Genomic DNA, 144,179 nt, shown 5'->3' on the forward strand with positions numbered 1-144,179 from the left:
GTGCCTTGATTGCCTGAAATTCCCCGATCGATGGGCGAGGTGTAATCTCTGTGAGTTTGATGTTAGGCCAGTCGGGAGGACTTGAGGCCGGATCATTGCCTATGGCTTGATCACCGGGGTGCTGATTATGTGAGCAAGTGTTTTGAACTTATATGTTCGGTATTGTCCCTATTAGTGGGAATGATGGATGGATAGCTATGTGATGAGTATGTTACAAATGCGAGATGTGTCTATATGACTTGGAAGTGACGATGGAGACCTGTTGGATGATATGGACTATTAAGTGTTTGATTTTTCATTGTGATGCTTTGTCAAGTTGTGGATATGTTGTTAGGTTGGTTTTGGTGATTCTCTGGCAGGTGGATAGGCCCAATTACAAAGGAAATTCTGCCGAAATTTTTGAAAAATTTGGGACTTAGTAAAAAAAAAATTGTTGCCTAATAGTGGGCTTAACTGTTGTGTGAGTGAATGAAGGAGTGAGTTTAATCTCATCATGGTATTACAGCAGCAATAGTGTATATGTGTTGTGATTTATGACTTCGAGCCAAGTTGGGGAGTTTGCTATTGATTAGATAATTGTGCGGTCATGTGCTATGTTGGTTCCAGTTCGAGGCATGCTGGCGAATCAGCTCTGGTTACGGAAATTGGTCCGAAAATGGCACGAGTGAGGGAAAACTTGGACAAAGGCTACATGGTGCTTTATAGATGTGTGAGAATCACAGTATGTCTTAAGCTGTCGTTGGTAAAGAATGCTCGGTGCATGGAGCATGAAGATGTTTGGTTGTACTGGAATGAGGTCATACCCTGCGGTGTCAGAGTGCTAATGAGGCACGTGTGGTTATGTTCCTTGGATCAGGTGAATTGCATTTTGAATAAGAGTAAATGACTTGAAAGAATGGTTCTAATGTGTTCGAAAGTCGTGTAATAGTGGCTTTGAGCTAAGTGGGAGAGTCCTACCGCTTACGATTGGGTTGCATGGTTAATTACCTGCGTGAATTCTGGTTATTAGCGTATTGATGGGTTATTGCGGCTACGGAAAAGGACCGTGAGTGGTAATTTGAGTAAATGAATTGTTGAATGCATGTTATGGTTAGCCTTATTGGCTCATGTTCAGACTTGAAGGAAGATTCATGATTTTTGCCTCGTATAGGTGCAGGCTTCGAGGGAAGTGATCCCGCTGGGTGCTTCATAGAGAGGGTATTCATATGTTATAAAATTCAGTGGAGTGGTTGCATTCGGGGCCAAGTTAGAGCGGGTGGCTCTCAGTAACGGTCCTCAAGAATTCAAAGGGCAAAGTGTGGTGCCTAATAATGTCGACATTATAGATACAGATAAGAATCAAGCTTTGTAGCAGCTTATGAGAAGGTGCCCAAAATGTTCTATAATATTTTGACTTGCGGTGTAGCATTTGGGAGATATGAAATGGTTCGTGAGATTTGAGACAGCATGGTCTTGTGATTCAAGGTCACTCCGGAGGAGTGCAGATAGAGTATGTTATGTGTTGAATGGAGAAGTATTATTTCCAAGACAATTAAGGGTAAATTAGAAGGAGGTAGGTTGATTAGCCATAGTTGAATTGGCATATTGGTGTCAGTGATCAGTTCCTTCAGCGTGAGCAAGTTATGCAAGTGATTTGTGGCGGTACGTGTGAGGCTTGTCGGCCACCGTAATTGATTTTGTTCAGAAGCATTCTTTTGTTATGGCTTGTTATGTGGAGACAAATCCCGGAAGGGTTATGGTGGCTTGGACCACTACTTAGATATTGGCATATTCGACGGTTATGAGAATTCACCTGTATGTTGCTATAGTTCTCCCGAAGTAAGTTAAATGGAAAGCCTTATGTGATGAAATATTAGCCTATCGGCGGTTCCAGAGTTGTGATGGAAATCATGTCTATCGTATATCGGCACGTGAGGTGCAGTGAGTGGTATGGAATTTGAAGTAAGGACCAAGGTCGCAGTTTGGTCAATGACTGTGATGTCACAAGCTCGGATGAGCAGGAAAGGAGTTCCAGTGTTTTGAGTAAGATGGGTATTGATGTCAGTATCATCTGAGACCGATGTTCTGTGAGAAAGGCTTTGTATCCTGGTTAGGGATTCTTGATCACTTTTCGGCGTTAGTGCAGCCGGTGGTTTGAATGTGCGAACCCGTTAATTATTTCGGAAGATGGTGGGAGCTTGTCCCACAGGAAGATTGTATAAGTGTGACATGTAGTCACTTGATTCATTAGAAATTTAAACCAAGTATGAGGATTTTGGTAATATCATCCATTTGAGAATTTATGCCTGGAGGGCACTCTGCTTATTGGGTTATAGACCTGTGAAATATTATTGGCCTAGCTTGGCACGATCAGGATCGACTTGAGGTCGGGGGATAGATTTAAATGTGGAAGTGAGCCTTACGTCAGGCCAGTTGTGTTTATTTCAGCAATGCGCTCTTTATGGAATGATAGTTGCGGTCTTATTTCGTGGTCAGATAATTCATGTAAAGATATATTGCGATGTATGAGTTGTGAGACGGCTTGGTAAATTCCTTATGTGTTGAGGTTCCGCTCAGCGGTGATGTTATATGAGCAGGATGGCTCTTGAGACTTAGATCATGTATCACACCTCAGTTGTGCTTGAGTTGTAGCCTATAACGCTATATGTTTCCTTGGGAATGGTATTATGCACCTTAGTGTGTTTATGACCGATATTCGGTATTTGGATGTGATGAGCTATTCAGCTCGACGTGTATCTCCTTATGTGAGTTCTATATGTGGATCGAGTGGCACGCCGCCATGGGTATGTTGTTTGGATCGGGTTGCGCGCCGCAACAGTGTGATGTTCAGTTCAGTGCCCATATTTGCTTTTATGTGTTCTGTTTCCCTATTTTCTGAGGAAGTCCATGTTAGTGTGCGAGTTGAGTAGTTCCTCCCAGAGTTCGCCTTCCTTTTGTATCGCGTTCGAATTGGTAGCCCACTGGCACATTGTGGCGTCTTGTGGGATTTTTGATTATGTCTGAGGTGACTTATTGCCTGAGCAGTTCGTACTGGGTGAGACGAGGTTACTAGATTTGGGGTCAGTGCAAACTGATTATATGAAGTATATTATAGAGCAAAGATCATTCTTTGGTTTGAGACAAGGTAATGGAACTTGTCAGGAGTATAGATCCAATGAATTGTTGATTCAACAGTTGATTATGAATTTCGGCACATCTCTTCAGTCGTATCGGTGTTGTAAAAACTAGAGCAAGACCTATGTAGGTCATGAGATGCAATGGGAGCATCAGATTTGTGGAATTTTGACTATTATGTTTAAAGAATGTTATTGTGGTCCTATGAGTAAAGTGATGCAAAGTGTGAATTCAGCAAAGTTATGCAGCCATGTTTGGGTACAGCGTGTGGAGATTGATATGGTGGTCGTATGATGGAAACAGGCTTGGTAGGAAATTCAGGATGTTGGAATTGGACCTAATGGCTTATTTGCTTGAATAAAGGAGTATATCTACAGAGTTATCGAGCTAATGTGCTCAACTGAGTGGTGGTAGCAAGGGAAGGTGCATGAGGTGTTAAACAAGTGATTTCAGACTACTTCAGTGTAGTTCTCAGCACGTTCGAGGACGAACGTATGTTTAAGTGGGGGAGATTGTAACGACCCGATCGGTCGTTTTGAGCTCCAGCGCGTCATTCAGCAGTTTGAGGCCATGAGAAGCTTCATCTCGGGTATATTGACTTGTGTGTATGGCCAGAATTAAAATTCAGGAAGTTTGGAGTCAAATCTAAATGGAAATTCTCATTTTGAAAGCTTAAAATTGAAGAAATGAACTAGGATTGGAATTTTGAGTAAACGACCTCGAAATTGGGATCCGAAGGTTCCAGCAGGTTTGTATGATGATTTCAGACTTGGGCGTATGCCCGGATCGGGTTTTGGATAACCCGGGAGCGTTTTGACGCCTATTGTGGAAGATAGCATTTTAGAAGAAATTGCATCAGTTTGGCTTAAAATGCATTTCAGTGTTATTGATGTCCATTTGGAATTCCGAGACTGGGAGTAGCTCCATATGGTAATTCTGGATTTGGGAGCGCAATCGGAAGTGAATTCGGAGGTCCGTAGGTCATTTTGGAGCCGTTTGGCTAAATATAGAAATTTGAAGGTTTTTGAGAAAATTCGACCGGAAGTGGAAATTTTGATATCAGAGTCAGAATGCGATTCCGAAAGTTGGGGCAAGTCCGTAATGTCGAATGTGACTTGTGTGCAAAATTTGAAGTCATTCCAGAATGATTTTGGTAAGGTTTGAGACACTTAGTCTCTTTTAAGGAAGCTTAAGTTGGAAAAGTCAACCGGATATTGACTTATGTGTTAGAGAGCTCGAAATGCGAATTTTATGGTTCGGATAGCGTCGTTAGGTTATTTGGGACTCAGGAGTGTGTCCGGAATATTTTTGTGATGACCGGTATAGAATTAAGCTTAAATTGGCAAAGTTAGTATTTTGGCGAATTCCGGTTGATAGGTGAGATTTTGATTCGAGGGTCGGAATGGAATTCCGAGAGTTGTTGTAGCTTACTTATGTCATTTTGGACTTGTCTGCAAAATTTGAGGTCATTCGGACTAGTTTTGACGTGTTTCGGCAACGGATGCAAAAGTTAGAAGTTTCAAAGTTCATAGGTTTGAATCCGATGCGAATTTGGTGTTGTGATATTGTATTGAGCGTTACGAAGGTTGGAACAAGTTTGAACGATATTATGGGATATGTTAGCATGATTGGTTGAGGTCCCACTGGCCTCGGGTGAGTTTTGGGTGGTTAAACGGACTATTTCATCTTTGAAATTTTTTTTTTAGGCTTCTGCTGTGCCCAGAAAATTTCAGGCGCGAGGTGTCCAGTTTGGAAGCTCATATCTTGTAATCTATAAGAAATCAGAAAAATTTCAAAACACAAAAGTTGTAGCCTTTACATTCTAGTTTTCAGAAAGTTAAACCATTCATGATTTGGATATTATCTCAGAACGTTATGATGGATCGAAAATGGCTGGTAGAGCGATTTCGACAGAATTTACGGATGCACTTTAGAAGCTTATGTCTCGGGATATAAAAAGAGTTATATGGTGTACAACCTATCAAATTAAAGATCTTCGAGTCTAGTTTCTAAATATTCAAACCATTTGTCATTTGGATATTTATACAAGACGTATGGGTGTTTAAGAAGAAGGTGTCCGACAAGGGAAAATTTTAATAGGATGTACAACTTGTATAGCACAAGTGCAAGGTACAACTCGACGAAGCACGGGCAGATTCTTTAAACACAGATTTGGCTTATTTCTTTAATTTCTTTCATTTGGCTTGGATTATTTTTGAGAGGATTTCAAGGGGGATTTCATCAAGCATCAAAGGTGAGTTGTTTCTACTTATTTCCAAGTTAAATACATGGATTAGAGCTGAAAACTCAAGTAATTTATGGACAAAAATGGTGGTTTAGGGCTTGAAACTTAAGAGAATTAAATGGAGATTTTGGTAAATTTGATATGTACGGACTCGTGGCGAGACGAGGAATCCGGTGATGTGAATTTTGTAATTTTTCGAGAAGTGGGCCCAGGGCTCGGGTTTTGCAAATTTCGCGATTTTCAATATTTTTCGAGTCTTTTCTATTGGGTTATATTCCCTTAGCCTATTGTAATGTATTCGTTGTGGTTTTGACCAGATTTGACGGGCGAAGAGGTAAATTCGAGAGGCAAGGGCATAGCGGAGTAGACGTTGGACCGTCTTGAGGTAAGTAATGATTTTAAATGATGCACTGAGGGTTTGAAACCCCGGATTGCACAACATACTGCTATGTTGAGATAAGACACGCGTTGTATGATGAGCGCGAGGTCATTTACTACTGGGGATTGTGACTTGGTCCATCCTAGTTGATATTTTTACCGCGTAATTGATAAAGATTTATCGTTTTTTTCACTATGATTGGGCTTATTGCCATATTTGGGCTTCGTGCCAATTATCTGAAATCTTTTGTGAATTTATATCACTATTTTCCTCACGAATTGAAATATTATTTGAACTCAGTCCAATTGAATTATATTATTTTGTGAACTCAGCTACATTTATACTCAACTCGAGATTTAATGATATTTATAATGCTGTTGAGCTGAGCACTATTGTTTTATGGATGCCCAAGAGGCTTATGATTATTTTTTTGGACTGATTAAGGCCGAGGGCCATACGTGAGGATATGTTGAGTGATGTGAGGAGGCTTTCAGGCCTCGAGTGTTATATGAGGAGGCTTTCAGGCCTCGTGTGTGATGTGTGAAGGCTTTCAGGCCTATTGATATTGCACTTGGGCTGTAGGAGCCCCTCCAGAGTCTGTACACACCCCCAGTGAGCGCAGGGTACCCAGGTGAGTTGGGAGTGGGCCCGAGAGGCCGTTGCTTGTGTGTGGTGAGTTGGGAGTGAGCCCGAGGGGCTGATGTTGTGTGCTGGTGAGTTGGGAGTGAGCCCGAGGGGCTGATACTATACTGAGATTTACATATTAAGCCCGAGGGGCAAGCTTTTGATTTATCCTTACAGTGGAAATTATTTGTCTTTACTGTTTTAAAAGAAGAATTATCTGATACTCACTATTTTACTGTATAACTGATTTTACTGCTTGGGTTAGCGCTATATTGTGCCGTTATGAGATTTCATATTTTCAGTCGTTATTTATTTTTATTACTCACTGGGTCGGAGTACTCACATTACTCCCTGCACCATGTGTGCAGATACAGGCAGAGCTGAGTTCCCTCCTGAGCGCTGATTCTTTCCAGGCCAGGCGGTGACTAGGAGTAACGAGGTAGCTGTTGACGTCCGCAGCCTAGTTTTATCCCTTATCTTTGTTATTTATGATAATTCCAGACTTTGTAAAATATTAGTAAACTCTGTAGTAGCTCATGACTTGTGACACCCCGATTTCGGGCTGAGTTGAGAGGGTTTTCCTTGTTCTATCATGTTTATTTCCCATTTAAGATTATATTGCCCATGATTTAGACTTATTCCTGCTAAACAATTATAAAGAGATATACTGTTTTGTTGATTGGCTAGCCTTGTCCTCACGAGAGGCGCCATCACGACCGGGTTGAGATTTTGGGTTGTGACAGTTGGGAGTGGGCCCGAGAGGCCGTTGCTTGTGTGTGGTGAGTTGGGAGTGAGCCCGAGGGGTTGATGTTGTGTACTGGTGAGTTGGGAGTGAACTCGAGGGGCTGATACTATACTGAGATTTACATATTGAGCCCGAGGGGCAAGCTTTTGATTTATCCTTACTGTGGAAATTATTTGTCTTTACTGTTTTAAAAGAAGAATTATCTCATACTCACTATTTTACTGTATAACTGATTTTACTGCTTGGTATAGCGCTATATTGTGCCGTTATGAGATTTCATGTTTTCAGTCGTTATTTATTTTTATTACTCACTGGGTCGGAGTACTCACATTACTCCCTGCACCATGTGTGCATATACAGGCAGAGCTGAGTTCGCTCTTGAGCGTTGATTCTTTCCAGACCAGGTGGTGACTAGGAGTAACGAGGTAGCTGTTGACGTCCGCAACCCCGTTTTCTCCCTTATCTTTGTTATTTATGATAATTCCAGACTTTGTAAAATATTAGTAAACTCTGTAGTAGCTCATGACTCGTGACACCCCGATTTCGGGCTGAGTTGGGAGGATTTTCCTTGTTCTATCACGTTTATTTCGCATTTAAGATTATATTGCCCATGATTTACACTTATTCCTACTAAGTAATTATAAAGAGATGTACTATTTTGTGTATTGGCTGGCCTTGTCCTCACGAGAGGCGCCATCACAACCGGGTTGGGATTTTGGGTCGTGACAAGTTGGTATCAGAGCCTAGGTTACTTAGGTCTCACGAGTCATGAGCAGGTTTAGTAGAGTCTCGCGGATCGGTACGGAGACGTCTGTATTTATCCTCGAGAGGCTGCAGAACCTTTAGGAAAAATTTCATATTCTTGAATTCTTATCGTGTGTCCTTGATTCAGCTTGAAAAGTAACTATTGAAATTCCTTCCACGTGTTCGTATGCACGTATGAACGCTCAATATCAGATGTGCATCAACAGCTTATGATTCCCCGATCGAGGGGCGAGATGTGATCTCTATGAGTTGATATTGGGCCGGTCTGGAGGACTTGAGGTCGGATCTTTGCCTATGGCTTGAGCACCGAGGTGTTGATTGTGTGAGCAAGTGTTTTGAACTTATGTGTTCGGTATTGCCCCTATTGGTTTGAATGACGGCTGGATAGCTACGTGATGAGTATGTTAGTACTGCGAGATGTATCTATATGACTCGGAAGTCGCGAGGAAGGTCTGCTAGATGATAGATGAACCATTAAGTGTTTGATTTCCATTGTAATTGGATGTGTAGCCCCGAGTTACGGGCACGTGAATAATCTTTTCATGTCTCCTATTTGGAGTGAAGTAAATTTCATGTTACGGTATGAGTTTAGACTCAGTGACTGTGTAATGTGTATGACAGTGGAAGGTATACAAAATGTTAATTGGAGGCAAAACGGGTGGGTTATCTCCTACGGAGTATTCTAAGGTGGTGTGATCCTTATGTTGTCTGTTAGAAGATCTCATTTACAAGTGAAGAATATGCGTTGAAATCTAAATTGTGCTGCCTAGAGAGTGGGATTAACTGTTATGTGAGTGAATGCAAGAATTGCAGAAGAGTTAAAATTCCAGATGATTTGTGTTTCCACAAGCTTATGAAGGAGTGAGTTCAATCTCACTATGGTATTACAGCAACAATAGAGTATGTGTGCCATGATTTATTGAGTGCGTTTTGTTATATGGCTTTGATCCAAGTTGGGAGTTAGCTATTAATTAAGTTGATTGCACGGTTAAGAGCTATATTGTTTCAGTCTTCCACAGAGATGCCTCTGTATTATTTGATCCCGTTTCCACCTTTTCTTATGTGTCATCATACTTTTCTCGTTATTTAGGTACGTCCCGTGAGTTTCTTGCTTTACCTATTCATATATCTACCCCAGTGGGCGACACTGTTGTTGTAGACCGTGTGTACCGGTCATGTGTGGTGACTATTGGGGGTCTGGAGACCCGAGTGGATCTATTGCTATTGAGCATGGTAGATTTTGATGTCATTTTGGGCATGGATTGGCTATCTCCGTGTCGTGCTATTCTAGACTGTCATGCTAAGACAATCACTTTGGCTATGTCGGGTGTACCGCAGATCAAGTGGCATGGTATGACTGATTATATCCCTAGTAGAGTGATCTCTTTCTTGAAGGCCCAGCGTATGGTTGGGAAGGGTTTCCTTTCATATCTAGCATTCGTGAGGGATGTTGGAGCTAAGACTCCTAGTATTGATTCTATCCCAGTTGTGAGGAATTTTCCTGATGTATTTCCTACAGACCTGTCAGGCATGCCGCCGGACAGGGATATTGATTTTGGCATTGACTTAGTGCCGAGCACTCAGCCCATTTCTATTCCGCAATATCGTATGGCACCAGCAGAGCTGAAAGAATTGAAGGAGCAGATTCAGGAACTCCTAGATAAGGGGTTCATTCGGCCTACCGTGTCCCTGTGGGGTGCACCTGTTTTATTTGTGAAGAAGAAAGATGGCACAATGAGAATGTGCATTGATTATAGGCAGTTGAATAAGGTAAATGTGAAGAACAAGTATCTTTTGCATCGCATTGATGACTTATTTGATCAGCTTCAAGGAGCGAGGGTATTTTCTAAGATTGATCTCCGTTCGGGCTATCACCAGTTGAAAATCATGGAGTCGGATATTCCCAAGACTGCCTTCAGGACTAGATATGGTCACTATGAATTTTTGGTTATGTCTTTCGGGCTGACCAATGCCCCAGCAGCGTTCATGCATTTGATGAACAGTGTATTTCAGCCTTATCTGGATGCATTTGTTATTGTATTCATTGATGATATCCTGGTGTACTCGCGTAGCCAGGAGGAGCATGCCCAACATTTGCGTGTAGTGTTGCAGAGATTGAGAGAGGAGAAGCTTTATGCAAAATTCTCCAAATGTGAATTTTGGCTAAGTTCTGTGGCATTTTTGGGACACATAGTGTCCAGTGAGGGTATACAGGTTGATCCAAGGAAGATAGAAGCAGTGTAGAGTTGGTCTAGACCGTCCTCAGTCATAGAGATTCGGAGTTTTCTTGGGCTAGCAGGCTATTATCGCCGATTTGTTCAGGGGTTTTCTTCTATTGCATCGCCTTTGACCAAGTTGACTCAGAAAGGTTCCCCATTTGTATGGTCCGGCGAGTGTGAGGAGAGCTTTCAGAAGCTCAAGGCACTTCTGACCACAACTCCAGTGTTGGTGTTACCATCAACTACAGGTTCATACACGGTATATTGTGATGCTTCCAGAGTTGGGATTGGTTGTGTGCTAATGCAGGAGGGTAGAGTTATTGCTTATGCTTCTCGTCAGTTGAAGCCCCATGAGAAGAACTACCATGTTCATGATTTGGAGTTGGCTGCTATAGTTCATGCCTTAAAAATTTGGAGGCACTATTTATATGGCGTATCTTGTGAGGTATTCACTGATCATCGCAGTCTTCAGCATTTATTTATAAAAAAAGATCTTAATTTGAGGCAGCGGAGATGGCTTGAGTTACTTAAAGACTATGATATTACCATTCTATATCATCCGGGAAATGCCAATGTAGTGGCCGATGCGTTGAGCCGAAAGGCAGTCAGTATGGGGAGTTTGGCTTACATCCTAGTTGAGGAGAGGCCTCTTGCAGTTGTGTAACGACCCGAACCGTCGTTTCCTATATTTTCGTCCCGTATTCCCCGTTAAATGCTTATTCATGTTTCAATATGTGTACTTGGTGAATTTGAGTCAATTCGGATCGAGTTTGGTATGAAACGGGACAATTAGTCTCTTTAAGGAAGAATTAGTTTGGAAAAGTCAACCGGACGTTGACTTGTGAGTTAGAGGGCTCGGAATTTATTTTCGATGATTCGGTTAGTTTTGGGGGATGGTTTAAGGCTTAGGAGAGCATCCGGAAGTAATTTTGGAGGTTCGGTGTAGAAGTTAGCCTATTTTGGCGAAGTTAGGATTTTGGCGAAATTTGGTTGGTAGGTGAGATTTTGATCCGGTGGTCGAAATGGGATTTTGAGAGTTGTTGTAGCTTCGTTAGGTGATTTTGGACTTGTGCGCAAAATTTCAGTTGATTCAGAGGTGATTTGGTTGGGTTTTTTATCAAATGCGTATTTTGGAAGTTTTGGAAGAACTTAGGCGTGAATTCGATGTAACTTGATGGTTTTGATGTTGTTGAGGTGTTTTGATGATTGGAATAAGTTTCAATAATGTTTTAAGATATGTTCGTGCTTTTGGTTGAGGTCCCGGGGACCTCGGGATGATTTCGGATGGCTAACGGGAACTTTTGAAGTTGGAAATTTCATAATAGACGAAAGTTGTAAATGAGTGCGCACAAGGCCTCACTTTGAACGATAATATCTCTCGTTATATAAGGATCACCGGATCAAAATCTCGCCTACCAGTTATGGAATTTAGTACTAATATTGGCCCTATTGAATGACGTATTGTAGATTGAAGTTTACCTAAGAGTAGTGGATCATTATAGTATCATTAAGGGGCAAGTCCCATATATGTATGGTTACAACCCCGTCTTTTAGAAATCGAACTTCATCGATGTTTGTGTGATTTTTTTTAGGCAGATTCGTCGTACGAGGAGGCCAACCGGAGAGGCAAGGGCATAGCGAGCTAGAGGTGAGTAATGATTTTAAATGATGCACTGAGGGTTTGAAACCCCGGATTGCACAACATACTGCTATGTTGAGATGAGACACGCGTTTTATGACGAGCCGGGGTCATTTACTATTGGGGATTGTGACTTGGTCCATCCCAGTTGATATTTTTACCGCGTAATTGATAAAGATTTATTGTTTTTTTCACTATGATTGGGGCTTATTGCCATGTTTGGGCTTCGTGCCAATTATCTAAAATCTTTTGTGAATTTACATCACTATTTTCCTCACGAATTGAAATATTATTTGAACTCAGTCCAATTGAATTATATTATTTTGTGAACTCAGCTACATTTATACTCAACTCGAGATTTAATGATATTTATAATGTTGTTGAGCTGAGCACTATTGTTTGAGAAATGACTCAATTCCTCTCATTTTCGGTTTTTAGAGTACTCAAAAACCCTCCAGTCGCGCGAGTTCGCGCGCTGTTCGCGCGACTTCGCGCGATAGTTCACGCGCTCTGATACCTGACCAGTGAAATGGTCATAACTTCCTGAATACATTTTCAAATGACAAACGGTTTGTTGCATTGGAAACTAGACTCAAAAGGATTTAATTTGATAGGTTCTAGCTCACACAACTCCTTATATAACGAGAGATATTATCGTTCAAAATGAGGCCTTGTGCGCACTCATTTACAACTTTCGTCTATTATGAAATTTCCAACTTCAAAAGTTCCCGTTAGCCATCCGAAATCATCCCGAGGTCCCCGAGACCTCAACAAAAAGCATGAACATATCCTAAAACATTATTGAAACTTATTACAATCATCGAAACACCTCAACAACATCAAAACCATCAAGTTACATCGAATTCACGCCTAAGTTCTTCCAAAACTTCAAAAATACGCATTTGATCAAAACCCCAACCAAATCACCTCCGAATCAATTGAAATTTTGCACACAAGTCCAAAATCACTAACAAAGCTACAACAACTCTCGGAATCCCATTCTGACCACCGGATCAAAATCTCACCTACCAACCAGATTTCGCCAAAATCCTAACTTCGCAAAAATAGGCTAACTTCTACACCGAACCTCCAAAATTACTTCCGGTTGCTCTCCTAATCCTTAAATCATCCCCGAAAACTAACCGAATCATCGAAAATAAATCCGAGCCCTCTAACTCACAAGTCAATGTCCGGTTGACTTTTTCAAACTAATTCTTCCTTAAAGAGACTAATTGTCCCGTTTCATACCAAACTCGATCCGAATTGACTCAAATTCACCAAGTACACATATTGAAACATGAATAAGCATTTAACGGGGAATACGGGATGAAAATACAGGAAACGATGGTTCGGGTCGTTACAAGTTGATGTTCAGACCTTGGCCAATCAGTTGGTGCAGTTAGATATTTCTGAGCCTAGCCGGGTATTGGCTAGTGTGGTTTCTGGATCTTCCTTATATGATCGCATCAGAGAGCACCAGTATGATGATCCGCATTTGCTTGTCCTTAAGGACAGAGTTCAGCATGATAATGCCAAAGATGTGACTATAGGTGATGATGGCGTATTGAGGATGCATGGCCGTATTTGTGTGCCCGATGTTGATGGGCTTAGAGATTTGATTCTTGAGGAGGCCCATAGTTCACGGTATTCCATCCATCCGGGTGCTGCGAAGATGTATCAGAACTTGAGACAGCATTACTGGTGGAGGAGAATGAGGAAAGACATTGTGGGATATGTGGCTCGGTGTCTCAACTGTTAGCAGGTGAAATATGAGCATCAGAGACCGGGCGGTTTGCTACAGCAGATGATTATTTCTGAGTGGAAATAGAAGAGAGTTACTATGGATTTCGTGAGTGGCCTTCCTTGGACTTTGAAGAATTTTGATTCGATTTGGGTCGTTGTGGATAGGCTGACCAAGTCAGCGCATTTCATTCCGGTGTGTATCACATATTCTGCGGAGCGGCTGGCTAGGATCTTTATTTAGGAGATTGTGCGGTTGCATGGTGTTCTAGTTACTATTATTTCGGATAGCGGTACTCAGTTCACTTCTCAGTTTTGGAGGACTTTTTAGCACGAGTTGGGCACTCAGGTGGAGTTGAGTTCAGCATTTCATCCTCAGACGGACGGACAGTCCGAGCGTACTATTCAGATATTGGAGGATATGTTGTGTGCCTGCGTGATTGATTTTGGAGGTTCTTGGGTTGAATTTATACCACTTGCAGAGTTTGCCTACAATAACAGCTATCAGTCCAGTATTCAGATGGCACCGTATGAGGCCTTATATGGGAGGCGGTGTAGAACTCCAGTGGGTTGGTTTGAGCCCGGTGAGGCTAGGTTGTTGGGGACAGATTTGGTCCAGGATGCCTTAGAAAAGGTGAAGGTGATTCAGGAAAGACTTCGCACAGCTCAATCGCGTCAGAAGAGTTATGCGGACCGGAAGGTCCGAGATGTGTCATTTATGGAGGGCGAGAAGGTTTTGCTGAAGGTTTCGCCGATGCAGGGTGTTATGAGGTTCGGAAAGAAAGGGAAGTTGAGTCCGTGGTTTATTGGACCATTTGAGGTGCTTAGGTGGATTGGAGAGGTGGCTTACGAGCTTGCTTTGCCGCCTAGATTGTCGGGTGTTCATCCAGTATTCCATGTGTCCATGCTCCGGAAGTACATTGGGGACCCGTCTCATATTTTAGATTTCAATACAGTACAGTTAGATGAAAATTTGACTTATAATGTGGAGCCAGTGGCTATTTTGAGTCGACAGGTTCAAAAATTGAGATCAAAAGATATAGCATCAGTGAAAGTACAGTGGAGAGGTCGGCCCGTGGAGGAGGCTACTTGGGAGACCGAGTAGGAGATGAGGAGCAGGTGCCCGCACCTATTTGAAACTCCAGGTATGTTTCTTAACTCGCTCGAGGACGAGCGTTTGTTTTAGTTGGGGAGAATGTAACGACCCGAACCGTCATTTCCTGTATTTTCGTCCCGTATTCCCCGTTAAATGCTTATTCATGTTTCAATTTGTGTACTTGGTGAATTTGAGTCAATTCGGATCGAGTTTGGTATGAAATGGGACAATTAGTCTCTTTAAGGAAGAATTAGTTTGGAAAAGTTAACCGGACATTGACTTGTGACATAGAGGGCTCGAAATTGAATTCCAATGATTCGGTTAGTTTCGGGGAATGATTTAAGGCCTAGGAGCGCAATCGAAATTAATTTTGGAGGTCCGGTGAAGAAATTAGCTCATTTTGGCGAAGTTAGTATTTTGGCGATTTCCGGTTGATAGGTGAAATTTTGATCCGACGGTCGGAATGGAATTCCGAGAATTTATGTAGCTTCGTTATGTCATTTTGGACTTGTGTGCAAAATTTGAAGTCAATCGAACGTGATTTGATAGGTTTCGGCATCGGAAATAGAAGTTGGAAATTTTAATGTTCATAAAACTTGGATTGGAGGTTGATTCATGATTTTAGTGTTGTTTGATATGATTTGAGGCCTCGAGCTCCGTAATGTATTTTGTGACTGGTTTGCATTATTGGTTGGGTTCCCGGGGGCCTCGGGTGTGTTTCGGATGCCCAACGGGTCATTTTTGGAAGATTTTTGTTGTTTTGAGTATAAATGTAATGATCTAAAGGTTTATTTTTAGTTCTAGAGATCCAAATTTGATTTCGAGACTTCCAGAATTTAAATCATGAATTATAGGACTGATCTAGAAATTTTGGTTTAATTTCATCAAGTCGCGATTGGGTTTTTGACGTGAAATGTGAGTTAATTGTTTAACGAGCGAAATGGGTATTGAACTGGGCAAACGAGCTCCGAATTGCATTTCAATTGAAGGATTGTGTTCGTATTATTATTTGTGACTCGTAGGAACAAGAATCGTCTAATTCCGAGTTCGTATGATGGAGTTAGAGCCTTTTTAGTGAAAATAAAAGCTGCTGCAATTTCTGTTGCTAAGTTGTTGTATTTTCTGCAGCAGTGAACAGTACCCATGCGTGAACAGTAACCGCGCGGGTGAACAGTGAACAGTGACCTCATGCGCATGAACAGTGCCCCCGCGTGAACAGTACCGAAAATTTCTGGACAGATTTAATGTTCAGCAGTCCGAGTTTGGTCATTTTTTTGACTTCCAAGCTCGGATTTTGGGCGATTTTTAGCAAGAAATCTTGGGAAATTTTGAGGTAAGTCACTTGTGATTATTTATACTCCATAATATTGAATTATCATCGAATAATCTGACTAGATTACATGTTTTTGAGGAGTAAATTGAAGATTTAGGCCTAGGGATTTGAAAATAAGATTTGAAGATTTGAGGGGTCATTTGAAGTCTGATTTTGGTAAATTTAATATGTACGGACTCGTGGCGAGACGGGGAATCCGGTGATTTGACTTTCGTAATTTTTCGAGAAGTGGGACCGGGGCTCGGGTTTTGCGAATTTCGTGAATTTCGATATTTTTCGAGTCTTTTCGATTGGGTTATATTCCCTCAGCCTATTGTGATGTATTCGTTGTGGTTTTAACCAGATTCGACGCGCGAAGAGGTAAATTCGAGAGGCAAGGGCATAGCGGAGTAGACATTGGACCGTCTTGAGGTGAGTAGTGATTTTAAATGATGCACTGAGGGTTTGAAACCCCGGATTGCACAACATAATGCTATGTTGAGATGAGACACGCATTGTATGACGAGCGCGGGGTCATTTACTATTGGGGAATGTGACTTGGTCCATCCCAGTTGATATTTTTACCGCGTAATTGATAAAGATTTATTGCTTTTCACTATGATTGGGCTTATTGCCATATTTGGGCTTCGTGCCAATTATCTGAAATCTTTTGTGAATTTACATCACTATTTTTCTCACGAATTAAAATATTATTTGAACTCAGTCCAATTGAATTATATTATTTTATGAACTCAGCTACATTTATACTCAACTCGAGATTTAATGAAATTTATAATGCTGTTGAGCTGAGCACTATTGTTTTACTGATGCCCAAGAGGCTTAAGATTATTTTCTGGACTGATTGAGGTCGAGGGCCATACGTGAGGATATGTTGAGTGATGTGAGGAGGCTTTCAGGCCTCGAGTGTTATATGAGGGGGCTTTCAGGCCTCGTGTGTGATGTGTGAAGGCTTTCAGGCCTAATGATATTGCGCTTGGGCTGTAGGAGCCCCTCCGAAGTCTGTACACACCCCCAGTGAGCGCAGGGTACCCAGGTGAGTTGGGAGTGGGCCCGAGAGGCCGTTGCTTGTGTGTGGTAAGTTGGGAGTGAGCCCGAGGGGCTGATGTTGTGTGCTGGTGAGTTGGGAGTGAGCCCGAGGGGCTGTTACTATACTGAGATTTACATATTGATCCCGAGGGGAAAGCTTTTGATTTATCCTTACAGTGGAAATTGTTTGTCTTTACTATTTTAAAAGAAGAATTATCTGATACTCGTTGTTTTACTGTATAACTGATTTTACTGCTTGGGATAGCGCTATATTGTGCCGTTATAAGATTTCATGTTTTTAGTCGTTATTTATTTTTATTACTCACTGGGTCGGTGTACTCACATTACTCCCTGCACCATGTGTGCAGATACAGGCAGAGCTGAGTTCGCTCCTGAGCGCTGATTCTTTCCAGGCCAGGCGGTGACTAGGAGTAACGAGGTAGCTGTTGACGCCCGCAGCCCCGTTTTATCCCTTATTTTATTTATTTATGATAATTCCAGACTTTGTAAAATATTAGTAAACTCTGTAGTAGCTCATGACTTGTGACACTCCGATTTCGGACTGAGTTGGGATGGGTTTCCTTGTTCTATCACGTTTATTTCGCATTTAAGATTATATTGCCCATGATTTAGACTTATTCCTGCTAAGTAATTATAAAGAGATGTACTGTTTTGTTGATTGGCTAGCCTTGTCCTCACGAGAGGCGCCATCACGACCGGGTTTGGATTTTGGGTCGTGACATTCCTTCACTCTGGACCAGAAAACATCTTTATACCATCTAAAAGATGTGAGGGTTTTACACCTCAAATTCTGGAGCATTGTTCTAATGGTCTCACTATTATCAGACCATCTTCCATAAAAGTGCTCAATGATATTCATGACTAAAGAATAGACTGAGTTTTGAACAATCTTATCATCTTCAGTCTTTGTGGCATGCATTATTTGAAATCGCTGGTCTTGGGTGAGATAATTATCCCACCAGCCTTTTAGTTGACCAGTAAATTCGGCAATAATCATTTCTGCAATTGCCCTATCTGTATTCTTATTAACTTTACAGATAGTACTGTACATAAGCATTCTATGTACTGTCGTATAGATTTGTCTTTCAGCAAGACCATCTATATTCCATTCATAAATATCAGACCCACTATAACCCTGGTGGTAATGATCATTGTCATGTTCTTCTATCAAGACATCTTGAGGGGTAGGTCTTGGGTAGTAAAACATTCTTTGGTATGGTTTTCGAGCATATTTCTCAGAGATTTTTTTAATCTCGTCATCTACTTTTGTACTGCTAGTAGATGCATGCTCTAAACTTAGAGGACTAGCTCTAAATTCTCCAAATTTCTTATTAAGAAGTTCCTCAATATCATCAAGACTTTTTAATTTAAAGTCTCTTACCTCAGGAGGTGGTTGGATACTAGTAGTAGCGATTTGCTCTTTACCTTTAGTATCCTTCTGTTGGATTTTTTGGACTTCAGCTATAAGCTTGTCCAATTTCTCATGAACCTTAATAACCTGTTCACCCAGAATACTCACATACATATTAGTATAATTATTTTGGGTAATCATGGTATTCAAATTCTTAGCAGTTATAGTAGCAACATCATTTTCAAATATTTTTGAAAAAGCAGTGCAGTAAATGATTTTATCTTTTCCCCTATATGAAAAGATTGTTGGGGTAGGAAAATAGAATTAACAATATTACCATTTGTGAGCGTATAATCTCTTTCCAACACAGAAATATAGTTATAAACATGCTTAGACATAAACCAAGGAACAAAAGCAATAATCTTATTATTCTTGCTAATGTCTGTATAAAAGTCATGTCTAAAAAATTGAACTAATTCAGGGTACATATTTTCATGAAACCATTTTCTGAAAACTGCCCATCTAGGTTTTAGAAATTCTTCTAAAATCATTTTTCTTGCCGGTGAACCCGGACTAAAATCTATTTGGTTTTCAGTCATTTTTAATACGATTTGAAAAATCCATTTCGGATGCAGTAGGTTCAAGGTCTGAATTATTATTGACCTTAACAATATTATCACTATCAATGCTGACTTCATTGATTCTATTATTTTCTCTAATTTGTGATGTGGATGCTCTCGAAGGAAATTCTACCACATAATCAATTGGAGAAATATAAGAAGAATTAGATCTAGTTAATATAGATGATAAACTGATATTATCAGTTTGATCGGGTTCATTGAACCTGATTTTGATAGTGCCATCTGAGGTTTGTTCTATTTCTGTAACCTCAGTATTACCAGTGTTTCGAGGGGCAACAACCTCTTCTATGACCCATTCTTTTGGGAAATCAATTTCATCCCATTTAATAGGTCTTCTAGTAGTTACTTTGGATTTACCAAAGTTGGTTTCTATAAAAATAGTTTCATTCTACATATCCATTATCTTACAGATAGGATTCAAAGTGTATAATGGTTTGAAATGAATCCTATAACAGATGCATATGACTTTTGTACCAGGCAAATAGTCATAACCATGTAATTTGATGCTAAGTATTAAAGCATTCAAAGAATTTTCATCATTAAGGGAAATTTGTAAATTAGGATAGGCATTAAAATAAACAGGGCCATAGGCCAAACTGGTTTGCACAATCCCTATAAGAGACTTTTTCCAGTTTTGGTTTCTGCCATCTTTGAGTTCTGCTATAAAGCTTTCAGGTAAGCCTCTTAGAGTGAGTGGCTTGAAGGCAACTTGTATTAAGCCTATATGCAAAAATCTATGTGAATCCGTATAAGGGGCTAGGTCATTTTCAGATAATAATCTGAATGTAGCATGGTCACTATCTACCATGAGTGTTTCTTCAGTAGTTTTAACTACTTGTTTTAAACCTATTCGTTCAAAAGTACCTAATTGGTATATAACCATAATCTTAACCATTGGAATAGTCCACTTATTAAGTAGGTCTAATTGTTAGGGAAGCTCATATTCTTCCTTTCTACTATTTTTAACAGTATTCTTTTTCCTAATGATATTCATTAAGAAATTAAGTGTTAGACTTAGACTCTAGGTTTTCTACAAAATATGGTTCTGATACCAAGGGGAGAACCAGATAGCTTCCAAATAGGGCTCAGGAATTGAATTACAAGGAACAAGGGGAGAACTGGATCGCTTCCAAATAGGGCTCAAGAATTGAATTACAAGGACACCAGTCCTGGCCTAGCCACTAATCTCTAGGGAAACCTTAAACCACAATGCTCTTCACAACCCTTCAATGGCCACCTGCCTAAACGGGTTAACGAGCACCACCGGTTAGCTTGGAACTAACCAAGGTTTACTGTTGAGACTAGTAACTGCCTAGTCTATATAGTCCTTAACCCAAAACCCCATTGGGTTTTTATACAGTAGATTCTTAACTACCATAAACATGAATAGCAGATAACCATTGAGGACCAAGTCTAACACTTACCTGTTTAGCCTGTCATTTAGGCTAACAATATCGTATAAATGGAAGAGGGAGGGAGCAGAACAATACCAGCACAGAGACCCTGAGTTGTGGCCATGTGACCTTTTAAATTTTTTATTTCAGAACGAAAATATTACAAAGGGGGGATTTTTACAGAGAGAAACTAAAGAGAAGGTAGAGCTAATGTTGGCTAAAAGCCTGCCTCTAACTAAAGAAGAGTGATCCTTATATAATGGATCTGTCTACAAACAAACAAAATGAAAAAGTAAAAATGGCCGACAAAATAATTAAAACGTGGCCAAAAGAAAAACTACATTATTACAATCGGACAAACCACTTTTATAAAAGTAGATTCCTTCCGATAATGGAGGGACCCCTTACTTTATTAAAGCTGTCTGGGGGACCTATTACTTTATAAAAGTCTTCATCTTTTTACCCCAATAATCAATTGGTGGGGCCTTCTATTTCTTTATTTCTTTATGCTTTATCCTTTCCTTTGTCATTTTTCTTTACAGAAGATGCTTCTGCACTTGCTTTCAATTTATTGATGAAGTCTTCAATTTCTGTATCACTAACTTCATCTGTATCTGATTGATTTTGGGCTTCTCCGGCTAAACACACATCTTCATTCGAAGTACTGTCAATAGAAACCATAGAGATATCATCTCCAAAATTAGTACCAAGATTTTTTGCTAAATCCTTTTTTATTTCTTCAAAATATGAAGCAAGGATTTCTTTCTGTGAAACAACTCCCTTCTTCATTTGGAGCCTCTTGCTAATAATTTCCAAAGGACTTAGATCTTCTTCTTCATCCTTTGTATGATCGATTTGTGAATAATCCTCTATTTTGTCCTGTATCTGTTGTATTAATTCTTCCCCATATAACTTTCCTGGCTGGTTTGATTGTAGCAATTTGGACCAGAACTTATGATAGAAAATTCTGTTAAGGCAAGGAATGCCTTCACTAGTATAACCGGTCTGTACATCCCATTTCATAATCCAGGGAATAGAAAATTCAATAAAGAAATACATGGTAGCAATATCATCATAAAAGATATGATCTTTTTGGAGAGAAATAATTTTGGGAGATATATCTGCCCATTTAGAATATAATCCTTTGAAGAGAGGGTTTAACATCTCTAATGATGGTCCATATAACTTCCACCATTTGAAAAACCATTTTGGAATTTTGTTGTCCGAATAAATTAGGACAAAGTTTTATAAACCAAGAATGTTTTCTCGTAGGATTTTCATATAGAAAAGTTTTATTAAAACTTTCTACATAATCCCAATAATTGAATTTGACCGAAATCTTTTGGTCTGGATGTGTATATTCACGATCCTTGAGTGTGCTGATTCCCCATTCATCAGAATGTATAACCTTCTTAATTATAATTTCGAAAAACTATAAGTTTTTCTAGTATTAGCAGGATAGAAATGCTGAATATATGCAGATCCTGTTGTTGAGAGTATAATCTCATAATGCATTCTGTATTTGTATGCCGGAGTAGCGTATGATGCTGTATCAAAGTATCTTGCCATAATTTGCCAAGGATTATCCTTCCATTTAAGGTCGGATTGTTCCAAAAGAATTATTAACTCTTTGGATTCTTTTTGACTATAAGTCTCAAAATTGTCATTAGCATCCTCTGATATAACTGAGGAGTATGTAGGTACATTAGATGATGACGTACCTTCATCTTTTTTGGATTTTTTAAAATCCATAAATTCCTTGTATAAGGGATGTTCGGTATTACCTTCTGTAATATTAGCGGCTATATGCCATTGATTTCCCATTTGGGAAAGAATATTATTCTCTCTGCTATTAGTAGATGCCCTTCCTCTTCCTCGTTGCCGAGGAGGCTTGTATGTAGGTCTCATAGTCTGTAGACAAAGTAGTAGAACTATTAGTTCAGGTATTCTCTAGTAAGAAAATCAGGAAGGGTATTATCTGACCTTTTTTTGTATATAATTTCAAAATCAAAAGGGGCTAATAAAGCTTGCCACCTTGCAAACATTTGTTTGGAAACATCATGCTTGAAATCTTTATTAAAGATAAATTTAGCAGCCTAACAATCAATTTTAATAATAAATTTTTGATTATATAAGTCAGTTTGAAATTTCATCACACATTTAACAATAGCAATGATTTCCTTAGCTACAGTCGCATAATTTTTTTGGGAGTTATTCCATTTACCAGAATAAAATTGAACAAGGTATTCCTGTTTATCTATAGGGGAACATTGTTTCAGTATTCCGCCATAACCAACATCAGAGGCATCAGTTTCCACAACTTTTGCCCAAGTAGTATTAGCGAGAGTCAAACAGGGGAGGTTATTAACCTTCTGTTTAATTCTCTTGACTACTTCAGTATGACTGTCAGTCCAAGCTTTAGTATTCCTCTTTAATCTTTCATAAAGAAGAGCAGTGTCTTGAGCAGGTCCTTTATAAAAAGGGAAATATAATTTAAGCTTCCTAAAATTCAATACTTCTATTAATAATATCGGGGAATTTGGATGAAAATTCAATACTTCTATTAATAAGGATAATCCTACCCTTCTCAATGTTATGACCCAAAAATCTAACAGAAGTTTGGAAAATCATCATTTTCGGTTTTGATATAACTAAACCATTTTGTATAATAATCTTTTTAAATAAATCAAGATATTTGAAATGAGATTCTATATTTTTTGAAAATACTAGAATATCATCAATATAAACAATTATGAAATTCGTATAAGGAAGGAAAATATCATTCATAATTTTTTGAAATTCTGAAGGTGCATTTTTCAAACCAAAGGGCATAACATTCCATTCATACTGACCCATTGGTACATTAAAAGCAGTTTTGTATCTATCTGATTCAGATACCTGGATTTGCCAATAACCTGATTTTAAATCAAATTTTAAAAATATAATGGCATCATGAAGTCTATCCAGTAAATCCTTTTTATTGGGGATAGGGTATCTGATCCATTTTAACACCTTATTAAGGGGTTTATAATTTATGACTAATCTAGGAACTCCTCGTTCCTGTTCCGCATGCTTATTAATATAAAAAGAAGTACAAGACCATTTGGACTTTGAGGGTCTAATTAAACCCTTCTGCTTTAAGGAATCAATTTCCTTCTTGCATAACTCCAAATAGTCGGAGTTCATTTGACAAGGTCGGGCCTTGGTAGGGATATTATCCTCAGAAAGTTTTCTTCATAAGGAAGACTTATAATATGCTTCTTTCTACTCCAAAACCGATTCGGATGATCACCACATATAGAAGTAGCAAATTGATTTTTGAGAAAATTAATCTTTTCTACTAGTTTGGGATTTTTTAAATCCTGTTCTATAGTAATGGAACAAATCTCATTTTTCAAAAATTCAATCTGATTAATTTTTGAAGAAATATTATTAGAAATTACTTCGTTCAAAAATCTTTGTACTGGCTCGGTTATAAACTCAAAAGTGATACTCTTACCATTATAAGTACCAGTAAAACTCTTTGTGTCCCAATATAAAAAAGGCAACAATTTTATAAAAAATGGGACTCCAAGTATCACTTCCTGGTGGATGTCTTTTACTAAAACAAAACTTTCAGGAATGCATGTATCCTGCTGCTAAATATAAGCTTTAGGTAATTTATACGAAATACCATTGTTCCACCGCTAGCATTCTTTACACGGTGAGTGGTTTTATGAAAATATCTGGAGGGTATAACTCCTTCTTTTACACAATTCAGATCTGCTCCACTATCAAATAGAGCGACAAACTCTTTTTTGAAATTGTAATCAATTAAAAGAGTTATTTTTATTAAAAAAATTTGAGTGATAAAATATTGTAATTTTTCTAATAATTCATCTTCAAGAAAATCCATTACTGCCAATAATGTATTAGCAGTCTTTTCTTCTGAAGGACTAGGAATATTATCTATCCCAGTAATCTTAACACCGAGATCTGTATTAATCCCCTCAGAATTTTCTAATTTGAAAATTCTTTCATCTAAAGCTATATTTGAAGCTTTTAATTCTGAGATTTCTTTCTTGAGATAACTTATCTCACTACCTAAATCTTGGACAGTAGCAAGCCTTTCAGGCTGAGACTTATTTTTCACCATCTTTCTGATTTCAGACATGGTGTAAGGTCCTTTCTGAGATGGAATTTCTTTCACCTCTGTTCCTACCTATGGATATGTAGGAATTTTATCTATTAGCTGGGACCTTAATTCAGGATCTTTAATAACCTTAGCAAATCAATCAAATTGTCATTAGACAAAACATTAATCTTTAAATCCCTAAATTGAGAGTATATATTAAAAAGTTCACCGTCGATATTACAACAATGATTTGAGCATTGTCCCTTATTACAGGACTCTTGCTCTTCTTCAGAAGATGAAGTATAACTTTCTTCATGAAGGACCCTTAGGTATTCACTTGTTGATGAAGTTCCTTCATCAGTATGAGATATTTCTGGAGAAGAATTCAGAAGAATCTTACATAAAGAACCTTTGATATGATCATCTAAATCCAGTTCTTTGATCTTATCTTTGATCTTGTAATCTTTTGCATAGTGGCCTACTCTACCGCATTTGTAACAGACCTGAGGGTTCTTTGATTTAACAAAACCCTTTCTGGCTTTATGAAAAGCCTTTTTTTGGGTCTTTTCGCGCCGTTTATCCGGCGAACCCCTTTTCCTTTTGAAATCCTTTTTATGGGATTTCTTTCTTCTGGATGGTATATCGATGGAGAATTGTTCACAGAATTCACCTAATTGTTGTCTCTCAGTGAGACGATGTTTCTTGATTTGTTGGTTTATCTTGATCTCATTACATAAAGCTAAACCTTCTTGAGTGCATACACTAAAAAGTTTACCGTATGAGTAATTATTATAATCAATACTCATTCTTGTGCCTCTAAGGACCTTTCGAATCCTTTCAGCAAATAAAGGAGGGAGTCCATCTATGAATTTAGACTTCCAATGAGTACTATTACTCTATGGTAATTTCATCACTCTGGACAAGAAAAATAGTAGTATTACTTTATAAAAGTCTTCGTCTTTTTACCCCAATAATCAATTGGTGAGGCCTTCTATTTCTTTATTTCTTTATGCTTTATCCTTTCCTTTGTCATTTTTCTTTACAGAAGATGCTTCTGCACTTGCTTTCAATTTGTTGATGAAGTCTTCAATTTCTATATCACTAACTTCATCTGTATCTGATTGATTTTGGGATTCTCCGGCTAAACACACATCTTCATTCGAAGTATTGTCAATAGAAACCATAGAGATATCATCTCCAAAATTAGTACCAAGATTTTTTGCTAAATCCTTTTTTATTTCTTCAAAATATGAAGCAAGGATTTCTTTCTGTGAAACAGCTCCCTTCTTCATTTGGAGCCTCTTGCTGATAATTTCCAAAGGACTTAGATCTTCTTCTTCATCCTTTGTATGATCGATTTGTGAATAAGCCTCTATTTTGGCCTATATCTGTTGTATTAATTCTTCCCCATATAACTTTCCTTGCTGGTTTGACTGTAGCAATTTGGACCAGAACTTATGATAGAAAATTCTGTTAAGGCAAGGAATGCCTTCACTAGTATAACCGGTCTGTACATCCCATTTCATAATCCAGGGAATAGAAAATTCAATAAAGAAATACATGGTAGCAATACCATCATAAACGATATGATCTTTTTGGAGAGAAATAATTTTGGGAGATATATCTACCCATTTAGAATATAATCCTTTGAAGAGAGGGTTTAACATCTCTAATGATGGTCCGTATAACTTCCACCATTTAAAAAACCAGTTTGGAATTTGTTGTCCGAATAAATTAGGACAAAGTTTTATAAACCAAGAATGTTTTCTCGTAGGATTTTCATATAGAAAAGTTTTATTAAAACTTTCTACATAATCCCAATAATTGAATTTGACCGAAATCTTTTGGTCTGGATGTGTATATTCACGATCCTTGAGTGTGCTGATTCCCCATTCATCAGAAGGTATAACCTTCTTAATTATAATCTTCGAAAAACTATAAGTTTTTCTAGTATTAGCAAGATAGAAATACTGAATATCTGCAGATCCTGTTGTTGAGAGTATAATCTCATAATGCATTCTGTATTTGTATGCCGGAGTAGCGTATGACGCTGTATCAAAGTATCTTGCCATAATTTGCCAAGGATTATCCTTCCATTTAAGGCCGGATTGTTCCAAAAGAATTATTAACTCTTTGGATTCTTTTTGACTATAAGTCTCAAAATTGTCATTAGCATCCTCTGATATAACTGAGGAGTATGTAGGTACATTAGATGATGACATACCTTCATCTTTTTTAGATTTTATAAAGTCCATAAATTCCTTGTATAAGGGATGTTCGGTATTACCTTCTGTAATATTAGCGGCTATAAGCCTTTGATTTTCCATTTGGGCAAGAATATTATTCTCTCTGCTATTAGTAGCTTCCCTTCCTCTTCCTCGTTGCCGAGGAGGCTTGTATGTAGGTCTCATAGTCTATAGACAAAGTAGTAGAACTATTAGTTCAGGTATTCTCTTGTAAGAAAATCAGGAAGGGTATTATCTGACCCTTTTTTGTATATAATTTCAAAATCAAAAGGGGATAATAAAGCTTGCCACCTTGCAAACATTTGTTTGGAAACATCATGCTTGAAATCTTTATTAAAGATAAATTTAGCAGCCTGACAATCAGTTTTAATAATAAATTTGTGATTATATATGTCAGTCTAAAATTGTGACGACCCAAAGGGTCATCACCGTAATTCTTCCTTGTTCCGTGCTTCCGAGGCCTTGAAAACCTCGCTGTTAGTTGCCTCGATTTGCGTGCACAGTCCGGGCGCGTAGCCGGAAAGCTTTTATGCTGAAATATGCGAATTATGTGAAAAATTTGATAAATTTTGGTATTAATATGCATAATATTGACTTCGGTCAACATTTTGGGTAAATGGACCCGGACCTGTGATTCGACGGTCCCGACGGGTCCGTAGAAAAATATGGGACTTGGGAGTGTGGCCGAAATCAAATTCCTAGGTCCTAAGCCCGAGAAATGAATTTTTGTGTTAAATTGTTTTCTGAAATTAATTAAGGAAAAGAAAGAAGAAAATTGATCAGAAAACTGTGGTATCGGGCTCGTATTTTGGTTCCGACGCCCGGTACGAGTCTTAAATATGTTTTAAGCACTATCTGTAAAGTTTGGCCTAAAATGGACGTCATATGACGTGTTTCGGACTTAAAATGGGGAATTTGAGTTTTATGAAAGTTGAAAGAAAATCATGTGTTTCGAGGCTTGATCCTATGTATATGATGTCGTTTTAGCGATTTGATCGCATGAGTAAGTCCGTAAGGTATTTTCGAGATCATATGAATGTTTGGTCTGGAGCCCCGAGGGCTCGGGTGAGTTTTGAGTGGGGCCCGGGAGGTCTTAGGCTTAAAAATGCAGGTTCAGATGTTGCAGGCCCCAGTGCGGCCGCGGTCATTTCCGCGCGGTCCGCGCTGGCAGCCACGCAGCAGCGGTGCTTTTTTGTGTGGTCCACGTGGTGGAGTTCAGAGGGTCGACCAACGCGGCCGCGCACCAAATCAGTGCGGTCTACGCTGGGTGGGTTCAAAGAAAGCCCACTTCTTCCCTCCCTCGGCGCGACCGTGGTGCATTTCTACGCGGTCCGCGCCAGCCCCCAGCAAAAGTATATATATTCGAGACTTCAGTCATTTTTTCCACTTTTCAAAAACCCAAAACCTAAGAGGCGATTTTCCAAACAACTTTTCTTCTCCAAAACTATTGGTAAGTGATTTCTAACTTAATTTCTTCACTTCTTAACATCTTTTAACATGATTTCAACTTCAAATCAAAGATTTTCATGGGGAAATTGGGTGTTTTGGGTAGTACCTAGGTTTTCTACAAATTGAGAAGTTGGACCTCAATTTGGGGTCCGATTTCAAAACAAAACATATATTTGGATTCGTGGGAGAATGAGTAACCGGGTTTTGGTCTGAACCTCGAGTTTCGACCACGTGGGTCCGGGAGTATTTTTGACCTTTTTGGGAAAAACCTTGTAAAAACTATTTTTATGCATTGGGGTTAGTTCCAATAGTAATTATTAATGCATTCAAGCAATTTGTGACTAGATTCGAGCGGTTAAGTGGTGAATTCGAGGGTTAAAGCTATTCTAGAAGCGTGAGTTGAGTTTGGAGCATTCGAGGTAAGTGGCTTGTCGAACCTTATGTGGGGGACCTTTCCCCTTAGGATGTGCTATATTTGATAATTGAAATGCCCTGTACGTTAGGTGACGAGCGCGAACTTGAGCTAATTGTTGAAAATCCGGTTTTTCCTTAAGTATTTCAATTGAGTTCTTTTCTTGTTTTATTCTACTTGTGAATTTAGCATGTTTCTAGTCTAGAAAGGCATGTTTAGTTGACTTAATTGCATATTTGCCTGAATTGCATTACGTGAAGCATGTTAGGCTAGAAGTAAATGTTTACTTGGTACGAAATTAGCGTTTAATTTAATATTCTTGTGTTGTTGCTCTGTGTTTTAAATTGGGACTACAGGTTAGATTCCCGGGAGATTCCCCCTGCACATTTACTTTGGGACTACGGGTTAGATTCCTGGTAGATTCCCCCTGCACATTTACTTTGGGACTACGGGTTAGATTCCCGGGAGATTCCCCTTACACATTTACTTTGGGACTACGGGTTAGATTCCCGGGAGATTCCCCCTGCACATTTACTTTGGGACTACGGGTTAGATTACCGGGAGATCCCCGGCACATATATTGAGGATACCGAGAGATCCTCGGGATACCAAAAGATCCCTAGTACATATTGAGGATACCAAGAGATTCTCGGGATACCAAGAGATCCCTAGTACATATTGAGGATACCAAGAGATCCTCGGGATACCAAGAGATCCCTAGTACATATTGAGGATACCAAGAGATCCCTGGCTTATATTGAGGATACCGAGAGATCCTCTGGATACCAAGAGATCCCTAGTACATGTCTAGGATACTAAGAGATCCTCGGGATACTTAGAGATCCCCGGTTACTTTCCTTATGGTTTGCTTTCATCATTGTTTCCGTTATTGTACTCTTATTATCCTGCATAGATTCTTACTGTAGGTTCTCAATTGCACTGCTTATCTTATCCTGACATCTTTATATTTTATATAACCTCAGTAGGGCCCTGACCTTCCTCGTCACTACCCAAATGAGGTTAGGCTTGGCACTTACTGAGTACCGCTGTGGTGTACTCAGGCCTCTTCTGCGCATGTTTTCATGCGCAGATCCAAGTACCTCTACTCAGGCGCACTATCAGCGAGGCAGGAGGACTACGAAGACTTCGAGGTAGATCTGCTGTGTCCGCAGACTGACGAGTCTCCCTCTTTATTCTATCTTTAGTACTTAGTTCTCTTTTCTTCCGTTTGTTAGATATTCTGGAGTTTGGAGCCTCACTATACATTTCTGTAGCCTGTGTTTTCCCGTGAGTTTCCGAGTTTTGGGATTGTTTTAGTCTTGAGATATTGAGTCGTATATGCCGAGCGGCATTCAGTACAATTTCCTTTTAAGATAATTAAATATGGTATTCTATTTTTCCGCAATTATTATGTTTCCGCAAGTGTTAGGCTTACCTGGTCACGGAGACTAGGTACTGTCATAACATGTTCACGGTTGGTGAACTAGGGTCGTGATAAGTTGGTATCAGAGCTCTAGGTTCATAGGAGCCACGGAACACAGGCCGGTTTATTAGAGTCTCGCTGATTGGTACGGAGACGTCTTTACTTATCTACGAGAGGCTATGTAATTGTTTAGCAAAAATTCTTCACTTCATTGATCTCCTTATCGTGCGATATTTTTGTTATCAATTCTAAACTTCTATCTTCTATTCTCTCACAGATGGTGAGGACACGTGCTACTCGGGATGAGCAGGCACCCACACCCCCTCCTGCAGCCGTCAGAGGCAGGGGTCGGGGCAGAGGCTGTGGACGTGCACGGGGTGCAGTCAGAGCACCTACGCGAGCTACCGCTGAGGTACCGCCAGCAGATTCAGCCTGAGTTCAGGCACCCGACACGCTTATAACCACTACTACTCCAGCCCTTCAGGAGACATTAGCACAGTTTATGAGTATGTACACCATGCTGGCTCAGGCAGGGTTGCTTCCCCTTGCTGCAGCCACATCCCAGGCCGGAGGAGGGGCACATACTCCCGCCGACCGCACTCCTGAGTAGCGAGTTCAGGTTGAGAAGGTCCCATAGATCATTCCTGTAGAGATTGCAGTTCCAGTTCAGCCCGAGGATGGGGCAACTGCTTCTGAAGATGAGCAGCGGAGACTCGAGAGGTTCAAGAAGTATGATCCTCCGGTTTTCAGTGGACTAGCGACAGATGATGCCTTGGGATTTCTGGAGGATTGCCACCGTATTCTTCATACTATGGGTATTACCAGATTGAGCGGGGTTTCTTTCACAGCTTTCCAACTTTGGGGAGCCGCCTATGAGTGGTGGCACACCTATGAGTTAGACAGTCCAGACGAGGCTGCTTCACTGACTTGGACCCAGTTCATAGACATGTTTTTGAGAGAGTTTGTCCCTCAGAGCCTCAAGGACGCATGGCGTGCAGAGTTTGAGCATTTGCGCCAGGGTGCTATGACTGTTTCAGAGTATGCTATCCGTTACACCAGATTGGCTAGACATGCACCAGCCTTGGTTACTACTGTCCGCGAGAGGGTTCGCCGGTTTATTGAGGGGCTTATTCCTCCCATCAGATCTAGCATGGATCGTGAGTTGGAGATGGATATTTCTTATCAGCAGGTAGTGAGCATTGCTAGGAGGGTTGAGGGTATGCATGCTAGGGAGAGAGAGGAGAGTGAGGCCAAGAGGTCTCGTGAGTCGGGCCATTTTTCTGGTGCCCGTGCCCCAACTGCAGGTCATCATGGTAGGGGCTATATGAGTCGTCCCATTCATTCAGCTCTTCCAGCAGCCAGCAATGCTCCAGCTCCTCTCGGATCTCAGGAGCCATATTATGCACCTCCAGTTTCTAGCGCACCTCCTGCGCGAGGTGCTTTCAGAGGTCAGCCTAGCAGACCTGGCCCTAGCCAGTCACAGCCACCACATCCTCCCAGAGCTTGTTTCTAGTGTGGTGACACATACCACGTGGTGAGGGATTTCCCTAGACTTGGGAGGGGTGCACCTCCACACACTTCTCAGCCACAGCATGCCCCGCAGAGTTCTCAGGCTATGGTTACAGCTCCAGTTGCTACCCTAGCTACTCATCCAGCTAGAGGTGGAGGTCAGGGAGGTAGAGGTCGCCCTATAGGGGGAGGCCAGGCCAGATACTATGCCCTTCCTGCCCGTACCGAGGTTGTTGCCTCCGATTCCGTCATCACAGGTATTATACTGGTTTGTCACAGAGATGCATCGATTCTATTCGATCCAGGCTCCACTTATTCTTATGTGTCTTCTTATTTTGCTCCGCATTAGGGTGTAGCCCGAGATTCGTTGAGTTCTCCTATTTATGTATCTACTCCTGTGGGAGAATCTATTGTTGTGGACCGCATTTATCGGTCGTGTTTGGTTACTATTCGTGGTTTTGAGACCAGAGAAGACCTATTGTTGCTCAACATGGTTGATTTTGATATTATTCTGGGCATGGACTGGTTGTCGCCCCATTATGCTACTCTTGATTGTCACGCCAAGACCGTGACGCTGGCTATGCCAGGTATTCCGCGTGTTGAGTGGAGTGGTACTTTAGATCACACTCCCTGTAGAGTTATCTCTTTTCTTAAAGCTCAGCGTATGGTTAAAAAGGGGTGTGCCACGTACTTAGCTTATGTGAGAGACGTCGGTATTGATACTCCTTCAGTTGATTCAGTTCTAGTAGTACGAGATTTTCCCGATGTGTTTCCAGCTGATCTTCCAGGCATGTTGCCTGATAGAGATATTGATTTTGGCATTGATTTGTTGCCGGGCACTCAGCCCATTTCTATTCCCCCATAGTATGGCTCCTTCTGAGTTGAAGGATCAGTTGCAAGAATTACTTGATAAGGGTTTTATTCGGCCCAGTGTATCGCCTTGGGGTGCTCCTGTCTTGTTTGTAAAGAAAAAGGATGGTTCTATGCGTATGTGTATTGATTATTACCAGTTGAACAAAGTTACAGTTAAGAACCGTTATCCTTTGCCTCGTATCGATGATCTTTTTGACCAGCTTCAGGGCGCACGGATGTTTTCTAAGATTGATTTGCGCTCAGGTTACCATCAGTTGAAGATTCGAGAACCAAATATCTCGAAGACTGCTTTTAGGACTCGGTATGGCCATTACGAGTTCCTTGTTATGTCATTTGGGCTGACCAATACCCCAGCAGCCTTTATGCATTTGATGCACAGTGTGTTCCGGCCATATCTTGACTCGTTTGTCATTGTCTTTATTGATGATATTCTGGTGTATTCCCGGAGTCGGGAAGATCATGAGCAGCACTTGGGAACTGTGCTTCAGACTCTGAGAGAGAAGAAGTTATATGCTAAGTTCTCGAAATGTGAGTTTTGGTTGGATTCAGTGGCATTCTTAGGCCACGTGATTTCAAGTGAAGGTATTCAGGTGGATCCGAAGAAGGTAGAGGCCGTGCAGAGTTGGCCCAGACCATCCTCAGCTACCGAGATCCGCAGTTTCCTTGGTTTGGCTGGCTACTACCGTCGTTTTGTGGAGGGGTTTTCATCAATTGCAGCCCCTATGACCAGGTTGACCCAGAAAGGTGCTCCATTTCAGTGGACGGAGGAGTGTGAGGCGAGCTTTCAGAATCTCAAGAAAGCCTTGACCATAGCCCCAATTTTGATACTGCCTACAGGTTCGGGGCCTTATACAGTCTATTGTGATGCCTCAAGGGTTGGCCTCGAAGCGGTGTTGATGCAGGATGGTAGGGTGATTGCCTACGTGTCCAGATAGTTGAAGATACATGAGAAGAACTACCCTGTTCACGACCTTGAGTTAGCCGTCATTGTTCACACCCTAAAGATTTGGCGCCATTACTTATATGGTGTGACGTGTGAGGTGTTCACAGATCATAAGAGTCTTCAGTATTTGTTCAAGAAAAAGGAGTTCAATTTGAGGCAGAGGGGGTGGTTGGAATTGTTGAAAGATTATGACATCACTATCTTATATCACCCGAGAAAGGCCAATGTGGTGGCCGATGCCTTGAGTAGGAAGTCAGCCAGTATGGGCAGTCTTGCTTATATCCCGGTCGGTAAGAGACTACTTGCTTTGGATGTTCAGGCTTTGGCAAATCAGTTTGTGAGGTTGGACATTTCTGAGCCTAGTCGAGTATTAGCTTGCACGGTCGCTCGTTCTTCGTATTGGAGCATATCCGTGATCGGCAATTCGATGATCCCCATTTGTGTGACTTGAGAGACACGGTACAACGTGGAGGTGCCAAGAAAGTGACCTTGGGAGATGATGGTGTATTGAGATTGCAGGGTCGAGTTTGTGTGCCTAACGTGGATGGAATTCGAGAATTGATTTTAGAAGAGGCCCATAGCTCCCGGTACTCTATTCATCCAGGTGCCGCGAAGATGTATCAGGATTTGTGGCAGTATTATTGGTGGCGTAGAATGAAGAAAGATATTGTGGCATATGTGGCACGGTGTTTGAATTGTCAGCAGGTTAAGTATGTGCATCAGAGACCTGGTGGGTGGTTTCAGAGGATTGAGCTTCCCGAGTGGAAGTGGGAGTGAATCACTATGGACTTCGTTACTAGACTTCCGTTGACTCGGAAGAAGTTTGACGCGGTTTGGGTTATTGTTGATAGGCTGACCAAGTCAGCGCATTTTATTCCCATTGCAGCCACCTACTCATCCGAGAGATTAGCTGAGATTTACATCAGGGAGATCGTCCGCCTTCATGGGGTGCCCCTATCTATCATTTCGGACTGGGGTCCGCAGTTTACCTCGCATTTCTGGAGAGCAGTTCAGCGAGAGTTAGGCACCCAGGTGCAGTTGAGCACAACATTTCATCCCTAGATGGACGGTCAGTCCGAGAGGACTATTCAGATTCTTAAAGATATGCTTCGATCCCGTGTTATTGATTTTGGAGGCTCGTGGGACCAGTTTTTGCCTTTATCAGAGTTTGCCTACAACAACAGCTACCAGTCCAACATCCAGATGGCTCCGTATGAGGCGTTATATGGTAGATGATGTCGGTCTCTAGTTGGATGGTTTGAGCCGGGAGAGGCTCGATTATTGGGTACTGATTTGGTTCAGGAGGCCTTGGATAAAGTCCGTATAATTCAGGATAGACTTCGTACAGCTCAGTCCAGACAGAAGAGTTATGCAGACCGCAAGGTCAGAGATGTTGCTTTCATGGTTGGTGAGCGGGTATTGCTCCGTGTATCGCCTATGAAGGGCGTGATGAGATTTGGGAAGAAGGGAAAGCTCAGCCCTAGGTTCATCGGTCCATTTGAGATTCTTGATTGTGTGGGAGAGGTGGCTTATAGACTTGCCTTGCCACCTAGCTTGTCAGCTGTGCATCCCGTGTTTCATGTATCTATGCTCCGTAAGTATCACGGCGATTCATCGCACGTGTTGGATTTCAGCACTGTCCAATTGGACAAGGATATGTCATATGAGGAGGAGCCTGTGGCTATTCTAGACCGGCAGGTTCGACAGTTGAGGTCGAAGAGTTTTCCTTTAGTGCGTGTTCAGTGGAGAGGTCAGCCTCCTGAGGCATCGACCTGGGAGTCCGAGTCTGATATGTTTAGCCGTTATCCTCATTTATTTCCCGACTCAGATACTTCTTTCTTTTGCCCGTTCGAGGACGAACGGTTGTTTTAGAGATGGAGAATGTGACGACCCAAAGGGTCATCACCGTAATTCTTCCTTGTTCTGTGCTTCCGAGGCCTTGAAAACCTCGCTGTTAGTTTCTTCGATTTGCGTGCATAGTCCGGGCGCATAGCCAGAAAACTTTTATGTTGAAATATGCGAATTATGTGAAAAATTTGATGAATTTTGATATTAATATGCATAATATTGACTTCGGTCAACATTTTGGGTAAACGGACCCGGACCTGTGATTCGACGGTCCGGAGGGTTCGTAGAAAAATATGGGACTTGGGAGTGTGTTCGGAATCAAATTCTGAGGTCCCAAGCCCGATAAATGAATTTTTGTGTGAAATTGTTTTCTGAAATTAATTAAGGAAAAGGAAGAAGAAAATTGATCAGAAAACTGTGGTATCGGGCTCGTATTTTGGTTCCGACGCCCGGTACAACTCTTAAATATGTTTTAAGCACTATCTGTAAAGTTTGGCTAAGAACGGACGTCATATGACGTGTTTCGGACTTAAAATGGGGAATTTGAGTTTTATGAAAGTTGAAAGAAAATCATGTGTTTCGAGGCCTGATCCTATGTATATGATGTCGTTTTGGCGATTTGATCGCACGAGTAAGACTGTAAGGTGTTTTCGAGATCATATGAATGTTTGGTTTGGACCCTCGAGGGCTCGGGTGAGTTTTGAGTGGGGCCCGGGAGGTCTTAGGCTTAAAAATGCAGGTTTAGATGTTGCAGGCCCCAGTGCAGCCGTGGTCATTTCCGCGCGGTTCATGCTGGCAGCCACGTGGCTGCGGTGCTTTTCTGTGCGGTCCGCGTGGTGGAGTTCAGAGGGTCGACCAGCACGGCCGCGCACCAAATCAGTGCGGTCAGCGCTGGGTGGGTTCAGAGAAAGCCCACTTCTTCCCTCCCTCGGCGCGACCGTGGTGCATTTCTGCGCGGTCCGCGCTAGCCCCCAGTAAAAGTATATATATTCGGGACTTCAGTCATTTTTTCCACTTTCCAAAAACCCAAAGCCTAAGAGGCGATTTTCCAAATAACTTTTCTTCTCCAAAACCTTTGGTAAGTGATTTCTAACTTAATTTCTTCACTTCTTAACATCTTTTAACATGATTTCAACTTCAAATCAAAGATTTTCATGGGGAAATTGGGTGTTTTGGGTAGAACCTAGGTTTTCTACAAATTGAGAAGTTGGACCTCAATTTGGGGTCCGATTTCAAAACAAAACATATATTTGGATTTGTGGGAGAATGGGTAACCGGGTTTTGGTCCGAACCTCGAGTTTCGACCACGTGGGTCCGGGGGTATTTTTTACCTTTTTGGGAATAACCTTGTAAAAACTATTTTTATGCATTGGGGTTAGTTCCACTAGTAATTATTAATGCATTCAAGCAATTTGTGACTAGATTCGAGCGGTTGGGTGGTGAATTCGAGGGGTAAAGCTATTCTAGAAGCGTGAGTTGAGTTTGCAGCATTTGAGGTAAGTAACTTGTCTAACCTTGTGTGGGGGACCTTTCCCCTTAGGATGTGCTATATTTGATAATTGAAATGTCCTGTACGTGAGGTGACGAGCGCGTACTTGAGCAAATTGTTGAAAATCCGGCATTTCCTTAAGTATTTCAATTGAGTTCTTTTCTTGTTTTATTCTACTTGTGAATTTAGCATGTTGCTAGTCTAGAAAGGCATGTTTAGTTGACTTAATTGCTTATTTGCCTGAATTGCATTACGTGAAGCATGTTAGGCTAGAAGTAAATGTTTACTTGGTACGAAATTAGCGTTTAATTTAATATTCTTGTGTTGCTGCTCTGTGTTCTAAATTGGGACTACGGGTTAGATTCCTGGGAGATTCCCCCTTCACATTTACTTTGGGACTACGGGTTAGATTCCCGGGAGATTCCCCCTGCACATTTACTTTGGGACTACGGGTTAGATTCCCGGGAGATTCCCACTGCACATTTACTTTGGGACTACGGGTTAGATTCCCGGGAGATTCCCCCTGCATATTTACTTTGGGACTACGGGTTAGATTACCGGGAGATCCCCGACACATATATTGAGGATACCAAGTGATCCTTGGGATACCAAGAGATCCCTAGTACATATTGAGGATACCGAGAGATCCTCGGGATACCAAGAGATCCCTAGTACATATTGAGGATACCAAGAGATCCTCGAGATACCAAGAGATCCCTGGCTTATATTGAGGATACCGAGAGATCCTCGGGATACCAAGAGATCCCTAGTACATGTCGAGGATACTAGGAGATCCTCGGGATACTTAGAGATCCCCGGTAACTTTCCTTATGGTTTGCTTTCATCATTGTTTCCGTTATTGTACTCTTATTATCCTGCATAGATTCTTACTGTAGGTTCTCAATTGCACTGCTTATCTTATCCTGACATCTTTATATTTTATATAACCTCAGTAGGGCCCTGACCTTCCTCGTCACTACCCAATCGAGGTTAGGCTTGGCACTTACTTAGTACCGCTGTGGTGTACTCACGCCTCTTCTACGCATGTTTTCATGTGCAGATCCAGGTACCTCTACTCAGGCGCACTATCAGTGAGGCAGGAGGACTACAGAGACTTCGAGGTAGATCTGCTGCGTCCGCAGACCGATGAGTCTCCCTTTTTATTCTATCTTTAGTACTTAGTTCTATTTCCTTCCGTTTGTTAGATATTCTGGAGTTTGGAGCCTCACTATACATTTTTGTAGCCTGTGTTTTCCCGTGAGTTTCCGGGTTTTGGGATTGTTTTAGTCTTGAGATATTGAGTCGTATATGCCGAGCGGCATTCAGTACAATTTCCTTTTTAGATAATTAAATATGGTATTCTATTTTTCCGTAATTATTATGTTTCCGCAAGTGTTAGGCTTACCTGGTCACGGAGACTAGGTTCCATCATGACATGTTCACGGTTGGTGAACTAGGGTCGTGACATTCATCCTTTGTATGATCGATTTGTGAATAAGCCTCTATTTTGGCCTGTATCTGTTGTATTAATTCTTCCCCATATAACTTTCCTCGCTGGTTTGACTGTAGCAATTTGGACCAGAACTTATGATAAAAAATTCTTTTAAGGAAAGGAATGCCTTCACTAGTATAACCGGTCTGTACATCCCATTTCATAATCCAGGGAATAGAAAATTAAATAAAGAAATACAAGGTAGTAATACCATCATAAAAGATATGATCTTTTTGGAGAGAAATAATTCTGGGAGATCTACATTTAGAATATAATCCTTTGAAGAGAGGGTTTAACATCTCTAATGATGGTCCATATAACTTCCACCATTTGAAAAACCAGTTTGGAATTTGTTGTCCGAATAAATTAGGACAAAGTTTTATAAACCAAGAATGTTTTCTCGTAGGATTTTCATATAGAAAAGTTTTATTAAAACTTTCTACATAATCCCAATAATTGAATTTGACCGAAATCTTTTGGTCTGGATGTGTATATTCACGATCCTTGAGTGTGCTGATTCCCCATTCATCAGAAGGTATAACCTTCTTAATTATAATCTTTTAAAAAACTATAAGTTTTTCTAGTATTAGCAGGATAGAAATGCTGAATATCTGCAGATCCTGTTGTTGAGAGTATAATCTCAAAATGCATTCTGTATTTGTATGCCGGAGTAGCGTATGACGCTGTATCAAAGTATCTTTCCATAATTTGCCAAGGATTATCCTTCCATTTAAGGTTGGATTGTTCCAAAAGAATTATTAACTCTTTGGATTCTTTTTGACTATAAGTCTCAAAATTGTCATTAGCATCCTCTGATATAACTGAGGAGTATGTAGGTACATTAGATGATGACGTACCTTCATCTTTTTTGGATTTTATAAAATCCATAAATTCCTTGTATAAGGGATGTTCGGTATTACCTTCTGTAATATTAGCGGCTATAAGCCTTTGATTTCCCATTTGGGCAAGAATATTATTCTCTCTGCTATTAGTAGTTGCCCTTCCTCTTCCTCGTTGCCGATGAAGCTTGTATGTAGGTCTCATAGTCTGTAGACAAAGTAGTAGAACTATTAGTTCAGGTATTCTCTAGTAAGAAAATCAGGAAGGGTATTATCTGACCCTTTTTTGTATATAATTTTAAAATCAAAAGGGGCTAATAAAGCGTGCCACCTTGCAAACATTTGTTTGGAAACATCATGCTTGAAATCTTTATTAAAGATAAATTTAGCAGCCTGACAATCAGTTTTAATAATAAATTTTTGATTATATAAGTCAGTCTGAAATTTCATCACACATTTAACAATAGCAAGGATTTCCTTAGCTACAGTCGCATAATTTTTCTGGGAGTTATTCCATTTACCAGAATAAAATTGAACAATGTATTCCCGTTTATCAACAGAGGAACATTGTTTCAGTATTCCGCCATAACCAACATCAGAGGCATCAGTTTCCACAATTTTTGCCCAAGTAGGATTGGCGAGAGTCAAACAGGGGAGGTTATTAACCTTCTGTTTAATTCTCTTGACTACTTCAGTATGACTGTCAGTCCAAGCTTTAGGATTCTTCTTTAATCTTTCATAAAGAAGAGCAGTGTCTTGAGCAAGGTCCTTTATAAAAGGGGAAATATAATTTAAGCTTCCTAAAAATCTTTGGAGCTGAGTTTTATCAGTAATAATATCGGGGAATTTGGATGCAAATTCAATACTTCTATTAATAGGGATAATCCTACCCTTCTCAATGTTATGACCCAAAAATCTAACAGAAGTTTGGAAAATCATCATTTTCGGTTTTGATATAACTAAACCATTTTGTATAATAATCTTTTTAAATAAATCAAGATGTTTGAAATGAGATTCTATATTTTTTGAAAATACTAGAATATCATCAATATAAACAATTATGAAATCCGTATAATACTGACCCATTGGTACATTAAAAGCAGTTTTGTATCTATCTGATTCAGATACTTGGATTTGCCAATAACCTGATTTTAAATCAAATTTTGAAAATATAATGGCATCATGAAGTCTATCCAGTAAATCCTTTTTATTGGGGATAGGGTATCTGATCCATTTTAACACCTTATTAAGGGGTTTATAATTTATGACTAATTTAGGAACTCCTCGTTCCTGTTCCGCATGCTTATTAACATAAAAAGTAGTACAAGACCATTTGGACTTTGAGGGTCTAATTAAACCCTTCTGCTTTAAGGAATCAATTTTCTTCTTGCATAACTCCAAATAGTCGGAGTTCATTTGACAAGGTCGGGCCTTGGTAGGGATATTATCCTCAGAAAAGTCTTCTTCATAAGGAAGACTTATAATATGCTTCTTTCTACTCCAAAACTGATTCGGATGATCACCACATATAGAAGTAGCAAATTGATTTTTGAGAAAACTAATCTTTTCTACTAGTTTGGGATTTTTTAAACCCTGTTCTATAGTAATGGAACAAATCTTATTTTTCAAAAATTCAATCTGATTGATTTTTGAAGAAATATTATTAGAAATTACTTCGTTCTAAAATCTTTGGTCTGGCTTGGATATAAACTCAAAAGTGATACTCTTACCATTATAAATACCAGTAAAACTCTTTGTGTCCCAATATAAAAAAGGCATCAATTTTATAAAAAATGAGACTCCAAGTATCACTTCCTGGTGGATGTCTTTTACTAAAACAAAATTTTCAGGAATGCATGTATCCTGCTGACAAATATAAGCTTTAGGTAATATATACGAAATACCCATAGTTCCACCGCTAGCATTCTTTAAACGGTGAGTGGTTTTATGAAAATATCTGGAGGGTATAACTCCTTCTTTTACACAATTCAGATCTGCTCCACTATCAAATAGAGCGACAAACTCTTTTTTGAAATTGTAATCAATTAAAAGAGTTATTTTTATTAAAAATTTTGAGTGATAAAATATTGTAATTTTTCTAAAAATTCATCTTCAGGAAAATCCGATACTGCCAATAAATTACTAGCAGTCTTTTCTTGTGAAGGACTAGGAATATTATCTATCTCAGTAATCTTAATACCGAGATCTGTATTAATCCCCTCAGAATTTTCTAATTTGAAAATTCTTTCATCTAAAGCTATATTTGAAGCTTTTAATTCCGAGATTTTTAAATTGAGATAACTTATCTCAGTAACTAAATCTTGGACAGTAGCAAGTCTTTCAGGCTGGGACTTATTTTTCACCATCTTTCTGATTTCATACATGGTGTAAGGTCCTTTCTGAGATGGAATTTCTTCCACCTTTGTTCCTACCTCTGGATTTGTAGGAATTTTATCTATTAGCTGGGACCTTAATTCAGGGTCTTTAATAACCCTTAGCAAATCAATCAAATTGTCATTAGACAAAACATTAATCTTTAAATCCCTAAATTGAGAGTATATATTTAAAAGTTCATCGTCAATATTACAACAATGATTTGAGCATTGTCCTTTATTATATGACTCTTGCTCATCTTCAGAAGATGAAGTATAACTTTTTTCATAAAGGACCCTTAGGTCTTCACTTGTTGATGAAGTTCCTTCATCAGTATCAGATATTTCTGGAGAAGAATTCAGAAGAATCTTACATAAAGAACCTTTGATATGATCAACTAAATCCAGTTCTTTGATCTTATCTTTGATCTTGCAATCTTTTGCATAGTGGCCTACTCTACCGCATTTGTAACAGGCCTGAGGGTTCTTTGATTTAACAAAATCCTTTCTGGCTTTATGAAAAGCCTTTCTTTTTTGGGTCTTTTCGCGCCGTTTATCCGGCGAACCCCTTTTCCTTTTGAAATCCTTTTTATGGGATTTCTTTCTTCTGGATGGTATATCGATGGCAAATTGTTCACAGAATTCACCTATTTGTTGTCTCTCAGTGAGACGATGTTTCTTGATTTGTTGGTCTAGCTTGATCTCATTACATAAAGCTAAACCTTCCTGAGTGCATACACTAAAATGTTTACCGTATGAGTAATTATTATAATCAATACTCATTCCTATGCCTCTAAGGACCTTTCGAATCCTTTCAGCAAATAAATGAGGGAGTCCATCTATGAATCTAGACTTCTAATGAGTGCTATTAATCTCTGGTAATTCCATCACTCTGGACAAGAAAATATTTTTATACCATCTAAAAGATGTGAGGGCTTTACACCTCAAATTCTGGAGCATTGTTCTAATGGTCTCACTATTATCAGACCATCTTCCAGAAAAGTGCTCAATGATATTCATGACTAAAGAATAGATTGAGTTTTGAACAATCTTATCATCTTCAGTCTTTGTGGCATGCATTATTTGAAATCGCTAGTCTTGGGTGAGATAATTATCCCACCAGCCTTTCAGTTGACTAGTAAATCCGGTAATAATCATTTCTGCAATTGCCCTATCTGTATTCTTATTAACTTTACAGATAGTATTGTACATAAGCATTCTATGTACTGTCGTATAGATTTGTCTTTCAGCAAGACTATCTATATTCCATTCATAAATATCAGATCCACTATAACCCTGGTGGTAATGATCATTGTCATGTTCTTCTATCAAGACATCTTGAGGGGTAGGTCTTGGGTAGTAAACTATTCTTTGGTATGGTTTTCGAGCATATTTCTCAGAGATTTTATTAATCTCGTCATCTACTTTTGTACTGCTAGTAGATGCTTGCTCTAAACTTAGAGGACTAGCTCTAAATTCTCCAAATTTCTTATTAAGAAGTTCCTCAATATCATCAAGACTTTTTAATTTAAAGTCTCTTACCTCAGGAGGTGGTTGGATACTAGTAGTAGCGATTTGCTCTTTACCTTTAGTATCCTTCTGTTGGATTTTTTGGACTTCAGCTATAAGCTTGTCCAATTTCTCATGAACCTTAATAACCTGTTCACCCAGAATACTCACATACATATTAGTATAATTTTTTTGGGTAAGCATGGTATTCAAATTCTTAGCAGTTATGGTAGCAACATCATTTTCAAATATTTTTGAAAAAGCAGTGCAGTAAATGATTTTATCTTTTTCCCCTATATGAAAAGATTGTTGGGGTGGGAAAATAGAATTAACAATATTACCATTTGTGAGCGTATAATCTCTTTCTAACACAGAAACATAGTTATAAACATGCTTAGACATTAACCAAGGAACAAAAGCAATAATCTTATTATTCTTGCTAATGTCTGTATAAAAGTCATGTCTAAAAAATTGTACTAATTCAGGGGACATATTTTCATGAAACCATTTTCTGAAAACTGCCCATCTAGATTTTAGAAATTCTTCTAAAATCATTTTTCTTGCCGATGAACCTGGACTAAAATCTATTTGGTTTTCAGACATTTTTAAAACCATTTGAAAAATCCATTTCGGATGCAGTAGGTTCAAGGTCTAAATTATTATTGACCTTAACAATATTATCACTACCAATGCTGACTTTATTGATTCTATTATTTTCTCTAATTTGTGATGTGGATGCTCTCGAAGGAAATTCTACAACATAATCAATTGGAGAAATATAAGAAGAATTAGATCTAGTTAATTTAGATGATAAACTGATATTATCAGTTTGATCGGGTTCATTGAACCTGATTTTGATAGTGCCATCTGAGGTTTGTTCTATTTCTGTAACCTCAGTATTACCAGTGTTTCGAGGGGCAACAGCCTCTTCTATGACCCATTCTTTTGGGAAATCAATTTCCTCCCATTTAATAGGTCTTCTAGTAGTTACTTTGGATTTACAAAAGTTGGTTTCTATAAGAATAGTTTCATTCTTCATATACATTATCTTACACATAGGATTCAAAGTGTATAATGGTTTGAAATGAATCCTATAACAGATGCATATAACTTCTGTACCAGGAAAATAGTCATAACCATGTAATTTGATGCTAAGTATTAAAGCATTCAAAGAATTTTCATCATTAAGGGAAATTTGTAAATTAGGATAGGCATTAAAATAAACAGGGCCATAGGCCAAACTGGTTTGCACAGTCCCTATAAGAGACTTTTTCCAGTTTTGGTTTCTGCCATCTCTGAGTGCTGCTATAAAGCTTTCAGGTAAGCCTCTTAGAGTGAGTGGCTTGAAGGCAACTTGTATTAAGCCTATATGCAAAAATCTATGTGAATCCCTATAAGGGGCTAGGTCATTTTCAGATAATAATTTGAATGTAGCATGGTCACTATCTACCGTGAGTGTTTCTTCAGTAGTTTTAACTACTTGTTTTAAACCTATTCGTTCAAAAGTACCTAATTGGTATATAACCTTAGGCTTAACCATTGGAATAGTCCACTTATTAAGTAGGTCTAATTGTTGGGGAAGCTCATATTCTTCCTTTCTACTATTTTTAACAGTATTCTTTTTCCTAATGATATTCATTAAGAAATTAAGTGTTAGACTTAGAATCTAGGTTTTCTACAAAACATGGCTCTGATACCAAGGGGAGAACCGGATCGCTTCCAAATAGGGCTCAGGAATTGAATTACAAGGACACCAGTCCTGACCTAGCCACTAATCTCTAGGGAAACCTTAAACCACGATGCTCTTCATAACCCTTCAACGGCCACCTGCCTAAACGGGTTAATGAGCACCGCCGGTTAGCTTGGGACTAACCAAGGTTTACTATTGAGAGTAGTAACTGCCTAGTCTATATAGTCCTTAACCCAAAACCCCATTGGGTTTGATACAGTAGACTCTTAACTACCATAAACATGAATAGCAGATAACCATTGAGAACCAAGTCTAACACTTACCTGTTTAGCCTGTCATTTAGGCTAACAATATCGTATAAATGGAAGAGGGAGGGAGCAGAACAATACCAGCACAAAGACCCTGAGTTGTGGCCAAGTGACCTTTTAAATTTTTTATTTCATAACGAAAATATTACAAAGGGGGATTTTTACATAGAGAAACTAGAGAGAAGGTAGAGCTAATGTTCGCTAAAAGCCTGCCTCTAACTAAAGAAGAGTGATCCTTATATAATGGATCTGTCTACAAACAAACAAAATGGAAAAATAAAAATGGCCGACAAAATAATTAAAACGTGGCCAAAAGAAAAACTACATTATTACAATCGGACAAACCACTTTTATAAAAGTTGATTCCTTCCGATAATTGAGGGACCCCTTACTTTATTAAAGCTGTCTGGGGGACCTATTACTTTATAAAAGTCTTCGTCTTTTTACCCCAATAATCAATTGGTGGGGCTTTCTATTCCTTTATTTCTTTATGCTTTATCCAGAACCGGATCGCTTCCAAATAGGTCTCAGGAAATTAATTAAAAGGACACCAGTCCTGGCCTAGCCACTAATCTCTAGGGAAACCTTAAACCACGATGCTCTTCACAACCCTTCAACGGCCACCTGCCTAAAAGGATTAACGAGCACCACCGGTTAGCTTGGGACTAACCAAGGTTTACTGTTGAGACTAGTAACTGCCTAGTCTATATAGTCCTTAACCCAAAACCCAATTGGGTTTGATACAGTAGACTCTTAACTACCATAAACATGAATAGCAAATAACCATTGAGAACCAAGTCTAACACTATAACGACCCGACCAGTCGTTTTGAGCTCCGGCACGTCATTCAGAAGTTTGAGGTCATGAGCGGCTTCATCTCAGGTATATTGACTTGTGTGTATGGTTATAATTAAAATTCAGGAAGTTTGGAGTCATTCCGGAATGATTTTGGTAAGGTTTGAGACACTTAGTCTCTTTTAAGGAAGCTTAAGTTGGAAAAGTCAACCGAATATTGACTTATGTGTTAGAGAGCTCGAAATGCGAATTTTATGATTCGGATAGCTTCGTTAGGTGATTTGGGACTTAGGAGTGTGTCCGGAATATTTTTGTGATGACCGGTGTAGAATTAAGCTTGAATTGACAAAGTTAGTATTTTGGCGAATTCCGGTTGATAGGTGAGATTTTGATCCGAGGGTCGGAATGGAATTATGAGAGTTTCTGTAGCTTCGTTATGTCATTTTGGACTTGTCTGCAAAATTTGAGGTCATTCGGACGTGGTTTGGTTGGGTTTTTGATCAAAAATGGAATTTGGAAGTTCTTGAGATTCATAGGCTTGAATCCAATGATGATTTGATGTTTTGATGTTATTTTGGGTGTTTCGAAGGTTGGGACAAGTTCGAATGATATTGTGGGACATGTTTATATAATTGGTTAAGGTCGCGAGGGCCTCGGGTGGATTTCGGAAGGTTAACGGAATGAAATTCGGACCAAAAAGAAAAGAAAAAGCTGCAGAAATTTCTGCTGCAATTTTCTGCAGAAGGTCTTTGGACTGCAATCGTGGAGCATACTTTGGAGGCCTATATCTTTTGATCTACAAGCAATTTTGAGATGATTCAAATATGAAAGTTGTAGCCCTTCGTATCTAGTTTCCACAAAGCTAAAGAAATCGTAATTTAGACATTTGTAGAGAAAGTTATGATTGATTAAAGATGACTGGTGGAGCAGTTTCTCCAGAAATTTTCTGATTTCATGGAGCCTATTTAGAAGCTCATATCTCGGGATATATAAAGTGTTATATGGTGTACAACCTATCAAATTAAATATCTTTGAATCTAGTTTCTAAATCTTCAAACCGTTTGTCATTTGGATATTTATACAAGACGTTATTTGTGATTAAACAGCAAGTGTCCGACAAGGAACAATTTTAATAGGATGTACAACTTGTATAGCACAAGTGCAAGGTACAACTCGACGAAGCACGGGCAGATTCTTTTAAACACGGATTTGGCTTATTTCTTTCATTTCTTTCATTTGGCTTGGATTATTTTGGAGAGAATTTCAAGGGGGATTTCATCAAGCATCAAAGGTGAGTTGTTTCTACTTATTTCCAAGTTAAATACATGGATTAGAGCTGAAAACTCAAGTAATTTATGGACAAAAATGGTGGTTTAGGGCTTGAAACTTAAGAGAATTAAATGGTGATTTGAGGGGTCAAATGAACTCCGATTTTTGTGAATTTGGTATGTATAGGCTCGTGGAGAGATAAGGGTCGTATTGATATAAAAATTTCTGAATTTCGAGACATGGTCCCGGGACTCGGGTTTTGCTAATTTCGGGATTTTTGACATTTTTCGAGTCTTTTCAATTGGGTTATATTCCCTTAGCCTATTGTAACGTATTCATTGTGGTTTTAACTAGATTCGACGCACGAAGAGGTCGATTCAAGAGGAAAGGGCATTGCGGACTAGTCTACGGCCGGTTAGAGGTGAGTAATAGATGTAAATGTTATTCTGAGGGTTTGAAACCCCGGACTTTCACATCGTAACGCTATATTGAGGCGTGACACGCATTCCATGGTGAGTGCGGGGTCGGATACTATTGGGGATTGTGACTTGGTCCATCCCGTGTGATGTTTATACTATACTGGTGATTGATACACACACTTTATTGATATTACTGGGCTTGATGCCATGTTTGGGGCCTTGTGCCGATTTGTAAAATCCTTCGAGGATTGATATTACTGCTTAGCATGATTTGCATATCATTTAATTTCAGTCCAAGGTTTTAAATGTTGTTTTGCAAACTCAGCCATAATTCTAAGTGTTGAAAACTTAAATGATATTTTTAAATGTATTCCGGGCTGGGAACTTCTGTTTTGTAAATGCCCAAGGGGCTTATTATATTATTTTCTGGACTGATTATAAAGTGACTTGAAATAGTGGTAACAATGACACTGTGTGATATACTTGAAATAGTGGTAACAATGACCCTTAAGGAGCCGCATCTTCCACCTAAGACTCCGCCAAAAATCCTTGAAACAGTGGTAACAATGACACTGTGTGATATACTTGAAATAGTGGTAACAATGACACTAGATGATATACTTGAACAGTGGTAACAATGGCACTGTATGATATAAATTGGTTAGGTAACAATGGCTGACCGGTCAGGTCACAACGACTGACCAAGATATTGCGCTTGGGCTGTAGGAGCCCCTCGGGAGTCTGTACACACCCCCAGTGAGCGCCGTCAACGATAAATAAATATGGATGGCTCGGGCTGCACGCCGCAGTGGGTATTGGAATGTACCATCATATGCATTGCATTGCATTCATGTATTTGTATTTATACTGGTGTTTAGCTGCTCAGTTCCATATGTTGCTGTATATTTGGATTTTAGCTTACTTTGTGTATTTACTGGATTTTCTTATCTTCGGACTGTAGTTACTTTTATTACTCACTGGGTCGGAGTACTCACTTTACTCCCTGCACCTTGTGTGCAGATTCAGGGCAGTCTCAGGCTCAGTAGATCCAGTTGATCAGCAGATCCAGCCTCTGAGAGTATCGAGGTAGCTGCACGGCGTTCGCAACTATTGATCTTCTCCCTCCTATCCTATCTCTTTATTTCTGCATTATCAGACTTTGGATATACCATGTATTAGGATGAAATTCTGTATTCTAGAGGTTCAGATTCGTGACACCGGCTCCTAGTGAGATTATATTGTGTATTTTGTTAAAATCTTCAGTATTTTAATCTTGCTTAATTGATATTTTTTTCCTCTATTTTGATAAATTGGGTTAAGTGTTGAATAATGGTCGGGCTTGCCTAGTAGTGTGTTGGACGCCATCACGACCGGGATTTGGGTCGTGACAAAGTTGGTATCAGAGCCTAGGTTACTTGGTCTCACGAGTCATGAGCCGGTTTAGTAGAGTCTCGCGGATCGGTACGGAGACGTCTGTACTTATCCTTGGGAGGCTGCAGAACCTTTAGGAAAACTTCACATTCTTGAATTCTTATCGTGCGTCCTCGATTCAGCTTGAAAAGAAACTTTTGAAATTACTTCCGCGTGATCGTATGCACCAACGGACGCTCAGTATCAGATGTGTCTCGATGGCTTTTGATTCCCCGATCGAGGGGCGAGGTGTAATCTCCGTGAGTTTGAAGTTAGACCAGTCAGGAGGACTTGAGGCCAAATCTTTGCCAATGGCTTGAGCACCGAGGTGCTAATTTTGTGAGCAAGTGTTTTGAACTCATATGTTCATTATTGTCCTTGTTAGCCGGAATGACGGTTGGATATCCACGTGATGAGTATGTTAGTGTTGCGAGGTGTATTTGTACGACTTAGTAGTGGCGAAGAAGCCTACTGGATAGTAGATGAACTATTACGTGATTTGTTTCTTATTGTGATTTGTTGAGTAGCTCGAGTTATGGGAGCATGAAGAATATTTTTCGTGCCTAGTTAGATAAGTATGGGAGTTGAGATCGCTTCCGTAAATGTATTATGACGAAATCGTTGAGTCAAGGAGACCACCTCAAAGGTCGAAAATATTAAAGGAAGAATATGTTCCTACTTGATTGAATAGCCCAATAATGGAGGGTTGAAGGGTATTTTCTGTGTTATGATTCAAATAGGTGCAACGCATGTCCATGTATCAATTTAGATTTATGTAATTGATATGCATTGTGATGCTTTGTCAAGTTGTGGATGTGTTGTTAGGATGGTTTTGGTGATTCTCTAGCAGGTGGATAGGACCAATTACAAAGGAGGCTCTGTCGAAATTTTTGAAAAATTTAGGACTTAGTAAGTGGGCTTAGCTGTTGTGTGAGTAAATGCAAGAATTGCAGAAGAGTTAAAATTCCTGATGATTCGTGTTTCCACGAGCTTATGATGGAGTGAGTTTAATCTCACCATGATATTACGGCAGCAATAGAGTATATGTGTTGTGATCTATGGCTTCGAGCCAAGTTGGGGAGCTTGTTGTTGATTAGCTGATTGCACAGTTTAATACCTGCATAAATTCTGGTTATTGGCGTATTGGTGGGTTATTGCAGCTACGGAAAAGGACCATGAGTGGTAATTTGAGTAAATGAATTATTGGATGCATGCTATGGTTAGCCTTATTGGCTCATGTTCAGACTTGAGGGAAGATTCATGATTTATGCCTCGTATAGGTGCAGGCTTCGAGGGAAGTGATCCCTCTGGGTGCTTTATCGAGAGGGTATTCATATGTTATAAAATTCAGTAGAGTTGGTTGCATTCGGGGCCAAGTCAGAGCTGGGTGGCTCTCAATAGCGGTCCTAGTTAATTCAAGAGGTAATGTGTGGTGCCTAATGATTTTGAGTCTATAAGTACGGTTAAGAGTCAAGCTTTTGAAGCAGCTTATGAAGAAAGGCACAGAATGTTCTATGATGTTTTGACTTGCGGTGTAGCATTTGAGAGACATGAAATGGTCATGGTATTTGAGACAGCATGGTCTCGTGATTTAAGGTCACTCGGGGTGAGTTTGGTTGAAATAAGTTAGGTGTTAAAGGGAGATATTATTATTTCTAAGGCAATCAAGGATAAATTGGAAGGAAGTAGATTGATTAGCCATAGTTGAGTTGGTATACTGGTGTCAGTGATCGGTTCGTCCAGCGTGATCGAGTTATGCATGTGAGGCTTGTTGGCCGCAGTGATTGATGTTATTCTAAAGCATGCTTTTGTTAGGGCCTATTATGAGTAGGCGGATCCTAGAAAGTGTTATGGTCGCTTGGACAACTACTTAGAGATTGGCATATTTGACGATTATGAGGATTCACCTGTATGCTGCTATAGTTCTCCTGAAGTGAGTTAAATGGAAAGTCTTATGTGATGAAGTATTAGCCTATCGGCGGTTCCAGAGTTGTGATGGAAATCGCGTCTATCGTATATTGGCACGTGAGGTGCAGTGAGTGGTATGGAATTTGAAGTAAGGACCAAGGTTGCAGTTTGGTCAATGACTGTGATGTCACGATCTCGGATGAGCAGTATATGAGTTTCAGTGTTTTGAGTAAGATGGGTATTGACATCAGTATCACCTGAGGTCGGTGTTCTGTGAGAAAGGCTTTGCATCCTGGTTAGGGATTCTTGATCGCTTTTCAGCCTTAGTTCAGCTGGTGGTTTGGATAAGCAGACCCGTTAATTATTTCGGAAGATGGTGGGAGCTTGTGCCACATGAATATTGTATAAGTATGACATGTAGTCATTTGATTAATTAGAAATTTAAACCAAGTATGAGGATTTTGGTAATATCATCCATTTGAGAATTTATGCCTGGAGGGCACTCTGTTTATTGGGTTATGGACCTGTGAAAGATTATTGGCCTAGCTTGGCACGATCAGGATCGACTTGAGGTCGGTGGATAGATTTAAATGTGGAAGTGAGCCTTACGTCAGGCCAGTTGTGTTTATTTTAGCAATGCACTCTTTATGAAAGGATAGTCGCAGTCTTATTTCGTGGTCAGTTAATTCATGTAAAGATATATTGCACCGTATGAGTTGTGAGACGGCTTGGTAAATTCCTTATGTGTTGAGGTTCCGCTCAGCGGTGATGTTATATGAGCAGGATGAGACTTAGATCATGTATCGCACCTCAGTTGTGCTTGAGTTTGTAGCCTATAGCGCTATATGTTTCCTTGGGAATGATATTATGCACCTTAGTGTGTTTATGACCGATGTTCGGTATTTTGATGTGATGAGCTATTCAGCTCGACGTATATCTCCTTATGTGAGTTCTATATGTGGATCGGGTGGCACATCGCCATGGGTATGTTGTTTGGATCGGGTTGCACGCCGCAACAGTGTGATGTTCAGTTCAGTGCCCATATTTGCTTTTGTGTGTTCTGTTTCCCTGTTTTCTGAGGAAGTTTATGTTAGTGTGCGAGTTGAGTAGTTCCTTCTAGAGTTCGTCTTCCTTTTGTATCACGTTCGAATTGATAGCATACTGGTACATTGTGGCGCCTTGTTGGATTTTTGATTATGTCTGAGGTGGCTTATTGCCTGAGCAGTTCGTACTGGGTGAGACGAAGTTACTAGATTTGGGGTCAGTGCAAACTGATTATATGAAGTATATTATAGAGCAAAGATCATTCTTTGGTTTGGGACAAGGTAATGGAACTTGTCAGGAGTGTAGATCCAATGAATTGTTGATTCAGCAGTTGGTTGTGAATTTCGGCACATCTCTTCAGTCGTATCGGTGTTGAAAAAAAAAATATTAAAAAAAAAACTAGAGCAAGACTTGTGTAGATCATGAGATACAATGGGAGCATCAGATTCGTGGAATTTCGACCATTATGTTTAAAGAATGTTATTGTGGTTCTATGAGTAAGTGATGCAAAGTGTGAATTCAGCAAAGTTATGCAGTCATGTTTGGGTACAACGTGTGGAGATTGATATGGTGGTCGTATGATGGAAACAGGCTTGGCAGGAAAATTCAGGATGTTGGAATTGGGCCTAATGGCTTATTTGCTTGAATAAATAAGTATATCTACAGAATTATCGAGCTAATGTGCTCAACGGAGTAGTGGTAGCATGGGAAAGTGCATGATGTGTTAAACAAGTGATTTTGGACTACTTCAGTGTAGTTCTCAGCACGTTCAAGGACGAACATATGTTTAAGTGGGGGAGATTGTAACCACCCGACCGGTCGTTTTGAGCTCCGGCGCGTCATTCAGCAGTTTGAGGCCATGAGCGGCTTCATCTCAGGTATATTGACTTGTGTGTATGGTCAGAATTAAAATTCAGGAAGTTTGGAGTCCAATTTAAATGGAAATTCTCATTTTGAAAGCTTAAAATTGAAGAAATGAACTAGGATTAGAATTTTAAGTAAACGACCTCGGAATTGGGATTTGAAAGTTCCAGCATGTTCGTATGATGATTTCGGACTTGGGCGTATGTCCGGATTTGGTTTTGGGTTACCCGTGAGCATTTCAGCGTATATTGTGAAAGTTAGTACTTTAGAAGAATTTCATAAATTTGGGTTGGAAGGCATTTCAGTGTTATAGAAGTCTGTTTGGGATTCCGAGTCTGGGAATAGCTCCGTATGGTGATTTTGGAGTTGGGAGCGCGATCGGAAGTGAATTCGGATGTCCGGAGGTCATTTTGAAGTCATTTGGCTAAATATAGAAATTTGAAGGTTTTTGAGAAAATTCGACCGGAAGTGGAAATTTTGATATCGGGGTCGGAATGCGGTTCCGAAAGATGGGGCAAGTCCGTAATGTCGAATGTGACTTGTGTGCAAAATTTGAAGTCATTCGGAATGATTTTGGTAAGGTTTGAGACACTTAGTCTCTTTTAAGGAAGCTTAAGTTGGAAAAGTCAACCGAATATTGACTTATGTGTTAGAGAGCTCGAAATGCGAATTTTATGGTTCGGATAGCTTCGTTAGGTGATTTGGGACTTAGGAGTGTGTCCGGAATATTTTTGTGATGACCGGTGTAGAATTAAGCTTGAATTGGCAAAGTTAGTATTTTGGCGAATTCCGGTTGATAGGTGAGATTTTGATCCGAGGGTCGGAATGGAATTCCGAGAGTTGCTGTAGCTTCGTTATGTGATTTTGGACTTGTCTGCAAAATTTGAGGTCATTCGGATGTGGTTTGGTTGGGTTTTTGATCAAAAATGGAATTTGGAAGTTCGTGAGATTCATAGGCTTTAATCCGATGATGATTTGATGTTTTGATGTTATTTTGGGTGTTTCGAAGGTTGGGACAAGTTTGAATGATATTGTAGGACATGTTGATATAATTGGTTAAGGTCCCGAGGGCCTCGGGTGGATTTCGGAAGGTTAACGGAATGAAATTCGGACCAAAAAGAAAAGAAAAAGCTGCAGAAATTTCTGCTGCAATTTTCTGCAGAAGGTCTTTGGACTGGAATCGTTGAGCGTACTTCGGAGGCCTATATCTTTTGATCTACAAGGAATTTTGAGATGATTCAAAAACGAAAGTTGTAGCCCTTTGTATCTAATTTCCAGAAAGCTAAAGAAATCGTAATTTGGACATTGTAGAGAAAGTTATGATTGATTAAAGATAACTGGTGGAGCAGTTTCTCAAGAAATTTTCTAATTTTATGGAGCCGATTTAGAAGCTCATATCTCGGGATATATAAAGAGTTATATGGTGTACAACCTATCAAATTAAAGATCTTTGAGTCTAGTTTCTAAATCTTCAAACCGTTTGTCATTTGGATATTTATACAAGATGTTATGGGTGTTTAAACAGAAGGTGTCCAACAAGGAACAATTTTAATAGGATGTACAACTTGTATAGCACAAGTGCAAGGTACAACTCGACGAAGCACGGGCAGATTCTTTTAAACACGGATTTGGCTTATTTCTTTCATTTCTTTCATTTGGCTTGGATTGTTTTGGAGAGAATTTCAAGGGGAATTTCATCAAGCATCAAAGGTGAGTTGTTTCTACTTATTTCCAAGTTAAATACATGGATTAGAGCTGAAAACTCAAGTAATTTATGGACAAAAATGGTGGTTTAGGGCTTGAAACTTAAAAGAATTAAATGGTGATTTGAGGGGTCAAATGAACTCCGATTTTTGTGAATTTGGTATGTATAGACTCGTGGCGAGATAAGGGTCGTATTGATGTAAAAATTTCTGAATTTCGAGACGTGAGACCGGGGCTCGGGTTTTGCTAATTTCGGGATTTTCAACATTTTTCGAGTCTTTTCGATTGGGTTATATTTCTTTAGCCTATTGTAACGTATTCGTTGTGGTTTTGACTAGATTTGACGTGCGAAGAGGTCGATTCAAGAGGAAAGGGCATTGCGGACTAGTCTACGGCCGGCTAGAGGTGAGTAATAGATGTAAATGTTGTTCTGAGGGTTTGAAACCCCGGACTTTCACATCGTAACGCTATATTGAGGCGTGACACGCACTCCATGGTGAGTGCGTGGTCGGATACTATTGGGTATTGTGACTTGGTCCATCCCGTGTGATGTTTATACTATACTGGTGATTGATACACACACTTTATTGATATTACTGGGCTTGATGCCATGATTGGGGCCTTGTGCCGATTTGTAAAATCCTTCGAGGATTGATATTTCTGCTTAGCATGATTTGCATATCATTTAATTTCAGTCCAAGGTTTTAAATGTTGTTTTGCAAACTCAGCCATAATTCTAAGTGTTGAAAACTTAAATGATATTTTTAAATGTATTCCGGGCTGGGAACTTCTGTTTTGTAAATGCCCAAGGGGCTTATTATTTTATTTTCTGGACTGATTATAAAGTGACTTGAAACAGTGATAACAATGACACTGTGTGATATACTTGAAACAGTGGTAACAATGACACTGTGTGATATACTTGAAATAGTGGTAACAATGACACTAGATGATATACTTGAACAGTGGTAACAATAGCACTGTATAATATAAATTGGTCAGGTAACAATGGCTGACCAGTCAGGTAACAATGACTGACCAAGATATTGCGCTTGGGCTGTAGGAGCCCCTCCAGAGTCTGTACACACCCCCAGTGAGCGCCGTCGACGATAAATAAATATGGATGGCTCAGGCTGCACGCCGCAGTGGGTACTGGAATGTACCATCATTTGCATTGCATTGCATTCATGTATTTGTATTTATACTAGTGTTTAGCTGCTCAGTTCCATATGTTGCTGTATATTTGGATTTTAGCTTACTTTGTGTATTTACTAGATTTTCTTATCTTCGGACTGTAGTTACTTTTATTACTCACTGGGTTGGAGTACTCACTTTACTCCCTGCACCTTGTGTGCAGATCCAGGGCAGTCTCAGGCTTAGTAGATCCAGTTGATCAGCAGATCCAGCCTCTAGGAGTATCGAGGTAGCTGCACGGCGTTCGCAGCCATTGATCTTCTCCCTCCTATCCTATCTCTTTATTTCCGCATTATCAGACTTTGGATATACCATGTATTGGGATGATATTCTGTATTCTAGAGGCTCAGATTCGTGACACCGGGTCCTAGTGAGATTATATTGTGTATTTTGTTAAAATCTTCAGAACTTTAATCTTGCTTAATTGATATTTTTTCCGCTATTTTTGATAAATTGGGTTAAGTGTTGAATAATGGTCGGGCTTGCCTAGTAGTGTGTTGGGCACCATCACGGCCGGGATTTGGGTGGTGACAAACACTTACCTGTTTATCCTGTCATTTAGGCTAGCAATATCGTATAAATGGAAGAGGGAGGGAGCAGAACAATACCAGCACAGAGACCCTGAGTTGTGGCCAAGTGACCTTTTAAATATTTTATTTCAGAATGAAAATATTACAAAGGGGGATTTTTACAGAGAGAAACTAGAGAGAAGGTAGAGCTAATGTTGGCTAAAAGCCTGCCTCTAACTAAAGAAAAGTGATCCTTATATAATGGATCTGTCTACAAACAAACAAAATGAAAAAGTAAAAATGGCCGACAAAATAATTAAAACGTGGCCAAAAGAAAAACTACATTATTACAATCGGACAAACCACTTTTATAAAAGTAGATTCCTTCCGATAATAGAGGGACCCCTTACTTTATTAAAGCTATCTGGGGGACCTATTACTTTATAAAATTCTTCGTCTTTTTACCCCAATAATCAATTGGTGGGGCCTTCTATTTCTTTATTTCTTTATGCTTTATCCTTTCCTTTGTCATTTTTCTTTACAGAAGATGCTTCTGCACTTGCTTTCAATTTGTTGATGAAGTCTTCAATTTCGGTATCACTAACTTCATCTGTATCTGATTGATTTTGGGTTTCTCCGACTAAACACACATCTTCATTCGAAGTACTGTCAATAGAAACCATAGAGATATCATCTCCAAAATTAGTATCAAGATTTTTTGCTAAATCCTTTTTTATTTCTTCAAAATATGAAGCAAGGATTTCTTTCTGTGAAACAACTCCCTTCTTCATTTGGAGCCTCTTGCTGATAATTTCCAAAGTACTTAGATCTTCTTCTTCATCCTTTGTATGATCGATTTGTGAATAAGCCTCTATTTTGGCCTATATCTGTTGTATTAATTCTTCCCCATATAACTTTCCTTGTTAGTTTGACTGTAGCAATTTGGACCAGAACTTATGATAGAAAATTCTGTTAAGGCAAGGAATGCCTTCACTAGTATAACCGGTCTGTACATCCCATTTCATAATCCAAGGAATAGAAAATTCAATAAAGAAATACATGGTAGCAATACCATCATAAAAGATATGATCTTTTTGGAGAGAAATAATTTTGGGAGATATATCTACCCATTTCGAATATAATCCTTTGAAGAGAGGGTTTAACATATCTAATGATGGTCCGTATAACTTCCACCATTTGAAAAACCAGTTTGGAATTTGTTGTCCGAATAAATTAGGACAAAGTTTTATAAACCAAGAATGTTTTCTCGTAGGATTTTCATATAGAAAAGTTTTATTAAAACTTTCTACATAATCCCAATAATTGAATTTGACCGAAATCTTTTGGTCTGGATGTGTATATTCATGATCCTTGAGTGTGCTGATTCCCCATTCATCAGAAGGTATAACCTTCTTAATTATAATCTTCGAAAAACTATAAGTTTTTCTAGTATTAGCAGGATAGAAATGTTGAATATCTGCAGATCCTGTTGTTGAGAGTATAATCTCAAAATGCATTCTGTATTTGTATGCCGGAGTAGCGTATGACGCTGTATCAAAGTATCTTGCCATAATTTGCCAAGGATTATCCTTCCATTTAAGGTCGGATTGTTCCAAAAGAATTATTAACTCTTTGGATTCTTTTTGACTATAAGTCTCAAAATTGTCATTAGCATCCTCTGATATAACTGAGGAGTATGTAGGTACATTAGATGATGACGTACCTTCATCTTTTTTAGATTTTATAAAATCCATAAATTCCTTGTATAAGGGATGTTCGGTATTACCTTCTGTAATATTAGTGGCTATAAGCCTTTGATTTCCCATTTGGGCAAGAGTATTATTCTCTCTGCTATTAGTAGCTGCCCTTCCTCTTCCTCGTTGTCGAGGAGGCTTGTATGTAGGCCTCATAGTCTGTAGACAAAGTAGTAGAACTATTAGTTCAGGTATTCTCTAGTAAGAAAATCAGGAAGGGTATTATCTGACACTTTTTTGTATATAATTTCAAAATCAAAAGGGGCTAATAAAGCTTGCCACCTTGCAAACATTTGTTTGGAAACATCATGCTTGAAATCTTTATTAAAGATAAATTTAGCAGCCTGACAATCAGTTTTAATAATAAATTTTTGATTATATAAGTCAGTCTGAAATTTCATCACGCCTTTAACAATAGCAAGGATTTCCTTAGCTACAGTCGCATAATTTTTCTGGGAGTTATTCCATTTACCAGAATAAAATTGAACAAGGTATTCCTGTTTATCTACAGGGGAACATTGTTTCAGTATTCCGCCATAACCAACATCAGAGGCATCAGTTTCCACAACTTTTGCCCAAGTAGGATTGGCGAGAGTCAAACAGGGGAGGTTATTAACCTTCTGTTTAATTCTCTTGACTACTTCAGTATGACTGTCAGTCCAAGCTTTAGGATTCTTCTTTAGTCTTTCATAAAGAAGAGCAGTGTCTTGAGCAAGGTCCTTTATAAAAGGGGAAATATAATTTAAGCTTTCTAAAAATCTTTGGAGCTGAGTTTTATCAGTAATAATATCGGGGAATTTGGATGCAAATTCAATACTTCTATTAATAGGGATAATCTTACCCTTCTCAATATTATGACTCAAAAATCTAACAGAAGTTTGGAAAATCATCATTTTCGGTTTTGATATAGCTAAACCATTTTGTATAATAATCTTTTTAAATAAATCAAGATGTTTGAAATGAGATTCTATATTTTTTGAAAATACTAGAATATCATCAATATATACAATTGTGAAATCCATATAAGGAAGGAAAATATCATTCATAATTTTTTGAAATTCTGAAGGTGCATTTTTCAAACCAAAGGGCACAACATTCCATTCATACTGACCCATTGGTACATTACAAGCAGTTTTGTATATATCTGATTCAGATACCTGGATTTGCCAATAACCTGATTTTAAATCAAATTTTTAAAATATAATGGCATCATGAAGTCTATCCAGTAAATCCTTTTTATTGGGGATAGGGTATCTGATCCATTTTAACACCTTATTAAAGGGTTTATAATTTATGACTAATCTAGGAACTCCTCGTTCCTGTTCCGCATGCTTATTAACATAAAAAGCAGTACAAGACCATTTGGACTTTGAGGGTTTAATTAAACCCTTCTGCTTTAAGGAATCAATTTCCTTCTTGCATAACTTCAAATAGTCGGAGTTCATTTGACAAGGTCGGGCCTTGGTAGGGATATTATCCTCAGAAAAGTCTTCTTCATGAGGAAGACTTATAATATGCTTCTTTCTACTCCAAAACTGATTCGGATGATCACCACATATAGAAGTAGCAAATTGATTTTTGAGAAAATTAATCTTTTCTACTAGTTTGGGATTTTTTAAATCCTGTTCTATAGTAATGGAACAAATCTCATTTTTCAAAAATTCAATCTGATTGATTTTTGAAAAAATATTATTAGAAATTACTTCGTTCAAAAATCTTTGGACTGGCTCAGTTATAAACTCAAAAGTGATACTCTTACCATTATAAGTACCAGTAAAACTCTTTGTGTCCCAATATAAAAAAGGCATCAATTTTATAAAAAATAGGACTCCAAGTATCACTTCCTGGCGGATGTCTTTTACTAAAACAAAACTTTCAGGAATGCATGTATTCTGCTGACAAATATAAGCTTTAGGTAATTTATACGAAATACCCATTGTTCCACCGCTAACATTCTTTAAGCGGTGAGTGGTTTTATGAAAATATCTGGAGGGTATATAACTCCTTCTTTTACACAATTCATATATCCTCCAATGAGTACTATTACTCTCCAGTTTCTATAAGAATAGTTTCATTCTTCATATCCATTATCTTACACATATGATTCAAAGTGTATAATGGTTTGAAATGAATACTGTTAAAACAGTAGAAAGGAAGAATATGAGCTTCCCCAACAATTAGACCTACTTAATAAGTGGACTATTCCAATGGTTAAGCCTAAGGTTATATACTAATTAGGTACTTTTGAATGAACAGGTTTAAAACAAGTAGTTAAAACTACTAAAGAAATACTCACGGTAGATAGTGACCATGCTACATTCAGATTATTATCTGAAAATGACCTAGCCCCTTATAGGGATTCACATAGATTTTTGCATATAGGCTTAATACAAGTTGCCTTCAAGCCACTCACTCTAAGAGGCTTACCTGAAAGCTTTATAGCAGCACTCAGAGATGGCAGAAACCAAAACTGGAAAAAGTCTCTTATAGGGACTGTGCAAACCAGTTTGGCCTATGGCCCTGTTTATTTTAATGCCTATCCTAATTTACAAATTTCCCTTAATGATGAAAATTCTTTGAATGCTTTAATACTTAGCATCAAATTACATGGTTATGATTATTTGCCTGGTAAAGAAGTTATATGCATATGTTATAGGATTCATTTCAAACCATTATACACTTTGAATCCTATGTGTAAGATAATGGATATGAAGAATGAAACTATTCTTATAGAAACCAACTTTGGTAAATCCAAAGTAACTACTAGAAGACCTATTAAATGGGATGAAATTGATTTGCCAAAAGAATGGGTCATAGAAGAGGTTGTTACCCCTCGAAACACTAGTAATACTGAGGTTACAGAAATAGAACAAACCTCAGATGACATTATCAAAATCAGGTTCAATGAACCCGATCAAACTGATAATATCAGTTTATCATCTAGATTAACTAGATCTAATTCTTCTTATATTTCTCCAATTGATTATGTGGTAGAATTTCCTTCGAGAGCATCCACATCACAAATTAGAGAAAATAATAGAATCAATGAAGTCAGCATTGGTAGTGATAATATTGTTAAGGTCAATAATAATTCAGACCTTGAACCTACTGCATCCGAAATGGATTTTTCAAATTGTTTTAAAAATGACTGAAAACCAAATAGATTTTAGTCCGGGTTCACCGGCAAGAAAAATGATTTTAGAAGAATTTCTAAAACCTAGATGGGCAGTTTTCAGAAAATGGTTTCATGAAAATATGTCCCCTGAATTAGTACAATTTTTTAGACATGACTTTTATACAGACATTAGCAAGAATAATAAGATTATTGCTTTTGTTCCTTGGTTTATGTCTAAGCATGTTTATAACTATGTTTCTGTGTTGGAAAAAGATTATACGCTCACAAATGGTAATATTGTTAATTCTATTTTCCCACCCCAACAATCTTTTCATATAGGGGAAAAAGATAAAATCATTTACTGCACTGCTTTTTCAAAAATATTTGAAAATGATGTTGCTACCATAACTGCTATGAATTTGAATACCATGCTTACCCAAAATAATTATACTAATATGTATGTGAGTATTCTGGGTGAACAGGTTATTAAGGTTCATGAGAAATTGGACAAGCTTATAGCTAAAGTCCAAAAAATCCAACAAAAGGATACTAAATGTAAAAAGCAAATCGCTACTACTAGTATCCAAATACTGAAGACTCTTATGATCCATGAACACCTCACACGCCACACCATACAGATAGCGTCTCAAAATCTTTAATGCGTGAACAATGGATGCCAACTCCAAATCATGCACTGGATAGTTCTTCTCATGAACCTTCAACTGCCTCGAAGCATAGGCAATGACCTTGACATCCTGCATTAACACTGCACCAAGTCCAATACGAGATGCATCACAATAAACTTTTATAGGGCCCTGAACCTGTAGGCAAAACCAACACGGGTGCCGTGGTCAGAGCTGCCTTGAGCCTCTGAAAGCTCGCCTCACATTCGTCTGACCATCTTAACTGGGCACCTTTCTGGGTCAATCTAGTCATCGGGGCTGCGATAGATGAGAACCCCTCCACGAACCGACGGTAGTAACCTGTTAACCCCAGGAAACTCCGAATCTCCGTAGCTGAAGCTGGTCGAGGCCAGTTCTTGACTGCCTCTATCTTCTTTGGGTCTACCTGAATACCTGCTGCTGATACGACATGACCCAGGAATGCGACCGAAATCAGCCAAAACTCGCACTTCGAGAACTTAACATACAACTGACTACCCTTCAGGGTCTGAAGAACCGCTCTGAGGTGCTGCTCATGCTCCTCCTGACTGCGGGAGTATATAAGAATATCGTCAATGAAGACTATCATGAACAAGTCCAAATAAGGTCTGAACACTCGGTTCATCAACTCTATGAACGTTGTTGGGGCATTAGTCAATCCAAATGACATGACCAAAAACTCATAGTGCCCATACCGAGTGCGAAATGCTGTCTTAGGGACATCAGACGCCCTAATCCTCAGCTGGTGGTAGCCAGATCTCAAATCTATCTTTGAAAACACCCTCGCACCCTGAAGCTGGTCGAATAAATCGTCGTTCCTCGGTAGTGGGTACTTGTTCTTAATCATCACCTTGTTCAATTACCGGTAATCAATGCACATCCTCATCGAACCATCCTTTTTATTCACAAATAGCAAAGGTGCACCCCAAGGCGAAACACTAGGTCTAATGAAACCCTTCTCAAGCAAATCCTGAAGCTGACCCTTTAACTCTTTCAATTCTGGTGGCGCCATACGATACGGCGAAATGGAAATGGGCTGAGTGCCCGGAGCCAGATCAATACAAAAATCAATATCCCTGTCGGGTGGCATGCCCGACAGGTCTAAAGGAAAGACCTCAGGAAACTCCCGAACAATAGGAACAGAATCAATAGACGGGACCTCAACGCTGGAGTCACGAACATAAGCCAGATAAGCTAGAAACCCCTTCTCGACCATGCGTCGAGCCTTCACATAAGAAATAACGCTGCGAGAAGAATGACCAGGAGTCTGTCACGACCCAAAATCCCAACCCGGTCGTGATGGCGCCTCTCGTGAGGACAAGGCCAGCTAATCAACAAAACAATACATCTCTTTATAATTACTTAGCTGGAATAAGTCTAAATCATGGGCAATATAATCTTAAATGCGAAATAAACGTGATAGAACAAGGAAAACCCTCCCAACTCAGCCCAAAATCGGGGTGTCACAAGTCATGAGCTACTACAGAGTTTACTAATATTTTACAAAGTCTGGAATTATCATAAATAACAAAGATAAGGGAGAAAACGGTGTTGCGGACGTCAACATCTACCTCGTTACTCCTAGTCACCGCCTGGTCTAGAAAGAATCAGCGCTCAGGAGCGAACTCAGCTCTACCTGTATCTGCACACATGGTGCAGGGAGTAATGTGAGTACTCCGACCCAGTAAGTAATAAAAATAAATAACGACTGAGAACATGAAATCTCATAACGGCACAATATAGCACTATCCCAAGCAGTAAAATCAGTTATAAAGTAAAATAGTGAGTATCAGATAATTCTTCTTTTAAAACAGTAAAGACAAATAATTTCCACAAAGGATAAATCAAAAGCTTGCCCCTCGGGCTCAATATGTAAATCTCAGTATAGTATCAGCCCCTCGGGCTCACTCCCAACTCGTCACACACAAGCAACGGCCTCTCTAGCCCACTCCCAACTCACCTGGGTACCCTGCGCTCACTGGGGGTGTGTACAGACTCCGGAGGGGATCCTACAGCCCAAGCGCAATATCAATAGGCCTGAAAGCCTTCACACATCACACACGAGGCCTGAAAGCCTCCTCACTTCACTCAACATATCCTCACGTATGGCCCTCGGCCTCAATCAGTCCAGAAAATAATTATAAGCCTCTTGGGCATCAGTAAAATAATAGTGCTCAGCTCAACAGCATTATAAATATCATTAAATCTCGAGTTGAGTATAAATGTAGCTGGGTTCACAAAATAATATAATTCAATTGGACTGAGTTCAAATAATATTTCAATTCGTGAGGAAAATAGTGATGTAAATTCACAAAAGATTTCAGATAATTGGCACGAAGCCCAAATATGGCAATAAGCCCAATCATAGTGAAAAACAATAAATCTTTACCAATTACGCGGTAAAAATATCAACTGGGATGGTCCAAGTCACAATCCCCAATAGTAAATGACCCCGCGCTTGTCATACAACGCGTGTCTCATCTCAACATAGCAGTATGTTGTGCAATCCGGGGTTTCAAACCCTCAGTGCATCATTTAAAATCATTACTCACCTCAAGACGGTCCAATTTCTACTCCGCTATTCCCTTGCCTCTCGAATTTACCTCTTCGCGCGTCGAATCTGGTTAAAACCACAACGAATACATTACAATAGGCTGAGGGAATATAACCCTATCGAAAAGACTTGAAAAATATCGAAATTCACGAAATTCGCAAAACCCGAGCCCTGGGCCCACTTCTCGAAAAATTACGAAAGTCACATCACTGGATTGCTCGTCTCGCCACGAGTTCGTCCATATAAAATTTATCAAAATTGGAGTTCAAATGACCCCTCAAATCTTCAAATCTTATTTTCAAATCCCTAGGCCTAAATCTTCAATTTACTCCTCAAAAACATGTAATCTAGTCGGATTATTCGATGATAATTCAATATTATGGAGTAGAAATAATCACAAGTGACTTACCTCAAGATTTCCCAAGATTTCTTGCTAAAAATCGCTTAATATCCGAGCTTGGAAGTCAAAAAAATGACCAAACTCGAACTGCTGGACATTAAATCTGCCCAGAAATTTTCGGTACTGTTCACGTGAGGGTACTGTTCATGCGCGTTAGGTCACTGTTCACTGTTCACCCGCACGGTTACTTTTCACGCGCGCGTACTGTTCACTGCTGCAGAAAATACAACAGCTTTTTAGAAATTTACAGCACAGCCATTTTTTACTAAAATAGCTCTAACTCCATCATACGAACTCAGAATTAGACAATTCTTGTTACTATGAGTCACAAATAATAATACGAACACAACCCTTCAATCGAAACTCAATTCGGAGCTCGTTTTCCCAGTTCAATACCCATTTCGCTCGTTAAACAATTAACTCACATTTCACGTCAAAAACCCAATCGCGACTTGATGAAATTAAACCAAAATTTCCAGATCAGTCCTATAATTCATGATTTAAATTCTGGAAGTCTCGAAATCAAATTTGGATCTCTAGAACCAAAAATGAACCTTTAGATCATTACATTTATGCTCAAAACAGCAAAAATCTTCCAAAAATGACCCGTTGGGCATCCGAAACACACCCGAGGCCCCCGGGACCCTGATCAATAATACCAACCAGTCCCAAAATACATTACGGACATGCTCGAGGACTCCAATCACATCAAACAATGATAAAATCATGAATCAACCTCCAATCCAAGTTTTATGAACTTTAGAATTTCCAACTTCTATTTCCGATGCCAAAACCTATCAAATCACGTCCGATTGACTTCAAATTTTGCACACAAGTCCAAAATGACATAACGAAGCTACAAAAATTCTCGGAATTCAATTCCGACCGTCGGATAAAAATTTTACCTATCAACCGGAAATCGCCAAAATACTAACTTCGCCAAAATGAGCTAATTTCTTCACCAGACCTCCAAAATTAATTCCGATTGCGCTCCTAGGCCTTAAATCATCCCCCAAAGTTAACCGAATCATCGGAATTCAATTCCGAGCCCTCTAACTCACAAGTCAACGTCCGGTTAACTTTTTAAAACTAATTCTTCCTTAAAGTAACTAATTATCCCATTTCATACCAAAATCGATCCGAATTGACTCAAATTCACCAAGTACACATATTGGAACATGAATAAGCATTTAACGGGGAATACGGGACGAAAATACAGTAAACGACGGTTCGGGTCGTTACATTCTCCCCAACTAAAACAAACGCTCGTCCTCGAGCGAGTTAAGAAACATACCTGGAGTTTCAAATAGGTGCGGGTACCTTCTCCACATCTCCTGCTCGGTCTCCCAAGTAGCCTCCTCCACGCGCCGACCTCTCTACTGTACTTTCACTGATGCTATATCTTTTGATCTCAATTTTTGAACCTGTCGACTCAAAATAGCCACTGGCTCCACATTATAAGTCAAATTTTCATCTAACAGTACTGTACTGAAATCTAAAATATGAGACGGGTCCCCAATGTACTTCCGGAGAAGGGACACATGGAATACCGGATGAACACCCGACAATCTAGGCGGCAAAGCAAGCTCGTAAGCCACCTCTCCAATCCTCCTAAGCACCTCAAATGGTCCAATAAACCGCGGACTCAACTTCCCTTTCTTTCCGAACCTCAAAACACCCTTCATCGGCGAAACCTTCAGCAAAACGTTCTCGCCCTCCATAAATGACACATCTCGGATCTTCCGGTCCGCATAACTCTTCTGACGCGACTGAGCTGTGCGAAGTCTTTCCTGAATCACCTTCACCTTTTCTAAGGCATCCTGGACCAAATCTGTCCCCAACAACCTAGCCTCACCATGCTCAAACCAACCCACTGGAGTTCTACACCGCCTCCCATATAAGGCCCCATACGGTGCCATCTGAATACTGGACTGATAGCTGTTGTTGTAGGCAAACTCTACAAGTGGTAAAAATTCAACCCAAGAACCTCCAAAATCAATCACGCAGGCACGCAACATATCCTCCAATATCTGAATAGTACGTTCGGACTGTCCGTCCGTCTGAGGATGAAATGCTGAACTCAACTCCACCTGAGTGCCCAACTCGTGCTGGAAAGTCCTCCAAAACTGAGAAGTGAACTGAGTACCTCTATTCGAAATAATAGTAACTGGAACACCATGCAACCGCACAATCTCCTGAATAAAGATCCTAGCCAGCCGCTTTGTAGAATATGTGGTACACACCGGAATGAAATGCGCTGACTTGGTCAGCCTATCCACAACGACCCAAATCGAATCAAAATTCTTCAAAGTCCGAGGAAGGCCACTCACGAAATCCATAGTAACTCTCTCCCATTTCCACTCAGGAATAATCATTTGCTGAAGCAAACCGCCCGGTCTCTGATGCTCATATTTCACCTGCTGACAGTTGAGACATCGAGCCATATATCCCACAATGTCTTTCCTCATTCTCCTCCACCAGTAATGCTGTCTCAAGTCCTGATACATCTTCGCAGCACTCGGATGGATGGAATACCGCGAACTGTGGGCCTCCTCAAGAATCAAATCTCTAAGCCCATCAACATCGGGCACACAAATACGGCCCAACATCCTCAATACGCCATCATCACCTATAGTCACATCTTTGGCATTATCATGCTGAACTCTGTCCTTAAGGACAAGCAAATGCGGATCATCATAGTGATGCTCTCTGATGCGATCATATAAGGAAGATCGAGAAACCACACTAGCCAATACCCGGCTAGGCTCAGAAATATCTAACCGCACCAACTGATTGGCCAAGGTCTGAACATCAACTGCAAGAGGCCTCTCCCCAACTGGGATGTAAGCCAAACTCCCCATACTGACTGCCTTTCGGCTCAACGCATCGGCCACTACATTGGCCTTTCCCGGATGATATAGAATGGTAATATCATAGTCTTTAAGTAACTCAAGCCATCTCCGCTACCTCAAATTAAGATCTTTTTGTTTAAATAAATGCTGAAGACTGTGATGATCAGTGAATACCTCACAAGATACGCCATATAAATAGTGCCTCAAAATTTTTAAGGCATGAACTATAGCAGCCAACTCCAAATCATGAACAGGGTAGTTCTTCTCATGGGGATTCAACTGACGAGAAGCATAAGCAATAACTCTACCCTCCTGCATTAGCACACAACCAATCCCAACTCTGGAAGCATCACAATATACCGTGTATGAACCTGTAGCTGATGGTAACACCAACACTGGAGTTGTGGTCAGAAGTGCCTTGAGCTTCTGAAAGCTCTCCTCACACTCGCCGGACCATACAAATGGGGCACCTTTCTGAGTCAACTTGGTCAAAGGCGATGCAATAGAAGAAAACCCCTAAACAAATCGACGATAATAGCCTGCTAGCCCAAGAAAACTCCGAATCTCTGTGACTGAGGACGGTCTAGACCAACTCTGCACTACTTCATCTTCCTTGGATCAACCTGTATACCCTCGCTGGACACTATGTGTCCCAAAAATGCCACAGAACTTAGCCAAAATTCACATTTGGAGAATTTTGCATAAATCTTCTCCTCTCTCAATCTCTGCAACACTACACGCAAATGCTGGGCATGCTCCTCCTGGCTACGCGAGTACACCAGGATATCATCAATGAATACAATAACAAATGCATCCAGATAAGGTTGAAATACACTGTTCATCAAATGCATGAACGCTGCTGGGGCATTGGTCAGCCCGAAAGACATAACCAAAAATTCATAGTGACCATATCTAGTCCTGAAGGCAGTCTTGGGAATATCCGACTCCTTGATTTTCAACTGGTGATAGCCCGAACAGAGATCAATCTTAGAAAATACCCTCGCTCCCTGAAGCTGATCAAATAAGTCATCAATGCAAGGCAAATGATACTTGTTCTTCACTGTTACCTTATTCAACTGCCTATAATCAATGCACATTCTCATTGTGCCATCTTTCTTCTTCACAAATAAAACAAGTGCACCCCACAGGGACACGGTAGGCCGAATGAACCCCTTATCTAGGAGTTCCTGAAGCTGCTCCTTCAATTCTTTCAGCTCTGCTGGTGCCATACGATATGGCGGAATAGAAATGGGCTGAGTGCTCGGCACTAAGTCAATGCCAAAATCAATATCCCTGTCCGGCAGCATGCCCGGCAGGTCTGCAGGAAATACATCAGGAAAATCCCTCACAACTGGGACAGAATCAATACTAGGAGTCTCAGCTCCAACATCCCTCACAAATGCTAGATATGAAAGGCAACCCTTCCCAACCATACGTTGGGCCTTCAAGAATGAGATCACTCTACTAGGGATATAATCAGTCACACCACACCACTCGATCCGGGGTACACCCGGCATAGCCAAAGTGACTGTCTTAGTATGACAGTCTAGAATAGCACGACATGGAAATATCCAATCCATGCCCAAAATAACATCAAAGTCCACCATGCTCAATAGCAATAAATCAACTCGGGTCTCCAGACCCCCAATAATCACAACACATAACTGGTACACACGGTCCACAACAACAGTATCTCCTACCGGGGTAGATACATGAATAGGTAAAGAAAGAAACTCTTGGGGCGTACCCCAAATAATGAGCAAAATATGAGGACACACAAGAATAGGTGGAACCGGGATCGAATAATACCAAGGCATCTATGTGGCAGACTGGAACAATATACCTCTTAACCGTGCAATCAACTTAATTAATAGCAAACTCCCCAACTTGGATCAAAGCCATATAACAAAACGCACTCAATAAATCATAATGCACATACTCTATTGTTGCTTTAATACCATAGTGAGATTGAACTCACTCCTTCATAAGCTTGTGGAAACACAAATCATCTGGAACTTTTAACTCTTCTGCAATTCTTGTATTCACTCACACAACAGTTAAGCCCACTCTCTAGGAAGCACAATTTAGATTTCAATGCATATTCTTCACTTGTAAATGAGATCTTTTAATAGCCAACATAAGGAGCACACCACCTTAGAACACTCCGCAGGAGATAACCCACCTGTTTTGCCTCCAATTAACATTTTGTATACCTTCCACTGCCATACACATTACACAGTCACTTAATCTTCCTGAGTCTAAACTCATACCGTAACATGAAATTTACTTCACTCCAGATAGGAGACATGAAAAGATTATTCACGCGGCCATAACTCGGGGCTACACATCCAATTACAATGGAAATCAAACACTTAATAGTTCATCTATCATCCAACAGACCTTCCTCGCCACTTCCGAGTCATATAGATACATCTCGCAGTACTGACATACTCATCACGTAGCTATCCAGCCATCATTCAAACCAATAGGGGCAATACCGAACATATAAGTTCAAAGCACTTGCTCACACAATCTACACCTTGGTGCTCAAGCCATAGGCAAAGATCCGACCTCAAGTCCTCCAGACCGGCCCAACATCAACTCATAGAGATCACATCTCGCCCCTCGATCGGGGAATCATAAGCCGTTGATGCACATCTGATACTGAGCGCTCATACGCGCATACGAACACGTGGAAGGAATTTCAAGAGTTACTTTTCAAGCTGAATCAAGAACGTACGATAAGAGTTTCAAGAATATGAATTTTTTTCTAAAGGTTCTGCAACCTCTCGAGGATAAATACAGACGTCTCCGTACCGATCCGCGAGACTCTACTAAACTTGCTTATGACTCGTGAGACCTAAGTAACCTAGGCGCTGATACCAACTTGTCACGACCCAAAATCCCAACCCGGTCGTGATGACGCCTCTCGTGAGTACAAGTCCAATCAATCAACAAAACAGTACATTTTTTTATAATTACTTAGCAGGAATAAGTCTAAATCATGGGCAATATAATCTTAAATGCGAAATAAACGTGATAGAACAAGGAAAACCCTCCCAACTCAGCCCGAAATCGGGGTGTCACAAGTCATGAGCTACTATAGAGTTTACTAATATTTTACAAAGTCTGGAATTATCATAAATAACAAAGATAAGGGAGAAAACGAGGCTGCGGACGTCAACAGCTACCTCGTTACTCCTAGTCACCGCCTGGTCTGGAAAGAATCAGCGCTCAGGAGCGAACTCATCTCTGCCTGTATCTGCACACATGGTGCAGGGAGTAATGTGAGTACTCCGAACCAATGAGTAATAAAAATAAATAACGACTGAGAACATGAAATCTCATAACGACACAATATAACGCTATCCCAAGCAGTAAAATCAGTTATACAGTAAAATAGTGAGTATCAGATAATTCTTCTTTTAAAACAGTAAAGACAAATAATTTCCACAGTAAGGATAAATCAAAAGCTTGCCCCTCGGGCTAAATATGTAAATCTCAGTATAGTATCAGCCCCTTGGGCTCACTCCCAACTCGTCACACACAAGCAACGGCCTCTCGGGCCCACTCCCAACTCACCTGGATACCTTGCGCTCACTGGAGGTGTGTACAGACTCCGGAGGGGCTTCTACAGCCCAAGCACAATATCAATAGGCCTGAAAGCCTTCACACATCACACACGAGGCCTGAAAGCCTCCTCATATAACACTCGAGGCATGAAAGCCTCCTCACATCACTCAACATATCCTCACGTATGGCCCTCGGCCTCAATCAGTCCAGAAAATAATCATAAGCCTCTTGGGCATCAGTAAAACAATAGTGCTCAGCTCAACAACATTATAAATATCATTAAATCTCGAGTTGAGTATAAACGTAGCTGAGTTCACAAAATAACATAATTCAATTGGACTGAGTTCAAATAATATTTCAATTTGTGAGGAAAATAGTGATGTAAATTCACAAAAGATTTCAGATAATTGGCACGAAGCCCAAATATGGCAATAAGTCCAATCATAGTGAAAAACAATAAATCTTTATCAATTACGCGGTAAAAATATCAACTGGGATGGACCAAGTCACAATCCCCAATAGTAAATGACCCCGCGCTCGTCATACAACGCGTGTCTCATCTCAACATAGCAGTATGTTGTGCAATCTGGGGTTTCAAACTCTCAGTGCATCATTTAAAATCATTACTCGCCTCAAGACGGTCCAATGTCTACTCCGCTATGTCCTTGCCTCTTGAATTTACCTCTTCGCGCGTCGAATCTGGTCAAAACCACAACGAATACATTACAATAGGCTGAGGGAATATAACCCAATCGAAAAGACTCGAAAAATATCGAAATTCACGAAATTCGCAAAACCCGAACCCCGGGCCCACTTCTCGAAAAATTACGAAAGTCACATCACTGGATTCCTCGTCTCGCCACGAGTCCGTACATATAAAATTTACCAAAATCGGAGTTAAAATGACCCCTCAAATCATCAAATCTTATTTTTCAAATCCCTAGGCCTAAATCTTCAATTTACTCCTCAAAAACATGTAATCTAGTCGGATTATTCGATGATAATTCAATATTATAGAGTAGAAATAATCACAAGTGACTTACCTCAAGATTTCCCAAGATTTCTTGCTAAAAATCGCTCAAAATCCGAGCTTGGAAGTAAAAAAAAAATGACCAAACTCGGACTGCTGGACATTAAATCTGTCCAGAAATTTTTGGTACTGTTCACGCGAGGGCACTGTTCATGCGCGTGAGGTCACTGTTCACTGTTCACCTGCGCGGTTACTGTGCACGCGCAGGTACTATTTACTGCTGCAGAAAATACAGCAGCTTTTAAGAAATTTGCAGCACAACTATTTTTCACTAAAATAGCTCTAACTCCATCATACGAACTCGGAATTAGACGATTCTTGTTCCTATGAGTCACAAATAATAATACGAACACAACCCTTCAATAGAAACTCAATTCGGAGCTCGTTTGCCCAGTTCAATACCCATTTCGCTCGTTAAACAATTAACTCACCTTTCACGTCAAAAACCCAATCGCGACTTGATGAAATTAAACAAAAATTTCCAGATCAGTCCTATAATTCATGATTTAAATTTTGGAAGTCTCGACATCAAATTTGGATCTCTAGAACTAAAAATGAACCTTTAGATCATTACATTTATGCTCAAAACGGCAAAAATCTTCCAAAAATGACCCGTTGGGCATCCGAAACACACCTGAGGCCCCCGGGACCCCGACCAATAATATCAACCAGTCCCAAAATACATTACGGACTTGCTCGAGGCCTCAAATCACATCAAACAACACTAAAATCATGAATCAACCTCCAATCCAAGTTTTATGAACATTAGAATTTCCAACTTCTATTTCCGATGCCGAAACCTATCAAATCACGTTCGATTGACTTCAAATTTTGCACACAAGTCCAAAATGACATAACGAAGCTACAGAAATTATCGAAATTCCATTCCGACCGTCGGATCAAAATTTCACCAATCAACCGGAAATCGCCAAAATACTAACTTCGCCAAAATGAGCTAATTTCTTCACCGGACCTCCAAAATTAATTCCGATTGCGCTCCTAGGCCTTAAATCATCCCCCAAAACTAACTGAATCATCGGAATTCAATTCCGAGCCCTCTAACTCACAAGTCAACGTTCGGTTGACTTTTCCAAACTAATTCTTCCTTAAAGAGACTAATTGTCCCATTTCATACCAAACTCGATTCGAATTGACTCAAATTCACCAAGTACATATATTGAAACATGAATAAGAATTTAACAAGGAATACGAGACGAAAATACAGGAAACGACGGTTCGGGTCGTTACAGAGTCCCTCTCCATTCTAAACGGGGCAAATCCGGTAAGGCTAAGGTCACGGTCTTGGCATGACAATCCAAGATCGCATGATACAGGGACAACCAATCCATCTCTAATATGACGTCGAAATCCACCATATCTAAGAGCAACAAGTCAACACGGGTCTCAAGACCGCTGAATACCACAACACATGAACGATGAACCCGGTCCACCACTATAGAATCCCCCACTAGTGTAGACACACATACAGGAATACGCAAGGTCTCACTAGGCATAACCAAATAGGGTGCAAAATAGGATGACACATATGAATACGTAGATCCGGGATCAAATAGCACAGAAGCATCCCTATCACAAACCAGAATAGTACCTGTAATCACAGCATCTGATGACTCAGCCTCTGGCCTGGCTGGCAAGGCATAACCACGGGGCTGGGCCCCACCTCCCTGAATTATATCCCTGGGACGATCTGCTGCTGGCTAACCCCTACATCTAGCGGTCTGAGCTCCAACTCTAAGGCCTCTACCTCTACCTCTATGTCCTCTACCCCCGCCTCTAGCTGGCTGGGCAGGCTGTGGGGTAACTGGTGCCTGGATCATCGGGCGAGGACCCTGCTGCTGCGAGCTGCTGGAAGCTCGAGGGCAATATCTGGCAATGTGACTCACATCGCCGCAAGTATAACAAGCCCTCGGCTGTTGAGAATAACGAAGTGGTGGTGCACTAATAGGTGCTGATAGTGAACTGAAGAACTGCTGGTCAGAATACTGCAGCTGAGAACCACGACCACCTGGTGTACCATGAGAAGCCTGGAGAGCTGACTGAAAGGGCCTCGAAGGATGGCCTCTACCATAAGAATCCCTACCTCCAGACGAGGTACCACTGAATCTACCCGAATGACGGGGCCTCTTATCAGACCCATGACCACCTCCTTGACAAAGTACCAGCTCTATCCGACGGGCACCATCTGCCGCCTCCTGAAATGTAATCTCACTCCCGGCACTCATGGCCATCTGAACACGGATCGGCTGAACCAACCCATCGACAAATCTCCGCACCCTCTCTCTCGGTGGGGAGTATCACAATGGCATGACGAGCGAGATTAATGAACCGGGTCTCATACTGGGCAACCATCTGTTGGAGACGCTCAAACTACCTGCGAAGAGCATCTCGCTGAGTAACTGGAAGAAACTTCCCCAGAAATAACTCTGAAAACTGAGCCCAGGTCAATGATGGAGACCCTTCTGGCCTGGCTAAACATAAATCCCTCCACCAAGTCTTGGCGGATCCTGCCAGGCGAAAAGTGGCGAAGTTGACCCCATTGGTCTCTACAATGCCCTTAGTCCGTAGAACCTCATGATAGCTAAAGATGAAATCCTGAGCATCCTCTGAGGTAGTGCCACTATATATAGTAGTGAAGAGCTTTGTGAAACAATCAAGCCTCCACAAAGAATCCGCGGATATAGCCGCACCATCACTGGATTGAGCCGCAATACCTGGCTGGGCTGCCACAGCTGGTTGAACTGCCACGGCTGGCTGAACTGCTGGAACCTGAGCCTGAGGAGCTACCGGCTTTGGAGTACGAGTATCAGGAGTCTGAACTCCTCCCCCAGCCTGAGATATGGCTGGAGCTACAGAAAGCAAACCCACTCTAGAAATGCCCTCCATAAAGCCTACCAGTCGGACCAAAGCGTCCTGAAGCACTGGAGTGGCTATGAAACCCTCTGGGACCTGAGCTGGGCCCACCGGAGCTGCTGGAGCTGGAACCCCTTCGTCGTAGTCAACATGAGGCTCCACCTCTGGGACTGCCGCTCGGGGCTGAGCTCTGCCCCGGCCTCTGGCACGGCCTCGGCCTCGCCCTCTGCCCCTAATAGGAGCTGCTGCTGGGGGCTCAGGCTGCTGCGCGGTGGAAGAGGAAGCACGTGTTTTCGCCATCTGCGAAAGAACAGAGTGGGAAGACAATCAGTACTTGATAAACAAAATCGCACGACAATAATGAACAAGGTAAAGTTTTCCTAACTCAGTAGCCTCTGCGGGATAAATACAGACGTCTCCGTACCGATCCCTCAGAATCTACTGAGCTTGTCCGTGAGTTGTGAGACCTAAGTAACCTTGTGCTATGATACCAACATGTCACGACCCGGATTTCCCACCATCAGGTGTCATGATGGCACCTACTATCGGAGCTAGGCAAGCCAAATATTTAAAACACCTTTCCTGCTTTCTTTCAAAAAATATAATAAACGAGACAAAATTTAAGCGGAAGATTTTAAATCTAAAGCAACTGAAAACCAAAAGTGCGGAAGTTTAATACACATCACTACCCAAGGTCTGGTGTCACTAGCTCACGGACTACTACAGGATACTACAAATAATGTCTGAAAGGAAATACATCATGTTTGTCGAATACAAGATGAACAAACAAAAAACATGGAAAGGGGCTTCGGCCTGCGAACGCCAGCTAGGCTACCTCGAGAGTCCCTAGACTGAAAATAGCTCCCAGAAGTCCTACTGTTGTGGTCCGTAAGCTGCTCCCTGATCTATGCACAAAAATGCACAGAGTGTAGCATCAGCACAACCGACCACATGTGCTGGTAAGTGCCTGGCCTAACCCCGGCGAAATAGTGACGAGGCTAGACATGACCTACCACAATTAACCTGTACAGATATATATACAAGTGCAAAAAAACAATAACAAGATAATACAAAGTAAAGCTAGAAGGGGACATGCTATCGGGGAGTAACAGATAAAACTGAAATATCGGAAATAAACAAAAGAAACTACAGTTCCCATGATATATATATATATAGTGGACGGCGTGCCACACGATCCATAATATCATATATAAGTGGACGGCGTGCCACACGATCCCATAATATCATATATAAGGGGACGGCGTGCCACACGATCCCATAATATCTTATATAAGTGGACGGCGTGCCATACGATCCCATAATATCATATATAAGTGGACGGCGTGCCACATGATCCCATAATATCATATATAAGTGGACGGCGTGCCACACGATCCCATAATATAATTCGAAACATCTGATTTTGCAAGGAGAGTCCCATTAGGGGAAATCAACAACATATCACTCCAACCTGGCAAGGGTACAACTAACAGCCCAAAATATCCCGACAAGGGAGGGTATGTATATCGGTCTACACATCCCGACAAGGGAGAGTATGTATATCGGTCTACACATCCCGATAAGGGAGTAATCACAACACATTCTTTTTTTTTCTTTTTATCCCTTCTTCCTCAACTAACACATTCATGTTCGAGCTAACGCTCCAAAAGTACACCAATCACAATTTTACCCCAACCATTCACATTATATGAAGCTCATCAAATAAACAAGGAGATTGTGTCACGTTATTCGAATTAAAAGCAATTAAGACTCACGGTCATGCTAGACTCCGGTACATAGATAACCATCACCATGCCTATACACCGTACTCCACATTAGCAAGTAGCAGATAGCATCCTAATCCTATTCCCTCAAGCCAAAGTTAGAACAAACACTTATCTCGAACTTCCACAGCCAACTCAATCCTCAAACACCGCTTTTGCCACGAGTATTAGACTCCAAATGGCCCAAATCTAGTCAATTCAATTTCATAATGTAAATAACACTTCGAGTAACTGATTCTACAATTAAATTCTAAGCTAATATGCAAAATTATGTAAAATGACCAAAATTACTCAAATTCGACCACAACTCGGCCTTCAAATTCTCAATTCAAGTCTATGGAATTTTCTACCATTTCTTTTAACCCAAAACACTAATTTGTTGATAAAAACAATAATAGATTCATTTAATTTAACCAAATTCGAGTTAAAATCATTTACTCCAATCTATATGGTGATTCTCAATTCAATTCCTCACTATTCATCTTCTTCTTTCCCCAAAAATAGCATTTTCAAGACCCTCCCTTAGGGTTCATACAATATCCCATTACTACTTCAAATAAAACTCATAAACATGCTATCCATACTCCAATATTACATATATATGAAGCTCAAGTGAAGGAATTATCTTTTGGTGGAGGAATCTCATTTTTTCTCTTTTTGGTGTTCTTGAAGATTTAACCCATTTCCTATGGATTTGATCCATAATAATATTAGTATTCTCACCTAGTAATGTTATATAATCATCTTTATGCCAAAATAACTTACCTTGAAGTGTATCCATGCTGGAAGAGCTCCTCCTTCTCTCTAAAATTCATCCCAAGTTGAAGAACTAACTCATTCTCTCTCTAAACCCACGTTTTCAGCTCTTTAAAATTCAACTCTAGTTCTGCGTAGCCTCCTTGCGTCGCCTACGCATGAAACCTACGCAGGAGGCTTTCAATTTGGCCAAATTCTGATTTTTGCTACGCATGTTGCATAGCCTGCTGCGTAGCCATACGCAGGTTGCGTAGCCTGCTCTTCTAACATTTTGTAAAACGGTTATAACTTTCTGTATACACCTCCAAATGACAATCGGTTTGATGTTCTGGAAACTAGACTCATAGAGCTTTAATTTGATAGTTTATTCCTCACACAAATCCTTATATATATGTAGATATGCTCGTCCAAAGTGAGGTCTTGTGCGTACTCATTTGCAACTTTAGTCTATTATGAAATTTTCCAACTTGGCTTAGACTTAGGACTTTCCTTAGACCCCATATCTCTTCTAATATGCCTCGTATACCTATTATCATATCTAATTGGTATCCATCATATTAATAGTCCTCGAATGAGAAGTAGAGTCGACCCCCAAACACTTAGCATAACTTATCGCTTTTCTCACTCATCTCTAACTCACAAATTTTGACTAACTCCCAAGTTTTCCAAACTTTTTGCTAGAGTTTCCTTTGTAACTAGGCCTATTCACCTGTCAGAGAATCCCAATAACCAATCCTAACAACACATACACAATCCAATCAACGTAACACCACACGAAAAATAATTCTGATAGTTACCTCATAAGCAATATGTTGCTAGAAAAGAAACGCCATATACATCAACTATTTAAGTGATACTCAACTCATAGCAGGTAAGTTCTTGACATTTTCATGAAACATAGAAATAAATATTTAAATTAAAGATGACATTATTGGGTCATAACAACAGACTGGTTATACTAGTGAAGGCATTCCTTGCCTTAACAGAATTTTCTATCATAAGTTCTGGTCCAAATTGCTACAGTCAAACCAGCAAGGAAATTTATATGAGGAAGAATTAATACAACAGATACAGGCCAAAATAGAGGCTTATTCACAAATCGATCATACAAAAGATGAAGAAGAAGATCTAAGTCCTTTGGAAATTATCAGCAAGAGGCTCCAAATGAAGAAGGGAGCTGTTTCACATAAAGAAATCCTTGCTTCATATTTTGAAGAAATAAAAAAGGATTTAGCAAAAAATCTTGGTACTAATTTTGGAGATGATATCTCTATGGTTTCTATTGACAGTACTTCGAATGAAGATGAGTGTGTAGCCGGAGACGCCCAAAATCAATCAGATACAGATGAAGTTAGTGATACAAAAATTGAAGACTTCATCAACAAATTGAAAGCAAGTGCAGAAGCATCTTCTGTAAAGAAAAATGACAAAGGAAAGGATAAAGCATAAAGAAATAAAGAAATAGAAGGCCCCACCAATTGATTATTGGGGTAAAAAGACGAAGACTTTTATAAAGTAATAGGTCCCCCAGACAGCTTTAATAAAGTAAGGGGTCCCTCCATTATCGGAAGGAATCTACTTTTATAAAAGTGGTTTGTCTGATTGTATTAATGTAGTTTTTCTTTTGGCCACGTTTTAATTATTTTGTCGGCCATTTTTACTTTTTTATTTTGTTTGCTTGTAGACAGATCCATTATATATGGATCACTCTTCTTTAGTTAGAGGCATGCTTTTAGCCAACATTAGCTCTACCTTCTCTCTAGTTTCTCTCTGTAAAAATCCCCCTTTGTAATATTTTCGTTCTGAAATAAAAAATTTAAAAGGTCACTTGGCCACAACTCAAGGTCTCTGTGCTGGTATTGTTTTGCTCCCTCCCTCTTCCATTTATAAGATATTGTTAGCCTAAATGACAGGCTAAACAGTAAGTGTTAGACTTGGTTCTTAATGGTTATCTGCTATTCATGTTTATGGTAGTTAAAAGTCTACTGTATCAAACCAAATGGGGTTTTGGGTTAAGGACTATATAGACTAGGCAGTTACTAGTCTCAACAGTAAACCTTGGTTAGTCCCAAGCTAACCGGTGGTGCTCGTTAACCCGTTTAGGCAGGTGGCCGTTGAAGGGTTGTGAAGAGCATCGTGGTTTAAGGTTTCCCTAGTGATTAATGGCTAGGCCAGGACTGTTGTCCTTGTAATTCAATTCCTGAGCCCTATTTGGAAGCGATCCGGTTCTCAAAGGCTTATAGCCGCTAATATTACAGAAGGTAATACCGAACATCCCTTATACAAGAAATTTATGGATTTTATAAAATCCAAAAAAGATGAAGGTACGTCATCATATAATGTACCTACATACTCCTCAGTTATATCAGAGGATGCTAATGACAATTTTGATACTTATAGTCAAAAATAATCCAAAGAGTTAATAATTCTTTTGGAACAATACGGCCTTAAATGAAAGGATAATCCTTGGCAAATTATGGCAAGATACTTTGATACAGCGTCATACGCTACTCCGGTATACAAATATAGAATGCATTATGAGATTATACTCTCAACAACAGGATCTGCAGATATTCAGCATTTCTATCCTGCTAATACTAGTAAAACTTATAGTTTTTCGAAGATTATAATTAAGAAGGTTATACCTTCTGATGAATGGGGAATCAGCACCCTCAAGGATCGTGAATATACATATCCAAACCAAAAGATTTCGGTCAAATTCAATTATTGGGATTATGTAGAAAGTTTTAATAAAACTTTTCTATATGAAAATTCTACGAGAAAACATTCTTGGTTAATAAAACTTTGTCCTAATTTATTCAAATTTGCCTGGTACAGAAGTTATATCCATTTGTTATAGGATTCATTTCAAACCATTATACACTTTCAATCCTATGTGTAAGATAATGGATATGAAGAATGAAACTATTCTTATAGAAACAAACTTTGGTAAATCCAAAGTAACTACTAGAAGACCTATTAAATGGGATGAAATTGATTTCCCAAAAGAATGGGTCATAGAAGAGGTTGTTGCCCCTCGAAACAATGGTAATACTGAGGTTACAGAAATAGAACAAACCTCAGATGGCACTATCAAAATTAGGTTCAATGAACCCGATCAAACTGATAATATCAGTTTATCATCTAGATTAACTAGATCTAATTCTTTTTATATTTCTCCAATTGATTATGTGGTAGAATTTCCTTCGAGAGCATCCACATCACAAATTAAAGAAAATAATAAAATCAATGAAGTCAGCATTGGTAGTGATAATATTGTTAAGTTCAATAATAATTCAAACCTTGAACCTATTGCATCCGAAATAGGTTTTTCAAATGGTTTTAAAAATGACTGAAAACCAAATAGATTTTAGTCCGGGTTCACCGGCAAGAAAAATGATTTTAGAAGAATTTCTAAAACCTAGATAGGCAGTTTTCAGAAAATGGTTTCATGAAAATATGTCCCTTGAATTAGTACAATTTTTTAGACATGACTTTTATACAGACATTAGCAAGAATAATAAGATTATTGCTTTTGTTCCTTGGTTTATGTCTAAGCATGTTTATAACTATGTTTCTGTGTTGGAAAGAGATTATACGCTCACAAATGGTAATATTGTTAATTCTATTTTCCCACCCCAACAATCTTTTCATATAGGGGAAAAAGATAAAATCATTTACTGCACTGCTTTTTCAAAAATATTTGAAAATGATGTTGCTACCATAACTGCTAAGAATTTGAATACCATGCTTACCCAAAATAATTATACTAATATGTATGTGAGTATTCTGGGTGAACATGTTATAAAGGTTCATGAGAAATTGGACAAGCTTATAGCTGATGTCCAAAAAATCCAACAGAAGGATACTAAAGGTAAAGAGCAAATCGCTACTACTAGTATCCAACCACCTCCTGAGGTAAGAGACTTTAAATTAAAAAGTCTTGATGATATTGAGGAACTTCTTAATAAGAAATTTGGAGAATTTAGAGCTAGTCCTCTAAGTTTAGAGCATGCATCTACTAGCAGTACAAAAGTAGATGACGAGATTAATAAAATCTCTGAGAAATATGCTCGAAAACCATACCAAAGAATGTTTTACTACCCAAGACCTACCCCTCAAGATGTCTTGATAGAAGAACATGACAATGATCATTACCACCAGGGTTATAGTGGGTCTGATATTTATGAATGGAATATAGATGGTCTTGCTGAAAGACAAATCTATACGACAGTACATAGAATGCTTATGTACAGTACTATCTGTAAAGTTAATAAGAATACAGATAGGGCAATTGCAGAAATGAATATTGCCGGATTTACTGGTCAACTGAAAGGCTGGTGGGATAATTATCTCACCCAAGACCAGCGATTTCAAATAATGCATGCCACAAAGACTGAAGATGATAAGATTGTTCAAAACTCAGTCTATTCTTTAGTCATGAATATCATTGAGCACTTTTATGGAAGATGGTCTGATAATAGTGAGACCATTAGAACAATGCTCCAGAATTTGAGATGTAAAACCTTCACATCTTTTAGATGGTATAAAGATGTTTTCTTGTCCAGAGTGATGGAATTACCAGAGAGTAATAGCACTCATTTGAAGTCTAAATTCATAGATGGACTCCCTCCTTTATTTGCTGAAAGGATTCGAAAGGTACTTAGAGGCACATGAATGAGTATTGATTATAATAATTACTCATACGGTAAACATTTTAGTGTATGCACTCAGGAAGGTTTAGCTTTATGTAATGAGATCAAGCTAGACCAACAAATCAAGAAACATCGTCTCACTGAGAGACAACAATTAGGTGAATTCTCTGAACAATTCGCCATCGATATACCATCCAGAAGAAAGAAATCCCATAAAAAGGATTTCAAAAGGAAAAGGGGTTCGCCGGATAAACGGCGCGAAAAGACCCAAAAAAGAAAGGCTTTTCATAAAGCCAGAAAGGGTTTTGTTAAATCAAAGAACCCTCAGGCCTGTTACAAATGCGGTAGAGTAGGCCACTATTCAAAAGATTGCAAGATCAAAGATAAGATCAAAGAAGTGGATTTAGATGATCATATCAAAGGTTCTTTATGTAACATTCTTCTGAATTCTTCTCCAGAAATATCTGATACTGATGAAGGAACTTCATCAACAAGTGAAGACCTAAGGGTCCTTCATGAAGAAAGTTATACATCATCATCTGAAGAAGAGCAAGTGTCATGTAATACGGGACAATGCTCAAATCATTGTTGTAATATCGACGATGAACTTTTTTATATATACTCTCAATTTAGGGATTTAAAGATTAATGTTTTGTCTAATGACAATTTGATTGATTTGCTAAGGGTTATTAAAGACCCTGAATTAAGGTCCCAACTAATAGATAAAATTCTTACAAATCCATAGGTAGGAACAGAGGTGGAAGAAATTCCATCTCAGAAAGGACCTTACACCATGTCTGAAATCAGAAAGATGGTGGAAAATAAGTCCCAGCCTGAAAGGCTTGCTACTGTCCAAGATTTAGGTACTGAGATAAGTTATCTCAAGAAAGAAATATCGGAATTAAAAGCTTCAAATATAGCTTTAGATGAAAGAATTTTCAAATTAGAAAATTCTGAGGGGATTAATACAGATCTCGGTGTTAAGATTACTGAGATAGATAATATTCCTAGTCCTTCAGAAGAAAAGACTGCTAGTACTTTATTGGCAGTAATGGATTTTCCTGAAGATGAATTTTTAGAAAAATTACAATATTTTATCACTCAAATTTTTTTAATAAAAATAACTCTTTTAATTGATTACAATTTCAAAAAAGAGTTTGTCGCTCTATTTGATAGTGGAACAGATCTGAATTGTGTAAAAGAAGGAGTTATACCCTCCAGATATTTTCATAAAACCACTCACCGTTTAAAGAATGCTAGCGGTGGAACAATGGGTATTTCGTATAAATTACCTAAAGCTTATATTTGTCAGCAGGATACATGCATTCCTGAAAGTTTTGTTTTAGTAAAAGACATCCACCAGGAAGTGATACTTGGAGTCCCATTTTTTATAAAATTGATGCCTTTTTTATATTGGGACACAAAGAGTTTTACTGGTATTTATAATGGTAAGAGTATCACTTTTGAGTTTATAACCGAGCCAGTCCAAAGATTTTTGAACGAAGTAATTTCTAATAATATTTCTTCAAAAATCAATCAAATTGAATTTTTGAAAAATGAGATTTGTTCCATTACTATAGAACATGATTTAAAAAATCCCAAACTAGTAGAAAAGATTAATTTTCTCAAAAATTAATTTGCTACTTCTATATGTGGTGATCATCCGAATCAGTTTTGGAGTAGAAAGAAGCATATTATAAGTCTTCCTTATGAAGAAGACTTTTCTGAGGATAATATCCCTACCAAGGCCCGATCTTGTCAAATGAACTCCGACTATTTGGAGTTATGCAAGAAGGAAATTGATTATTTAAAGCAGAAGGGTTTAATTAGACCCTCAAAGTCCAAATAGTCTTGTACTGCTTTTTATGTTAATAAGCATGCGGAACAGAAACGAGGAGTTCCTAAATTTTTCATAAATTATAAACCCCTTAATAAGGTGTTAAAATGGATCAGATACCCTGTCACGACCCAAACTGGAGGGCCATGACTAGCACCCAACCACACTTGTCGAGCACCAACGTACATTTCATCTAACCTTCATTATTATCTTTTAGGGCTGACGAGATCAATATAAATGGTAGACCTGGATCATGGACAACCAGCAATAAAATATGACGGCATGAACATACAAAGCAGGGGATGACTAGACAATCAAGAAACTACATATAAGGTATGAGCTACCCCGCTACTATGAAAGACTATACAACAAAAACTAGCCGACAAGGCATACCAAACTATACATGAGTCGACACCTGTCTATGAGCCTCTAAAGGAATGTAAGTGCTGCAACATAGCCGGAACAGGGCCCCGACAGACCCATAATGTCTATAACAAAAATGCATACCAAGACCAAGGCAAGTCCGGAGAAGGGATCTCGCCAATCACCGCTGAACTGGACAGCCTACTGTGGTGGGGGAGCTGCACCTGCCTGTCTATCAGGACCTGCATCACGACATGCAGCGTCCACAAATAAAAGGACGTCAGTACGAATAAAGTACTGAGTATGTAAGGCAGGGAACCATAAATACGATCAGTAATGTAAGCAAGGATAGAGAATATACAACCTGTAACATCTTAGTACCTCTGAGGGCTACTTACATGAAATGCATGATACATATGTATAAATACATAAACCCTTAAAACATTTGCCTCTGTGGGCATCATCATCATCATATCGTACCCGGCCATAATAGGCTCGGTAAAAAAACGTACACGGCCATCATAAGGCTCGGTAGAATCGTACCCGGCCACGTGGAGCTCGGTAAAACCCAACTGATCAGTGGTTGCACAATAGGTGTCGTACCCGGCCAACTATAGTGTGGCTCGGTAGAGTAAAATAGATACATATATATAATGCATGCTCGACTCATGGAATCACATTCTAAACCTTTCGGAGTGACGTAAGGTCGGTATCCTCTGTACACGTTATTAGGACTAACTCTTCACTATGAACCTTATAAGAATCAGGAAGTACCAGCAACATTGATAACATAAGAATAAGAGAAGCAACATTAACATCAATCGTTCCATAAGAGGGAAAACAATGTAAGTACTGCTAGCTTCTAAGAGTAGAGTATCTTGGAAGCTCGTTCATTACATTATGTACAATCGAAGTCGTGCAAAAGAAGGAAAGGGATAGCCTCACATACCTTGTATATACTGCCCCAATCTCAAGCTATGCAATTGTCAAAACTCCTTAGTCTACAATAAGAGAAACAATACTATCGTTATCATTTAAGCGTCATAACTATTATATATCGACCACAACCTATTTTACGATGAAACGGACAACACCTCCCCTATATATATGACCTCACACCATTCAAAACAGTCACAAAACAGCCCAAACAACATCAATAATAAACATATTGAGCCTCCCAAAATAGTCCACACACAGCCTAATCCCTCCATACATACGATGACCACCGTAGTCGTGTCAAACAACCTGGAAATGTTACGAATAACTATCAGCCCATAACCCTACATATATATGGTGTTTATCCACACCATTACTCCTCCAAAACTCCACAAGATAGTAGTAAAATACGCAGCCCAACAACAACGCAAAACAGTCCACAAAACAATAACATTACTACCAAGCCTTTCGATATATATATTTCACAAGTTCTAGCTTCAATGGCTTAGCCGCAAATTGGATAATCTTAAATACATATAGAGTAAGAGGTTACTTACCTTTATACAGAAAGAACAACTCAAATTTGACCTTAAATTTCCATGAAATATCCCTCCAATGCTGCCACAACAACAAAAAAGCAAAACTAGCGATCAATTAGTGTTTTTTGGCACTAGAATCACTTTAGAAGGCTTGAAATCACCTAGGATTGATATTAAGAACATGAGGGAGTATTTAAAGAACATAAACCCTTTAAAACAACCTCCCACACGAGCTGGAACGACACAAAAATGAGCAACAACAAGAAGAACAAGAGACTTACTAGCGCCACGGAATTCCCGACACTTGATTTGTGTTGTTTGCCCTTTTTGGGTCTTGAATCTTGAGAGAACCTTGAGAGGATGTTCCTAGGGTTCTAAGGTCTGAAAATAGTGAAAAGAAATGACATAAAACGGGTTGGAGGCATCCTATATAGGTCCAAATATCTTAAACCGCCTTAGTGGGCCCCATAGAGAGGTGCTTGGCGCAGTCTCGCGAAAACGTGAATATCTCTCTACTCCGAGATCGTATCGATGAACGGTTTAATGAGTTGGAAACTAGATTCATAGATATTTAATTTGGTTGGTAGATAACCCCGTAATTCCTTGTAAATTAGGAGAAAAGATTAGAAACATTTGACCTAATGTTTAAGTAAAATTATGAACCTAAGTTGCGACAACTTTTGTCGACTTTTATTTCATAACTCGTTTGACTTCAAGACTTATGATACGGATATTATATGATTAAAATACCTTAATAAATGAACTCTTGAGTGTATTAAGCACCGCTAGATTACCTGAAAATATGAGTTACAACATCCTTGATTCGTTTAACTTCTAATACTGGTTAATCACCCTTATACACTCTTGTATCACTTAAGACCAATAGGATTGACTTCTTATCATCTCAAAGATAATTCCTTCTTGGATTTATGTTAACTAATATATGGCATGAACTAACACATGTGGATATGGGTTGTAACACCCTCCCCCTTAGGAACATTCGTCCTCGAATGTAAGGGTTTATGGGGAGTTTAAATCATTGTGGATTCCAATGGAAATTTCCGATCAATTTTCCCCTATAAAATGGTCACTAGCAAAACTTGCAAGTAATTAAGCCCAACATATGGCTTCACAAGGCTACACAAAGCATTATGTGTATTTACATTATCTACATATCACCATTTTGTATTAAGGAGGAGTATTCTCAAATTATTGCTTACCTCATAGAGCCGTTTCACCTTCCAATGTATCCTGTCTTCCACCAGCATCCTTGTTATCTTCATTCTGGAATAAGTAAGGGTATTTAGACTTCATCTCCTCTTCTGCTTCCCATGTCATTTCTTCCATATTTTTGTTCCTCCACAATACTTTGACGGAAGCTACATCTTTTGTTCTCAGCTTGCGGACTTGCCGATCTAATATCGCCACTGGCACTTCTTCATATGATAGGTCCTTTGTAACTTGTACATCTTTGATAGGGACGACTCGAGAAGGGTCTCCAATACATTTTCTCAACATAGATACATGGAATACCGGGTGGACAAATTCCAATTCGGATGGCAATTCTAACTCATAAGCAACCTGTCCAATTCGTCGAAGAATTTTATACGGCCCGATATACCTTGGACTCAGCTTACCTTTCTTCTTAAAATGCATAATACCCTTCATTGGTGAGATCCTCAGGAAAACCCAATCACCAACCTCAAACTCTAGATCACGACGTCGGACATCAGAATAAGATTTTTGCCTGCTTTGTGCCGTCCTCAATCGCTCATGTATCACTTTCACCTTCTCAATAGCTTGGTAAATCAAATATGGCCCATATAATTCTGTTTCACCGACTTAGAACCATCCAACTGGTGATCTACATCTCCTCCCGTATAGTGCCTCGTATGGGGCCATTTTAATACTGGAATGGTAGCTATTATTATTGTAGGCGAATTCTATGAGTGGAAGATGATTATCCCAATTCCCCTTAAAATCTAGAACACATGCTCGTAGCATATCTTCTAGTGTCTGAATGGTACGTTCAGCCTGTCCGTCAGTGTACAGATGAAATACAGTGCTGAGATTTACTTGTGTGCCTAAACCTTTCTGGAAAGACCTCCAAAAGTTAGCTGTAAATTGAGCTCCTCGGTATGATATAATAGATACGGGCACACCATGAAGCCTAACAATCTCCTTGATATACAACTTCGCATAATCTTCAACCGTGTAAGTTGTCTTCACTGGCAAAAAATGGGCACATTTTGTAAGTCGATCAATTATCACCCAGATGGAGTCAAACTTATTATAAGAGCGAGGTAATCCAATAATGAAGTCCATATTAATCACCTCCCACTTCCAGGTCGGAATCTCTATATTTTGAAGCAATCCACCGGGTTTCTGATGTTTTATCTTTACTTGTTGACAATTGGGACACTGGGCTACAAATTCTGCAATAGACTTCTTCATATTATCCCACCAATACTGCTCCTTGACATCATGATACATCTTTGTCGAGCCGGGATGGATGGAATATTGGGATTGATGAATCTCATTCATAATCTTCTCTCGCAACCCTGCCACATTAGGCACACACAATCGGCTCTGGTATCTCAGTGCCCCGTCTTTTCCGATCCCAAAAGCCATACTTTTACACTGTTGAATGCTTTCTCTTAATCGTACTAAGATAGGATCTTCATATTGTCATGCTTTTACCTCGGCTACCAAAGATGATTTTGATGTATTCTGTACAGTAACACCTCCGTCATCAGAGTCTAACAATCTGATTCTCATATTGGCTAGCTGATGAAGCTCTTTAATCAACCCCCATCTACCTGCCTCAATATGTACTAAGCTTCCCATTGATTTACGGCTAAGAGCGTCTGCCACAACATTGGCTTTACCGGGATGATACAATATCTCGACGTCATAGTCTTTCAATAATTCAAGCCACCTACGCTGCCTCAAATTCAACTCTTTCTGCTTGAAGATGTATTGTAAACTCTTGTGATCTGTGTAGATGTCAACATGGACGCCGTATAAGTAGTGCCGCCATATCTTCAAAGCATATATTACTGCAGCCAATTCCAAATCATGGGTTGGATAATTCTTTTCATGCTTCTTCAATTGTCTTGATGCATAAGCAATCACATTCCCACGCTGCATCAATACGCACCCCAAACCTATACCTGAGGCATCACAATATACCACATAACCTTCTGTTCCTTCAGGAAGAGTGAGCACTGGTGCAGATGTCAATCGATTCTTCAGCTCCTGAAAACTACGTTCACAAGTGTCAGACCACTGGAATTTGGTAGCTTTTTATGTTAACTTAGTCAATGGTGATGATATAGAGGAAAATCCTTCTACAAACAGCCTATAATATCCTGCTAGCCCTAGGAAGCTACGGACTTCTGATGGTGTTGTAGGTCTCCGCCAATTCTTTACTGCATCGATCTTCTGAGTGTCGATACTAATACCCTCATCAGATATCACATGGCCAAGGAATGCTACTGAGTTCAGCCAGAATTCACATTTGGAGAGCTTAGCATATAACTTACGATCCTGAAGCGTTTGTAATACTATCCGCAAGTGGCCCGCATGTTCCGCCTCCGAACGAGAATACACTAGAATGTCATCAATGAATACAATCACGAACACATCAAGATAGGGCCTGAATATAGTATTCATGAAATCCATAAAAGCTGATGGGGCATTTGTTAGCCCGAACGACATCACCAAGAACTCAAAGTGCCCATATCTTGTCCGGAAGGCCGTCTTTGGAATATCCTTCCCCCTAACCCTCACCTGTTGATACCCTGAACGTAAATCAATCTTGGAGAAATACTTGGCACCCTGGAGTTGGTCAAACAGGTCATCAATTCTTGGAAGTGGATACTTGTTCTTTATAGTAGACTTATTCAACTTTCGATAGTCGATACACATCCGTAACGACCCATCTTTCTTCCGCACGAATAGGACTGGTGCACCCCAAGGTGAAGTGCTAGGCCTAATAAAGCCCTTATCCAGCAAGTCATTCAACTGCACCTTCAACTCTCGCAACTCTGTCGGGGCCATTCTGTATGGAGGAATAGAGATCGGTTGAGTGTCAGGCAACACATCAATGCCAAACTCAATCTCCCTTTCAGGAGGAAGGCCTGGGAGTTCATCTGGGAAAACATCTGGGAATTCGTTGACCACAGGGATTGATTGTAAAGTATGCGGTTTCGCCTCCGCATCCCTAACGCGAACGAGATGATAAATGTAACCTTTTGAGATCATTTTCCTTGCCTTAAGATAGGAAATAAACCTAACTTTCGGTGTAGCAATGTTCCCTTTCCATTCAATGATGGGTTCACCCGGAAATTGGAACCTAGCCATCTTCGTACGACAGTCAACATTTGCATAGCATGAGGCCAACCAATCCATTCCCATTATCACATCAAAATCAACCATTTCTAACTCAAATAAATTTGCCGAGGTTTGACGACTACAAATCATCACAGTGCAACCTCTATATACCCTTCAAGCAATCACAGAATCTCCTATCGGAGTAGATACCGCAAGGGGTTTACTTATCAATTCAGGTTCAATGCCAAACTTATTAGCCACAAAGGGTGTAACATATGATAATGTAGATCCCGGATCAATCAGTGCATATACATCATAAGAAAACACAGATATAATACCTGTAACAACATCTGGAGACAACTCGAGATCCTGTCGACCTACTAGAGCATAGGTTCGATTTTGAGCACCACTCGAACTCGGCACTGCACCTCTACCCCTACCACGACCTGTCGACTACTGAAAACCCCGTGCTGGAGGTTGAACTGATGAGGAAGAACCAGACACAGATCCAGTCGGCTGAGCCATATCATCACCTCCTCTATTAGGACAATCCTGCATCATATGGCCAGGCTGTCCGCACGAATAGCATGCATCAGAACCTCGACGACACAGTCCAAAGTGGGCCTTGCCGCACTGATCACAATGTGGTGTTGGGGGTCTCATCTGACTAGTATCCCTATGATGTTGCGAGCCAGATGCCCGCGAACTCTGACCTGGACCAGAATAGGATCGATCATATCGAGGCCTCTGAAACTATGGAGGAGCACTAGCTACAGGTGGCGCCGAACTCCTCGAAAACTGTGGCCTGATGCGGCCTCTGAAGTCATCAGAATACCCTGCAAATCTCGCCCTCTTATGCTGGCCTCTATCCTGCTCCCTAACTGCCCTCTGCTGGCGCTTACGATCCTCTAGGGTCTGGGCATAAGCTTGAATACGGGAAATATCCATGCCCTCCACTAAGGAGGCTGTCGTACACTCATTTATCAGATGTGGTCCCAACCCATTCACGAACATATGCACCCTATCACTCATCTCGGCCACCATATGGGGAGCATACCTTGCCAAAACATCAAACTGCATACTGTACTCTCGCACACTCATATTACCTTGTCTAAGGTTCAAGAACTTATCAGCTCTAGCTCGTCGTATCTCAACTGGCAAGTAGTGACGAAGAAAGGCCTCAGAAAATTCCTTCCACACAGCTGGAGGAGCGTTCGGACCCCTAGATCTCTCCCAACTATCATACCAGAGAACCGCTAAATCCCGTAGCCGATAAGAAGCCAACTCTACTGCCTCTGTATCACTAACATGCATAACTCGAAGTGTACGATGAACCTGGTCAATAAAAGTCTGTGGGTCCTCCTTCGGGTCTGATCCGGCAAACACTGGAGGGTCTAAATTAATAAAATCACGAACTCTTGTACTAACTGGTTTCTCAGCAGCACCTGTATTCTACCTCTGAGCCTGAGCAGCTACCAAGCTAGTCAATAACTGCAAAACACTCCGCATATCCTGGTCTGGAGTGCCAGACGGAGGAACTGGAGGCGCTGGGTGCCTTCTACTATCCTCTGGAGGAGATGGAGTAGATGAGGTATGAGAGGGCATCTCACTCTGAGCCTCACTTTGTCCTGCTCTGACTTGGGGCACCTGACTGGTACCCTCTCCCGTTGTTGTATCAAGCCGTCTACTAATCGTTTGCTTCCTAGTTAAAGGCATCACTGAAAAAAACAAGGTGAATATTAGAGACGAACACTTACGACTCAACTCTACGCACGATCTAGATTCAGGAAGAAGGTAACAACCCTAAGATGTCATGTAGCCTCCTGATTATAAATGTGGCACGCTACACATCCATAATCAAGACTCTACTAGACACGGCTCATAGACAACCCCTATGACAGACTTGCTCTAATACCAAGTTTGTCACGACCCAAACTGGAGGTCCATGACTAGCACCCAACCACACTTGTCGAGCACCAACGTACATTTCATCTAACCTTCATTATTATCTTTTAGGGCTGACGAGATCAATATAAATGGTAGACCTGGATCATGGACAACCAGCAATAAAATATGACGGCATGAACATACAAAGCAGGGGATGACTAGACAATCAAGAAACTACATATAAGGTATGAGCTACCCCGCTACTATGAAAGACTATACAACAAAAACTAGCCGACAAGGCATACCAAACTATACATGAGTCGACACCAGTCTATGAGCCTCTAAAGGAACATGAGTGCTGCAACATATCCGGAACAGGGCCCCGACATACCCATAATGTCTATAAAAAAATGCATACCAAGACCAAGGCAAGTCCGGAGAAGGGATCTCGCCAATCACCGCTGAACTGGACAGCCTACTGTGGTGGGGGAGCTGCACCTGCCTGTCTATCAGGACCTGCAGCATGACATGCAGCGTCCACAAACAAAATGACGTCAGTACGAATAAAGTACTGAGTATGTAAGGCAGGGAACCATAAATATGATCAGTAATGTAAGCAAGGATAGAGAATATACAACCTGTAACATCTTAGTACCTCTGAGGGCTACTTACATGAAATGCATGATACATATGTATAAATACATAAACCCTTAAAACATTCTCCTCTGTGGGCATCATCATCATCATATCGTACCCGGCCATAATAGGCTCAGTAAAAAACGTACCCGGCCATCATAAGGCAAGGTAGAATCGTACCCGGCCACGTGGAGCTCGGTAAAACCCAACTGATCAGTGGTTGCACAATAGGTGCTGTACCCGGCCAACTATAGTGTGGCTCGGTAGAGTAAAATAGATACATATATATAATGCATGCTCGACTCATGGAATCACATTCTAAACCTTTCGGAGTGACGTAAGGTCGGTATCCTCTATACACGTTATTAGGACTAACTCTTCACTATGAACCTTATAAGAATCAGGAAGTACCAACAACATTGATAACATAAGAATAAGAGAAGCAATATTAACATCAATCGTTCCATAAGAGGGAAAACAATGTAAGTACTGCTAGCTTCTAAGAGTAGAGTATCTTGGAAGCTCGTTCATTACATTATGTACAATCGGAGTCGTGCAAAAGAAGGAAAGGGATAGCCTCACATACCTTGTATATACTGCCCCAATCTCAATCTATGCAATTGTCAAAACTCCTTAGTCTACAATAAGAGAAACGATACTATCGTTATCATTTAAGCGTCATAACTATTATGTATCGACCACAACCTATTTTACGATGAAACGGACAGCACCTCCCCTATATATATGACCTCACACCATTTAAAACAGTCACCAAACAGCCCAAACAACATCAATAATAAACATATTGAGCCTCCCAAAATAGTCCACACACAGCCTAATCACTCCATACATACGACGACCACCGTAGTCGTGTCAAACAACCTGGAAATGTTACGAATAACTATTAGCCCATAACCCTACATATATATGGTGTTTCTCCACACCCTTCCTCCTCCAAAACTCCACAAGATAGTAGTAAAATACGCAGCCCAACAACAACGCAAAACAGTCCACAAAACAATAACATTACTACCAAGCCTTTCGATATATATATTTCACAAGTTCTAGCTTCAATGGCTTAGCCGCAACTTGGATAATCTTAAATACATATAGAGTAAGAGGTTCCTTACCTTTATACAGAAAGAACAACTCCAATTTGACCTTAAATTTCCATGAAATATCCCTCCAATGCTGCCACAACAACAAAAAAGCGAAACTAGCGATCAATTAGTGTTTTTAGGCACTAGAATCACTTTAGAAGGCTTGAAATCACCTAGGATTGATATTAAGAACATGAGGGAGTATTTAAAGAACATAAACCTTTTAAAACAACCTCCCACATGAGCTGGAACGACACAAAAATGAGCAACAACAAGAAGAACAAATACTAGCGCCACGAAATTCTGGACACTTGATTTGTGTTGTTTGCCCTTTTTTGGGTTTTGAATCTTGAGAGAACCTTGAGAGGATGTTCCTAGGGTTCTAAGGTCTGAAAATAGTGAGAATAAATGACTTAAAACGGGTTGGAGGCATCCTATATAGGTCCAAATATCTTAAACCGCCTTAGTGGGCCCCATAGAGAGGTGCTTGGCGCAGTCTCGCGAAAACGTGAATATCTCTCTACTACGAGATCGTATCGATGAACGGTTTAATGAGTTAGAAGCTAGACTCATAGATTTTTAATTTGGTTGGTAGATAACCCCGTAATTCCTTGTAAATTAGGAGAAAAGATTAGATACATTTGACCTAATGTTTAAGTAAAATTATGAACCTAAGTTGCGACAACCTTTGTCGACTTTTGTTTCATAACTCGTTTGACTTCAAGACTTATGATACGGGTATTATATGATTAAAATACCTTAATAAATGAACTCTTGAGTGTATTAAGCACCGCTAGATTACCTGAAAATACGAGTTACAACATCCTTGATTCGTTTAACATCTAATACTGGTTAATCACCCTTATACACTCTTGTATCACTTAAGACCAATATGATTGACTTTTTATCATCTCAAAGATAATTCCTTCTTGGATTTATGTTAACTAATATATGGTATGAACTAACACATGTGGATATGGGTTGTAACATACCCTATCCCCAATAAAAAGGATTTACTAGATAGACTTCATGATGCCATTATATTTTCAAAATTTGATTTAAAATCAGGTTATTGGCAAATCCAGGTATCTCAATCAAATAGATACAAAACTTCTTTTAATGTACCAATGGATCAGTGTGAATGGAATGTTATGCCCTTTGGTTTGAAAAATGCACCTTCAGAATTTCAAAAAATTATGAATGATATTTTCCTTCCTTATACAGATTTCATAATTGTTTATATTGATCATATTCTAGTATTTTCAAAAAATATAGAATCTCATTTCAAACATCTTGATTTATTTAAAAAGATTATTATACAAAATGGTTTAGTTATATCAAAACCGAAAATGATGATTTTCCAAACTTCTGTTAGATTTTTGGGTCATAACATTGAGAAGGGTAGGATTATCCCTATTAATTGAAGTATTGAATTTGCATCCAAATTCCCCGATATTATTACTAATAAAACTCAGCTCCAAAGATTTTTAGGAAGCTTAAATTATATTTCCCCTTTTATAAAGGACCTTGCTCAAGACACTGCTCTTCTTTATGAAAGATTAAAGAAGAATCCTAAAGCTTGGACTGACAGTCATACTGAAGTAGTCAAGATAATTAAACAGAAGGTTAATAACCTCCCCTGTTTGACTCTCGCCAATCCTACTTGGGCAAAAGTTGTGGAAACTGATGCCTCTGATGTTGGTTATGGCGGAATACTGAAACAATGTTCCCCTGTAGATAAACAGGAATACCTTGTTCAATTTTATTCTGGTAAATGGAATAACTCCCATAAAAATTATGCGACTGTAGCTAAGGAAATCCTTGCTATTGTTAAATGTGTGATGAAATTTCAGACTGACTTATATATTCAAAAATTTATTATTAAAACTGATTGTCAGGCTGCTAAATTTATCTTTAATAAAGATTTCAAGCATGATATTTCCAAACAAATGTTTGCAAGGTGGCAAGCTTTATTAGCCCCTTTTGATTTTGAAATTATATACAAAAAAGGGTCAGATAATACCCTTCCTAATTTTCTTACTAGAGAATACCTGAACTAATAGTTCTACTACTTTGTCTACAGACTATGAGACCTACATACAAGCCTCCTCGGCAACGAGGAAGAGGAAGGGCAGCTACTAATAGCAGAGAGAATAATATTCTTACCCAAATGGGAAATCAAAGGCTTATAGCCGCTAATATTACAAAAGGTAATACCGAACATCCCTTATACAAGGAATTTATGGATTTTATAAAATCCAAAAAAGATGAAGGTACGTCATCATCTAATATACCTACATACTCCTCAGTTATATCAGAGGATGCTAATGACAATTTTGAGACTTATAGTAAAAAAGAATCCAAAGAGTTAATAATTCTTTTGGAACAATCCGACCTTAAATGGAAGGATAATCCTTGGCAAATTATGGAAAGATACTTTGATACATCGTCATACGCTACTCCGGCATACAAATACAGAATGCATTATGAGATTATACTCTCAACAACAGGATCTGCAGATATTCAGCATTTCTATCCTACTAATACTAGAAAAACTTATAGTTTTTCGAAGATTATAATTAAGAAGGTTATACCTTCTGATGAATGGGGAATCAGCACACCCAAGGATCGTGAATATACACATCCAGACCAAAAAATTTCGGTCAAATTCAATTATTGGGATTATGTAGAAAGTTTTAATAAAACTTTTCTATATGAAAATCCTACGAGAAAACATTCTTGGTTTATAAAACTTTGTCCTAATTTATTCGGACAACAAATTCCAAACTGGTTTTTCAAATGGTGGAAGTTATACGGACTATCATTAGAGATGTTAAACCCTCTCTTCAAAGGATTATATTCTAAATGGGTAGATATATCTCCCAAAATTATTTCTCTTTAAAAAGATCTTATCTTTTATGATGGTATTACTACCATGTATTTCTTTATTGAATTTTCTATTCCCTGAATTATGAAATGGGATGTACAGACCGGTTATACTAGTGAAGGCATTCCTTGCCTTAACAGAATTTTCTATCATAAGTTCTGGTCCAAATTGCTACAGTCAAACCAGCAAGGAAAGTTATATGGGGAAGAATTAATACAACAGATATAGGCCAAAATAGAGGCTTATTCAAAAATCGATCATACAAAGGATGAATGTCACGACCCTAGTTCACCAACCGTGAACATGTCATGACGGCACCTAGTCTCCGTGACCAGGTAAGCCTAACACTTGCGGAAACATAATAATTGCGGAAAAATAGAATACCATATTTAATTATCTAAAAAGGAAATTGTACTGAATGCCGCTCGACATATACGACTCAATATCTCAAGACTAAAACAATCCCAAAACCTGGAAACTCACGGGAAAACACAAGCTACAGAAATTAATAGTGAGGCTTCAAACTCCAGAATATCTAACAAACGGAAGGAAAGAGAACTAAGTACTAAAGATAGAATAAAGAGGGAGACTCATCGGTCTGCGAACGCAGCATATCTACCTCGAAGTCTCTGTAGTCCTCCTGCCTCACTGATAGTGTACCTGAGTAGAGGTACCTGGATCTGCACATGAAAACATGCGCAGAAGAGGCGTGAGTACACCACATCGGTACTCAGTAAGTGCCAAGCCTAACCTCAGTTGGGTAGTGACGAGGAAGGTCAGGGCCCTACTGAGGTTATATAAAATATAAAGATGTCAGGATAAGATAAGTAGTGCAATTGAGAACCTACAGTAAGAATCTATGCAGGATAATAAGAGTACAATAACGGAAACAATGATGAAAGCAAACCATAAGGAAAATTACCGGGTATCTCTAAGTATCCCGAGGATCTTTTAGTATCCTCGACATGTACTAGGGATCTCTTGGTATCCCGAGGATCTCTCGGTATCCTCAATATAAGCCAGGGATCTCTTGGTATCCCGAGGATCTCTTGGTATCCTCAATATGTACTAGGGATCTCTTGGTATCCTCAATATGTACTAGGGATCTCTTGGTATCCCGAGGATCTCTCGGTATCCTCAATATAAGCCAGGGATCTCTTGGTATCCCGGTATCCTCAATATATGTGCGGGGGATCTTCCGAGAATCTAACCCGTAGTCCCAAAGTAAATGTGCAGGGGGAATCTCCCGGGAATCTAACCCGTAGTCCCAAAGTAAACGTGCAGGGGGAATCTCCCGGGAATCTAACCCGTAGTCCCAATTTAAAACACAGAGCAGCAACACAAGAATATTAAATTAAACGTTAATTTCGTACCAAGTAAACATTTACTTCTAGCCTAACATGCTTCATGTAATGCAATTCAGGCAATTTAGGCAAATAGGCAATTAAGTCAACTAAACATGCCTTTCTAGACTAGCAACATGCTAAATTCACAAGTAGAATAAAACAAGAAAAGAACTCAATTGAAATACTTAAGGAAAATCGGATTTTCAACAATTATCTCAAGTACGCGCTCGTTACCTCACGTACAGGGCATTTCAATTATCAAATATAGCACATCCTAAGGGGAAAGGTCCCTCACACAAGGTTAGACAAGGCACTTACCTCGAATGCTCCAAACTCAACTCACGCTTCTAGAATAGCTTTACCCCTCGAATTTACCACCCAACCGCTCGAATCTAGTCAGAAATTGCTTGAATGCATTAATAATTACTATTGGAACTAACCCCAATGCATAAAAATAGTTTTTACAAGGTTTTTCCCAAAAAGGTCAAAAATACCCCCGGACCCACGTGGTCGAAACTCGAGGTTCGGACCAAAACCCGGTTACCCATTCTCCCACGAATCCAAATATATGTTTTGTTTTGAAATCGGACCCCAAATTGAGGTCCAACTTCTCAATTTGTAGAAAACCTAGGTTCTACCCAAAACACCCAATTTCCCCATGAAAATCTTTGATTTGAAGTTGAAATCATGTTAAAAGATGTTAAGAAGTGAAGAAATTAAGTTAGAAATCACTTACCAATGGTTTTGGAGAAGAAAAGTTGTTTGTAAAATCGCCTCTTAGGTTTTGGGTTTTTGAAAAGTGGAAAAAATGACAGAAGTCCCGAATATATATACTTTTGCTGGGGGCTGGCGCGGACCGCGCAGAAATGCACCGCGGTCGCGCCGAGGGAGGGAAGAAGTGGGCATTCTCTGAACCCACCCAGCGCGGACCGCACTGATTTGGTGCGAGGCCGCGCTGGTCGACCCTCTGAACTCCACCACGCGGACCGCACAGAAAAACACCGCGGTCGCGTGGCTGCCAGCGCGGACCGCGCGGAAATGACTGCGGCCGCACTGGGGCCTGCAACATCTGAACCTTCATTTTTAAGCCTAAGACCTCCCGGGCCCCACTCAAAACTCACCCGAGCCCTCGGGGCTCCAAACCAAACATTCATATGATCTCGAAAACACCTTACAGACTTACTCGTGCGATCAAATCGCCAAAACGACATCATATACATAGGATCAAGCCTTGAAACACATGATTTTCTTTCAACTTTCATACAACTCAAATTCCCCATTTTAAGTCCGAAACACGTCATATGACGTTCGTTTTTAGCCAAACTTTACAGAGAGTGCTTAAAACATATTTAAGACTCGTACCGGGCATCGGAACCAAAATACGAGCCTGATACCACAGTTTTCTGATCAATTTTCTTCTTCCTTTTCCTTAATTAATTTTAGAAAACAATTTCATACAAAAATTCATTTCTCGGGCTTGGGACCTCGAAATTTGATTCCGGGCACACTCCCAAGTCCCATATTTTTCTACGGACCCTCCAGGACCATCGAATCACAGGTCCGGGTCCGTTTACCCAAAATGTTGACCGAAGTCAATATTATGCATATTAATATCAAAATTCATCAAATTTTTCACATAATTCGCATATTTCAACATAAAAGCTTTCCGGCTACGCGCCTGGACTGCGCACGCAAATTGAGGCAACTAACAGCGAGGTTTTCAAGGCCTCGGAAGCACGGAACAAGAAAGAATTACGGTGATGACCCAAAGGGTCATCACAATGAAGAAGAAGATCTAAGTCCTTTGGAAATTATCAGCAAGAGGCTCCAAATGAAGAAGAGAGCTGTTTCATAGAAAGAAATCCTTGCTTCATATTTTGAAGAAATAAAAAAGGATTTAGCAAAAAATCTTAGTGCTAATTTTGGAGATGATATCTCTATGGTTTCTATTGACAGTAATTCGAATGAAGATGTGTGTTTAGCCAGAGAAGCCCAAAATCAATCAGATACAGATGAAATTAGTGATACAGAAATTGAAGACTTTATCAACAAATTGAAAGCAAGTGCAGAAGCATCTTCTGTAAAGAAAAATGACAAAGGAAAGGATAAAGCATAAACAAATATAAGGCCCCACCAATTGATTATTGGGGTAAAAAGACAAAGACTTTTATAAAGTAATAGGTCCCCCAGACAGCTTTAATAAAGTAAGGGGTCCCTCCATTATTGGAAGGAATCTACTTTTATAAAAGTGGTTTGTCCGATTGTAATAATGTAATTTTTCTTTTGGCCATGTTTTAATTATTTTGTCGGTCATTTTACTTTTTCATTTTGTTTGTTTTTAGACAGATCCATTATATAAGGATCACTCTTCTTTAGTTAGAGGCAGGCTTTTAGCCAACATTATCTCTACCTTCTCTCTAGTTTCTCTCTGTAAAAATCCCCCTTTGTAATATTTTCTTTCTGAAATAAAAAATTTAAAAGGTCACTTGGCCACAACTCAGGGTCTCTGTACTGGTATTGTTCTGCTCCCTCCCTCTTCCATTTATACGATATTGTTAGCCTAAATGATAGGCTAAACAGGTAATTGTTAGACTTGGTTCTCAATGGTTATCTGCTATTCATGTTTATGGTAGTTAAGAGTCTACTGTATCAAACTCAATGGGGTTTTGGGTTAAGGACTATATAGACTAGGCAGTTACTAGTCTAAACAGTAAACCTTGGTTAGTCCCAAGCTAACCGGTAGTGCTCGTTAACCCGTTTAGGCAGGTGGCCGTTGAAGGGTTGTGAAGAGCATTATGGTTTAAGGTTTCCCTAGAGATTAGTGGCTAGGCCAGGACTGGTGTACTTGTAATTCAATTCCTGAGCTCTATTTGGAAGCGATCCGATTCTCCCCTTAGAAGTTATATGCATCTGTTATAGGATTCATTTCAAACCATTATACACTTTGAATCCTATGTGTAAGATAATGGATATGAAGAATGAAACTATTCTTATAGAAACCAACTTTGGTAAATCCAAAGTAACTACTAGAAGACCTATTAAATGGGATGAAATTGATTTCCCAAAAGAATGGGTCATAGAAGAGGCTATTTCCCCTCGAAACACTAGTAATACTGAGGTTATAGAAATAGAACAAACAACAGATGACACTATTAAAATCAGGTTCAATGAACCCGATCAAACTGGTAATATCAGTTTATTATCTAGATTAACTAGATCTAATTCTTCTTATATTTCTCCAATTGATTATGTGGTAGAATTTTCTTCAAGAGCATCCACATCACAAATTAGAGAAAATAATAGAATCAATGAAGTCAGCATTGGTAGTGATAATATTGTTAAGGTCAATAATAATTCAGACCTTGAACCTACTGCATCCGAAATAGATTTTTCATATGGTTTTAAAAATGACTGAAAACCAAATAGACTTTAGTCCGGGTTCACCGGCAAGAAAATGATATTAGAAGAATTTCTAAAACCTAGATGGGCAGTTTCAGAAAATGGTTTCATGAAAATATGTCCCCTGAATTAGTACAATTTTTTAGACATGACTTTTATACAGACATTAGCAAGAATAATAAGATTATTGCTTTTGTTCCTTGGTTTATGTCTAAGCATGTTTATAACTATGTTTCTGTGTTAGAAAGAGATTATACGCTCACAAATGGTAATATTGTTAATTCTATTTTCCCACCCCAACAATCTTTTCATATAGGGGAAAAAGATAAAATCATTTACTGCACTGCTTTTTCAAAAATATTTGAAAATGATGTTGCTACCATAACTGCTAAGAATTTGAATACCATGCTTACCCAAAATAATTATACTAATATGTATGTGAGTATTCTGGGTGAACAAGTTATTAAGGTTCATGAGAAATTGGACAAGCTTATAGCTGAAGTCCAAAAAATCCAACAGAAGGATACTAAAGGTAAAGAGCAAATCGCTACTACTAGTATCCAACCACCTCCTGAGGTAAGGGACTTTAAAATAAAAAGTCTTGATGATATTAAGGAACTTCTTAATAAGAAATTTGGAGAATTTAGAGCTAGTCCTCTAAGTTTAGAGCATGCATCTACTAGTAGTACAAAAGTAGATGACGAGATTAATAAAATCTCTGAGAAATATGCTCGAAAACCATACCAAAGAATGTTTTACTACCCAAGACCTACCCCTCAAGATGTCTTGATAGAAGAACAGGACAATGATCATTACCACCAGGGTTATAGTGGGTCTGATATTTATGAATGGAATATAGATGGTCTTGCTGAAAGACAAATCTATACGACAGTACATAGAATATTTATGTACAGTACTATTTGTAAAGTTAATAAGAATACAGATAGGGCAATTACAGAAATGATTATTGCCGGATTTACTGGTCAACTGAAAGGCTGGTGGGATAATTATCTCACCCAAGACCAGCGATTTCAAATAATGCATGCCACAAAGATTGAAGATGATAAGATTGTTCAAAACTCAGTCTATTCTTTAGTCATGAATATCATTGAGCACTTTTCTGGAAGATGGTCTGATAATAGTGAGATCATTAGAACAATGCTCCAGAATTTGAGGTGTAAAACCCTCACATCTTTTAGATGGTATAAAGATGTTTTCTTGCCCAGAGTGATGGAATTACCAGAGAATAATAGTACTCATTGGAAGTCTAAATTCATAGATGGACTCCCTCCTTTATTTGCTGAAAGGATTCGAAAGGTCCTTAGAGGCACAAGAATGAGTATTGATTATAATAATTACTCATACGGTAAACTTTTTAGTGTATGCACTTAGGAAGGTTTAGCTTTATGTAATGAGATCAAGCTAGACCAACAAATAAAGAAACATCGTCTCACTGAGAAACAACAATTAGGTGAATTCGGTGAACAATTCGCCATCGATATACCATCCAGAAGAAAGAAATCCCATAAAAAGTATTTTAAAAGGAAAAGGGGTTCGGCGGATAAACGGCGCGAAAAGACCCAAAAAAGAAAGGCTTTTCATAAAGCCAGAAAGGGTTTTGTTAAATCAAAGAACCCTCAGGCCTGTTACAAATGCGGTAGAGTAGGCCACTATGCAAAAGATTGCAAGATCAAAGATAAGATCAAAGAACTGGATTTAGATGATCATATCAAAGGTTCTTTATGCAAGATTGTTCTGAATTTTTCTCCAGAAATATTTGATACTGATGAAGGAACTTCATCAACAAGTGAAGACCTAAGGGTCCTTCATGAAGAAAGTTATACTTCATCTTCTGAAGAAGAGCAAGAGTCATGTAATAAGGGACAATGCTCAAATCATTGTTGTAATATCGACGATGAACTTTTTAATATATACTCTCAATTTAGGGATTTAAAGATTAATGTTTTGTCTAATGACAATTTGATTGATTTGCTAAGGGTTATTAAAGACCCTGAATTAAGGTCTCAGCTAATAGATAAAATTCCTACAAATCCAGAGGTAGGAACAGAGGTGGAAGAAATTCCATCTCAGAAAGGACCTTACACCATGTCTGAAATCAGAAAGATGGTGAAAAATAAGTCCTAGCCAGAAAGGATTGCTATTGTCCAAGATTTAGGTACTGAGATAAGTTATCTCAAGAAAGAAATCTCGGATTTAAAAGCTTCAAATATGGCTTTAGATGAAAGAATTTTCAAGTTAGAAAATTCTGAGGGGATTAATACAGATCTCGGTGTTAAGATTACTGAGATAGATAATATTCCTAGTCCTTCAGAAGAAAAGAGTGCTAGTACTTTATTGGCAGTAATGGATTTTCCTGAAGATGAATTTTTAGAAAAATTACAATATTTTATCACTCAAATTTTTTTAATAGAAATAACTCTTTTAATTGATTACAATTTTAAAAAGAGTTTGTCGCTCTATTTGATAGTGGAGCAGATCTGAATTGTGTAAAAGAAGGAGTTATACCCTCTAGATATTTTCATAAAACCACTCACCGTTTAATGAATGCTAGCGGTGGAACAATGGGTATTTCGTATAAATTACCTAAAACTTATATTTGTCAGCAGGATACATGCATTCCTGAAAGATTTGTTTTAGTAAAAGACATCCACCATGAAGTGATACTTGGAGTCCCATTTTTTATAAAATTGATGCCTTTTTTATATTGGGACACAAAGAGTTTTACTGGTACTTATAATGGTAAGAGTATCACTTTTGAGTTTATAACCGAGCCAACCAAAAGATTTTTTAACGAAGTAATTTCTAATAATATTTCTTCAAAAATCAATCAGATTGAATTTTTGAAAAATGAGATTTGTTCCATTACTATAGAACAGGATTTAAAAAATCCCAAACTTGTAGAAAAAATTAATTTTCTCTAAAATCAATTTGCTGCTTCTATATGTGGTGTTCATCCGAATCAGTTTTGGAGTAGAAAGAAGCATATTATAAGTCTTCCTTATGAAGAAGACTTTTCTGAGGATAATATCCCTACCAAGGCCCGACCTTGTCAAATGAACTCCGACTATTTGGAGTTATGCAAGAAGGAAATTGATTCCTTAAAGCAGAAGGGTTTAATTAGACCCTCAAAGTCCAAATGGTCTTGTACTGCTTTTTATGTTAATAAGCATGCGGAACAGGAACGAGGAGTTCCTAGATTAGTCATAAATTCTAAACCCCTCAATAAGGTGTTAAAATGGATCAGATACCCTATCCCCAATAAAAAGTATTTACTGGATAGACTTCATGATGCCATTATATTTTCAAAATTTGATTTAAAATCAGGTTATTGGCAAATCCAGGTGTCTGAATCAGCTAGATACAAAACTGCTTTTAATGTACCAATGGGTCAGTTTGAATGGAATGTTATGCCCTTTGGTTTGAAAAATGTACCTTCAGAATTTCAAAAAATTATGAATGATATTTTCCTTCCTTATACGGATTTCATAATTGTTTATATTGATGATATTCTAGTATTTTCAAAAAATATAGAATCTCATTTCAAACATCTTGATTTATTTAAAAAGATTATTATACAAAATGGTTTAGTTATATCAAAACCGAAAATGATGATTTTCCAAACTTCTGTTAGATTTTTGGGTCATAACATTGAGAAGGGTAGGATTATCCCTATTAATAGAAGTATTGAATTTGCATCCAAATTTCCCGATATTATTACTGATAAAATTCAGCTCCAAAGATTTTTAAGAAGCTTAAATTATATTTTCCCTTTTATAAAGGACCTTGCTCAAGACACTGCTCTTCTTTATGAAAGATTAAAGAAGAATCCTAAAGCTTGGACTGACAGTCATACTGAAGTAGTCAAGAGAATTAAACAGAAGGTTAATAACCTCCCCAGTTTGACTCTCGCCAATTCTACTTGGGCAAAAGTTGTGGAAACTGATGCCTCTGATGTTGGTTATGGCGGAATACTGAAACAATGTTCCCCTGTAGATAAATAGGAATACCTTGTTCAATTTTATTCTGGTAAATGGAATAACTCCCAGAAAAATTATGCGACTGTAGCTAAGGAAATCCTTGCTATTGTTAAATGTGTGATGAAATTTCAGACTGACTTATATAATCAAAAATTTATTATTAAAACTGATTGTCAGGCTGCTAAATTTATCTTTAATAAATATTTCAAGCATGATGTTTCCAAACAAATGTTTGCAAGGTGGCAAGCTTTATTAGCCTCTTTTGATTTTGAAATTGTATACAAAAAAGGGTCAGATAATACCCTTCCTGATTTTCTTACTAGAGAATACCTGAACTAATAGTTCTACTACTTTGTCTACAGACTATGAGACCTACATACAAGCCTCCTCGGCAACGAGGAAGAGGAAGGGCAGCTACTAATAGCAGAGAGAATAATATTCTTGCCCAAATGGGAAATCAAAGGCTTATAGTCGCTAATATTACAGAAGGTAATACCGAACATCCCTTATACAAGGAATTTATGGATTTTATAAAATCCAAAATAGATGAAGGTACATCATCATCTAATGTACCTACATACTCCTCAGTTATATTAGAGGATGCTAATGACAATTTTGAGACTTATAGTCAAAAAGAATCCAAAGAGTTAATTATTCTTTTGGAACAATCCGACCTTAAATGGAAGGATAATCCTTGGCAAATTATGGCAAGATACTTTGATACAACGTCATACGCTACTCCGGCATACAAATACAGAATGCATTATGAGATTATACTCTCAACAACAGGATCTGCAGATATTCAGCATTTCTATCCTGCTAATACTAGAAAAACTTATAGTTTTTCGAAGATTATAATTAATAAGGTTATACCTTCTAATGAATAGGGAATCAGCACACTCAAGGATCGTGAATATACATATCCAGACAAAAAGATTTCGGTAAAATTCAATTATTGGGATTATGTAGAAAGTTTTAATAAAACTTTTCTGTATGAAAATCCTACGAGAAAACATTCTTGGTTTATAAAACTTTGTCCTAATTTATTCGGACAACAAATTCCAAACTGGTTTTTCAAATGGTGGAAGTTATACGGACCATTATTAGAGATGTTAAACCCTCTCTTCAAAGGATTATATTCTAAATGGGTAGATATATCTCCCAAAATTATTTCTCTTCAAAAAGATCATATCTTTTATGATGGTTTTGCTACCATGTATTTCTTTATTAAATTTTCTATTCCTTGGATTATGAAATGGGATGTACAGACCGGTTATACTAGTGAAGGCATTCCTTGCCTTAACAGAATTTTATATCATAATTTCTAGTCCAAATTGCTACAGTCAAACCAGCAAGGAAAGTTATATGGGGAAGAAATAATAGAACAGATACAGGCCAAAATAGAGGCTTATTCACAAATCGATCATACAAAGGATGAAGAAAAAGATCTAAGTCCTTTGGAAATTATCAGCAAGATGCTCCAAATGAAGAAGGGAGCTGTTTCACAAAAAGAAATCCTTGCTTCATATTTTGAAGAAATAAAAAAGGATTTAGCAAAAAATCTTGGTACTAATTTTGGAGATGATATCTCTATGGTTTCTATTGACAGTACTTCGAATGAAGATGTGTGTTTAGCCGGAGAAGCCCAAAATCAATCAGATACAGATGAAGTTAGTGATACAGAAATTGAAGACTTTATCAACAAATTGAAAGCAAGTGCAGAAGCATCTTCTGTAAAGAAAAATGACAAAGGAAAGGATAAAGCATAAACAAATATAAGGCCCCACCAATTGATTATTGGGGTAAAAAGACAAAGACTTTTATAAAGTAATAGGTCCCCCAGACAGCTTTAATAAAGTAAGGGGTCCCTCCATTATCGGAAGGAATCTACTTTTATAAAAGTGGTTTGTCCGATTGTAATAATGTAGTTTTTCTTTTGGCCATGTTTTAATTATTTTGTCGGTCATTTTACTTTTTCATTTTGTTTGTTTGTAGACAGATCCATTATATAAGGATCACTCTTCTTTAGTTAGAGGCAGGCTTTTAGCCAACATTATCTCTACCTTCTCTCTAGTTTCTCTCTGTAAAAATCCCCCTTTGTAATATTTTCGTTCTGAAATAAAAAATTTAAAAGGTCACTTGGCCACAACTCAGGGTATCTGTGCTGGTATTGTTCTGCTCCCTCCCTCTTCCATTTATACGATATTGTTAGCCTAAATGACAGGCTAAACAGGTAAGTGTTAGACTTGGTTCTCAATGGTTATCTGCTATTCAAGTGCTGGACGTTTATGGTTATCTGCCTAAACGGGTTAACGAGCACCACCGGTTAGCTTGGGACTAACCAACGTTTACTGTTGAGACTAGTAACTGCCTAGTAGACTCTTAACTACCATAAACATGAATAGCAGATAACTATTGAGAACCAAGTCTAACACTTACTTGTTTAGCCTGTCATTTAGGCTAACAATATCGTATAAATGGAAGAGGGAGGGAGCATAACAATACCAGCACAGAGACCCTGAGTTGTGGCCAAGTGACCTTTTAAATTTTTTATTTCAGAACGAAAATATTACAAAGGGGGATTTTTACAGAGAGAAACTAGAGAGAAGGTAGAGCTAATGTTGGCTAAAAGCCTCCCTATAACTAAAGAAGAGTGATCCTTATATAACGGATCTGTCTACAAACAAACAAAATGAAAAAGTAAAAATGGCTGACAAAATAATTAAAACGTGGCCAAAAGAAAAACTACATTATTACAATCAGACAAACCACTTTTATAAAATTAGATTCCTTCTGATAATGGAGGGACCCCTTACTTTATTAAAGCTGTCTGAGGGACCTATTACTTTATAAAAGTTTTCGTCTTTTTACCCCAATAATCAATTGGTGGGGCCTTCTATTTCTTTATTTCTTTATGCTTTATCTTTTCTGTGACGACCCGACCCGTCGTCTCCTGTAATTCCGTCCTGTATTCCCCGTTATATGCTTATTCATGCTTCAATATGTGTACTTGGTGAATTTGAGTCAATTCGGATCTATTTCGTATTTCGTATTTCGTATTTCGTATCCTGTATTTCATATTCCATATCTCTTATATATTGTTGTTATTTTTATTACGCATTTTTATGGTACTAATATATCATCTCCTATTGCTTTTTTAAGCTGAGGGTCTCCTGGAAACAACCTCTCTACCCTTCGGGGTAGGGGTAAGGTCTGCGTACATATTACCCTCCCCAGACCCCACTTGTGGGATTATACTGGGTCGTTGTTGTTGTTGTTGTAATTAGTTTGGAAAAGTCAACCAGAAGTTAACTTGTGAGTTAGAGGTCTCGGAATTTATTTCTGATGATTCAGTTAGTTTCGGGGGATGATTTAAGGATTGGTAGCACGATCAGAAGTGAATTCGGATGTCCGGAGGTCATTTTGAAGTCATTTGGCAAAGTATAGAAATTTGAAGGTTTTTGAGAAAAATTCGACCGGAAGGGGAAATTTTGATATCGGAGTCGGAATGCGAATCCGAAAGTTGGGGTAAGTCCGTAATGTCGAATGTGAATTGTGTGCAAAATTTGAAGTCATTCCGGAATGATTTTGGTAAGGTTTGAGACACTTAGTCTCAATTAAGGAAGCTTAAGTTGGAAAAGTCAACCGAATATTGACTTATATGTTAGAGAGCTCGAAATGCGAATTTTATGGTTCGGATAGCTTCGTTAGGTGATTTGGGACTTAGGAGTGTGTCCGGAATATTTTTGTGATGACCGGTGTAGAATTAAGGTTGAATTGGCAAAGTTAGTATTTTGGCGAATTCCGGTTGATAGGTGAGATTTTGATCCGAGGGTCGTAATGGAATTCCGAGAGTTGCTGTAGCTTCGTTATGTCATTTTGGACTTGTCTGCAAAATTTGAGGTCATTCGGACGTGGTTTGGTTGGGTTTTTGATAAAAAATGGAATTTGGAAGTTCGTGAGATTCATAGGCTTGAATCCGATGAGGATTTGATGTTTTGATGTTATTTTGAGTGTTTCGAAGGTTGGGACAAGTTTGAATGATATTGTGGTACATGTTGATATAATTGGTTAAGGTCCCGAGGGCCTCGGGTGGATTTCGGAAGGTTAACGGAATGAAATTCGGACCAAAAAGAAAAGAAAAAAGCTGCAGAAATTTCTGCTGCAATTTTCTAGAGGTCTTTGGACTGCAATCGTGGAGTGTACTTCGGAGACCTATATCTTTTGATATACAAGGAATTTTGAGATGGTTTAAAAACGAAGGTTGTAGCACTTTATGTCTAGTTTCTAGAAAGCTAAAGAAATCATAATTTCGACATCTGTATCGAATGTTACAGTCGATTGAATATGACTGGTGGAGCTCGTTCTCCAGAATTTTCTGATTCGGGGAGCCTACTTTAGAAGCTCATATCTCGGGATATATAAAGAGTTATATGGTGTACAACCTATCAAATTAAAGATCGTCGAGTCTAGTTTTTAAATATTCAATCCGTTTGTCATTTGGATACTTATACAAGACGTTATGGGTGTTTAAACAGAAGGTATCCGACAAGGAAAATTTTTAATAGGATGTACAACTTGTATAGCACAAGTGCAAGGTACAACTCGACGAAGCACAGGCAGATTCTTTTAAACACGGATTTGGCTTATTTCTTTCATTTCTTTCATTTGGCTTGGATTATTTTGGAGAGAATTTCAAGGGGGATTTCATCAAGCATCAAAGGTGAGTTGTTTCTACTTATTTCCAAGTTAAATACATGGATTAGAGTTGAAAACTCAAGTAAATTATGGACAAAAATGGTGGTTTAGGACTTGAAACTTAAGAGAATTAAATGGTGATTTGAGGGGTCAAATGAACTCTGATTTTTGTGAATTTGGTATGTATAGACTCGTGGCGAGATAAGGGTCGTATTGATGTAAAAATTTCTGAATTTTGAGACGTGGGCCCGGGGCTCGGGTTTTGCTAATTTCAGGATTTTTGACATTTTTCGAGTCTTTTCGATTGGGTTATATTCCCTAAGCCTATTGTAACGTATTCGTTGTGGTTTTGACTAGATTCGACGCGTGAAGAGGTCGATTCAAGAGGAAAGGGCATTGCGGACTAGTCTACGGCCGGTTAGAGGTGAGTAATAGATGTAAATGTTGTTCTGAGGGTTTGAAACCCCGAACTTTCACATCGTAACGCTATATTGAGGCGTGACATGCACTCCATGGCGAGTGCGGGGTTGGATACTATTGGGGATTGTGACTTGGTCCATCCCGTGTGATGTTTATACTATACTGGTGATTGGTACACATACTTTATTGATATTACTGGGCTTGATGCCATGTTTGGGGCCTTGTGCCGATTTGTAAATTTTTCGAGGATTGATATTACTGCTTAGCAAGATTTGCTTATCATTTAATTTCAGTCCAAGTTTTTAAATGCTGTTTTGAAAACTCAGCCATAATTCTAAGTGTTGAAAACTTAAATGATATTTTTAAATGTATTCCGGGCTGGGAACTTCTGTTTTGTAAATGCCCAAGGGGCTTATTATATTATTTTTTTTTGGACTGATTATAAAGTGACTTGAAACAGTGGTAACAATGACACTGTGTGATATACTTGAAACAGTGGTAACAATGACACTATGTGATATACTTGAAATAGTGGTAACAATTACACTGGATGATATACTTGAACAGTGGTAACAATGGCACTATATGATATAAATTGGTCAGGTAACAATGACTGACCAAGATATTGCGCTTGGGCTGTAGGAGCCCCACTGGAGTCTGTACACACCCCCAGTGAGCGCCGTCGACGATAAATAAATATGGACGGCTCGGGCTGCACGCCGTAGTGGGTACTGGAATGTACCATCATATGCATTGCATTGTGTACATGTATTTGTATCTATACTGTTGTTTAGCTGCTCGGTTCCATATGTTGCTGTATATTTGGATTTTAGCTTACTTTGTGTATTTACTGGGTTTTCTTATCTTCGGACTGTAGTTACTTTTATTACTCACTGGGTCGGAGTACTCACTTTACTCCCTGCACCTTGTGTGCAGATCCAGGGCAGTTTCAGGCACAGTAGATCCAGTTGATCAACGGATCCAGCATTTTGGGGAGTATCAAGGTAGCTGTACGGCGTTCGCAGCATTGATTCCTTCCCTCCTATCCTATCTTTTTTTTTTATTTCCGCATTATTACACTTTGGATACACTATGTATTAGGATGATATTCTGTACTCTAGAGGCTCAGATTCATGACGTCGGGTCCTAGTGAGATTATGTTGTGTATTTTGTTAAACTCTTCAGTACTTTGATCTTGAATTAATTGATATTTCCATCCGCTATTTTTGATAAATTGGGTTAAGTGTTGAATAATGGTCGGGCTTGCCTAGTAGTGTGTTGGGCGCCATCACGACCGGGATTTGGGTCGTGAAAAGTTGGTATCAGAGCCTAGGTTACTTGGTCTCACGAGTCATGAGCTGGTTTAGTAGAGTCTCGCGGATCGGTACGGAGACGTCTGTATTTATCCTCGAGAGGCAGTAGAACCTTTAGGAAAACTTCATATTCTTGAAATTCTTGTCGTGCAACTTTGTTGATCCGAACACTAAAAATTTCTATCATTCTATTCTCTCTCAGATGGCGAGGACTCGTGCTACTGGACGAGGTGGACGACCACCAGTGCCACCCACTGATGCCACCAGAGGTCGTGGACGCGGTCGTGGGCGTGGCAGAGGTAGAGTAGCGCGGGCATCACCTGTTAATCCACCAGCTGCCCCAGTTCCAGATCAGGCTCCAGCAGCTGTACCAGTTCAGGCACCAGCTATGCCTATTGTGATTCCGGGTCTTCAGGAGACCTTGGCTCAGATTTTGACAGTTTGTACTGGCCTAGCTCAGGCGGTCTCATCCACTACAGCCGCAGCTACTTCACAGGCCACGGAAGGCACCCAGACTCCTATTAATCGCATAGTTGAGCAGGTTGTGCAGGGATTGCAGACACCGGAAGTTGTTCCAGCTCAGCCAGTTGCACTAGTTCAGAACATTGTGGTCCCAGCTATGCCAGATGATGAGCAGCATCGTCTTGAGAGATTCAATAGACTTGCACCTCCTCCTTTCAGTGGTGCTCAGGGCGAGGATGCCCAAGGTTTTCTTGACAAGTGTAGATGCATGATGCGGACAGCAGGGATCTTGGAGACTAGTGTTGTATCCTTTACTACTTTTCAGTTCTCAGGTGCAGCCTTCACTTGGTGGGAGGCATGTGAGCGGCGTAGGCCGGTAGGTTCAGCGCCCTTCTCATGGCAGGAGTTCTCCACTCTCTTTCTGGAGAAGTAGGTACCGCGATCTCAAAGAGAGGAGCAGCGCAGGCAGTTTGAGTGTCTTCGTCAGGGAGATATGACCGTATCTCAGTACGAGGTGATGTTTTCAGAGTTAGCTCGTTATGCTCCATGGATGGTCCCGACTGATCGGGAAAGGATTAGGAGGTTCGTGGATGGGCTCATTTATCCCATTCGTATCCTGATGGCTTGAGAGAGGATTCTGAGCCATACTTTTGAGGATGCAGTCGATATTGCCCGAGATATTGAGTCAGATCGTCGTCAGGAGAGAGAGGAGCGGAAGGCCAAGAGGCCTCGTGGATCAGGTAGTTTTAGTGGTGCTCCGTCTAGGAGCCAGTTTCAGCAAAGCAGGGGTCGTTCTTATAGGCCTCATCAGTCGGCTCATTCTGAGTATCGAGGGGCATCTTCAGGTCATGGTCATCAGGGATTTCAGTAGGGTCAGTCTTCTTTGGGTGCCCTTCCAGCACAGAGTCCATCATATGCTCCTTCAGTCTAGGGTTCTTCGGCGCCGAGTGCATCAGCTAGTCACTTTGGTGCGAGGGGTTCCCATCAGTTCCCTTATCCAGCGTTGGGTAGTTGTTACGAGTGTGGAGAGTTTGGTCACATGAAGAGGCATTGTCCTCGGCTTCGTGGCAGTCAGTCTCAGCAGAGGGGTCAGTCATCATCTTCTGCACCATTTACTTCAGCACCCACTCAGTCAGCTAGGGGTGAGGGTCAGGCAGCTAGAGGTCGCCCCAGAGGGAGAGGTCAATCGGGCGGTGGTCAGGCTCGATTTTATGCTATCCCAGACAGGACAGATGCTCTTGCGTCAGATGCTGTTATCACAAGTATTATCTCAGTCTGCCACACAGATGCCCCTGTCTTATTTGATCCCGGATCCACCTATTCTTATGTGTCTTCATATTTTGCTCGTCATTTGAGTATACCGCGGGAGTCTCTTGCTTTACCTGTTCATGTGTCTACCCCGGTGGGCGATACTGTTATTGTGGATCGTGTGTATCGGTCGTGTATTGTGACTATTAGGGGTCTGGAGACCCGAGTTGATATATTGCTGTTGAGAATGGTAGATTTTGATATTATTCTGGGCATGGATTGGTTATCTCCGTGTCATGCTATTCTAGACTGTCATGCTAAGACAGTTACTTTGGCTATTCCGGGTGTTCCGAGGATCGAGTGGCGTGGTATGACTGATTATGTTCCTAGTAGAGTAATTTCTTTCTTGAAAGCCCAACGTATGGTTGGGAAAGGTTGTTTATCATATTTGGCCTTCGTGCGTGATGTGGGAGCTGAGACTTCCAGTATTGATTCTGTCCCAGTTGTGAGGGACTTTCCTGATGTATTTCCTGCAGACCTGCCGGGCATGCCGCTGGACCGGGATATTGATTTTGGTATTGACCTGGTGCCGGACACTAAGCCCATTTCTATTCCGCCATACCGCATGGCACCAGCGGAGCTAAAAGAATTGAAAGAGCAGCTTCAGGAACTCCTAGAAAAGGGGTTTATTCGGCCTAGTGTGTCCCCGTGGGGTGCACCTGTGTTATTTGTGAAAAAGAAAGATGGCACAATGAGAATGTGCATTGATTATAGGCAGTTGAACAAGGTAACAGTGAAAAACAAGTATCCTTTGCCTCGCATTGATGACTTATTTGATCAGCTTCAGGGAGCGAGGGTGTTTTCTAAGATCGACCTTCGTTCGGGTTATCACCAGTTGAAGATCAGGGATTCAGATATTCCTAAGACTGCCTTCAGGACTAGATATGGCCACTATGAGTTTCTAGTCATGTCTTTTGGGCTGACCAATGCCCCAGCAGCGTTCATGCATCTAATGAACAGTGTATTTCGGCCGTATCTGGATTCTTTTGTCATTGTATTTATTGATGATATTCTGGTATACTCACGTAGCCAGGAGGAGCATGTCTGACATTTGCGTGGAGTGTTGCAGAGATTGAGGGAGGAGAAACTTTATGCTAAATTCTCCAAGTGTGAGTTTTGGCTAAGTTCTGTGGCATTCTTAGGACACATAGTGTCTAGTGAGGGTATTCAGGTTGATCCAAGGAAGATAGAAGCAGTGCAGAGTTGGTCTAGACCATCCTCAGCCACAGAGATCCGGAGTTTTCTTGGGCTGGCAGGCTATTATCGCCGGTTTGTTCAGGGATTTTCATCCATCGCATCGCCCTTGACTAAGTTGACTCAGAAAGGTGCTCCATTTGTATGGTCAGACAAGTGCGAGGAGAGTTTTCAGAAGCTCAAGTCACTTTTGACCACAGCTCCAGTGTTGGTGTTACCATCAGCTGCAGGTTCATACACGGTACATTGCGATGCTTCCAGAGTTGGGATTGGTTGTGTGTTAATGCAGGAGGGTAGATTTATCGCTTATGCTTCTCGTCAGTTGAAGCCCCATGAGAAGAATTATCCTGTTCATGATTTAGAGTTGGCTGCTATAGTTCATGCCTTGAAGATTTGGAGGCATTATTTGTACGGCGTATCTTGTGAGGTATTCACTGATCATCGCAGTCTTTAGCATTTATTTAAACAAAAAGATCTTAATTTGAGGCAGCGGAGATGGCTTGAGTTGCTTAAAGACAATGATATTACTATTCTGTATCATCCGGGTAAGGCCAATATAGTGGCCGATGCTTTGAGCCGAAAGGCAATCAGTATGGGGAGTTTGGCTTACATTCCAGTTGGGGAGAGACCTCTTGTAGTTGATGTTCAGGCTTTGGCCAATCAAATGGTGCGGCTAGATATTTCTGAGCCTAACCGAGTGTTGGTGAGTGTGATTTCTCGATCTTCCTTATATGATCGCATCAGAGAGCACCAGTATGATGATCCACATTTGCTTGACCTGAGAGATCGGGTTCAGCGAGGTGATGCCAGAGATGTGGCTATAGGTGATGATGGCTTATTGAGGATGCAGGGCCGTATTTGTGTGCCTGATATTGATGGGCTTAGAGATTTGATTCTTGAGGAGGCCCACAGTTCGCGATATTCCATCCATCCGGGTGCCGCGAAGATGTATCAGGACTTGAGACAACATTACTGGTGGAGGAGAATGAAGAAAGACATTGTAGGATATGTGGCTCGGTGTCTCAACTGTCAGCAGGTGAAATATGAGCATCAGAGACCGGGCGGTTTGCTACAGCAGATGGTTATTCCTGAGTGGAAATAGGAGAGAGTTACTATGGACTTCGTGACTTGTCTTCCTCGGACTTTGAAGAAGTTCGATTCAATTTGGGTCGTTGTGGATCGACTGACTAAGTCAGTGCATTTCATTCCAGTATGTACTACATACTCCTCGGAGCGGCTGGCGAGAATCTTTATTCAGGAGATTGTGCAGTTGCATGGTGTTCCAGTTTCCATCATTTCAGATAAAGGTACTCAGTTCACTTCTCAGTTTTGGAGGACTTTTCATCACGAATTGGGTACTCAGGTGGAGCTGAGTTCAGCATTTCATCCTTAGACGGACGGACAGTCCGAGCGTATTATTCAGATATTAGAGGATATGTTGCGTGCTTGTGTGATTGATTTTGGAGGTTCTTGGGTTGAATTTTTACCACTTGCAGAGTTTGCCTACAACAACAGCTATCAGTCCAGTATTCAGATGGCACCGTATGAGTCTTTATATGGGGGGCGGTGTAGATCTCCAGTTGGTTGGTTCGAGCCCGGCGAGGCTAGGTTGTTGGGGACGGATTTGGTCCAGGATGCCTTAGAAAAGGTGAAGGTGATTCAGGAAAGACTTCGCACAGCTCAGTCACGTCAGAAGAATTATGCGGACCGGAAGGTCCGGGATGTGTCATTCATGGCGGGTGAGAAGGTTTTGCTGAAGGTTTCACCCATGAAGGGTGTTATGAGATTTGGAAAGAAAGGAAAGCTAAGTCCGCGATTTATTGGACCTTTTGAAATACTTAGGAAGGTTGGAGAAGTGGCCAATATGCTTGCCTTGCCACCTAGTTTGTCGGGTGTTCACCCGGTATTCCATGTTTCTATGCTCCGAAAGTATGTTGGGGATCCATCTCATATATTGGATTTCAGTACAGTACAACTAGGGGAAGATTTAACTTATGATGTGGAGCCAATGGCTATTTTGGGTCGACAGGTTCGAAAATTGAGGTCGAAAGATATAGCATCAGTGAAAGTACAGTGGATAGATCGACCCGTGGAGGAGGCTACTTGGGAGACTGAGCAAGAGATGCGGAGCAGATACCCACACCTATTTGAAACTCCAGGTATGTTTCTTAACTCGCTCGAGGACGAGCGTTTGTTTTAGTTGGGGAGAATGTGACGACCCGACCCGTCGTCTCCTGTAATTCCGTCCTGTATTCCCCGTTATATGCTTATTCATGCTTCAACATGTGTACTTGGTGAATTTGAGTCAATTCGGATCGAGTTTGGTAGAAATTGGGACAAATAGTCTTTTTAATGAAGAATTAGTTTGGAAAAGTCAACCAGAAGTTGACTTGTGAGTTAGAGGTCTCGGAATTTATTTCTGATGATTCAGTTAGTTTCGGGGGATGATTTAAGGATTGGTAGCGCGATCGGAAGTGAATTCGGATGTCCGGAGGTCATTTTGAAGTCATTTGGCTAAGTATAGAAATTTGAAGGTTTTTGAGAAAAATTCGACCGGAAGGGGAAATTTTGATATCGAAGTCGGAATGCGAATCCGAAAGTTGGGGCAAGTCCGTAATGTCGAATGTAAATTGTGTGCAAAATTTGAAGACATTCCGGAATGATTTTGGTAAGATTTGAGACACTTAGTCTCTTTTAAGGAAGCTTAAGTTGGAAAAGTCAACCGAATATAGACTTATGTGTTAGAGAGCTCGAAATGCGAATTTTATGGTTCGGATAGCTTCGTTAGGTGATTTGGGACTTAGGAGTGTGTCCGGAATATTTTTGTGATGACCGGTGTAGAATTAATGTTGAATTGGCAAAGTTAGTATTTTGGCGAATTCCGGTTGATAGGTGAGATTTTGATCCGAGGGTCGGAATGGAATTTCGAGAGTTGTTGTAGCTTCGTTATGTCATTTTGGACTTGTCTGCAAAATTTAAGGTCATTCGGACGTGGTTTGGTTGGGTTTTTGATCAAAAATGGAATTTGGAAGTTCGTGAGATTCATAGGCTTGAATCCGATGAGGATTTGATGTTTTGATGTTATTTTGGGTGTTTTGAAGGTTGGGACAAGTTTGAATGATATTGTGGTACATGTTGATATAATTGGTTAAGGTCCCGAGGGCCTCGGGTGGATTTCGGAAGGTTAACGGAATGAAATTCGGACCAAAAAGAAAAGAAAAAAGCTGCAGAAATTTCTGCTGCAATTTTCTGCAGGTCTTTGGACTGCAATCGTGGATTGTACTTCGGAGGCCTATATCTTTTGATATACAAGGAATTTTGAGATGGTTTAAGAACAAAAGTTGTAGCCCTTTATGACTAGTTTCCAGAAAGCTAAAGATATCGTAATTTGGACATCTGTATAGAATGTTACAGTCGATTGAATATGACTGGTGGAGCTCGTTCTCCGGAATTTTCTGATTCGGGGAGCCTACTTTAGAAGCTCATATCTCGCGATATATAAAGAGTTATATAGTGTACAACCTATCAAATTAAAGATTTTCGAGTATAGTTTCTAAATATTCAATCCGTTTGTCATTTGGATACTTATACAAGATGTTATGGGTGTTTAAACAGAAGGTATCCGACAAGGAAATTTTTTAATAGGATGTACAACTTGTATAGCACAAGTGCAAGGTACAACTCGACGAAGCACGGGCAGATTCTTTTAAACACGGATTTGGCTTATTTCTTTCATTTCTTTCATTTGGCTTGAATTATTTCGGAGAGAATTTCAAGGGGGATTTCATCAAGCATCAAAGGTGAGTTGTCTCTACTTATTTCCAAGTTAAATACATGGATTAGAGCTGAAAACTCAAGTAAATTATGGACAAAAATGGTGGTTTAGGACTTGAAACTTAAGAGAATTAAATGGTGATTTGAGGGGTCAAATGAACTCTGATTTTTGTGAATTTGGTATGTATAGACTCGTGGCGAGATAAGGGTCGTATTGATGTAAAAATTTCTGAATTTTGAGACGTGGTCCCGGGGCTCAGGTTTTGCTAATTTCGGGATTTTCGACATTTTTCGAGTCTTTTCGATTGGGTTATATTCCCTTAGCCTATTGTAACATATTCGTTTTGGTTTTGACTAGATTCGACGCGCGAAGAGGTCGATTCAAGAGGAAAGGGCATTGCGGACTAGTCTACGGCCGGCTAGAGGTGAGTAATAGATGTAAATGTTGTTCTGAGGGTTTGAAACCCCGGACTTTCACATCGTAACGCTATATTGAGGCGTGACATGCACTCCATGGCGAGTGCGGGGTTGGATACTATTGGGGATTGTGACTTGGTCCATCCCGTGTGATGTTTATACTATACTGGTGATTGGTACACATACTTCATTGATATTACTGGGCTTGATGCCATGTTTGGGGCCTTGTGCCGATTTGTAAATTCATCGAGGATTGATATTACTGCTTAGCATGATTTGCTTATCATTTAATTTCAGTCCAAGGTTTTAATTGTTGTTTTGCAAACTCAACCATAATTCTAAGTGTTGAAAACTTAAATGATATTTTTAAATGTATTCCGGGCTGGGAACTTTTGTTTTGTAAATGGCCAAGGGGCTTATTATATTATTTATTTTGGACTGATTATAAAGTGACTTGAAACAGTGGTAACAATGACACTGTGTGATATACTTGAAACAGTGGTAACAATGACATTGTGTGATATACTTGAAATAGTGGTAACAAAGACACTGGATGATATACTTCAACAGTTGTAATAATGGCACTATATGATATAAATTGGTCAGGTAACAATGACTGACCAAGATATTGCGCTTGGGCTGTAGGAGCCCCTCCGGAGTTTGTACACACCCCCAGTGAGCGCCGTCGACGATGAATAAATATGGACGGCTCGGGCTGCACGCTGTAGTGGGTACTGGAATGTACCATCATATGCATTGCATTGTGTACATGTATTTGTATCAATACTGTTGTTTAGCTGCTCGGTTCCATATGTTGCTGTATATTTGGATTTTAGCTTACTTTGTGTATTTATTGGGTTTTCTTATCTTCGGACTGTAGTTACTTTTATTACTCACTGGGTCGGAGTACTCACTTTACTCCCTGCACCTTGTGTGCAGATCCAGGGCAGTTTCAGGCACAGTAGATCCAGTTGATCAACGGATCCAGCATTTGGGGGAGTATCAAGGTAGTTGTACGGCGTTCGCAGCATTGATTCCTTCCCTCCTATCCTATCTTTTTTTTATTTCCGCATTATTAGACTTTGGATACACTATGTATTAGGATAATATTCTGTACTCTAGAGGCTCAGATTCGTGATGCCGGGTCCTAGTGAGATTATGTTGTGTATTTTGTTAAACTCTTCAGTACTTTGATCTTGAATTAATTGATATTTCCATCCGCTATTTTTGATAAATTGGGTTAAGTGTTGAATAATGGTCGGGCTTGCCAGTAGTGTGTTGGGCGCCATCACGACCGGGATTTGGGTCGTGACAAGTTGGTATCAGAGCCTAGGTTACTTGGTCTCACAAGTCATGAGCCGGTTTAGTAGAGTCTCGCGGATCAGTACGGAGACGTCTGTATTTATCCTCGAGAGGCTGTAGAACCTTTAGGAAAACTTCATATTCTTGAAATTCTTGTCGTGCAACTTTGTTGATCCGAACACTAAAAATTTCTATCATTCTATTCTCTCTCAGATGGCGAGGACTCGTGCTACTGGACGAGGTGGACGACCACCAGTGCCACCCACTGATGCCACCAGAGGTCGTGGACGCGGTCGTGGGCGTGGCAGAGGTAGAGTAGCGCGGGCATCACCTGTTAATCCACCAGCTGCCCCAGTTCCAGATCAGGCTCCAGCAGCTGTACCAGTTCAGGCACCAGCTATGCCTATTGTGATTCCGGGTCTTCAGGAGACCTTGGCTCAGATTTTGACAGTTTGCACTAGCCTAGCTCAGGCGGTCTCAGCCACAACAGCCGCAGCTACTTCACAGGCCACGGAAGGCACCCAGACTCCTATTAATCACATAGTTGAGCAGGTTGTGCGGGGATTGCAGACATCGGAAGTTGTTCCAGCTCAACCAGTTGCACTAGTTCAGAACATTGTGGTCCCAGCTATGCCAAATGATGAGCAGCATCGTCTTGAGAGATTCAATAGACTTGCACCTCCTCCTTTCAGTGGTGCTCAGGGCGAGGATGCCCAAGGTTTTCTTGACAAGTGTAGATGCATGCTGTGGACAGCAGGGATCTTGGAGACTAGCGATGTATCCTTTACTACTTTTCAGTTCTCAGGTGCAGCCTTCACTTGGTGGGAGGCATATGAGCGGCGTAGGCCGGTAGGTTCAGCGCCCTTGTCATGGCAGGAGTTCTCCACTCTCTTTCTGGAGAAGTGGGTACCGCGATCTCATAGAGAGGAGCAACGCAGGCAGTTTGAGTATCTTCGTCAGGGAGATATGACCGTATCTCAGTACGAGGTGAGGTTTTCAGAGCTAGCTCGTTATGCTCCATGGATGGTCCCGACTGATCGGGAAAGGATTAGGAGGTTCGTGGATGGGCTCATTTATCCCATTCGTATCCTGATGGATCGAGAGAGGATTCTGAAACATACTTTTGAGGATGCAGTCGATATTGCCCGAGATATTGAGTCAGATCGTCGTCAGGAGAGAGAGGAGCGGGAGGCCAAGAGGCCTCGTGGATCAGGTAGTTTTAGTGGTGCTCCGTCTAGGAGCTAGTTTCAGCAAAGCAGGGGTCGTTCTTATAGGCCTCATCAGTCGGCTCGTTCCGAGTATCGAGGGGCATCTTCAGGCCGTGGTCATCAGGGATTTCAGCAGGGTCAGTCTTCTTTGGGTGCCCTTCCAGCACAGAGTTCATCACATGCTCCTTCAGTCCAGGGTTCTTCGGCGCCGAGTGCATCAGCTAGTCACTTTGGTGCGAGGGGTTCCCATCAGTTCCCTTATCCAGCGTCGGGTAGTTGTTACGAGTGTGGAGAGTTTGGTCACATGAAGAGGCATTGTCCTCGGCTTCGTGGCAGTCAGTCTCAGCAGAGGGGCCAATCATCATCTTCTGCACCATTTACTTCAGCACCCACTCAGTCAGCTAGGGGTGAGGGTCAGGCAGCTAGAGGTCGCCCCAGAGGGAGAGGTCAATCGGGCGGTGGTCAGGCTCGATTTTATGCTATCCCAGACAGGACAGATGCTCTTGCGTCAGATGCTGTTATCACAGGTATTATCTCAGTCTGCCACACAGATGCCTCTATCTTATTTGATCCCGGATCCACCTATTCTTATGTGTCTTCATATTTTGCTCGTCATTTGAGTATACCGCGGGAGTCTCTTGCTTTACCTGTTCATGTGTCTACCTCGGTGGGCGATACTGTTATTGTGGATCGTGTGTATCGGTCGTGTATTGTGACTATTAGGGGTCTGGAGACCCGAGTTGATCTATTGCTGTTGAGAATGGTAGATTTTGATATTATTCTGGGCATGGACTGGCTATCTCCGTGTCATGCTATTCTAGACTGTCATGCTAAGACAGTTACTTTGGCTATTCCGGGTGTTCCGAGGATCGAGTGGCGTGGTATGACTGATTATGTTCCTAGTAGAGTAATTTCTTTCTTGAAAGCCCAACGTATGGTTGGGAAAGGTTGTTTATCATATTTGGCCTTCGTGCGTGATGTGGGAGCTGAGACTTCCAGTATTGATTCTGTCCCAGTTGTGAGGGACTTTCCTGATGTATTTCCTGCAGACCTGTCGGGCATGCCGCTGGACCGGGATATTGATTTTGGTATTGACCTGGTGCCGGACACTAAGCCCATTTCTATTCCGCCATACCGCATGGCACCAGCGGAGCTAAAAGAATTGAAAGAGCAGCTTCAGGAACTCCTAGAAAAGGGGTTTATTCGGCCTAGTGTGTCCCCGTGGGGTGCACCTGTGTTATTTGTGAAAAAGAAAGATGGCACAATGAGAATGTGCATTGATTATAGGCAGTTGAACAAGGTAACAGTGAAAAACAAGTATCCTTTGCCTCGCATTGATGACTTATTTGATCAGCTTCAGGGAGCGATGGTGTTTTCTAAGATCGACCTTCGTTCGGGTTATCACCAGTTGAAGATCAGGGATTCATATATTCCTAAGACTGCCTTCAGGACTAGATATGGCCACTATGAGTTTCTAGTCATGTCTTTTGGGCTGACCAATGCCCCAGCAGCGTTCATGCATCTAATGAACAATGTATTTCGGCCGTATCTGGATTCTTTTGTCATTGTATTCATTGATGATATTCTGGTATACTCGCGTAGCCAGGAGGAGCATGCCCGACATTTGCGTGTAGTGTTGCAGAGATTGAGGGAGGAGAAACTTTATGCTAAATTCTCCAAGTGTGAGTTTTGGCTAAGTTCTGTGGCATTCTTGGGACACATAGTGTCCAGCGAGGGTATTCAGGTTGATCCAAGGAAGATAGAAGCAGTGCAGAGTTGGTCTAGACCATCCTAAGCCACAGAGATCCGGAGTTTTCTTGGGTTGGCAGGCTATTATCGCCGGTTTGTTCAGGGATTTTCATCCATCGCATCGCCCTTGACTAAGTTGAATCAGAAAGGTGCTCCATTTGTATGGTCAGACGAGTGCGAGGAGAGTTTTCAGAAGCTCAAGTCACTTTTGACCACAACTCCAGTGTTGGTGTTACCATCAGCTGCAGGTTCATACACGGTATATTGCGATGCTTCTAGAGTTGGGATTGGTTGTGTGTTAATGCAGGAGGGTAGATTTATCGCTTATGCTTCTCGTCAGTTGAAGCCCCATGAGAAGAATTATCCTGTTCATGATTTAGAGTTGGCTGCTATAGTTCATGCCTTGAAGATTTGGAGGCATTATTTGTACGGCGTATCTTGTGAGGTATTCACTGATCATCGTAGTCTTCAGCATTTATTTAAACAAAAAGATCTTAATTTGAGGCAGCGGAGATGGCTTGAGTTGCTTAAAGACTATGATATTACTATTCTGTATCATCCGGGTAAGGCCAATATAGTGGCCGATGCTTTGAGCCGAAAGGCAATCAGTATGGGGAGTTTGGCTTACATTCCAGTTGGGGAGAGACCTCTTGCAGTTGATGTTCAGGCTTTGGCCAATCAAATGGTACGGCTAGATATTTCTGAGCCTAGCCGAGCGTTGGTGAGTGTGATTTCTCGATCTTCCTTATATGATCGCATCAGAGAGCACCAGTATGATGATCCACATTTGCTTGACCTGAGAGATCGGGTTCAGCGAGGTGATGCCAGAGATGTGGCTATAGGTGATGATGGCGTATTGAGGATGCAGGGCCGTATTTGTGTGCCTGGTATTGGTGGGCTTAGAGATTTGATTCTTGAGGAGGCCTACAGTTCGCGGTATTCCATCCATCCAGGTGCCGCGAAGATGTATCAGGACTTGAGACAGCATTACTGGTGGAGGAGAATGAAGAAAGACATTGTGGGATATGTGGCTCGGTGTCTCAACTGTCAGTAGGTGAAATATGAGCATCAGAGACCGGGCGGTTTGCTACAGTAGATGGTTATTCCTAAGTGGAAATGGGAGAGAGTTACTATGGACTTCGTGACTGGTCTTCCTCGGACTTTGAAGAAGTTCGATTCGATTTGGGTCGTTGTGGATCGACTTACTAAGTCAGTGCATTTCATTCCTGTATGTACTACATACTCATCGGAGCGGCTGGCGAGAATCTTTATTCAGGAGATTGTGCGGTTGCATGGTGTTCCAGTTTCCATCATTTCAGATAAAGTTACTCAGTTCACTTCTCAGTTTTGGAGGACTTTTCATCACGAGTTGGGTACTCAAGTGGAGCTGAGTTCAGCATTTCATCCTCAGACGGACAGACAGTCCGAGCGTATTATTCAGATATTAGAGGATATGTTACGTGCTTGTGTGATTGATTTTGGAGGTTCTTGGGTTGAATTTTTACCACTTGCAGAGTTTGCCTACAACAACAGCTATCAGTCCAGTATTCAGATGGCACCGTATGAGGCTTTATATGGGGGGCGGTGTAGATCTCCAGTTGGTTGGTTCGAGCCCGGCGAGGCTAGGTTGTTGGGGACGGATTTGGTCCAGGATGCCTTAGAAAAGGTGAAGGTGATTCAGGAAAGACTTCGCACAGCTCAGTCACGTCAGAAGAATTATGCGGACCGGAAGGTCCGGGATGTGTCATTCATGGCGGGTGAGAAAGTTTTGCTGAAGGTTTCACCCATGAAGGGTGTTATGAGATTTGGAAAGAAAGGAAAGCTAAGTCCGCGATTTATTGGACCTTTTGAAATACTTAGGAAGGTTGGAGAGGTGGCCTATATGCTTGCCTTGCCACCTAGTTTGTCGGGTGTTCACCCGGTATTCCATGTTTCTATGCTCCGAAAGTATGTTGGGGACCCATCTCATATATTGGATTTCAGTACAGTACAACTAGGGGAAAATTTAACTTATGATGTGGAGCCAATGGCTATTTTGGGTCGACAGGTTCGAAAATTGAGGTCGAAAGATATAGCATCAGTGAAAGTACAGTGGAGAGATCGGCCCGTGGAGGAGGCTACTTGGGAGACTGAGCAAGAGATGCGGAGCAGATACCCACACCTATTTGAAACTCCAGGTATGTTTCTTATCTCGCTCGAGGACGAGCGTTTGTTTTAGTTGGGGAGAATGTGACGACCCGACCCGTCGTCTCCGGTAATTCCGTCCTGTATTCCCCGTTATATGCTTATTCATGCTTCAATATGTGTACTTGGTGAATTTGAGTTAATTCGGATCGAGTTTGGTAGAAATTGGGACAAATAGTCTTTTTAATGAAGAATTAGTTTGGAAAAGTCAACCGGAAGTTGACTTGCGAGTTAGAGGTCTCGGAATTTATTTCCGATGATTCAGTTAGTTTCGGGGGATGATTTAAGGATTGATAGCGCGATCGGAAGTGAATTCGGATGTCCGGAGGTCATTTTGAAGTCATTTGGCTAAGTATAGAAATTTGAAGGTTTTTGAGAAAAATTCGACCGGAAGAGGAAATTTTGATATCGGAGTCGGAATGCGAATCCGAAAGTTGGGGCAAGTCCGTAATGTCGAATGTGAATTGTGTGCAAAATTTGAAGTCATTCCGGAATGATTTTGGTAAGGTTTGAGACACTTAGTCTCTTTTAAGGAAGGTTAAGTTGGAAAAGTCAACCGAATATTGACTTATGTGTTAGAGAGCTCGAAATGCGAATTTTATGGTTCAGATAGCTTCGTTAGGTTATTTGGGACTTTGGAGTGTGTCCGGAATATTTTTGTGATGACCGGTGTAGAATTAAGGTTGAATTGGCAAAGTTAGTATTTTGGCAAATTCCGGTTGATAGGTGAGATTTTGATCCGAGGGTCGGAATGGAATTCCGAGAGTTTCTGTAGCTTTGTTATGTCATTTTGGACTTGTATGCAAAATTTGAGGTCATTCGGACGTGGTTTGGTTGGGTTTTTGATCAAAAATGGAATTTGGAAGTTCGTGAGATTCATAGGCTTGAATCCGATGAGGATTTGATGTTTTGATGTTATTTTGGGTGTTTTGAAGGTTGGGACAAGTTTGAATGATATTGTGGTACATGTTGATATAATTGGTTAAGGTCCCGAGGGCCTCGGGTGGATTTCGGAAGGTTAACAGAATGAAATTCGGACCAAAAAGAAAAGAAAAAAGCTGCAGAAATTTCTGCTGCAATTTTCTGTAGGTCTTTGGACTGCAATCGTGGAGCGTACTTCGGAGGCCTATATCTTTTGATATACAAGGAATTTTGAGATGGTTTAAAAATGAAAGTTGTAGCCCTTTATGTCTAATTTCCAGAAAGCTAAAGAAATCGTAATTTGGACATCTGTAGAGAATGTTACAATCGATTGAATATGACTGGTGGAGCTCGTTCTCCAGAATTTTCTGATTCGGGGAGCCTACTTTAGAAGCTCATATCTCGGGATATATAAAGAGTTATATGGTGTACAACCTATCAAATTAAAGATCTTCGAGTCTAGTTTCTAAATATTCAATCCGTTTGTCATTTAGATACTTATACAAGACGTTATGGGTATTTAAACAGAAGGTGTCCGACAAGGAAAATATTTAATAGGATGTACAACTTGTATAGCACAAGTGCAAGGTACAACTCGACGAAGCACGGGCAGATTCTTTTAAACATGGATTTGGCTTATTTCTTTCATTTCTTTCATTTGGCTTGGATTATTTTGGAGAGAATTTCGAGGGGGATTTCATCAAGCATCAAAGGTGAGTTGTTTCTACTTATTTCCAAGTTAAATACATGGATTAGAGCTTAAAACTCAAGTAAATTATGGACAAAAATGGTGGTTTAGGACTTGAAACTTAAGAGAATTAAATGGTGATTTGAGGGGTCAAATAAACTCTGATTTTTGTGAATTTGGTATGTATAGACTCGTGGCGAGATAAGGGTCGTATTGATGTAAAAATTTATGAATTTTGAGACATGGGCCCGGGGCTCGGGTTTTGCTAATTTCGGGATTTTCGACATTTTTCGAGTCTTTTCGATTGGGTTATATTCCCTTAGCCTATTGTAACGTATTCGTTGTGGTTTTGACTAGATTCGACGCGCGAAGAGGTCGATTCAAGAGGAAAGGGCATTGCGGACTAGTCTACGGCCGGTTAGAGGTGAGTAATAGATGTAAATGCTGTTATGAGGGTTTGAAACCCCGGACTTTCATATCGTAACGCTATATTGAGGCGTGACATGCACTCCATGGCGAGTGCGGGGTCGGATACTATTGGGGATTGTGACTTGGTCCATCCCGTGTGATGTTTATACTATACTGGTGATTGGTACACATACTTCATTGATATTACTGGGCTTGATGCCATGTTTGGGGCATTGTGCCGATTTGTAAATGCTTCGAGGATTGATATTACTTCTTAGCATGATTTGCATATCATTTAATTTCAGTCCAAGGTTTTAAATGATGTTTTGCAAACTCAGCCATAATTCTAAGTGTTGAAAACTTAAATGATATTTTTAAATGTATTCCGGGTTGGGAACTTCTGTTTTGTAAATGCCCAAGGGGTTTATTATATTATTTTTTTGGACTGATTATAAAGTGACTTGAAACAGTGGTAACAATGACACTGTGTGATATACTTGAAACAGTGGTAACAATGACACTGTGTGATATACTTGAAATAGTGGTAACAATGACACTGGATGATATACTTGAACAGTGGTAACAATGGCACTATATGATATAAATTGGTCAGGTAACAATGGCTGACCGGTCAGGTAACAATGACTGACCAAGATATTGCGCTTGGGCTGTAAGAGCCCCTCCGGAGTCTGTACACACCCCCAGTGAGCGTCGTCGACGATAAATAAATATGGACGGCTCGGGCTGCACGCCGCAGTGGGTACTGGAATGTACCATCATATGCATTGCATTGTGTACATGTATTAGTATCTATACTGTTGTTTAGCTGCTCGGTTCCATATGTTGCTGTATATTTGGATTTTAGCTTACTTTGTGTATTTACTGGGTTTTCTTATCTTCGAACTGTAGTTACTTTTATTACTCACTGGGTCGGAGTACTCACTTATTCCCTGCACCTTGTGTGCAGATCCAGGGCAGTCTCAAGCACAGTAGTTCCAGTTGATCAACGGATTCAGCATTTTGGGGAGTATCAAGGTAGCTGTACGGCGTTCGCAGCATTGATTTCTTCCCTCCTATCCTATCTTTTTTTTATTTCCGCATTATTAGACTTTGGATACACTATGTATTACGATGATATTCTGTACTCTAGAGGCTCAGATTTGTGATGCCGGGTCCTAGTGAGATTATGTTGTGTATTTTGTTAAACTCTTCAATACTTTGATCTTGAATTAATTGATATTTCCATCCGCTATTTTTGATAAATTGGGTTAAGTGTTGAATAATGGTCGGGCTTGTCTAGTAGTGTGTTGGGCGCCATCACGACCGGGATTTGGGTCGTGACACTTTCCTTTGTCATTTTTCTTTACAGAAGATGCTTCTGCACTTGCTTTCAATTTGTTGATGAAGTTTTCAATTTCTGTGTCACTAATTTAATCTGTATCTGATTGATTTTGGGCTTCTCCGGCTAAAGACACATCTTCATTCGAAGTACTGTCATTAGAAACCATAGAGATATCATCTCCAAAATTAGTACCAAGATTTTTTGCTAAATCCTTTTTTATTTCTTCAAAATATGAAGTAAGGATTTCTTTCTATGAAACAGCTCCCTTCTTCATTTGGAGCCTCTTGCTGATAATTTCCAAAGGACTTAGATCTTTTTCTTCATCCTTTGTATGATCGATTTGTGAATAAGCCTCTATTTTGGCCTGTATCTGTTGTATTAATTCTTCCCCATATAACTTTCCTTGCTGGTTTGACTATAGCAATTTGGACCAAAACTTATGATAGAAAATTCTGTTAAGGCACGGAATGCCTTCACTAGTATAACCGGTCTGTACATCCCATTTCATAATCCAGGGAATAGAAAATTCAATAAAGAAATACATGGTAGCAATACCATCATAAAAGATATGATCTTTTTGGAGAGAAATAATTTTGGGAGATATATCTACCCATTTAGAATATAATCCTTTGAATAGAGGGTTTAACATCTCTAATGATGGTCCGTATAACTTCCACCATTTGAAAAACCAGTTTGGAATTTGTTGTCCGAATAAATTAGGACAAAGTTTTATAAACCAAGAATGTTTTATAAGTCTCAAAATTGTCATTAGCATCCTCTGATATAACTGAGGAGTATGTAGGTACATTAGATGATGACGTACCTTCATCTTTTTTGGATTTTATAAAATCCATAAATTCCTTGTATAAGGGATGTTCGGTATTACCTTCTGTAATATTAGCGGCTATAAGCCTTTGATTTCCCATTTGGGCAAGAATATTATTCTCTCTGCTATTAGTAGCTGCCCTTCCTCTTCCTCGTTGCCGAGGAGGCTTGTATGTAGGTCTCATAGTCTGTAGACAAAGTAGTAGAACTATTAGTTCAGGTATTCTCTAGTAAGAAAATCAGGAAGGGTATTATCTGACCCTTTTTTGTATATAATTTCAAAATCAAAAGGGGCTAATAAAGTTTGCCATCTTGCAAACATTTGTTTGGAAACATCATGCTTGAAATCTTTTTTAAAGATAAATTTAGCAGCCTGACAATCAGTTTTAAAAATAAAATTTTGATTATATAAGTCAGTCTAAAATTTCATCACACATTTAATAATATCAAGGATTTCCTTAGCTACAGTCGCATAATTTTTCTGGGAGTTATTCCATTTACCAGAATAAAATGGAACAAGGTATTCCTGTTTATCTACAGGGGAACATTGTTTCAGTATTCTGCCATAACCAACATAAGAGGCATCAGTTTCCACAACTTTTGCCCAAGTAGGATTGGCGAGAGTCAAACAGGGGAGGTTATTAACCTTCTGTTTAATTCTCTTGACTACTTCAGTATGACTGTCAGTCCAAGCTTTAGGATTCTTCTTTAATCTTTCATAAAGAAGAGCAGTGTCTTGAGCAAGGTCCTTTATAAAAGGGGAAATATAATTTAAGTTTCCTAAAAATCTTTGGAGCTGAGTTTTATCAGTAATAATATCGGGGAATTTGGATGCAAATTCAATACTTCTATTAATAGGGATAATCCTACCCTTCTCAATGTTATGACCCAAAAACTAACAGAAGTTTGGAAAATCATCATTTTCGATTTTGATATAAATAAACCATTTTGTATAATAATATTTTTAAATAAATAAAGATTTTTGAAATGAGATTCTATATTTTTTGAAAATACTAGAATATCATCAATATAAACAATTATGAAATCCGTATAAGGAAGGAAAATATCATTCATAATTTTTTGAAATTTTGAAGGTGCATTTTTCAAACCAAAGGGCATAACATTCCATTCATACTGACCCATTGGTACATTAAAAGAAGTTTTGTATCTATCTGATTCAAATACCTGGATTTGCCAATAACCTGATTTTAAATCAAATTTTGAAAATATAATGGCATCATGAAGTCTATCCAGTAAATTCTTTTTATTGGGGATAAGGTATCTGATCCATTTTAACACCTTATTAAGGGGTTTATAATTTATGACTAATCTAGGAACTCCTCGTTCCTGTTCTGCATGCTTATTAACATAAAAAGCAGTACAAGACCATTTGGACTTTGAGGGTCTAATTAAACCCTTCTGCTTTAAGGAATCAATTTCCTTCTTGCATAACTCCAAATAGTCGGAGTTCATTTGACAAGGTCGGACCTTGGTAGGGATATTATCCTCAGAAAAGTCTTCTTCATAAGGAAGACTTATAATATGCTTCTTTCTACTCCAAAACTGATTCGGATGATCACCACATATAGAAGTAGCAAATTAATTTTTGAGAAAATTAATCTTTTCTACTAGTTTGGGATTTTTTAAATCATGTTCTATAGTAATGGAAGAAATCTCATTTTTCAAAAATTCAATCTGATTGATTTTTGAAGAAATATTATTAGAAATTACTTCGTTCAAAAATCTTTGGACTGGCTCGGTTATAAACTCAAAAGTGATACTCTTACCATTATAAGTACCAGTAAAACTCTTTGTGTCCCAATATAAAAAAGGCATCAATTTTATAAAAAATGGGACTCCAAGTATCACTTCCTGGTGGATGTCTTTTACTAAAACAAAACTTTCAGGAATGCATGTATCCTGCTGACAAATATAAGCTTTAGGTAATTTATACAAAATACCTATTGTTCCACCGCTAGTATTCTTTAAACGGTGAGTGGTTTTATGAAAATATCTGGAGGGTATAACTCCTTTTACACAATTCAGATCTGCTCCACTATCAAATAGAGCGACAAACTCTTTTTTGAAATTGTAATCAATTAAAAGAGTTTTTTTTATTAAAAAATTTTGAGTGATAAAATATTGTAATTTTTCTAAAAATTCATCTTCAGGAAAATCCATTACTGCCAATAAAGTACTAGCAGTCTTTTCTTCTGAAGGATTAGGAATATTATCTATCTCAGTAATCTTAACACCGAGATCTGTATTAATCCCCTCAGAATTTTCTAATTTGAAAATTCTTTCATCTAAAGTTATATTTGAAGCTTTTAATTCCGAGATTTCTTTCTTGAGATAACTTATCTCAGTACCTAAATCTTGGACAGTAGCAAGCCTTTCAGGCTGGGACTTATTTTTCACCATCTTTCTGATTTCAGACATGGTGTAAGGTCCTTTCTGAGATGGAATTTCTTCCACCTCTGTTCCTACCTCTGGATTTGTAGGAATTTTATCTATTAGCTGGGACCTTAATTCAGGGTCTTTAATAACCCTTAGCAAATCAATCAAATTGTCATTAGACAAAACATTAATCTTTAAATCCCTAAATTGAGAGTATATATTAAAAAGTTCATCGTCGATATTACAACAATGATTTGAGCACTGTCCCTTATTACGGGACTCTTGCTCTTCTTCAGAAGATGAAGTATAACTTTCTTCATGAAGGACCCTTAGGTCTTCGCTTATTGATGAAGTTCCTTCATCAGTATCAGATATTTCTGGAGAAGAATTCAGAAGAATCTTACATAAAGAACCTTTGATATGATCATCTAAATCCAGTTCTTTGATCTTATCTTTGATCTTGCAATCTTTTGCATAGTGGCCTACTCTACCGCATTTGTAACAGGCCTGAGGGTTCTTTGATTTAACAAAACCCTTTCTGGCTTTATGAAAAGCCTTTCTTTTTTGGGTCTTTTCGCGCCATTTATCCGGCGAACCCCTTTTCCTTTTGAAATCCTTTTTATGGGATTTCTTTCTTATGGATGGTATATCGATGGCGAACTGTTCACAGAATTCACCTAATTGTTGTCTCTCAGTGAGATGATGTTTCTTGATTTGTTGGTTTAGCTTGATCTCATTACATAAAGCTAAACCTTCCTGAGTGCATACACTAAAAAGTTTACCGTATGAGTAATTATTATAATCAATACTCATTCCTGTGCCTCTAAAGACCTTTCGAATCCTTTCAGCAAATAAAGGAGGGAGTCCATCTATGAATTTAGACTTTCAATGAGTACTATTACTCTCTGGTAATTCCATCACTCTGGACAAGAAAACATCTTTATACCATCTAAAAGATGTGAGGGTTTTACACCTCAAATTCTGGAGCATTGTTCTAATGGTCTCCCTATTATCAGACCATCTTCCAGAAAAGTGCTCAATGATATTCATGACTAAAGAATAGACTGAGTTTTGAACAATCTTATCATCTTCATTCTTTGTGGCATGCATTATTTGAAATCGCTGGTCTTGGGTGAGATAATTATCCCACCAGCCTGTCAGTTGACCAGTAAATCCGACAATAATCATTTCTGCAATTGCCCTATCTATATTCTTATTAACTTTACAGATAGTACTGTACATAAGCATTCTATGTACTGTTGTATAGATTTGTCTTTCAGCAAGACCATCTATATTCCATTCATAAATATCAGACCCACTATAACCCTGGTGGCAATGATCATTGTCCTGTTCTTCTATCAAGACATCTTGAGGGGTAGGTCTTGGGTAGTAAAACATTCGTTGGTATGGTTTTCGAGCATATTTCTTAGAGATTTTATTAATCTCGTCATCTACTTTTGTACTGCTAGTATATGCATGCTCTAAACTTAGAGGACAAGCTCTAAATTCTCCAAATTTCTTATTAAGAAGTTCCTCAGTATCATCAAGACTTTTTAATTTAAAGTCTCATACCTCAGGAGGTGTGACGACCCAAAGGGTCATCACCGTAGTTCTTCCTTGTTCCGCGCTTCCGAGGCCTTGAAAACCTCGCTTTTAGTTGCCTCGATTTGCGTGCACAGTTCAGGCACGTAGCCGGAAAGTTTTTATGTTAGAATATGTGAATTTTGTGAAGTATTTGATGAATTTTGATATGAATATGCATAATATTGATTTCGGTCAATATTTTGGGTAAACGGACCCGGACCTGTGATTCGACGGTCCCGGAGGGTCCGTAGAAAAATATGGGACTTGGGCATGTGTAACGACCTGAACCGTCGTTTCCTGTATTTTCGTCCCGTATTCCCTGTTAAATGCTTAATCATGTTTCAATATGTGTACTTGGTGAATTTGAGTCAATTCGGATCGAGTTTGGTATGAAATGGGACAATTATTGTTTTTCGCTATGATTGGGGCTTATTGCCATGTTTGGGCTTCGTGCCAATTATCTGAAATCTTTTGTGAATTTACATCACTATTTTTCTCACGAATTGAAATATTATTTGAACTCAGTCCAATTGAATTATATTATTTTGTGAACTCAACTACATTTATACTCAACTCGATATTTAATGATATTTATAATGCTGTTGAGCTGAGCACTATTGTTTTACTGATGCCCAAGAGGCTTATGATTATTTTCTGGATTGATTGAGGTCGAGGGCCATATGTAAGGATATGTTGAGTGATGTGAGGAGGCTTTCAGGTCTCGAGTGTTATATGAGGAGGCTTTCAGGCCTCGAGTGTCATATGAGGAGGCTTTCAGGCCTCGAGTGTCATATAAGGAGGCTTTCAGGCCTCGAGTGTTATATGAGGAGGCTTTCTGGCCTCGAGTGTTATATTAGCAGGCTTTCAGGCCCCGTGTGTGATGTGTGAAGGCTTTCAGGCCTATTAATATTGTGCTTGGGCTGTAGGAGCCCCTCCGGAGTCTATACATACCCCCCAGTGAGCGTAGGGTACCCAGGTGAGTTGGGAGTGGGCCCGAGAGGCCGTTTCTTGTGTATGGTGAGTTGGGAGTGAGCCCGAGGGGCTGATGTTGTGTGCTGGTGAGTTGGGAGTGAGCCCGAGGGGCTGATGTTGTGTGCTGGTGAGTTGGGAGGGAGCCCGAGGGGCTGATACTATACTGAGATTTACATATTGAGCCCGAGGGGCAAGCTTTTGATTTATCCTTACTGTGGAAATTATTTGTCATTACTCCCTGCAAAAAGAAGAATTATCTGATACTCACTATTTTACTGTATAACTGATTTTACTGCTTGGGATAGCGCTATATTGTGCCATTATGAGATTTCATGTTTTCAGTCGTTATTTATTTTTATTACTCACTGGGTCGGAGTACTCACATTACTCCCTACACCATGTGTGCAGATACAGGCAGAGCTGAGTTCGCTCCTGAGCGCTGATTCTTTCCAGGCCAGGCGGTGACTAGGAGTAACGAGGTAGCTGTTGACGTCCGCAGCCCCATTTTCTCCCTTATCTTTGTTATTTATGATAATTTCAGACATTGTAAAATATTAGTAAACTCTGTAGTAGCTCATGACTTATGACACCCCGATTTCGGGCTGAGTTGGTATGGTTTTCCTTGTTCTATCATGTTTATTTCGCATTTAAGATTATATTGCCCATGATTTAGACTTATTCCTGCTAAGTAATTATAAAGAGATGTACTGTTTTGTTGATTGGCTGGCCTTGTCCTCACGAGAGGCGCCATCACGATCGGGTTGGGATTTTGGGTCGTGACAAGTTGGTATCAAAGCCTAGGTTAATTGGTCTCGCGAGTCATGAGCCGGTTTAGTAGAGTCTCACGGATCGGTACGGAGACATCTGTACTTATCCTCGGGAGGTTGCAGAACCTTTAGGAAAAACTTCATATTCTTGAATTCTTAATCGTGCCTCCTTGATTCAGCTTGAAAAAGTAACTTTTACAGTTCCTTCCACATATTCGTATGCGCGAACGAATGCTCAATATTAGATGTGCCTTGATGGCTTGTAATTCCCCGATCGATGAGCGAGGTGTAATCTCTGTGAGTTTGATGTTAGGCCAGTCGGGAGGACTTGAGGCCGGATCATTGCCTATGGCTTGAGCACCGGGGTGATGATTATTTGAGCAAGTGTTTTGAACTTATATGTTAGGTATTGCCCCTATTAGTGGGAATGATGGATGGATAGCTACGTGATGAGTATGTTACAACTGCGAGATGTATCTATATGACTTGGAAGTGACGATGGAGACCTGTTGGATGATAGGTGGGCTATTAAGTGTTTGATTTTTCATTGTGATGCTTTGTCAAGTTGTGGATGTGTTGTTAGGATGGTTTTGGTGATTCTCTGGCAGGTGGATAGGCCCAATTACAAAGGAAACTCTGCCAAAATTTTTGAAAAATTTGGGACTTAGTAAAAAAAAAATATTTGTCGCCTAATAGTGGGCTTAACTGTTGTGTGAGTGAATGAAGGAGTGAGTTTAATCTCACCATGGTATTATGGTAGCAATAGTGTATATGTGTTGTGATCTATGGCATCGAGCCAAGTTAGGGAGTTTGCTATTGATTAGATAATTGTGCGGTCATGTGCTATGTTGGTTCCGGTTCGAGGCATGCTGGCGAATCAGCTCTGGTTACGGAAATTGGTCCGAAGATGGCACGAGTGAGGGAAAACTTGGACAAAGGCTACATGGTGCTTTATAGATGTGTGAGAATCACAGTATGTCTTAAGCTGTCGTTGGTAAAGAATGCTCGGTGCATGGAGCAGGAAGATGTTTGGTTGTACTGGAATGAGGTCATACCCTGCGGTGTCAGAGTGCTAATGAGGCACGTGTGGTTATGTTCCTTGGATCAGGTGAATTGCATTTTGAATAAGAGTAAATGACTTGAGAGAATGGTTCTAATGTGTTCGAAAGTCGTGTAATAGTGGCTTTGAGCTAAGTGGGAGAGTCCCACCGCTTACGATTGGGTTGCATGGTTAATTACCTGCGTGAATTCTGGTTATTAGCGTATTGATGGGTTATTGCGGCTACGGAAAAGGACCATGAGTGGTAATTTGAGTAAATGAATTGTTGAATGCATGTTATGGTTAGCCTTATTAGCTCATGTTCAGACTTGAGGAAAGATTCATGATTTATGCCTCGTATAGGTGCAGGCTTCGAGGGAAGTGATCCCGTTGGGTGCTTCATAGAGAGGGTATTCATATGTTATAAAATTCAGTGGAGTAGTTGCATTCGGGGCCAAGTCGGAGCGGGTGGCTCTCAGTAACGGTCCTCATGAATTCAAAGGGCAAAGTGTGGTGCCTAATGATGTCGACATTATAGATACAGATAAGAATCAAGCTTTGTAGCAGCTTATGAGAAGGTGCCCAAAATGTTCTATAATATTTTGACTTGCGATGTAGCATTTGGGAGATATGAAATGGTTCGTGGGATTTGGGACAGCATGGTCTCGTGATTCAAGGTCACTCTGGAGGAGTGCAGATGGAGTATGTTATGTGTTGAATGGAGAAGTATTATTTCCAAGGCAATTAAGGGTAAATTGGAAGGAGGTAGGTTGATTAGCCATAGTTGAATTGGAATATTGGTTTCAGTGATCAGTTCCTTCAGCGTGAGCAAGTTATGCAAGTGATTTGTGGCGGTACGTGTGAGGCTTGTCGGCCACCGTAATTGATTTTGTTCAGAAGCATTCTTCTGTTATGGCTTGTTATATGGAGGCAAATCCCAGAAGGGTTATGGTGGCTTGGACCACTACTTAGATATTGGCATATTCGACGGTTATGAGAATTCACCTGTATGTTGCTATAGTTCTCCCGAAGTAAGTTAAATGGAAAGCCTTATGTGATGAAATATTAGCCTATCTGCGGTTCCAGAGTTGTGATGGAAATCATGTCTATCGTATATCGGCACGTGAGGTGCAGTGAGTGGTATGGAATTTGAAGTAAGGACCAAGGTCGCAGTTTGGTCAATGACTATGATGTCACAAGCTCGGATGGGCAGGAAAGGAGTTCCAGTGTTTTGAGTAAGATGGGTATTGATGTCAGTATCACCTGAGACCGGTGTTCTGTGAGAAAGGCTTTGCATCCTGGTTAGGGATTCTTGATCACTTTTCAGCGTTAGTGCAGCCGGTGGTTTGAATGTGCGAACCCGTTAATTATTTCGGAAGATGGTGGGAGCTTGTCCCACATGAAGATTGTATAAGTGTAACATGTAGTCACTTGATTGATTAAAGATGTAAACCAAGTATGAAGTTTGTGATGGTGTCGTTAAATTAAAGATTCATGCCTGGAGGGCACTTGGCATATTGGGTTGTGAACTGGGGAGGATTACCCCGATTGTGATGGTTGTTCTTGTGTGTTATGAGAAAAATGGGAGTTATTATGGACCTTTGAAAGGTTATCAGACTAGTTCAGTGTGATCAGAATCGGCTTGAAGTCGATGGATAGATTTAATGTGAATAATGGCTCTATATCAGGCCAAATGTGTGCATTTTAGTAACGCGGTCCTCATGGAGGAGTAGTTAGGTTGATGTTTCATTGTCAGATATTTCGCGTAGTGATACATTGCACCGTGTGAGTTGTGAGACGACTTGAGAAATTGCTATGTGTTGAGAATCTGTGTAGGAATGACGTTATATGAGCATCTTGGCTCTTAAAATTCAGATTGTACATCGCACCTCAGTTGTGCTTGAGTTTTGTAGCTTATAACGCTATATGTCCCTCAGAGATATTATTATGCACTTAGCATGCTTACGATCGATACTCGGTATTTTGTTGTAATGAGCAAATTTGGCTCGATGTGCATCTCCTTATGTGAGATCTATGTGTGGATCGGGTGGCACGCCGCCATGGGTATGTTATCTGGATCGGGTTGCACGCCGCAACAGTGTGATGTTGAGTATAGTTTTCTATATGCTATTTTGTATGCCTTGCTTCCTGTTTTCTAAGGAAAGTCTGTATTAGTGTGTGAGATTGGTAATTCCTTCTAGAGTTTGTTTTCCTTTTGTACCGCGTTCAAATTGGTAGCTTATTGGCATATTGAGGCATCATATGCGACTTTTGATTATGTCTGGGGTGGCTTATTGCTTGAGCAGTTCGTACCGGGTGAGACGAGATCATTGAATTTGAGATTAGTGCAATCTGAGTATATGAAGTAAATTAAGGAGCTAAGACCATGATTTTGCTCAAAATGAGGTGATAGTTCTTGCCAGGAGTATAGAACCAACGAATCGTTGTCTCGACAGTGGTCATGAATTTATGCATACCTCATCTGTCATGTCAATATTGTAAGAGTTAGAACAATACCTATGTACATCATGCAGAACATGAGATGTGTAGCGATTTTCTTCTAGGTGATTAAAAAAAACTTCAGATGATTAGGGCAAATGATCTTCGGATGATTGGGGAAATAGTATTGTTAATTGAAAGTGACTTGACAAGAGTATATGTCTCATAAAAAGGTAATGTTATTAAACTAATGATATTTCGGTAGTATTGCGGCATGTTCTTGTTGGGTCCGTTGATGGTACTGATGAGCTTGAGGTACTGCTCTTTCGTTTGAGTCATTTTTCATGACTTGAGTATGTTCAGGCCGTTTCTTATTGGTGCGCATATTATGAAAGTTGTGGCTTAGGCCTATATTGAGGTGTCATATCACCAGAGTGGTGTGTTGGATTCGAGGTGATCATTGGGGTCATTGATGAATACGAACGGATTTGATTTCAGCATGTTTGATGGGTAAATATCGAGGTTCGGTTTTAAAAAAAATGTTACTATAATTGCTAGAGGAGAAATGGCCTCATGAATGGTTGATCTGAGCAATGGTTATGATTTATTGCATGTTTCAATTATTATTGGCAATATATGAGAGTGTTGGAATGAGACATTGGCTAATAAGAGATTTTTATCGGTATTTGGTTGTTGTGGGCAGCTGCTGTGAATGGAAGTTATTGCTGCATTTGTTTGAGTTATTGGTATATCATACAATTGCACCTAAGGTTACAGGCATGGTCTATTACAGCTGGTTCAAACTTATTCTGAATGTAGGTGTGAGGTTCTGATCTTGTGTATGATTCCGAAAAGGTGAAATGTGGCTCTATGATTTATGGGCTAGACTAGATTGTGTGATCTTAGTTATAATTCGTTATCGGACCCAAGTGAGATAGGGTGACGTGGGATCATCTCTGGGTTTATTCTTGATAAGGTCATTCAGCTTTTAGTTGGCTTCTAGGATAACTCTGGGTACGCTCGAGGACGAGCGTTTGTTTTAGTTGGGGAGAATGTAACGACCCGGACCGTCGTTTCCTGTATTTTCGTCCCGTATTCCCCGTTAAATTCTTATTCATGTTTCAATATGTTTACTTGGTGAATTTGAGTCAATTCGGATCGAGTTTGGTATGAAATGGGACAATTAGTCTCTTTAAGGAAGAATTAGTTTGGAAAAGTCAACCGAACATTGACTTGTGAGTTAGAGGGCTCGGAATTTATTTTCGATGATTCGGTTAGTTTTGGGGGATGATTTAAGGCTTAGGAGAGCAACCGGAAGTAATTTTGGAGGTTCGGTGTAGAAGTTAGCCTATTTTGGCGAAGTTAGGATTTTGGCGAAATTTGGTTGGTATGTGAGATTTTGATCCGGTGGTCGGAATGGGATTCCTAGAGTTGTTGTAGCTTCGTTAGGTGATTTTGGACTTGTGCGCAAAATTTCAATTGATTCGGAGGTGATTTGGTCGGGTTTTTGATCAAATGCGTATTTTGGAAGTTTTGGAAGAACTTAGGCGTGAATTCGATGTAACTTGATGGTTTTGATGTTGTTGAGGTGTTTTTATGATTGGAATAAGTTTCAATAATGTTTTAAGATATGTTCGTGCTTTTTGTTGAGGTCCCGGGGACCTCGGGATGATTTCGGATGGCCAACGGGAACTTTTGAAGTTGGAAATTTCATAATAGACGAAAGTTGTAAATGAGTGCGCACAAGTCCTCACTTTAAACGATAATATCTCTCGTTATATAAGGAAATGTGTGAGCTAGAACCTATCAAATTAAAGCCCTTTGAGTCTAGTTTCCCACGCAATAAACCGTTCGTCATTTGGAAGTGTATTCAGGAAGTTATGACCATTTCACTGGTCAGGTGTCAGAGTGCGCGAAGTATCGCGCGAAGTCGCGTGTTTCGCGCGTTTCGCGCGTCTGAGGCAGAATGCTCAGCAAAAACGCGCGAACAACGAGAGAACTCGCGCGATTGGAGGGTTTTTAAGTACTCTAAAGACCGTAAATGAGAGGAATTGAGTCATTTCTCAAGCTTAGGGCTTCCTCTACATCCCAACTCGACCAAGGCACCAATTGCACTCCTAAGTCAAGCTTTTAAGTGTGTTTTCATGGTGATTTCACTTCACAATCATTAGTTACAATATGATTTTGATTGGATTTCATAGGATTTCTTCAAAATCTCAAGAACACCCCAAAGTTGACTTTCAAGATTTGGTCTATAAGAGGTAATCCTACACCTTAGACTTACATATATGGAATTATGAGTATGAATCATGTATAACAACTTATGGTATGTTGATTGGAGGCTATAAATTCCCAATTTAAATACATGAACATGGTAGGGATTTAAAGGTGTTTAATTGATGGAATTTTGTTGGTTGGGTATGAATGGATGGTCATACATGTGTAGTTGGAAGTTATAAATTGGTTAGGAATGATGGTGAGATGAATTGTTGGTTAATGGTAATAGTTGGAAGAACCAATACTATAGTTATGAGGTGTAAATATCTATGCCTACAAGGTGTTTGATAATATGCCTAAATTGCATAAGTTATGGAATTCAGTACTAATATTGGCCCTATTGAATGACGTATTGTAGATTGAAGTTTACCTAAGAGTAGTGGATCATTTTAGTACCATTAAGGGGCAAGTCCCATATATGTATGGTTACAACCCCGTCTTTTAGAAATCGAACTTCATCGATGTTTGTGTGATTTTTTGGCAGAATCTTCGTACGAGGAGGCCAACCGGAGAGGCAAGGGCATAGCGAGCTAGAGGTGGGTAATGGTTTTAAATGATTCACTGAGGGTTCGAAACCTCGGATTGCACAACATACTGCTATGTTAAGATGAGACACGCGTTGTATGACGAGCGCGGGGTCATTTACTATTGGGGATTGTGACTTGGTCCATCCCAGTTGATATTTTTACCGCGTAATTGATAAAAATTTATTGTTTTTCGCTATGATTGGGGCTTATTGCCATGTTTAGGCTTCGTGCCAATTATCTGAAATCTTTTGTGAATTTACATCACTATTTTCCTCACGAATTGAAATATTATTTGAACTCAGTCCAATTGAATTATATTATTTTGTGAACTCAGCTACATTTATACTCAACTCGAGATTTAATGATATTTATAATGTTGTTGAGCTGAGCACTATTGTTTTACTGATGCCCAAGAGGCTTATGATTATTTTCTAGACTGATTGAGGCCGAGGGCCATACGTGAGGATATGTTGAGTGATGTGAGGAGGCTTTCAGGCCTCGAGTGTTATATGAGGAGGCTTTCAGGCCTCGTGTGTGATGTGTGAAGGCTTTCAGGCCTCGTGTGTGATATGAGGAGGCTTTCAGGCCTCGAGTGTTATATGAGGAGGCTTTCAGGCCTCGAGTGTTATATGAGGAGGCTTTCAGGCCTCGTGTGTGATGTGTGAAGGCTTTCAGGCCTATTGATATTGCGCTTGGGCTGTAGGAGCCCCTCCGGAGTCTGTACACACCCCCAGTGAGTGCAGGGTACCCAGGTGAGTTGGGAGTGGGCCCGAGAGGCCGTTGCTTGTGTGTGGTGAGTTGGGAGTGAGCCCGAGGGGCTGATGTTGTGTGTTGGTGAGTTGGGAGTGAGCCCGAGGGGCTGATGTTGTGTGCTGGTAAGTTGGGAGGGAGCCCGAGGGGCTGATACTATACTGAGATTTACATATTGAGCCCGAGGGGCAAGCTTTTGATTTATCCTTACTGTGGAAATTATTTGTCATTGCTCCCTGCAAAAAGAAGAATTATCTGATACTCACTATTTTACTGTATAACTGATTTTACTGCTTGGGATAGCGCTATATTGTGCCGTTATGAGATTTCATGTTTTCAGTCGTTATTTATTTTTATTACTCACTGGGTCGGAGTACTCACATTACTCCCTGCACCATGTGTGCAGATACAGGCAGAGCTGAGTTCGCTCCTGGCGCTGATTCTTTCCACGCCAGGCGGTGACTAGGAGTAACGAGGTAGCTGTTGACGTCCGCAGCCCTGTTTTCTCCCTTATCTTTGTTATTTATGATAATTTCAGACTTTGTAAAATATTAGTAAACTCTGTAGTAGCTCATGACTTGTGACACCCCGATTTCGGGCTGAGTTGGTATGGTTTTCCTTGTTCTATCACATTTATTTCGCATTTAAGATTATATTGCCCATGATTTAGACTTATTCCTGCTAAGTAATTATAAAGAGATGTACTATGTTGTTGATTGGCTGGCCTTGTCCTCACGAGAGGCGTCATCACGATCGGGTTGGGATTTTGGGTCGTGACAGTGTGTGCCCGGAATTAAATTCCGAGGTCCCAAGCCCGAGAAATGAATTTTTGTGTGAAATTGTTTTCTGAAATTAATTAAGGAAAATGAAGAAGAAAATTGATCGAAAAACTATGGTATCGGGCTCGTATTTTGGTTCCAACGCCCGGTATGAGTCTTAAATATGTTCTAAGCACTATCTGTAAAGTTTGGATAAAAACGGATGTCATATGACATGTTTCGGACTTAAAATGGGGAATTTGAGTTTTATGAAAGTTGAGAGAAAATCATGTGTTTTAAGGCTTGATTCTATGTATATGATGTAATCTTGGCGATTTGATCGCATGAGTAAGTCCGTAAGATGTTTTAAGGTTGTGTGCATGTTTGGTTTGGAGCCCCGAGGGCTCGGGTGAGTTTCGAGTGGGACCTGAGAGGTTTTAAACTTAAAAAAAATGCAGGTTCAGGTGTTGCAGGTCCGGCGCAGCCGCGGCCATTTCCTTGCGGTCCACGCTGGCAGCCACGCGACCGCGACACTTTTCTGTGCGGTCCGTGTGGTGGGGTTCAGAGGGGGTAGCCAGGTCGACCAGCGCGGCCGCGCACCAAATCAGTGCGGTCCGCGCTGGGTGGGTTCAGAGGAAGCCCACTTCTTCCCTCCCTCGGCGTGGCCGCGGTGCATTTCTGTGCGGTCCGCGCCAACCCCCAACAAAATGTATAAATTCGGGATTTTTAGTCATTTTTCCACTTTTCAAAAATCCAAAACCTAAGAGGCGATTTTCCAAACAACATTTCTTCTTCAAAACGATTGGTAAGTGATTGCTAACTCATTTTCTTCACTTCTTAACATTTTTTAACATGATTTCAACTTCAAAACAAAGATTTTCATGGGGGAAATTGGGTGTTTTGGGTAGAACCTAGGTTTTCTACAAATTGGGGAGTTGGACCTCAATTTGGGGTCCGATTTCAAAACAAAGCATATATTTGGATTCGTGGGAGAATGGGTAACCGGGTTTTGGTCCGAACCTCGAGTTTCGACCACGTGGGTCCGGGGGTGTTTTTGACCTTTTTGGGAAAAACCTTGTAAAAATTATTTGCATGCATTGGGAGTGATTCATTTAGTAATTATTAATGGGATTAAGTAACTTATAACTAGATTCGAGTAGATTGGTGGTGGAATCAAGAGGTAAAGCTATAATTGAGACTTGAGTGGTGTTCAAGGCATCGAG

Source organism: Nicotiana tabacum, chromosome 10, assembly GCF_000715075.1.
Source record: "Nicotiana tabacum cultivar K326 chromosome 10, ASM71507v2, whole genome shotgun sequence".
Lineage (NCBI taxonomy): Eukaryota > Viridiplantae > Streptophyta > Magnoliopsida > Solanales > Solanaceae > Nicotiana > Nicotiana tabacum.